Here is a 109,647-nt window from a genome sequence, read left to right on the forward strand (position 1 = left end):
CCTCCCTTCTTGCCTCCCTCCCTTCTTCTTGTGTGTTTACTGGGTTTGAGCCAGAATCTCATATAGCCCGGGATGGCCTTGAACTATTTAAGCAACGATGACTTTGAACTTTTAATTTAATTAATTAAATGTGTGTGGGTGATTTGCCTGCATGTATGTCTGTGCACCACACCAGACTGTGTCTGGTGTGCACAGGGTCAGAAGAGGGCATCAGATCCCCTGGGACTGGAGTTACAGTGATCCTCCTGCTTCTGTCTCCTGAGTGGTGGGAATACAGGTGTGGACCATCATATCAGGTTTCTCCTGGCCTCTGTTATGTTTTCTTTTTAAAAATTTATTTTATTTTTAATTATGTGTCTCTGTGTGTGTGCACATGAGTGCAGGTGTCCCAAGGAGGGCAGAGGTGTCAGATCCCTAGAGCTGGAGTTAACGGGGTCGTAAAGCTGTCTGATTTGGATCCTGGGAGCATGGAAATCGGGTCCCCTACAAGAGTAACCACTGAGCCACCTCTCCACCACCACCCCCTTTCTATTTCTTAGATGTCTAAATTCTCCTCGAGCTAACAAAATGTCTGGTCTATGGAGAAAGGACTGCCACTGGCTAAGATCTTTTGGATGTGCGTGACAGACTGACAGCTGACAGGAAAAAAGGAGTAATTTCACAGCACACATAACTGGGAATTCAGGGCACTGGCTTCAGGTGTGGCTGGATCCAGGATCCCTAATGGTAGACCCTGTTCAGGTCCCTCTTCCCCTATGATGACTTTATTTCCAGGTAGACGTGGGTGCGGAGGACAAGGCGTTTCCCCCATCCTGGTCACCTTACTTCAAATGAGTTTTCATGAAGGCTGATGCCTGGTACAGCAGTGGCCCTTTTGTGATGATCAGACACCACACCTGGGAACAAAGAGTCTCTACTGAAGAAGGCAAAACAAAATGGTGGGAGCACCTCCCCCCTAAGTTCCCCAAACTTCTACATGGATTAATTAAGCATTTTAAAAACATTTACTTAGTTATTCCGTTATCTATCTGTGTATGCAGTCTGTTTGGTATATGTTGTAGGAAGGTCGCTTGTTTATTTCCCAGCTACCCAGACTCCTGAAATAACCACACAGAAACTGTATTAATTAAATCACTGCTTGGCCCATTAGCTCTAGCTTCTTATTAGCTAACTCTTACCTATTAATTTAACCCATCTCCATTCATCTGTGTATTGCCACGTGGCAGTGGCTTACTGGCAAAGTTCTGGCATCTGTCTCTGGTGGCAGCTCCATGGTTTCTCTTTGACTCCGCCTCTTTTCTCCCAGCATTCAGTTTAGTTTTCCCCACCTACCTCTATTCTGCTCTGCACAGACCTAAGACAGTTTCTTTATTAACCAATGGTATTCACAGCATACAGAGGGGAATCCCACATCAGGTACATGTTCATATATGTTCACATGTATGTGCATGTGGATGTCAGAGACTGATGCCAGGTGTCGTCTTTCATCACACTCCACACAGGGTCAAACAGTGTCTCTCACTGAAACCTGGAGCTGACTAGGCCAGATGGCCAGTGAGCTCCAGGAAGCCCTGTCTCTGCTTCCCCAGCCCTGGGATTACCGGTGTGCACTGACATCCACTGGTTCTTTTATCTGCATCCTGGGGATCTGAACTCAGGTCCTCATGCTTGTGCTCAAGCACTTTACTGACAGAGCCATCCCCTCAGCCACCAGCTAAGCATTCTGGTTACTCAGGATGAGCTTGACATAAGCCCCTCCCTGAGCAACCCACAGGCTTTACCACTGGTGGTAAAAGGCTTTAAAAAGCTCCTCACAGGGGCTGAAAGGATGGCTCAGCCGTTAAGAGTGCTCTTCTGGAGGATCCGGTTTCTATTCCCAGCACTTACATGGTGATTCCAACTGTCTGTAACTCCAGCTCAGGAGACCCACACACAAGGTACACAGACATATGTGCAGGCAAAACACCCACACACAGAAAATTAAATTTTTCTGGGGATTGGAGAGATGGCTCAGAAGGTTAAGAGCACTGGCTCCTCTTTGAGAGTTCCTGAGTTCAAATTCCCAGCAGCCACATGGAACAACCGTCTATAATGAGATTTGGTGTCCTCTTCTGGTATGTAGGCATGCATGCAGGCAGAATACTGTATACATAATAAATAAATATGTTTTATTTTCTTTTTTTTTCTTTCTTTTTTCTTTTTTTTTTTTTTTTTTGGTTTTTCGAGACAGGGTTTCTCTGCAGCTTTTTTTTAGAGCCTGTCCTGGAACTAGCTCTTGTAGACCAGGCTGGCCTCGAACTCACAGAGATCCGCCAGCCTCTGCCTCCCGAGTGCTGGGATTAAAGGCGTGCGCCACCACCGCCCGGCTAAATATGTTTTAAAAAAAACTAAAAAACCCCTCATAACCTAATAAAGCAGACACCATCTCTATGGCTACTCATTTTAGAGATGGGAACATTGTGGTTCAGAGAGGCCAGATCACTGTCCAGTGCCATCCCGAACCAGCCATTCTGCCCCAGAGCCCTCTCTCTTTGCCATGAGATGGCCTCCACCCGAAGGAACTTTCCACAACTCCTTGCTGAGTAAACATGCAGACACCACAGGGCTGGATGGAGCCTGACGGAGCCAGCCCTGCTGCCTGCACTTTCAGGTGCAAGGGGACTTGCATGCTTCTCCCTAAGCTGCCAGTGGAACTTTGTAGGTGAGGCAGGATGATCTAACTACATGGCCATGGACTTGCAGAAGAATCTCTGCAGAGGCCCATGGCCGGTGAATTGCCCACCTCTTGGTTTAGGGCTTACTTTGTTTGGTCTGGACAATTGCTGGAGCCTTCTTATGGGTCTCCTGAGATCACCTTGCATTGTTCAGGTCTCCCTGGCACCCTCTTTGATGGAGGGGTTGCTTAGAAACAGGCCTGAATGCCTGGGATCCCTCTGTGAAAAACTGCCAGGGCTCCCCAACACAAGGAAACTCGGGCTTCTTCCCTCTGGAAAATAAAAGGCGCTGAATCCAGATGTTCTCTAACAATGCATACTCAGGGCTTGGGTTTTTGGGACTCCCCTGATGTACCTCCTTCCTCAGCAAGCACAAGGTTGATGTCTCTCTGTGATACTCAGTTTCCTTGTGACTGCCTCCCTAGGAAGCATCCCTGGACCACCTCATCCACCACTGCTGAGGCCTCCATCAGGCATGCGCCTTGCTCCCTTCTGCTTTTCCTCACTGTACTTATTACAGCTGAATGAGGCATTGAGTGATGTCTGTTTCTCCTGCCCTGGATCTTCCGTGTGTCACAAAGAAGCCGCTCACTGTGGCTGAGAGAAGAGCAGTTCTAGGTTGGGAGACACCTTTGCCTTCCGAGAGACTCAAGTGGGATTTATCAGACTTGGCACTACTGACTTGCAGGGCAGCAGCTACCTTTATTATCACCGTGGGAACCATTCTCTGTATGACACGATGTTTGGCGACATCCCCTTGCCTTCACCAAATAGACACCAGGAAGATGCCCCCTTCCCCAGAGTTGTGATAACCAAACCCCGGTGTGGATGTTATCACGTGTCCTCTGGGACAAATGATGAAACATCTGCCTTCTTTGCGGGGGGAGAAGTACTTTCCTGGGCTTTCAAGCCAAGTTTCTTCCTAGAGACTGCTGTTTTCAAGGGTTCCCCAGTCAGACGGGAGCTCTGGGTGGGAGCTGGTGACAGGCTGGTGCTTGGGAATACAAAATGACAACCAGGGTGGTATGATTGTCCCTTCAGGGACATGATTCGTCCCTCACTGAAAGAGGACAGTAGATAAACTCACCCTAAAACAGAAGAGCAGAGAGAGAGGCCTCAAGGACTCAGCATGCAGAATCCCATGCTACTTGATGAGGGTCAGGTGGGCAGGAGGACACAAAGACCAGACAGGCAGGCAATGTGCCTGAGGGGTTACAGATGGCAAAGGCAACCCCTCAGACCAGTGCGAGAAAGTGGCTTGCCCCAAGGATGGTTATCAGAAAACCACCCACAACCAGGACTGGAGGCTCAGGCCTGTCATCCCAGCTAATCAGGTGTCTGAGGCAGGAGGATGGTTGTCAGGTTTGGGAATAAGTACTACTGAGCCATCTCACAGACCCCTCAAATAATGTTCTAGAAACAAAAGATACCAAAAGCAAAAAAAAAAAATAATAATGCACAGGTGACAGAATAGAAGATGTTTACAACATTCAAAGTCAGTTAGGGATTTAGCAGCTAGATAATAAAGGAACCCTGTAAACCAACAACTAGAATAACAAGCATGACAACAGGCACTAGCCAACCACAACCATAACAGCAACCATGGCAATAATCACCAGCCATGGTATCACCACAAAGATAACAATAACCACAGCAACAATCACCAACCATAATTACACCATAAACATAACAACCACAGCAACAATCACCAACCATAATAAGAACTACAACCATAACAGCAACCATGGCAACAACCAACAACCATAATAACAACTATAATTATAACAACAACCACAAATCACAATAATCATCAACCATAACAACCACAACCATAACAGCAACCACAGCAACAACCAGCAACCATATTAAAACAATAACCACAATCATAACAAGCTTTCAGCCATAACAACTATAACCAAAAATAAAACAACAGCCATCACCAACACAACCACAACAGTCACTACTACTACAACAACCACAATTGTAACAACCACAGCAACAACCACCAAACAACCATAACAACAACCACAATCATAACAACTGTAGCAACAGCCCCCAACAGTAACAACTACAACCGCAGTTATAACAGTAGCTACCACTACTACCACAACTATAACAACAGCCACTACAACAATAACTATACTCAAAACACTACCACAACAGCCACCATCACCACAACAATAGCTCAAACACACACACAAACTCCACTGTGTATGAAGCAAACCTGAGATTCATTAATTTAGATACACTGAACTGTCTCCTGTCACACACTGGATGTTCAGTGCTCCACCCTCTGGGTAAAAGCTAATGGAAGCCGAAGGACTCCTGGCACTTTGGAGGATATGCCATCAGAGGCAGTGGAGTCTGGGTGCACTTAGTCAAGAGTGTATACACCCTGGACACATTGTTCCAAAGCTTCAGGAAGCACTTTACAAAGTCAGGGCTGGGGACAAAGATCAGCTGGTAGAGCCCTGGCCTAGCATGCACAGAGCCCTGGGCTCAGCTCGAGTGCTGTGTACATGAGGTGTGGTGGAGCACGCCTGTAATCTCAGCACTTAGGAGGAGAAGGCAGGAGAATCGGAGATCCAAACGCATCCTTGGCTATGGAGCCGAGTTCAAGGTGAGTCCGCTGAGTACTAGGACAGTGACTTTGAGGGAGTCGACAGGGAGGAAGGGACATGCATTGTGAGGCCCAGTGAACTGGTGAACCCACATCAGCGTGAGCAGGTCTGAAGATAAGAACATTAGAGTCCCAGCACAGAGCAGGCACGGCGGTGCAGGCAGGTAGATCTGCAATCCCAAACCACTCAGGAGGATAAAACAGAGCGTGGTGAGTTCAAATCCAGCCTGGGCTACATACTGAAATATTTTCTGGGGGACAAAAGGTAAAACAAAACAAATAACAACAAAGAAGTATGAGTTGAGACATACACACAAAACACCACTTTTTCAAAATCTCACATAGAAAAAAGAAACACAAAAAATATGTAAAATCCACTGAACAGGTAACAAAGTGCTGCCTGTGAGCTAGGGAGCAATCTCGGGAACTGGGTGGGTAAGGACTGAAGAAAGATGGTGACTGGGGAGTGCCTACAAGTACTGGGCTTGCCTCACAAGTACTAGGACCTGAGTTCAATCTCCAGAACCCTTGTAAACAAACAAAACCAAACAAAAAAACAAAACAAAAAAAAAAACCAAAAACCAGGCATCGCAGTTGTGTTTACAATCCCAAGGCAGGGGTGGCAGAGACAAGCGGATCCCCGGGGCTCACGGACCAGTCAGCCTGTCTAGCTGGCGAGTTCCCAGCCAATGAGAGAAGCTATCTCTAAACAAATAAATAAAATTAAAAAGATGGATGCCGCCTAAGGAGCATACCCAAAGTTGACCTCTGGCCTCCATATGCACACACACACACACATACACACACACTCATACACGGACACACACGGACACACATGCACATGCACCTTGTATGAGCTGGGGTTTTCTAGAGAAACAGGACCAATAGGACGCACATTTTATGTGTTAAAATAGAAGACATTTTATATATCAAATATGTTAAAGAATGTATTTAGTCAGCTTACTCTGAAATGGTCCCAGCACCATGAGGCCAGGAATCTCGTAGTTTCTCGGTCCTTGAGGTGCCTCAGCTGTCCCAAGTCGGCACTGAAAATCTGTAGGTTCCTGGAGACTTGAAGGTCCTTAGTCTAAAACTGGAAGCCTAAAACTGCTGGTTCTGATATCAGTGAGGGAACGAGCATCATCATCATCGTCGTCGTCGTCATCATCATTGCTATCGCCATCTCATCATCGTCATCGTCATCGTCGTCATCGTCGTCGTCGTCGCCATCACATCATCGTCATCGTCATCATCGTCATCGTCATCGTCAGCAGCAGCAATCAACTCCGCAGCAAGAGGCAAGGCCAAGCCGGCAAAAGGGAGCGATCTTCCTTTTTCCACGCCCTTTAATCTGGGCTCCTACCAGTAAGTGCTGCCCACATTTGGGTAGGTTCATGTACATCAATTAAGCCAATGCCTTAGATGCGGCTCCCTGCTCAGGTGATTTTAATTTGTGGTAAGTTCACACACACGCAGCACATAGGGAAGGGAAGCAAGTCTTGTGTTTTCTATGTTGATGTTGTAGTAGCCAAGGAGGCACTTGTTCCTCATTTGCCCTTGACCTCTAACCTGGACACACCGCCTGGAACGCCTCATAATTCCCCATAGCTGACTCCCTTCTTACCTGTGGAGTCTGTCTTCTGCCTCTGAGAGGCCCTCCCTGACCACCTGGGTAAAGCTCTCAGTATAACCCAACCCTTCCCATCGCACTCCTGATTTCCTGTTAGCACTCGTAATTGGCTGAGTCCCTCTCATTAAAAAATCAAAATATGTTTAGTTGCTTGTCTTGCTTCAACAGTGGGCAAGCAGAGAAGAAGAGGCAGGGACTGAACCAGATCTATCAGGCCAGAGTAAGGAAAACCCGAAGAAGGCTTTACTGCTGTGACAATAGCATTCAGTTCAGGCAATGGAACATTTCCTCTGACAGTGGTGGCTATCATCGTGACCTGTGGGAGGCAGGGAAGAGATGGGGAGCTCAGAGCAGAGGTCGCAGGGAGAGAAGGCAGAAGCAGCTTGGGCTGCGTCATGATGAGGGAACCGATGAGATAGATCTTTCCAGACAGCTCTGTGTGATGCAAAGGCAATGAGACCAAGAGTGAAGAGGGGAAGGGATTTATCTCAGGGCACTAAGTCTCATCAGGTTTCCCCACTCCGGGACAAGGCTCTTTTCTGCATCTCTGCCACCTCTCCCCCTCAGGGACAAGGTTTTCTCTCTTCTGCATCTCTGCCACCTTCATACCACACCACAGAAATGGATACGAGAGAACAAACCAGCAAAGACCAGGCAGGGCCCAAGTGTGGCCGATTGGAGGGAAGCCTGGACCCTTCTGCATGCAAACCTTGCCACCCCACAGTCACTCGAGATGGCCTGATACAGTCTGCCCTCCCCCACTGCAGAGTGAGGCGGGGGCAGTGGATCCCTTGGTTGGGTATAACACTTAGCTCCACAGAAGCGCCATCCTAGCTAGCATGAATGGGTGAGTGACTGATGGCACCATGCAAGCTCTGAGTCTTGGCTGCCCTGGCCTTATGTCTCTCCTCAGCAGCAACCACCCACCTGCCCACTCGTTTTGCAGATTTGTTTGTTAGCAGGTAGACTGTCCACCTTCCTCTAGAACCTAGAATTTGATTTTAGAATCTGGAATGGAATCGAGGCAAGGGCTATTTAAAATTGCCACCTGCCTTCTCCAGCTCCCCCATCCTCCCAGCATCTCGCCTGTCTGACATAGTCCCCTACTTCTGTTTACAGTCGCTCTCCCGGCAGCCCCGCGACCCGGAGGCTTGTTGTCTTCGCAGTTGTATCTACGTGCAGAGCCTGCATGCAGTAGGCGTTCAGCCTCGTGGTGGCCGGAACGCAGACAGCTCTCCCGGGTGGGCCCCGCGGCCTGGGCCTGGGCCAGGGCCGGGCACGGAGGGGTTAAGCCGCGCGCGCTTCCGACCCGCAGGTGGCGCCGTCCCGCCTCGGTGCCACTCGCCGCGCTCCGAAGTGCGGGACAGAATCGCAGCGAGCGCAGAGCCGAAGCTCAGCCCGACTTGTTGATCTCGCACAGGCAGCCGCGGCCGCCGCCGAGCCGAGCCGGAGCCCGAGGTGGAGGCGGAGGCGCCGCCGATCGCCCGGGCCGCGCAGTCTCCGCGCCCCGCAGAGCGCCCCGCCCGCGCCCCGCAGCCCCGGTGCCGGTGCCGCCCGCCCGCCCGCCCCGCCCGGCCGGGGTAGGCCCAGCCCGGCCCCGGGACCGCCGCTGCCGCGGGCGGGGGCGCGGGCGGCCGGCGAGATGCGCGCGGCGCGGCCCCGGGAGGCGGCCGCCCTGGGGGTGAGTGTGGCGGGGGCGGCGCGGGCCCACCCCGGGGCGGGGGGCGGGGCGTGCGCCCGGCGTGCTGTGGGCCCCGGGAACCCCCCGAAATCACCGGTGCGTGGCGGGAGGAGGGCACGCTCCGAAAGGCCAGAAGATTCCGCTGGTTTCCCCGCCTCCCACCTCCCCCACCCCTTCCATCCCGAGCCCGGGCAAAGGCGCAGAACCCGGAGTTATAAAAAGCCATCGCCGGGAGGAGCGAGGAGGAGGAGGAGGAGCGGGAGGAGGGGGAGGAGGAGAAAGAAGGGGGAGGGGGGCGGGAGGGGAGCATCGAGCAGGCGGATCCGGAGGACTCCGCACCCTCCAGCGCTAAGGTGGGGGGCGCACAGGGAGGTGCAGACCCCGCTGGCTTGGTTCCTTCGTCCCTCACCTAGTCTCGGGAGCGACCTCAGGTCCTGATGTTGTAAGGAGTGGGGTCGCCCCAGGTCAGGGTTGCCTGGTGACCTCCGACAGGTGGGCATCTGTTTAGACTCCACAATCCCCACTCGACCCAAAATCTTTTAAGATTTAGAAAAAGCAAGCCCAGTGCCATCGTTATGCTCCCACCCCAAATCCTGACTATCTTGGGGTGGTAGGAGATGAGAACTCACTAAAAAGAGAAAGAAAGTTCTCCTTGCCTCTTCCTGCCTCCCCATTGCGGGGCCAGGTTGGGCATTCCATCCCAAGACCCGCAGAGCAGGGAGTTTCAGCACTCGACGGGGCGGACAGCGCCCCGGGCGGCCGGATTGCGCCAGGGCGGGGGTGGGGCTTCCTGGGCGCCTCTGGGGGCCTCTCCCACCGGGAGAGCCACCCCTCCTTCCGTCCTGGGGTGGGGCTGACTTCAGCACCAGCGGGAGGGACAGCGGCCATCAGTTCCCCCCCCCCCCCAACCCCCCTCTGAGCCGCTTAAGCCTCGGGAAGGTCAAGGCCGGTGGGGACCCTGGGGGAGGAACCTCGCAGCGTGTTCGCTGATCTGCGTCCGCTTTCGCTTTCCTCCTCGCAGCCGTCGGGATGGAGGTGAGACGGCAGCCGTGACGCCCGCCCTCGCGTACCCCTGCACCGCAGCGGCCCGCAGCGCTCCCCGCCCCCCGCCCCCGTGGCAGCGGGCCTTGCCGTCGAGTGACAGCGGCCTGGGGGGGCAGGGGGGGCGGGGACGGCCGGACCAGCGATGCCGGCGGGCATGACGAAGCATGGCTCGCGCTCCACCAGCTCGCTGCCGCCCGAGCCCATGGAGATCGTACGCAGCAAGGCGTGCTCACGCCGGGTGCGCCTCAACGTCGGGGGCCTGGCGCACGAGGTGCTGTGGCGCACTCTGGACCGCCTGCCCCGCACGCGGCTGGGCAAGCTCCGGGACTGCAACACGCACGACTCTCTGCTCCAAGTGTGCGACGACTACAGTCTTGAGGACAATGAGTATTTCTTCGACCGCCACCCGGGCGCCTTTACCTCCATTCTCAATTTCTACCGCACGGGCCGCCTGCACATGATGGAGGAGATGTGCGCGCTGAGCTTCAGCCAGGAGCTGGACTACTGGGGCATCGATGAGATCTACCTGGAGTCCTGCTGTCAGGCCCGCTACCACCAGAAGAAGGAGCAGATGAACGAGGAGCTGAAGCGCGAGGCCGAGACTCTGCGGGAGCGGGAGGGCGAGGAGTTCGACAACACGTGCTGCGCCGAGAAGAGGAAGAAACTCTGGGACCTGCTGGAGAAGCCCAACTCATCGGTGGCCGCCAAGGTGAGTCTGGGATCTGCTCCCCTCCAGGAGGTCTACGCCGTGGCACCCGACTCCTCACGATGAGAACTAGTAAAAGGCAGGGACTCCAAGCAAGTTCTCCGAGGGCCACCACTCTTGTACACTTCCCGTGTGTCATAAGACACCCCCCCTTGGATGATTCAGTGCTGTGTACCCCAACTTTGTTGGATGGAGATGGGTTTATAAAACTCTAAAATGCTACATACAACTGCAGTGAGAGCAGGCTGGCTTTGCTGAGTACAGTCTGGTGTCCTGCTCTCTAGGCCCTAAGTCCAGGCCAGAGCAGCCAGCCCTGCCGCTGTGGTATTCAGCCCTACTATAACCCCACTCCACCAACAAGGAAGGGTATAAATGCAGCCCAAAGGCATGCTTGGTGGAGGCTGAGGCACACGTGGGTATTTTAAGAGATGACAGAAGACAGGGGAAGGCTAGTGGCAAGGACAGGCCTGCCCAAAGGCTCAGACTGTGTGTGTGAGTGGCCCTTCCTGGTTCCTTGTTTATGGACTTGCAGTGTGGTGGTGCAGTTTCGGTGGCTGTTGGAGGAGGATGTGGATTTCTGAATCAAAGCAGAACATAAGCCCAGAGAACGAGGCAAGAGTGAATGAGATCAGTCAGGGTGGGCTGCTGGGCAAAGGTGGAAGCCTTGGGGGGCCAGGAGGGGCTTGGGGTGAGGAGCAGGGCAGGTGCGGTTCCTCTGAGTCAGGCTGGCACCAGGGAGTGTCTGGAGGGTGAGGGCTGCCTCACGTGGCCTGCGTGTTGGGTGCCAGGAGTAAATGACAGCGCAGTGTGTTCAGGGCTGCAAGGGAGCTTGGGAAGGGGCCCAGAAAAGAGATGTGTGGGAATCCAGAGAGATCAAGTTCGGAAAGAGACAAGAATGTCTCTGAGAGCCGAGCCCAGGAGAGAGGACCAGAGGCAAGCGACTGAGATTGTCTGTTCGGCCAGCCACAGTTTAGTAGCAAGGCCTGGCTCTTGGCCAGCCTGGCCTCTCAGTGTGGAGTCTTGGTGGCCCAGCTGACCGGCCCCTCACTTGGTCCCTTCTCTGAGGGAACTCTGGGGTTATCTGCAGAGAACTGACTTGCTCAAGAAGGCTGCCGTAGACACAGGAAGGGCTGTCTGCTGGGATGAGAGGAAGAGCCCACAGTCATTTTCTCTCCCCACTGGGCTCTGAGGATGTAGAGACCTCTGGGTCTGGTCTGCCTCCTGGAAGATTCTGACCATAATCCTCCCTCAGTTTCCGTGTCCGGAAAGCCTCCCTCTAAGATGGAAGCCTTAGCCGGCTTAGGATCAACAGACTTATTTTGCTATTTCTAGGCCTGACACAGGTTCCCCCACTGCTCAGCCCATTGAGGCCCAGGGCAGGCCCCTCCTTCCTCACCTACTCTGTCCTTAAGACCCTAGATCCAGGGACAGGAAGTGGGGATTTGCCCTCTCCAAGAAGAAACAGGCAAAGGACCGTGTTTGAATTGGCCTCTGGCTGCAGGGCACAGGCAGAAGTCTCGCAAGAGGCAGTGTGTGGGAATGAGCAGTCTCTCCTCTTTCTCCGCTTGGTCGGCTCACCAGGACAGCATCACAACCTCACTGCGATCCCAGGCTGTGCTGTCAGCTCACACTCTGGCAGTTTCTGCAGCCAGAGCTAAAACGAGAAGGTTCACTGGCTGTCAGTATAGAAACTCTGACAGCCACAGATCCAATACCTAACAAATACAAGGCTCAGAGAGGTGAAGTAATTTGCCTTAGGTCACAAAGCACATATCTAGAAGTAGCCAGAAATGTACCCCCCTAGTGACGTTTGGAACATCCCATTCTTTCTGTGGTGACTAGGGGCCACAGATGCCTCTCTGGAGCCTTCTTCTCACTTTGCTTCCCATAGTCCCTTCCCCAGCAGTCCAAGGTGCAAGTCAGATTGCATTATTCATCTATTGAAACCCACGGAGGTTTCTGTCCCTATCAGCATGAAATCCCCGTGCCGCCATGCACTTGAGGTCTAGATTCTGGCCCTTGGAGCTCTTTGGGCTCACCTCCCTGTTCTGGTTCGTGTGGTCCAGTCCCACTGACTTCCTTATGGTCTGTTCTGCCCCAGGACCTTTTGCACTTACTTTTCTGGTTGCTGACATTGCCTGGATCGTTCCACTGGCCCCTTCTCTCCACGTCCACGTTTGCTATGGTCCCTACCCCACTGTTTTCCCTAGGAGACCACCTTGACTCCTGTCCCCTCCCCATACTCATGCAGTATCTTTCCTGCATGAGCTTTAAATACTATTTGAAATGGTATTTGGTCCACTTGTTTCTGTTCTACACCCATAAGGATGTATCATTTACACTGCTGTGTTCCCAGCATGCATCATGGTGCCTGGTTCAGAGAGCTTCAGGGTGTGTGTGTATGGATGGATGGATGGATGGATGGATGGATAGATTGGTGGACTGGTGGGTGGATGAATCGATGAATTGGTATGTGGATGGCTGCATGGGTGCATGGATTGGTAGATGGATGGGTAAGTGAATGAGTGGATAGGTGGATGGATGGGTGGGTGGGTGAGTGGGTAATGGATGGATTGGTGGATAGATAGGTAGATGGATGTGTGGATGGTGGACAGGTGGATGGTGAGCAGATGGATGGGAATGTGAGTGTGTGGGTAGATGATGGATGGGTGGATGGATTTATAGATTAGTGGATGGATAGATTGGTGAATGGAGAGGTGGATGGATGGATTGGTGGATGGATGGGTGTATATATCAAACAAACAATGAGGCACTGACTATCTCAGGGTCCTGTGTCCTGTCAGCCACTTCTTTCTCACAGCCTTTCTGTGGCTCAGTTTACAGCATCTCTGCTCTGTCTATCACCTGCACCTGGCCTGCTCCATCTGACAAGCTCCAAAGCCAAGCCTGTCAGCACAATGAGGCTTGGAGAAGGAGAGGACCCTCAGCAAACACACAGGCTGAGAGCCAAATGTGGGATCATTTCAAGGTGTCTATGGGGCATAGAAATGGACACCTCTCCCATAGTCCGGAGGAAGGACTGACCCCGGGCTGTAGGACCAGCCAGGTCCTCACTGCTCTCTGGCCTGAAGCCATTTGCACCTCTCACTTCCCTGCCTCCCATCTGTGAGATGAAGATTGAAGGCCACTTTGCAGTGAAGTTGTGTTTGTGACAACTTAGCTTAGTGCTCAGCACTAGTGGGAGGGTGCTGTTGTTATCTGTGCTGAGTTGCTGTGTCCTTTCTCTGGGCAGGGTGGGCAGCAATCACTTTCCTCCTGATAGCATCCTGGGGAGACTGAGCCGATGCGGTGAATAATTGATGGGCTGTCCTGCCAAGTAAGGGACCTGGATGTTCCATCGGGGGAATGAAGAACAAACCCATTAGGCTTTTTGGGAGGTAGGGTCAGCCCTGTCAGGGAGGCAGCACTGGCATGGCCTCTTCCGAGGCTCTGCTCTCCTGGAACAGTCTCAGGCTTCTCAGTGGGGTGTGAGGCGAGCTAATGTGTGAGGCCAGAGTCTCTGGATTAAAGCTCCAAGACAGGTTCCAAATTGCCAGAGTGTTTATTGCGCTGGGCACAGATCAGTGGTCTCTCTAGCTGGTGTGATCCAGGCATTGCTTCTGCAGCCTTCCTGGGCAGTGGGGTGCCCACTAGGGCTTCTCTGGGTTGTGAATGACAAAGCAGAACACTCAAAGCGGCTCAGTAAGGAGGGAGATGTGTCACGGCACATTGTCTCTTGTCATTCCAGGACAGCAGAGGTTTGGGTTGAGTTGATGGTTTGGTAATCCTGCCAGGATTCTAGATTGTGTGTGGGTATGTGCGTGTGCGTGTGTGTTTAATTACATTTATTTGCTGCTTTGTATGTGTGTGAGAGCATGTATGAAGGCCAGTTGCCCGGGGGGTGGGGGGGGGTGGTCAGTTCTCTCTTTCCACCATATGACTCAGGCTTGGTGCAAAGGGTCCTTACCTGCTGAGCCATCTTGCTGGCTCTAATGTTGTTGTTTTGAACTATGTGTACTTAGTTACATTTATTTATTTTTTATTTATTTTGTGTGTGTCTGTGTAGTATTGTTATGGAGGGAACCACTGTGGGCGGTGAGCATTGGTTCTCTCCTACTACATGTGGGTCCTGGGAATTGAACTCTGGTCATCGGGCCTGGTGGCAAGTGTAGTCCTCCACTGCGCCATCTCGCCAGCCCAGGATTCAAGATTCTGTCCATCTCTCTGCTTCTCTAGACCCTGAAAAGGACATGGAACTTATGCTTGATGCCTCGTGTCAAAAGGCAACTGTCAGGTCCCAGCCCTCAAATGTAGGCACATTGTTGTCAACCCCGCAAAGAGGGGGATTTCCTCCTGTGCTCCAAAATCTGCTCAGTTGTGTTTTCCTGAGGTCAGCCTCTCCCAGGAGTCCCCTGGCAGATGGTTTTGATGGTGTTGGCTATTGGTTATATACTTATATTTTAGGGTAAGGGAATCTGGGAAAGCAAGTGGCTGAGGTTTTCAGATGGTTCAGGTCGTGTGTTTGACAAGTGAAAACAAGATTTTCCCAGTAGAGGAAAGAGACTCCATGGAGTGACTTGCTTCACCTAAGCCTAGGCTAAAAGAATGGAGTGGAAATGGTGGAGTTGTGTCTTAATTGCTGTAGCTAATTTTAAAATAAAGCATTTAATTTTGGGTTTGTTTACAGTTTCAGAAGGTTAGGCCGTGACCATTGTAGCAAGGAGCGTGACAGCAGACAGGCATAGCTAAGATCTATGGGCAGACTGGGCTTGGCCTGAGTTTTGGAAACCTCCAATCCCTCCCCCAGTGACACACCTCCTTCAAGAAGGCCATGCCTCCTAATCCTTCCCAAATACTTCCTCCAACTGGGGACCAAGCATTTGAATGTTTGAGCCTGCGGGGAGGGACGACTCTCATTCAAATGACATCAAGGTCTAGACCCAGATTCGTCTGGAGCTTGGATGGACCAGTTACACCAACTGAGTGGGTTTGTCCACCCAGTGGGGACAGTGGCCACACTCACCTTCGGGGATATTCTAATGAGTCAAGGGATTTCAGATGTGAGTGTAGTTTGAGAATAGAAATTATAAGGGTAAAGCTGGGAGTGATGGGTGGCACATGTCTTTAATCCCAGCACTTGGGAGGCAGAGGCGGGTGGACTTCTGAGTTCCTGGTCTACAGAGCAAGTTCCAGGACAGCCAGGACTGTTACACAGAGAAACCCTGTGATGGAAAAAAAAAAAAAAAAGAAAAAAGAAAGAAAGAAAAGAAAAAAAGTAATTATAAGGGTAAAATCCTGAGGCCGGAAGATGGGTTAATTGGTGAGGTGCTTGCCTTGCCAGTGTGAGGACCTGAGTTCAATCCCAGCACCCGTGTAAAAAAGTCAGGCACGGTGGCACATGGTTATAATTCCAGTACCCAGGAAGTGGAGACAGGAGGATCCCTCCTAACTGGCCAGCCACAGGTCCTAGTGAGAGAGCCTGTTTCAAAACACAAAGTGGTGAGTGGAAAGGCTCATCTGTCTTCTGTCCTCCACACGCACCCCCCCATTCACCTACACATATATACACACACACATAACATAAGAAAGATAAATGTGATTATATTATATCAAAGAGGGGAGTGGCCTTTAGCTGGGGACAGGCTAGGATTTTGCCCCCGCTGACTGGGGTGCAGTGCTCATGGGTTTCTTTTTCATCATGTCTGAGGACTAATCTGTGGGTGAACCCCTTTGCTCCGGGGAGTCCTTTGTAGGAAATGGAAATTAAGAGGAGGTTGCCATGCAGGCCCAGTATGGGATCTGTCCTGGTATGAGGCAGCACTTGGCGAATGGCCACACCAGTTACTGGCATTCCTCCAGAGTCCCCCTTCCTAGCTACATGTCCTGTGTGGTGCTGGAGGTAGCTCGATGAGGTTGCAGCTCCCCACTTGAGCTGGAGGGATTTGTGTGAGGAGCCACAGGAGCCCAGGCTGTGCTCTGTGCTGCCCAGCTGAGCCCGGTGGCATGCCAGAGGCCTGTTTGACTTACAGGGATCACTTGCCCTGAGACCCAGAATCTCAGCTGGAGGTTCTGTTCTGGAACTGGGTGTGAGTCCTGCCTTCTCCTGATTGTGGACTCTGGACCATTCCTGGCCTTGCTTCCCATTGTGTAAATGAGAGGGCTATAAACCCGCCCCTTGGGGCCGTAGGAGGGTGAAATATGATCATACATGAACAGCACTGAAGTTGTGCTTGACCAATCCAGGCTCCTCACTGGGGAAGGGGGAACCCAGGGGCTGGAATGCTCATTTGGCTAACCCAGTCACACCAAGATTGGGGCCATTCCCAGGTCTTTGCTGCCTCACCTGTGATCCAGGATCTCTGGTCCTCACCCCAGGGGAGGGGTGACAGGACTGGGAATTGGAAGAAGGGCCCTTAGGAAGTCAGAGTGCTGGCCAAGGGAGCGTGGGAGTAGAGGAGAACACTCATTGCTGAGGCCCTTACTCCAGGCCCAGCTCCGTGAATCCCTGCCCCCCATGCTCAGTAGCGCTGTGGCCTGGACGGAAACCTCTTTGCGGAGCTGGGCTGCCTGGCTCCTCACCCTCTTAACTATATGATTCAAGACAAAGTCTTATGATTCCTTCAGGTGACAGTCATGTGAGATCCACAACATAATTGCCCCCAGAAGTCAATGTTCACCTACATAAGGGGCACCACAGGGAGCCCCAGGGCCTGGAGGGTTTAAGGTCCTACTGTGGAATACATAAACCCCTTTCAAAACATAATTCTGAGTGAATGCCACACGCTTGCTGCAAGTCTGCAAGCTTTTTTTCTCTGGCCACTGGCCCGGGAAAGTCAGGGACACAGCGCCCCAGCAACAGCTACCCTCAACTGTTGGAAGGGCAGAACGATGGCTGTTGCAACTGCCTTGCTCCAGGCTGGTTCTCAGCTCTCTTCAGGGTGGAACCAAGACCCTGAGTCCCAGGGGGTGTTTGGTTGCTCACCACTTTTCACTTTTTGGGAGGAGGTCACCTCCCACATCTCACCATGTGTGCCTAAGGTTCACTTCGGGAAGAACTCACCAAAGCTTGGTCACTGGGAATCTCACTTGGGATGTCCTGGGTTGTGCTGTGGGTTAGATGGGCATCTCACAACAGGCCCCCTCGCTGAGGTGGCCTCGGCAGCACGATCCCAGGCTGGCTGCACACGCTCAATTTTGCCTTCATGTCTTGAGTTAAAATAGGAATAGCAGCGGCGGTGGTGGCCGTCCCTGTTGGCACTGACCCAGTGCAAAGGCTGGGGAAGAGGTCTCGGTGGGTGAGGTGCAAGTGTAAAGGCCCCAATACAAATCATTAGAACCTACATAAAGCCAGGCCCAGACCACACAACTGTACCCCACTGCTTCAAAAGCAAGATGGGATGGGGGGGGGGCAGGAAAATTACCAGAAGCTGGTGGGCAGCCAGCCTGGCATGCATAGTGGCAAATAACAAAGAGATCTGATGTCAAGCAATGAGGTCACCCTCTGACCTCCACACGCTACAGCACACACGTACCCCCACACAAACACACACCAAGGGGAGCCCAACAGCCCCATTGATCTGTTCTTCTCTTACAGCTGTGGAAACTAAGGTCCAGAGAGGTGGAGTGGCTGGCCCAGAGCCACACAACAAATGGGAGGCTTAGACAGAGCCCACCCAGGACACTCTGATTGCTTAGTCTGTCTTTGCAGTGGGAATGACCTTCAGTAGTACTGAGGAGTCCCAGGGATGCCCCGCCCCCCAGAAGCCACTTTTCTTACTGGGAAGTGCTAGGAGAGAAGAAATGTGTCCAACATCTTCTGTCCCACTAGGGAGTGGTCCTGGCTCTGTCCCTAAAGGGCACTTAATAGACCCAATGGTCCCAGAGACACAAGAGTGGCGTTAACTGTTATCTATAAGATAAGCTACACAGAGGAGTTCTTGTCTTCTCCCTAGGTGGGCATTCTTGCTTTGGATGTCTCTGGTAGACTTAGGTTTGACGAGGTAGGACTTGTAATAAATAGGAAGGCCACTCTAGTTTCAAGTTGGGGGAAGGGCAGGAGCCAGAATCCACAGATGAATGTCCGAGATGCCAGTTCTCATGTGTTTCTGTTAGTGACGTAAATGTTGTCTTGTGAGCGTCTCCTCCAGGCTGGGATGTGTCCTGGATTCAGTCCCACCCTTTGGACTTCCAGGTTGTGTGTGCCCCAGAAGCTCCTCGCCTTCCTGGGATTGGAAAATGACAGGATCCTAGAGTGACTGGAGCTCTGGTGACCAGGGCCCATGATGGGAATACGCCTCAGGTGATTTTTTTTAAATTTGCCAAAATTTTATTTTTAAAAATAAAATTTTGTAAAATCCACATAATAGATGTTTTCCACCTTCACTGTTTTCTAGTGTGCAGTTTGGTGCACTCCAGTTGCGATGCAGCCAGCCTCAGAAATATCCGTTACGACAACTGAGCCACCGTCCCATTCAGACAGCTCCCACCCCACCCCCAGTAACACACTTGGACTTCTTGTCTCTGAATTTGATTTCTTACAGGAAGCTACATACAGGAATCCTACATCGCTTGTCCTTAGTGCCTGACTTCTTTTGTGTAGCATAATGTCCTCAGGGTTTATCTGCACCATAGCCTGTCATGGCTTCTTTCCTTTTAAGACTGAATGCTGTTCCTCCCTGTGGATAGCCTGCACTCCATTTCTAGCTTCCTCTGTTGATGGACACTTCAGTGCCCTCACCCCTTAGCTGCTGGGAATGAGGGTACAAAGCTGTGAATCTGACTTTCAGTTCTTTCCAGTCTGTACCCAGAAGAGGATCCGTTATTGCCCCGCCCACGTGTGTGTGTGTGTGTGTGTGTGTGTGTGTGTGTGCACAGACATACTTGTGTGTGTGGGTTTGGGTGTGACAGCACACATGTGGTGGTCCTCCTAGTCTCTGGACCAGGGTAGCCAGCCTGTGAGCTTTGGGATCTTCTTTGCTTCCCAGTCACTGGGATCATGTATGGGCCTCGATGCCCGGCTTTCACGTGGGTGCTAGCCATTGCTTCTGTGGTTTTCTTCATGGTGCCGTCTCCCTAGCTTCATGGTGAAGTTTTTAAGAAGCTGTTTCTGTGCCAGCTCTATCATTCATTCTCCATCCCACCAACAAAGCGAAAGGATTCTAACTTCATCTTCACGACACCGTGCCAGCTTCCCACTTTTGTCGTTTGAGACACGATCTCTCTGTGTAGCCCTGGCTGTCCTGGACCTGGAACTCACTCTTAGACCAAGCTGGCCTCAGACTCGGAGATCTGGCTGCCTCTGCCTCCCAAGTGCTGCAATCACAGATATATGCTACCAGGACTATCTCACTTAAAAAAAAATTCAAGCTAGATATTCTCCTGCCTCAGCTTCCCCAGCACTGGGATTCCAGGTGTGCATCTCTGGACCATCTGTGCATTGGCTCTTTTTGCTTGTGTGCAGTAGCCATCCAGATGAGCCCACCTCTGCCTGTGTGCACCTCCCTAACACTGGGAAGGCAGAGTCTGTCACACTTGGACCCTCTGCTCATGTAAAATTATCCTATTCTTTTATTTAACAAACTTTATTTATGTGTGTATGTGGGCACGTGTCATGGCCCTTGTGTAGTGACAGGACAGCTTCCCTGAGTTGGAGCTCTTCCTCCACCAGGTGGGTCCCAGGGAGCTCCCGCAGGTCGTCAGGCTTGGCAGCAAATGCCTTCACCACCTCCCTTTGTTCAGTTTTACAATCAAGTTCCTTGACTTCGTGTGATTGCGCTATAAAAGTCCATTACTGTGGGGGGGGGGGCGGGGGAAGAGGGTTGGACCTGTGTTTTTGGAGGTCAAAGGTCAGTCTCAAATATCACTCCTCAGGAGACATCTACCTTGTTTTGTGAGACAGGCTCTCACTGGGAGCTTCAGGCTATCATTTTAGGCTAGTCTGGCTAGCCAGAGAGCCTGGGGATCCCCCTGTCTCTGATTCTCAGCCCACCATACTCGGGGGAATCGCCCGTCTCTGACCTCCAACACCACCACACCCGGGGATTCCCCCCCCCCCGTCTCCAACCCCTAGCACCCCCACACCAGCTTTTTCCCCATGAGTTCTGGTGGTTGGATTCCGGTCCTAATGCTCGCGCAGGAAGCAGGTGACCCTCGGAGCGAGCCATCTCCCAGCCTTTAAAACCCTTTATATATTCAGGACATCCATTTTTTATCAGCTGTGTCATTTGCAGCTGCCTTCCCCCGTCCCGTGGGTGTGCTCGCTCGGCTGACGCTGATGTTCGCAGCACAGCTCCTTTTAACTCTGATGAAGTCCAGTTCATCCGCTTCTCAGGCAAGGCCTTGTGTATCCCAGGTTAGCTTTGAGCTCACCGTGCAGCTTAGGATGACCCTGACCTTCTGATCCTCCACCTCCCAAGTACCGTACTGGGAACCAAACCCAGGACTTGAGCATGCGAGGCAAGCATCTGCTAACTGAGCCGTATCCTCTGCCCACCATTAGTTTTTGCTATCATTCTCTGCGCTTGCGTGTGGTCCAGCCCCAGGTTCTCCTCTGGGTCTTGTGGCTCAGGTCTCACATTTGACCATCCTCTGTGGTGTTGTAATCTGAGGAGTGTCGTTCTTTCCTGTGGATATGCTGTCTGTTTGCCTAGGTGACGCTGAGTGACAGGAAGTGGCATGCAGGTGCAGTGGATGCTCATTGGGCCCTCACATTCTAGAAGCTCTAGAAAGGTCTAGTGTGGCCGTCTGGGTCAGGGGCAACTGTCTTTGCTGTGGGATAACGGACACCCAGCAACTGGTTCCTTTGTTCAGAATCCTCATGCGGACTGAGGCCACAGCTCTCCATAGCGACCTGGCCTAGGATGCAGGAAGCTCTGGATTCTGCAACCACTGCTGCCTAGACCGAGCGTGGTGGTACACATGATAACCCAGCACTCAGACGCTGGGGGCAGAGGGATCAGAAGTTTAAGATCATCCTCCACTATCCAGTGAGTCCTAGGTCAGCCTGGTACGTGAGACTGTCTCAAAACAGCAGTAAATCTGACAGGGCTCAGCTCTCCTCTCTCTATGTGCTGTACCCTCCTCCCCCACCAGCCCTCCCCCATACCACTCAGTTCTCCTTATACATCTCTCTATCATACAAACCAGGCACTTTCCCAGCTCAGGCCCTTACGCCAGCTCTTGACTTTGCGAGGGAGCGGGGGGTCAGTCCTCCTGGAGACAGCCACATGATTCACCCCCAACCTCACTGTGTTCAGATATCAGCGGTTCAGGCAGTCTGTGGTTGGGGCCACTCTGTAACACATCACATACATGCACACACACACAGTGTGCTACCCCTGAATTGTGGGTTCCTCACCCCACCCCTTGGATGTGGTTTTAAAGGACAGGACTTTACCTGGTTAAGTTAAAGCTACCTGCTCAATGCCTGAAGCAATGGCTGCCACAGAATAAAACCTCAAGACCTGTATGATGAATGAATGAGTGAGTGAGTGAATGAATGAATGAATGGGTGGATGAGGTGTCACAGAGCTGGCTGAGATTCCTACTAACTGGAAAAGAGAGGAAGTTGTTGATGTATGGGGGACTGTCGCTGTCCTTACTGGCACGTGGCTAGAAGTATGACCATCAGTCACATCTGCTGCCTTTTCCCAAAGAGCCTGTCTGGAGCCTCGCACACCCAGCTCCTCATCCTCACCCTCACCCACACACCCCAGCTCCTCATCCTCAGCCTTGCTCCTCTTTGGGAACGGACCTGGGATGCATAGTTGACAGTGTGCCCATGGTGCATTGCAGGGTGCTGAATGCCCTATGGAGAGTGGGCATCATCAAGACAAGGGTAAATCCTGCTCACAGGAGGTGACGGTGGATTGTAAGATGGCGGAGGCCTAGCGCTGAGTGAATGGTGTGGCTGGATCCTGGATCCAGAGTGTTTGTGAGATCGTGAGGCAGCTCCAGGGAGCCACTGCCTAGTGGGCACAGATATCCAGTCTGTCTGTGGGAGTCTTGGGCACTGGTCAGTGTTAGCCTGGGGTGGATTGTCTCAGTTTCCCCCACTGTACAGTGGAGCTAACTGCAGCCCTGACTTGTAAGTAATCTGTAAGGGCAGTGATGGGAAGGCTGTAATGAGCCAAAACCATGGACAGAGAGTCCTAGGTTGTTGCTATGAGGCCTGGTCATGCCCGTCCAGTCAGGTTTTATTGGGCTCTTGCTGGATGCCTAGCACTGTGCTGGGTGTCGGGGCCCTGCAGAGGGGAAAACAAAGACACTGGTCCTTTAGCCCTGGCCTTCCAGAGGGAGGGAGGGTGGGACAAATACAGACACTGCTAGGGCCATGGCAACCACACAGCAATTGGGAGACAGTCAGCAGAGATGGATGCTCACTGGACCAGAGATGTCAGTGCGGAGGGACCACTGCCTCTAGTGAGAAATGCCACTGTGGCCATCGATAGTGTCTTTATCTGTTTGGGACACATAAAAAAATGTCCCATGATGGAATATATACCCCTTTCTGGTTTTTTTTTGAGGCAAAGTCTCATGTATCCTATAGGCTGGCCTAAAACCCACAATATAGCTAAAGATGACTTTAAACTCCTGATCTTGTGACCTCCTCCTGCTGAGTGCTAGATGCCAGGCATGATCACAGGCATGCCATGGTATGCCTGGCTTTCACATCAGTCTTGGATGTTGAGGTATGTTGGAGTGAGGGCTGTGGAATAGGCAGAGAGAAGTGGCCTTTTGCCTGCATTTACAGAGATGAGACATCATGGGACCCTTGAGGTCTCCTAACATCCCCACTGCTTCCATTTTACTTGGCAGTGGCATTGGCCTCCACCATCGTTGGCCCCTGTGGCCTGGCAGGCAGGAACAGGCTTTGTGAGAACCGGGTTTATTGTCAGCCCCATGTTATCTATCACTTACACCTGCTAGGTGTGAGTGGATCGCGAAGCTTCTAAAAGTAGACAGTCATACTCTACAATAGCGGCCAGGACCCAGCCTGGCTTTGCCAGGCTGGCCCTACCCCTCAGAGCCTATGTAGACCTGCTTGTTCACAGAGGTAGGCTTGATTGGCAGAGGCACCTGAGGAGACAGTCCAAGGCAGTAAGGCGAGCAGGACTCCCACCGCTGACCCACACACGGACCTGCATCTGCATGGAATCTCTTACCTGTTCCTGCAGTAAATGTGCCTCTTCATCCTTGGGGGATCCTTAAAGTAGCAGCTGCAATTTGTCTTAGTCCTCCCTCACAGCCTGGGGTTAGTCCCATAAGCTCCAGAGCTGCCAGTTCTCTGGTAAAGTGCGTGCGTGCGTGCGTGCGTGCGTGCGTGTGTGTGTGTGTGTGTGTGTGTGTGTGCCTGGCTGCCACCTAATTGTGATAACAGCCATTTAGTGTATATTACCCTATGCTGGGCATTGAGCTGGGTGCTGAAAAGGCAAATGTCAGGACTCTTTGGTTACAGGTGACAGAAATGCATCTCAGAGTATCGCAAGCAAAACTGTAACTCGAAAGTTTTGAGTTAGGTGAGCCTTCAGGCATGTCAGGATCTAGAGCTTACAGATGTCATCAGGACTTAGATTTCTCCATCTCTAAGCTCAGTTCTTACCTTGGCCTTCTCAGTGGGAAGCACCACCATGGTCTCTGGCACCCCAGGCTTTCTTCCTGCGTACCAACTGTCAGCAAAAACTCAAAGCTGATTTTTCATTGGCCCATGTCTGTGCCAATCACTTAGCTGTGTCTGGGTCATCAATGGCTGGTGCCGAGATGGCCTGAGAATGGGAAGGAGGAGGTTCCCCAAAGGGAACCGGAAACACTCTGACCAAGAGAAGAGGACCCATGTAAGCTGGGAGGCGGTGGAGGGTATTCTTAATCTCCATGTGTGCTGTGGGAGGTATCTGACCCTTGCTCACCTCTGCTTTTATCAGCCTGTATCCCCAGCTGAGAAATGGGCATGGTGGCCCCCAGTGTTGGGAGTCAAGCATTTCAGGCATGGTGCCACTCTGTGCCCAACCCTGCCTAGCTGCACCAGTGACCTCGTGACCTGCTTTACCTCACACAGTGACTGTGCAAGGAGTGACAGGAGTAGGAAGGGAGAGGCCCCCACAGTCACCCCATTCTTGATGGACACAGATACAAAGAGAGGTTACCCTCTCGGGACCACCCGAGAGTGCAGAACTTCCATTAAACCTGGATATTTCTTAATTCGGCTTGTTTTGATTTGGCTTGATTGGGAATTTTTGCATCGGCAGGGAGCTCATGTTAAGAAATATTCCTAACATGCGCCACGGCTGTCTGTTATATTTTGAGGTCTTTGTTCCCACCTGACGGCATTTTGAAGGATACCCCATTTTCATCTTGGCTGCACCTCATAAATGTGTAGCTGGCCTTACCAATGTGTAAGTTCACAAAGTTCTGAAAGCATGTCTCATGGAAGGTCCCCCTGTCCCGCCTTCAGCAGGTGGCACCCCCGGAAGTGTAAGCATTTGAGCTCTTGTTGGCTCTGGGCTGGGAAAATGCTCCTTACACTCGGGCATGCCAGATGAGTGAACAGCCCTGGGAACAGAGCAGGTCGGGGTTGGGAGCCCCTAAGTCCTGAGACACACATTGGTAAGGCCAGCTACACATTTATGAGGTGCAGCCAAGATGAAAATGGGGTATCCTTCAAAATGCCGTCAGGTGGGAACAAAGACCTCAAAATATAACAGACAGCCGTGGCGCATGTTAGGAATATTTCTTAACATGAGCTCCCTGCCGATGCAAAAATTCCCAATCAAGCCAAATCAAAACAAGCCGAATTAAGAAATATCCAGGTTTAATGGAAGTTCTGCACTCTCGGGTGGTCCCGAGAGGGTAACTAGGAAGCCACAGAAACACGACCTCCGGGAGGAAGAAAGGGAGACCACGTGTTCCTCTTCCTGGAGATCACTTAAGTACAAGTACCCTGGGGAGTGGCCCTGACCCCATCCCCGGGAAGGGGTCAGGAACTGGCCTGCTGGGATTTGGAGTCCAGACCAGGCCTGGGGGCTGGGATAGATGCAAGGGGCTGGGGCCTAGGCTCCAAACTTGACAGTGCATGCTTTTAATCCCAGCACTCCAGAGGCAGAGGCAGATGGATCTCTGAGTTTAAGGCCAGCTTGGTCTACAGAGTGAGTTCCAGGACAGCTAGGGCTACACAGAGAAACCCTCAAAACCAAACCAAACAAAAACAAAAAACTCTAACCATCCTTGGGCACCTGAATTTGTTTCAAGAAGAGAGATTTTCTTTCTATTTTGTATGTGTTGGCATGGTGTGGTCACACATGGTCTATGTTGAGGCCCACATCATGTCTGGCTTTTGTGGGGTCTCTGGGGATTGAACTTGAGTCCTCGTGTTTGAGCAGCAAGCACTTTACCAACTCCCCAGCCCTAGGGTAGAGTTTTGGAAACATTGGGCCGTGCATGGCTGGGCAGTCCCTAAGGTGCCTCTAAAGCCGGTGCCACTCATCATGCAGAATGACCTGAGACTCCTTAGAACCGTCCACTCAAGCCCTTTGTTTGGGGATGGGAAGGTTACCAGGGAGGGCGGCACCGACAGGAAGCAGCTTGAAGGAAGGACTGCAGGGCCAGGTCCCAAGTAGCTGCCTGTCAGCCTTCCTTCTCCAGAGATGGGTAGGAGGGCCAAGTGTGGGCTCAGCAGACCTGGGTACAGGCTGTGGAGGTTGGCCACTGCACTTGAGAGATGGGCGGGGCCTTGGTCAGCAGGGAAAGTGACATATCACATGAGCTATCCTGAATGCAACACGAAAAAGAAACAGTGAAGTATAGAGACCGTGGGCCTATTGCACACGTGTGCAGCTGCCACAGACACTTTACAACCTATAATTTTATGTGGAGGGTGTTTTGAGACAGGGTCTCATGTAGTCCAGGCTAGCTTCCAACTCTCCGTGAACCAAGGATGACCTTGAACCCCTTATCCTTCTGTCCCCGTCCCCACCCCAAGTGCTGACATTGCAGGCATGTGCCGTGATGCCCTGGTTTCTGTGATCTCACGTATGCTAGACAAAACTTCACCCTCTGAGCTACCGTACCAGAGCCCCCCGGCCTCTTATCATGCTCAAGCCTGAGGAGTTCCCAGCTCAAATGCCAACCTCACCCTGAAACAGGCTGGTAGACACACCCAGAATGCTTCCTCTGACCGCCCTGTGGCACACTAGCCTGGCATATGCCGTGCTAACCATCCTTTATTTCTTGTGGTGTAAGGATGGAACCCAGGGCCTTGCACATGCTAAGCAAGTGCCCTGCCTCTGAGCCACACTCCCAGGCCCTTCCTAGGGGATTTTTGGAGAATATACATTACTGCTGAGCTGTGGTGCAGCTTCTCATTGGTGGAGTCTAGGCCAGTGTTCTACTGCTGACCACAACCCCAATCCTTTCTGGGGTTTCTAGGCAAGTGCTGTACTGTTGAGCCAGGGTCTTAGCCTCTTATTGGTGTGTATGTTCCAAGCAGACACTACACTGCACAGCCACAACCACAACCTCAGCCACAACCTCAGCCACAGCCACAACCACAGCCACAGCCACAGCCACAACCACAGCCTCAACCACAGCTACAACCACAGCCACAACCAAAGCCTCAGCCACAACCACAACTTCAGCCACAACCACAACCACAACATCAGCCTCAGCCACAACCACAGCCAGAACCACAACCTCAGCCACAGCCACATCCGCAGTCTTCTGCTGCATCTTTCTATTCTTGTAATCAACACAGCCCAAGGTGGCAAGGATTTACTAAATGAATGACTTCCACCCAGGTGAGCCTTGGCTTCCCAGACCTGGCAGACACCAACACCAGTCAGGGCAATTCATGGGAAAATACCTTAAACCCACTAAGCAGTAACTTCTGAGACCTTCACCGTGCCTCTGACCAGATTCAAAAGAAGGGTGCAGCAGAGGCCACAGCAGGCAGACCCCAGATGTTGGTGCTGTCAGCTGAACTGGATCCAAGCTCAGGTCCTCTATCTGTAGCATGGGAGTAATGAAGTCTTCAGGGCCATCAAGAGGGCAGAAGGAGATAAAGCGGGGGCAGCGTGGCATGTAGCAGTGCAAACCACTTCTTCCTCCGTCCTCCTTGCTCATCATCTGAGCACTTGGTGGCTTTCCAGCAGGCAGACTTGAACTGTGGCAGAGGCTAACCTTGAACTTCTGATCCTCCTATCTCCCCCTCTCGAGTCGTGGGATTACGGGTGTGCGCCACCATATCTGACTTATGAGGTGCTTAGGGATGGGGCCCCGAGCTTTGCATTCTGGGCAAGATTGGACCTGCTGATCCACATCCCAGCCCCTGGAAGGAGGCATTCACTGTCGCATCCTTATGGAGAAACACCAGCTCTGTTTCAGGCGGAGGGATCTGGGCATTCAGAGATTTTCCGCGGGGATTAGGGTGCCCGGGGGGGTTTGAGTTTCCGCATTGGAATCCAGGCACTCAGGCTAAAAGATCATGTGTCCTGTATTGCATTCAAATTCAAGGTCACTGTCACCCTTGGTCAGAATCCCCAGATCCATAACTGGACCTGGGAAGTATTGCCAGAGTATCGTTCTGTGTGATAGAAACCAGCAGGCAAGGTCAGACAGCTGATGTTCTGGGCTGGAACTCACGTCCAGAGTTGGAATTCTGAGGCTCAAGGTCAGAACTCTGGCAGGTACGTGCAGATGAGCTCTGCTCATCCCAGTGTGCCCCTACTCCCCCTCCGCATGCCTCTAAGACTCCATCACATCCTCCTGGCAGCAGTCCTGAAGAAATGGAAACCACAGAAGGTTCCCAAGCCTCCACTTAGCCAGCAGGCTCTTCCATCCCTCAGCGAGCAGTGGAAGCCTAGCTCTCCTGGCCAACCCACCACAGTCCCTGGAGTAATGTTGTCATCTCCGTGCAATGCTGGGGCCTCTCGGGGGCCCTGGACGACCTCACCGTGCTGTTATCCAGAGAAGGGAGAATGGTGTCAAACAAGGGTTACAGGATATGCCAAAGGCTTGTGGCGATGCAGTGTGGGGAGGCGTGACAAGCAGAGGCAGATGGGAACGTGGAATCATTTGCTGTTTTGCTGTGGTCGCTGTAAATGCCCTGTGGTGCCAACTGAGAGCGCTTCTCCCATGGTGGAGTGAGGGCCACTGAGAAACCGTCTTGAAAGTCTGTTTACACATAGAAGTGGCAGGTGCTGCTGGAAGGGGCTGGTGGGAACACCGGCCGGCACTCTCCAGGTCCATAGTTCAAGCACCATACCACACGCCCTGTGCTGCGTGCCCAGCTTTCTCATAGGCCAGCCTTTGAGGTCTCTCTGTCTCCTGTCTGTCTCATCCTTCTACGTCAGCATGCGCCTACTATAGAGGGCCCTAGCAGACTTTACCCAGTTTCTCCTAAACGGCCCAAACTTTGTCTAGTGTAAAATAGTCACTAAATATTTGTGAGTAAGTGAATGAACGAATGAATGATAACGGTTGCTCCTTCAGGGTCCCCTGGTCATTTCACACAGAGCCCAGCTCTGTTCAAGTCACTTATGCGCACAGGTGTTGAAGATGATGACTGGGCTGTAATTACAGGGTCACTGCCGGAGCCTATAGCCTACAGGTCATTTTCCCTTTGATTCCTTTCCAGACTCCCAATGTCCCAGCATGGAGTCTAGCAAGGAGCCTTGTTTCCTGGCTTTCTCAGCAAAAGTCTGGAGACACAGTCTGCTGGGAACAAAGGTGACGGAGGATCAGCTTAGGTCTCAGGCCACTGTGAAATCTGGAGGTGCCCAGTGTGGGACTCACTTCAGTTTCTGTTCCAGCTCGTTTATGTTAAGGAAATTGAGTGGATGATTGGAGAATTGACTTGACCAGCAGCTTGCCAGAGGCCACATGGCAGACTAATGGCTAGAGCCCCTGATGGAGAGACAAACAGCTACCAGGGCTCAGGTAATAGGAGTTGGGTCTGGACAGGTGGGGAGGATGCAGGTGAGAATTGAATTTCAACCTTGGAACTGAACCCTTCTGGGACTAGAACTGACACAGGTTCTCCTCTCTCTCTCTCTCTCTCTCTCTCTCTCTCTCTCTCTCTCTCTCTCTCTCTCTCTCTCAGTCCTCTCTCTCGTCATCTCTCATCTCTCCGTCCTCTCTCAGCTCTCTACTCTCTCGTCTTCTCTCTCTCTCTCTCTCTCTCTGTGTGTGTGTGTGTGTGTGTAACACCACTCTGACCAACCAGGGCAATCCCTTCCTGCAGCCCTGGGGTTCGTCATACCCTGTGCCAACATGGGACACACCACCTGCAGTGGGCTCCTTAGTTCTTAGTTCTGACCCTCATCGGCCTTGCTGCCTGAAAAGGTCACCTTGGGAACCACTTTACCAGTGCCTGGGTCCCCTCCTCACCTCTGAGCTTCAGATTAAATGATTCTAACAGGCATTCTCAGAGGAGTCTCTCATGTGGGCCAGGTCAAGTTAGCTGCCCAGAAACAAACACTGGTCAGCTGGTCCCCAAAGAAGGGACCACCCTCTCTGGTTCTCATCAGAGTGTCCGCCTCCCTGCTGGAAACAGCCCAAAAGGAGGCAACTGGGATTTGGATGCCTCGCTCACACACAGATGGCCCCTTTATCCCAAAGAGGAGGCACCAGGTTCCTGTGTCTGGCAGGAATGCCAAAGTGTGGTTGATGGTATATTCATATTCATGTTCAGAAAGGCCAGGAATCCGGTAGCTGTTCCGTTATTCGGTCCATGAGGCTGGATGTCTCATCAGTCTCAATCTGGTGCTGGAGTCCCAGAGGATTCCTAAGGCACACTGATCTTCGGTCTGCACTGGGATCCAGAATAGGTGGGTTCTAATATCAGCGAGCGCGTGTCTCACCAGCAGGACAGATGAACTCACCAGTGGGAGTGAGGGCAAGCAGGCAAAGAGCAAAAGCTTTCTCCTTTCAAACCCTTTTCTGTGGCTGCCACCAGAAGAAGTGGCCCAGATTTAGGGTGGGTCTTCCTACCTCAAACGATCCAATCAAGAAAATCCCTCACAGGTGTCCCTAGCTGCTTGGGTTTTAGTTGATTCCAGATGTGGTCAAGTTGACAACCAAGACTGGCATCATGACCAGGGACCCATCACTGACCCAGGAGACCTTCAGGTTATCTTTACTCTGGGGTCTTTGAGAATCGTTGAGCAGGGAAAACCCACAGGCCCCTTAACTGAACTTCTATTCCTAGGGTAGGGCAGTTCCCGAACCCCAGACAGCTGGGGTGGCCGAGTCTCTCCCCAAACCACAGGTCAGTGCCGCCAGATCTAGCAACAGTCCTTGTATAGTTCTCAGGACACCTGAGCACATTGTCAGTGCCTTGGGCTCCTTATAAAAGCCCCTATGCAGAAGCCCAGCCATGTGCTTCAGCCCTCCTGCAACAGCCTTCCTGGCAGACACTGGAGCCCAGAGAACCCTCATCCTTTGCCCAGGGTCTGCAAGGAGTGCAGCCAGGCCTGACTGGAGTTCCATGAACACGCTAACTTTGAGGCTGGGGCGTTTCCCATCTTTGTACAAGACGGGCGTCAATGATACATGCCCTAAGCGAAACCCCTACCTCTCTGCTTCTACCTCTGAGGGGATTTCCCCCAGCTTAGCATCTAATTCAGGTACAGAAGTCGAAAGCCGAGGGCTGTACCGTATGCCTTCTACTTGTGCGGTGCTGGTCTCTGTGCTGACGCCAGGGCCCAGCTCCCCAAGCTGTCTGCAGGCTTTTCACCACCCCGTTAACATCTCTGGCCGGGAGCAGTGGCAGCTTCTTAAGGAACCTCACAGTAAATGCTTCCAGCCTGGGCCAAGAGGCAAAGTCAGGGCTGTTATAAAATCGCTTAAAACTGAACCATTTAAATCTAGGAGGGCTGTCTCCATTACGTATTTCTTTTCTAGTCTTTGTTGTTGGTTTGGACTTTGGGTCCAGTTCTTGTTTAGCCCAGGCTGAAACTGGAGAGTCTCCCGCATCAGCCCCCTAAGTGCTGCCATTCCAGGTGTACAATGACACTCAGCACTGAGGTAATTTTGTGGGAAACTGGCATCCGGCTGTATTTCCTCTAACAATTGGTTGACCCTTGACCCTGAGGTCACTTGCTGATGTCTGGACATAGTTCTGGTGCCCAGTGAGGTAAATCCACTCACAGCACTTCCTGTATAGAGAACGAACTGAGACACCACTGAGGAACACAGCCAGGAAGCTCCTAGGCTGGCCCTTGCGCCCACCTGAATGTTCTAGTCCTGAATGTGCCGGGGTAGAAGCCCGGAGACACACTCTCTGTCACCTGTCACCTGGACCACTCCTCCCTGGACACCTGCCTTCCTACGTCTGTTCTTCCCACTGCAGCCAAGGCCATCCTGAGAGAACTCACGTCATACCATGGGGCCTATCACTCAAAACCTCATCGCTCCAAGTAAAAGCCAGTTGTTTCCAGTGCCTGAAGGCCCTATAGGATCATTCCTCCATGTGTCCCTTCCGAACCCTGCCCCCACCTCCATCGTGAAGCTGCCTCAGGACCTTGGCACAGGCTGTCCTTGCTATTATTGGCCTGCCTGGCTACTTCTCTTCCAGGCTCGTCTTCAAAGATCTCCTTGGTAGGTTGTGACTCCTCTCGCCGTCTGGTTAACGGAGCGGTGTCCACCTCGCCCCTTTCCCCACCTGACCTTTTTCACAGGTGCAATAGTAACCTCCTCCTGGGCCCTTGTTCAGAACACCTGAACTTTTAAGGGGTGAGGCAGGGACATTTGGTGGTGTGCTGAGGTGTTCCAAGAGTCCATACCTGGCACACGGTAAACATTTGATTGCTGTTGGTTAATGCATGTTCTAAGCACGGTTCTTGAGGCCTCTGTCCCCAGGGGCAGAATCTTGATTTCAGTACACCCACTTAAAGGTGTTGAACTATAGGCTAGGTGCTCGCTGTAGAGTTTGGTGCCCAAGTGAGGGTTATAGCATGGACTGGGATCAGGACATTGTGATTGTGAGTCCTTGTCACCTGGGGTGGAGGCTGTAGGTGCCATAGGTCCTTATCTTATCCCTCTCTGTCTATCCTCTGGTTCAAGCACATGTCTTCCCTCCTCTGTGGTCTGGGCCCTTCTAGACTCAGCCCAGCTCCTTTGTCTTTATCAGTGTGGCTTCATTTGCCCAGTGTGTTCTCTGGCTGATCCTGAGCAGGCACACGGGTTCCCAGCCTGGAAGCTCCATTCCGAAACCCTCTCTGACACATCAATTCTGGAGTTGCATACATTAGATGGACATTATTAGTACATCGGTGTGCTACCAACCCGAGTGTGTGAGCGATGCCCTCTGAGGTCCGAGGTTATGTTCAGTGGCCTATGCTGGGGGCTGGGGGCGGCTGCTTCTGAAGTGGCCCTGAGCCGGCACTTGGACAAAGAGTGGGCAGCGGGGATGGAATGCTGGAGAGTTCCCCTAGCATCCCACGGGCAGGTGGTCCAGCCACACTGACTGCAGGCAGCACTGCATGCTTGTTCTTGACTCTTGAGGGGTTCCCATGTGCCCTGGCTCTCCCGTCACACCCAGCAGCCCTGAGTCAGGTACAGGAGAGCTTGATCCTCTTCCAGGTAGACTGCACTGTGCTTCCAGAGTGTCCAGAGCTCCTGTGTGGTCAAGTCAAGGTCAAGACCAGGTTTCAACTGAGGCCTGGCCACAGCAGAACCCCTACCCTGATCTGAACCCCTCTCCCTGGCTGACTCTGCCTCAGGCCCCTCGTACAACCTGAAGGGTGAGGAGCACATCCCCTCCCTAGCATCTCTCTGCCTTTGTTTTCAGGGCTTGCTTGCTGTCCCCACTGGCCTGAGAGGTTTGGTCTTTTCTGCTGAGTAGGTGTCGACCCTGGCCAGAGGGGCCGCAGGCCAAGTGCTTGTTTGCGAAGGGCTTTTAAAGGCTGGCCTGTTTCCCCTTTCCACCTTGTCTGCCAGGAACGCAGCCTCCCCCGTCTCTAGCAAGTGCTCTGGCCAGTTGGGCCTTGTTTCCTTTGCTGGTGGTGTTCCTGAGGTTTGACTTGGCAGCGTTGCCGACCCTGGACGACTTAATGAAGCTGGGAGGGGCCTTGTGCCAGCTCTACATTAGCTCAGCTTTTAAAGTCCCTCAGTGTTCCAGAACCTTCCCGCCCACCCAGGCTGGGAGACAGAGAAGGTAAGCAGAAAGGAAGCGAGAGGTCAGTGGTTCGAAGACACCGTGGGACCTTCAACAAGTCGCACACACCCCTTTCTGGGTCCCTCAGCTATGGAAGGAAATCCAGGGGCCAAGGGACCCCTCCAGCTCCCTGCTGCACCCAATCATTGGAAACACATCCATTGACCACCACGTGTGTGCCTGGCACTCTCCTAGGTTCCTGGGACAAAAGAAGACAGAGCCCTGCCTTGTGGAATGAAAGTCCCTAGTGTGGATGGGAAAAGGGCAGGTTTTAGAATCAGAAAGCCTGGGGGTTTGACATTAACTTTAACCTTTTGACTTTTTTTTTTAACCACATGTATATATGCATGTGTGTTTCTGTGTGTATGTGCACACAGGTGCATGCATCTGGAGGTCAAAGGGCAACTTTGGGTGTCCTTCAGCAGCCTTCCACCCCCTTTGAGGCAGGATCTCTCACTGGCCTGGAGCTCACTAATCAGGCTAGGCTGGCTGGCCAGGGAACTCCAGGGATCCTCTGGTCTCCACCTCCTCAGCACTGGGATTTTAAAAAGCCAGGCTTTTAAAATGCAGATTCTGGGGCTTAAACTGGGTTCTGGTGCTTGCAAGGTAAACGCAGCCATCTCTTTGATCCACAGGCCAAGTCTTTAACTTATTTTTCAAATGTTATTCACATAACAGTCACACACAGTCATGGGGTAGAGTATGGAATGTTGATCCAAGCAGGTGGATCAGCGTGCATGAACACATGCACACACACACACACACACACACACACACACCTGTGCAGCCTCAAACATTTATCGTCTCTTTGTGGTGAGAGCATTTGAAACCCTCTGTTGAAACCTTCACTTTCTTGCTGTTACCGGGATAGACCAATCTAAAAAAATCAACTCAAAGGAGAGAGTTTGTTCTGGCTTACAGCTCAAGTTGCAGTTCATCACAGAAGGGAAATCGAGGCACAGGAGCTGGAGGCAGCCAGGTACATTGTATCCACAACCAGGGAGCAGAGTGATGAACACATGCTGCCCAGTTCCCATTCTCTACTTATACAAGGCAGGATTCCAACCAGGGAATGGCACCTCCCACAGTGGGCACACCCTACCAGCTCAGTTAACACACTCATGATAACCCCCCGCAGGCGTGCCCAGAGACCCATGTCTCGAGTGATTCTGTCATATTGGCAGTTAGCTCTATCATCTCCTCCCTTCTCCAAAATTTGAAAGACACATTATATTATTAATTCTAGTGACCCCATTGCACAAAGGTTTTTTCCTCCCAGTTGCAGCCCTGTAGCAGTTGTCCAGCCCCAACAGTCCCCAGTCTCTCTCTTTCAGTCTCTGCTTCTACGAGAATGACTGTTTCGGATTCTGCATCGGAGTGGACTATTAAATACTCGCCCTTCTGTGCCTGGCTTGTTTCGCTTGGCATGATGTAGGTTTTCCTGGTTCCTCCATGTTGCGAATATCAAGATCTCACCTTTCTGTGGTACACTGTGCATATACACATTTTTTATTCATTCATTAATGAGCACTTGAGCTGATGCTGTAGCTCAGCTCTTGTGAACAGGGCTGTGATAAGCATGCTGGTACAGACGTTTCTTGGCCAACCTGAGTTCATTCCCTTTGGAAACATTTGCAGCATTGGAATTGCTATAGTGTTCAATGTTCTATTTTATTTATTTTATCATTTTTATTTTATGGGTATAGATGTTTTGCCTATAAGTATGTCTGTGTACTGTGGATGTCTGGTGGCTGGAGAGGCCAGAAGAGCATGTCAGGTCCTGTGGAACTGGAGTTACAGCTGGTTGTAAGCTGCCCTGAGGGTGCTGGGAATCGAACCCAAGTCCCCTGAAAGGGCAGTCAGTGCGTCAGTGCTATTAGCCCTGTGCTATCTCACCAACTCTCAGCATTTATTTATTTATTTTATTTATTTATTTATTTATGGGTTTTGAGAGAGAGGATTTCTCTGTGTAATAGCTCTAGCTGTCCTGGAACTCACTTTGTAAACCAAGCTGGCTTTGAACTCACAGAGCTCCTCCTGCCTCTGCCACACATATTTCTACTGTTTTTTAAGTCAAGACACCTCAGTACTGTTCTTTATGGCGACTGGACTAGTTGGCATTCCCAGTGGCAGTAGGCACATGCTCCCATCCCCCGGCCCCTCACCAGCACTTCTTAGCCTCTCTTTCTGCTCACACCCACTAAGTGGCCGCAGTCACTTAACTGAGGTTATCTCTTCATATGTAAATGAGGTTACTCTGAGACATCTGTGAGGTGGTAGGCATAAGTGGTTTTAGAAGTAGCTACTTCTGACATTGATTAAGCACCTCCTGTCTTCCGGGACATAAACATTGTCAACAACCCCATAGTCTTTCCATAAGGAGAACATTGAGCTCTTCTGGGTTCGAATCCCAGCTATGTCATCTCCTAACTGTATGACCTTGGACAAACCACTGGATGTCTTTGTGCTTTGGGCTCCTTGGCCATCAGAACTGTTAACAGCTATGGGGTTGCTAGGGACACGGGGTAAATTAGGGCTTGTACAACCCCTATGTCAATCCCTGCCTCATCGTGAGGCTCCCTGAGACACAAAGCAAAGGGATTTGTAGTGCAAGTGTGTCCCATCCCAAGCTTGCTCAACGGTTGTGCATGTGTGTGTAAGCGTGTGGTCATACATGTTTGTACCTGAGTATGCCTTATCACCCCGGAGAAGGATGCACCCTGTGATTCCGTGCACATGAGGTTCAAGGAGGCAGAATTGAACCTGACGAGAGCCTGGAGCAGTGGGGCCTTTGTTGGGAACCTTCTGCTCCCTCACTAGGGGCTGAGGAGGCCTAGGCATATTTATTTATTTAGAAGCATTGCCAGGACTGAGGAGATGCTGCAAAGTGCCGGCTGGTCAAACATGAGGACCTGACTCAAGTCCTCAGGGTACATGTAAAAGGCCGGGTGTGGTAGCACAACTGTGATCTCGGTGCTGGAATGGCATAGACCAACACACACACACACACAGAGGGTTGGGGGCATTGCAAAGAACCCACAAACATGTCCATTCTATTATGCATATACCAAACTTTACTCAAAAGGTGAGTCTGCACTCGAGTGCCAGACCAGTGTGCACAGGTGTGCACGAGATCTTACATTTGAGTGTCAGAGGCTGCCTCTAAGTGGATATGTGAATGGTTTACACATACACCCTCAGAGGCCTGGGCTGGCTTGCAGATGGCAGTGTGTGTGGCCACAGACACTGCACAGATGTCTGCTGGCACCTAGTACTCCGTTAGTGAGGGTTAATAGCTGCACTCTGTGTGGCCCTGCCCAGTAGTGAGGCCCCAGCAGCGCCAGGCAGGGCCTCTGGTCTCTGCAGACAACTCAAATACTGGTATCAGAAGATAATGGCAGGGGATCGACAGCCAGCCGCCTGTGCCAGGAGGGTTGAGGAAGCCTGGGTACCAGGCAATTAGCATCTCTAAAGGGTGTCTCTACTGAATGGTGGCTAATGGGCAGACAAGGCCCCACTGGGCGCACACACAGCAGTTGAGGGTAGGGAATGACAGCCTTCCCCAGGAGCCAGGGAAAACCATCACTGCTGTTGGCTCTGGGGTTTGCCCCAGAGGAGAGGTTACACTTTGATAATTTTTAAAAATGATTTTATGTGTTATGAGTGTTTGTGTACCTGTGCATATGCACACCATATGCTTGCCTGGTGCCCGTGAATGCCAGAATTGAGCACTGGATTCCCTGGGAGTGGAATTACAGATGGTTGTGAGCCACCATGTGGGTGTTGGGAATTGAACAATTGAACCCAGGTCATCAGGAAGAGCGGTGCCCTTAACAGCTGACTCAACCCTCCAGCCTCAGGTTACATTTTGAAGAGACAGTCTGGTAGGGAATGTGAGCAGATCCTCCTGCTTCTAACTTCTTTGATTGGCCAGGCAGGATGCGCAGCCTTGAAGAAAGTGGTCATGTCCAGGCTCAAAACAGCCAGTGACTCAGATACAGGGCATAGATTTCAGGCCATTGTGTGTTTCCCATTGCTTATGTGCGCGCACACACACACACACACACACACACACACCACACACACACACACACACACCACACACACACACACACACACCACACACACACACACACACTCAAATGCAACTTTAATAATTCCAGAGTCATTTTCTCTCACTAAGGATGTAAGTTAGCTCTTTTTCCTCCCTTTTCCGTGTGTGTGTGTGGTGTGTGTGTGTGTGTGTGTGTGTGGTATATGTGCATGCTTTGCATTTGTGTGGACACATGTGAGTTCACGTTGAGGCCTGATGTTAATGTGTGGAGTCATTATTAATTTTTCTTCCTTATTCGCTGAGGCAGGGGCTCTCAGTTGAGCCCAGAACTCACTGATGTAGCTAGTCCTGCTCTCCAGCTTGCTCAGGAGACCTCTGTCCTGACCTCCACTTTCAGAGACTGGGATTCCAGGCCTACCACCGTGTCTACCCAGCATTTCTGTGGACACAGGTCCTAGGGCTTGCGGGGCAGATGTTTTAACTACTGACTCATACCCTGATCCCAATTCACTTTTTAAATGTCCACATTGATTTAAGAAGGAACCTGCTATTGCTAAAGCCTGTACCCAACCATCCAAACTCATAAATTGAAGCATAGCAACCAACTATCCCTGCCCTGAATACCAGGGACTACAGTGACTCTTAGCTGTGACCTTTGAATTTAAAATCTGGGTGGTACAGGCAAACCAGGCAGGGCTGGCCACCCGAGACAGAAGAAGATGAAGCCCATGAGAACCAAGCAGGTCCTGAACTGCATCTGGCCACCACTGCCAGCTTTGCCCTAATCTGGAAGTCAATCTGGCCTCCCTATCACATGTCCAAACTAAGCCAATCACTGTTGGCACATTCTCTAAATGCAGAGTTCTGATTGGCCAAGTGTGGAAAGGTAGGTGGACCTGGCTCTCACCTATGCCTCATGACCGGATCTTGGAGAAGGGACAACTAGAAGAACTCATTCTCCAGACGTGTGGGAGGGTGTGTCACCAGAAGGAAGACCCCAGAAAGGCTGAGAACTTCCCCACAGTGGCCCCAGCCCTGGGTCCTCAGGGCTTCTCCCCACCTCCCATCATTTCTAAGTATCTCTAGGCTTGTTAGATCTGCCACCCTCAGGCTGGTGGTTGCTGGGGTTTGGTGTGTTTCTCACTACTTTTCTCTCAGTTGCCCAGAAATGTAAAGGATGATGTCACATCTTTAGCCGAGCACAGGACACCAAGTTCAAATCCTGGTGTGGACACTTTGGGGCTCTAGGCTTTTGAGAGGGACCATCCATCTCCTTATTCATCGAAAGGAGAAACAACGGCTTCTCTGTGAGGGTCAGGGTGGTGACTTCAGCTGGTGTGGAGTGGCTTGTGTGGATACATTTGCGTTTTAGAAGCAAGAAGTCACATGATGCAGGTGACTACAGCGGTGTCCCCCACCCCCCACCCCACAGGGCAGTGTTGGTTGGAATGGGGAGGGGTCCCAGGAATCTCTGCTTTGTGCTGCCCAGTCAGTTTCGCCTTGGGGCCCAAAGACTGCAGCCCTTCTGTCAGAGGTCAGAGGGAACGAGGACTCACTCCCGGCGTCCCTAGCCAGCCTGGTGCTTATTCCTCAGAGTCCTTAGGGACCCTGGCAGTGCAGGAGAGGGCTGAGACGGAGACTAGGGCCCAGGAGTGACAGCAGTCCACATTACAGGGGAATCCGGGAGGCTGTGTTCTCAGGATTGCTCCTGTTTGGGACAGTCATTTTGGACGCCAAACCTCGGAGAGGAGGCGCATGGTGTCACCCAGAGAATAAAGACTAGGCTGCCTTTGGGTGGTTAGGGACCCTCGGGGAGGGGTGCTACTAATGATTGACAAGGAAGGAAAGGCTAGCATGTTTGACACACCTGCTGCTTAACCAGTTAATCCTTTGGCCACCTGCAAAGAGGCTTCTGTTGAGGACTCCGGTCTGCAGTGCTAAGGTGACTGACCCAGGAGGCTGTGAGCTTGCCTCTGTGCACCTCCCGGGACACCTGGGTTTAGTGTGCAACTACTATATGTGGGTGCTTCCCAATCCCATTCTGTAGAGCCACACATAGATCGTGGGGTACATTCTCTAGGGGGACCCAAGGGCCCCTCTGGGCCTTGGGGCATGGTCTGTTCCTCATGTTATCTTGAGCAGATTTGTCTCTCGTGTTCTCTGTAATTTGCCTCTTCCCTGCCTCGCCCCACCTCCAGCCCTTTCTAGCCTGGCAGCCTCACACTAGGAGTCTGGAATCTTCCTGGCCCCGAGATGAGGAGGTGCACTACACGTACCAGGCCTTTGTCTCTCAGGGACCCAGGGCTCAGTCCTACCCTGCTACCCCCTCTTGGGCCCTTCCCCAGCACTGGGCTTGTGCCAGCCAGTGTTTGAGCTGCTGCAGCCCTGGCCAGGCTCGAAAAAGGAATTATTTCTGTCTCATGCATAGTTCTTAGCCTGATTCCCAAAACGGGAAGTGGCGGGAGGGCTCCCCACCCCCACAGCACACAGCAGAGAAGGATGACTCCCTCCCCACCATGTAACAGGAAGGGAGGGCTCCCCACCCCCACCCCATGTAGCAGGGAGGGAGAGCTCTCCGCCCCCACGCCATTCAGCATAGAGGGGGGCTCCCCACCTCCCAAAGTACACAGCAAGGAGGGAGGGTTGCCCATCCCCACACCATGCAGCAGGGAGGGGGGCTGCCCACCCCATACCACGCAGCCGGGAGGGAGGGCTGTATACACGCCCACACACACACCTACAGCTGGGAGGGAAGGTTCCCCACCCTCATAGCATGAAGCAGGGGGGTAGGCTTGGCAGAGCTGGGGACAGGAAAGACTGAACAAGAACTCTATCCACCACCTCCAAATTCATGTGCACCGTGGGTACACGGGTACACACATTCACATGCACACACGTGCGCGTATCCACAGAGCTGGCTGCCCCTCAGCTTTCCTGTGGCCTATGGAAGGAGGCTGAACACATCCAAGAATGAGAGGGTGCCTCCTTGTGGGTGGGGGAACCTAGTGATGACACAGAAGTTGGGTCAGATGTGTGGGCACCATTCCCCAGCTAATAGAGGGCAGAGTTATAGAAAAGCAGCTGAGCATAACAGACTGCTGCTCTTCCTTCTTCCTTCTCTCCTGTCCCCTCCTCTTCCTCTTCCCCTCCCTCCTCTCTCTTTCCCCCCATTCCCTCCTCCTCCTCTAGGAAGCTCCCCTGAGGGCGTCTGTGTGTGCGGGACCATGTGTCCTGTCTCCTAACACCCTCCAGTATCTGGTTATTGGCTCTGTCCATTCTATCTCAATGACCAGCTTTGTCACAAGCCAAGCAGCAGTGGGGTCCAACTGACCAACCAGATGGGTGACTGGTCTGTCTGCCTGGTGTTATGTGAAAAAGTAAGTCACCTATCCCGGTGTCCGTCCTTCTGCTGATAGACTGTTGGTCTGTTTCCAGGGTGTTTGGGGAGCTAGAAATAAGTGGGTCATCAGAGGTGGCTGTCCCTGTCATGGATCATCAGTGACCAAGGCTAGGTAGGGACTTGGGTACAACTATGATCAGGACTCAGGGTGGTAAGACTGACTCTCTTTTTTTTTTTTTTTTTTTTTTTGTTTTTCGAGACAAGGTTTCTCTGCAGCTTTTTTAGAGCCTGTCCTGGATCTAGCTCTTGTAGACCAGGCTGGCCTCGAACTCACAGAGATCCGCCTGCCTCTGCCTCCCGAGTGCTGGGATTAAAGGCGTGCGCCACCACCGCCTGGCTAAGACTGACTCTTGACAGGGATCATGGCTCAGTCTGCGTTCAAACTCAGTTTTTGACTGACTGTGGGACCAGAGTCAGGGTTCTGGGAATCACTGAGCAGGGGCTTCTGTCCCTTTTTGAAGTTCCATGGGGCTATCTAAGTTCTGAGAGAAATCCCACAATGCCTACCCTACAGGGGTAGGACTGTGGGCAGAAAAATGGTGTGCACTTATGTGCACTTAGCTGGCTCCTCCTCACCTTGTTTCTCCACCTCCCGGGCTCTAGAGCAAAGCCAGACACCCTCTGAGGCCAGGAGCCAGGAAGATCTGCCAAGAGTGAGGGGGTGTTCATGCAGGAGGCCTGGATTTGAATTTGGGATCTGCTACTTGCTAGCTGTGACCTGGGACAGGTTACCCAAACTCTCTGGGCCTCAGCTCTATCATTGACAAGAGATAGGCTCAGAAGAACTCCTGTAGAGTCATAGGAGGTCTGACCAGAGCTCATATGTGAGAAGTGCTGGCCGTGTTCAAGGAACGTCAGCTGTTCCCATGCTGTCAAGGCCGTGCCTTGTAAACAGGCAGAAGTCATAGGGGGCATAGAGGAGCCAGGGTCTGACTGCTGGCCAGTCCCCCTGCGCTGCAGGCATCCTTTCTGGTATATTTCGGTCATCGCAACAATGCTGGCTACTTCCCCAACATCTGTGCCACGCCACAGCTGTCTCCCCTGCACAACATTGTGTCCCCAGCACCCAGCACAGGGTAAGTGCTCAGAAAAATCAACGGACAGGTAACTGCCATGCCAGCAGCTGTCCCTCTGAGACAGGCCCTGCTCTCTGCCGTCTGTCTGAGGCTTATAAGTCTTTTAGTCTGACACTTCCAGTGAACTCTCCCGCCCCGCACTCCCCGCAAGACCAACTTGAGCTGTGAGGATAAACCCAGCCCAGCATCTCCTTGTGGGCCTTTATAGACCTGTTCATGGTCACGTCCCACCGGCCTGCAGAAATGGTGACTTTTGTTTGTTTTATCTGTCACTGGCTGCTTAGAATAGCATCTGGCTCGTAGTAGGTCCTAAGTAAGAAGATGTTGAAGGTTTGTCCCCTCCCCAATTCTGAATACTTGTGGGATGTCGTCATTATAACATTCTGTGCTTTGGTTTAACTGCTCACTAGTAAATCCACTTCAGGGATCCAGCTTTAACCAAAAGTCATACCTTCCCTGCTGGGGAGACTCCATGCTTCTACTGTCTTTGCTAGACACTTCGGTGGGGCTGTTTCCAGTTTCGTTTTCTTTCATCCATGAATGTGACCCCTTTGATACGCATCTCATTTCAATTCTCCAGGAGCTGTTGCTCATTTGGCTGAGGAGATCACATCTCAGAGGGCGTAAGACGTTTGTGTGACATCACACAGGCAACCTGAGTCCTTGCCAGTGCCCACCGTTGTGCCTCACTGAAGCACCTCCATTGCCAACTCCACAGAAGGTTCCTGTGACTTTGTCGTCATGCCCTTGGTTAGTGTCATCTCAGAGTGGAGCGCAAGAGGATCATGGTCCCCAGATGGATCCAGATCCCTCCCACGAGAGCTGGGCTAAGATAGTGGTTCTCCATGGGGAGAAGGGGGTGATTTTGATTACAGAGGACTCTTAGTAAGGTCCAAGATGTTATCATACCTGAGCTGGAGAATACCCAGTAGGAGCCTTGGATGTCACCCAATGCCCCACATTGCCTAGGATGACCCTAAAACCAAATGGTCCCCCCAAATGTCCTTGTGACAAAAGCAGGGTTGTTGGATGACTGGTGCAGAACCCTGGTTCTAGACTTCCTGGGCAAGCACCAGCTTGTTACCTCTCTGTGGCCATTTCCTTGTCTGTGAAATAGGGGTTGTCCCTCTTGCAAGTGAGGTGAGGGATCGCTGGAGCTGTGATTGGCTGCAGAACTGGGCTTGGAGTCAGCGTTGGAGAGTGGAGGGAGCTGTCAGAGGTTGCCCCAGACTCCCCTCCCATAGCTCATCCTCCCCTAGGGAGTGTGACCTCAGCACAAAGATGGAAATAGAACCCCAGACACCGCCGACAAACTCACTCTGTTGGGAATGGAGGAAGTTTCCCTTCAAAGATTGTTTCCATTTTGGGGTCTAAAAAGCAGTTCCCAGGAGACCCTGGGACGTGGGTTGTAAAGATGCTGAGCATTTAGGGAAGTTAGAGATTAAGAGCTCCAAGCCCTACACTTGACAGAAGGGGAAGCTGAGCACAAGCCCCCTCCAAATGGGGCAGGACCACCATCCTGCCCTGAACAAACCCTGCACTCAGAAGCTACCCAATCTGCTTCTCTCAGGCCAGACTTGTCTGGAATATGAGAGCCTCATATCTTAGCCTGCTGGGAAGCTGAGCCTTTGCAGTCACAGCCTGGACATCACTTTAGCCCCAGGTCAAAACCCATGCCACCCTTCCCACTCAATAGCCTTGGACAGTCCACATCCAATTTCCTGGGTCTCGGCAAAGTAAAGGGGTCAGAGACACTGTGTGGTGACACCTGCACATAGCTGGTACAATGCAAACAGGTCACACATCTGGTGGGGGGAGCACCTTAGAACAGTAAAGGGGTACCTGCCCTTTGACACAGCTGCTCTTCTGGCCACATGCGCTTTTGGGCAGATGGGAGATTATATATCTGGCTAGTGGCGGTGTTTGAGATAGTGTGAAGTTGGGAACAACTTCCCAGGAGGGACAAGCTGAAGTGTCAATGAGACATCAGCTCAGGCCTGTGACACAATCATTAAAACTTGGGGTACCCTGCTGGTGCAGCCTCAGCTGGGGAGGAGAAGACAGAAGGACCCCTGGGGCTCACTGACTAGTTGGCCTGGCTGAATCTGAGCTTCAGGCTAAGAGAGACTCTGCCTTAAAGAAGAAGGTGGAGAGAAAAAGAAGAGGCTACCCTTGGGTCTCTGGCCTCCATATGCATACACACCTGCAAGTACACATGCACACGCGCACTCACACTCACACATGCAGGCGCGCGCATGCGCGCACACACAGATGATGCCTGGGAACCTCCAGCATCTTTCATTAAGCGAAGATGAACCATCCTGAAAGGCCAGTGGGGATGCTGCATGCAGTGTCTGTGGGGAAAATGCAAATGTATGCTCTACCGCAACCTGTCTCTCAGGAAGATGAGTGGCTGTACAGATCAGGGAACCTAGCTCCAGGCCTTCCTGCTGCTATTTTCTCAGTGGCCCAAGACTACTTTGACTTTGGCAGATAGTGGGAAAGAATGCTCTCCCTGAGTCACATGACTGCTTTAGCTGCAAGGGAGTCTGGGAGCATGGCCATTTTCTGTCTGGACATCTCGCCGTCTGGATAAAAGTGGGATTCAGTAAAAAAGAGTTTGGCATCCATAGCCCTTTGCTTCAGAGCTCTGCAGAGCAGAGGGGAACAGTGCAGCTTTCGGGGTGGGTGGGGTGAGGAAGGACATCCCTTCTAACTCTATACCTGTTTTCATTTGTTTCAAGCCTATGCATGTATTTCCTTTCAAAATAAAGCAAAGGCCAGAGAGATGGCTCAGTGGTTAAGAGCAGTGTCTGCTCCTGCAGAGAACCTGGGTTCGGTTCCTAGCACCTACATTTATAACTCCAGTTCCAAGGTATCCAGTACCCTTTTCTGACCTCTGTGGGTGCTGCATGCACACAGTACACGTGTACAGGCAAACGGTTGTATATAAACATAAATAAATTTCATTTAAAAAGCATCCAAAGAATTTTTTAAAAGCACAATTTATATATAAATGCAGCCTTTAAAGAGGTGGTGCACACTCTGTCTAAAGCACAACAGACATCCGATGATGCGGGCTCTCCTTAAGTTGGCACGGGGCTTCCTGCCCAGATGTGGACACAGTGCTTCAGACCACACTTGGATCTCATGACCTGGGCTGGATCTTTTATCTTCCAGGGTTTTCTGATTCCCTGGGAGAGGATGAAATGGGAGCAGGCCCTCTTCCCAGCTGCAGAATTCCTCCCCAGCCCCAGTGGTGCTGGGAAGATGGCTTCTCCGTGGCTCATAAAATGAGAACGTCTGTGGGATGGGGGTGGGCGAGCTGAAGCTTTCCAGAAAGGGTGTGGCCTCCCACGTATCCCTGGGCACTAAGCATGGCTGCGCTGTGATAAGAGCTGGGATGTTTCTGCCTTGGTTCTCTCTTTACTCCTGACGATGCTTTCACAAGTGGTCCTCTATGTGTGTCCTCCATCTGGAGGAAGAAGCCATCAGGATGTCACTGTGGGTGGGTAGAGGCTGAGACACCACCTAGCTGCGGTCAAGACACGACACAGGAAACAAAAGTGGCAGGGATCATGAATCTGCGAATCTTTGGGTGCTTCTGGAGCTCCGTGGAGGGACTGTGGACCCAGAAGTGATCTGTGGGATGAGAGGGGGTTCACAGACCGTCTGCTGCCTGGGGAACCCCAGCTGACATCTGGTTCAAGTTCAATGATGACAAAAATCACTGTCATCCTCAAGGGTGTGGGAGTCTGGGTGAGAACGTGTACAAATGGCTCCATCAGACCCAGCCGTGAGCACCTCAGACCTGGGGACCCCATCTGCTGTGAGCCCTAGCATCTCTCCCCTGGTCTACTTCAGGAGGCTTCTTAGTGGTGTCTGGTTTCCATCTGCCCAGCTCCACCTCCCAGCAAGACTCTGAAAACCCAAGTCAGAGTCAAAACCCTCCCGTGGCTCCAACTTTACTCAGAATAAAACTACTGTTCCTGCTAGGGTCTACCAGCCCTATTATCCTCCAGCCTCAACTCCTTCTGACTCTTCATGTTTCATCCTGGTCAGCCCACCACTGCTACCACAGGGCCATTGCGCACACACACACACACACACACACACACACACATTCTCCTTCTTTCCATTCCAACGTCCCTCTCCAAATGTCACCTCTTCAGAGTAACCTCCCTAGACTCCAGGGCCTCTACTCACCCTCTAAAGCAGTCCCTCCCCCCGTTCCTGTCTGTATCCCCCTTAGCAGCCATCTCTTTTCCTCATTTGCTTCTCTATTGCTGTGGGAGACACTAACTAAAAGCAACTTGAGGAGGAAAGGGTTCATTTGGTTCATTTTCCAGTCACACTGACTCTGAGTGGGCCTCCCAGCCAGCACAGAGTTCACCCCACTCTAGCAGGGCACAGTCATGACTAGCCAGCAGGAGAATATGCAAATCAAAACTACAGTGAACAGTGCTGGGTGGTGGTGCACACCTTTAATCCCAGCACTCAGGAGGTGATCCTTGGTCAGGTCATGTTTAGGCAGCCATGTTGATGAGACTTAATGGGTGGATCTTCTCTGACATTTCTAAGAGACACAATCTCCCTTCAAACTTCCTGTTCCCCTGGCTCTGACAATCTTTCCACCCCCTCATTTGCTATGATCCCTCAGCCTTAGGTGCCGGAGTTGTGTTGTAGATGCTTCAGCCGGGACTAGGAACCATACGGTCCCTTGTTCTCTTCATTTTGATTGGTTGTGGTTTTCTGTAATGTTCTCTGTCTGTTTATTTGATGAGGCGTGAGAACTATACTTATCCGTGGGTACAGGACAAAGACTTAGAATATAGTTAGTGCCTGTGCTGGTTTGGTAAAGTGGTGGCTGTGGGTTTTCCTCCAGGATTCATGACTTCAGTAGCCCTGGGTAGTTGCCTAGGTTTCCAGGACTGGGCGTGATTTTCCCTCATGTTAAGTGAGTCTTCAGTCTGATTAGAGAGCTGTCTATGCTAAGCCATGTGTGGCACTGCTGCACCCTTGGGGTTACAGTACCACGCTGCTCACTGTTGTGGCTCCCAGAAGTCACAGCTTGGTAGGACTCTTGGTTGCTTCCCTCCTCCGGAAGCTCATTCACTGCAGCTGTTTCGTTGTTTGTTTTGAGACAGGATCTCACTATGTATTTCTGGTTGTCCTGGAACTCACTATATAGACCAGGTTGGCCTCGAACTCACAGAGATCCACCTGCCTCTGCCTCCTGAGTGCTGGGATTAAAGGTGTGCACCACCACCCAGCACTGTTCACTGTAGTTTTGATTTGCATATTCTCCTGCTGGCTAGTCATGACTGTGCCCTGCTAGAGTGGGGTGAACTCTGTGCTGGCTGGGAGGCCCACTCAGAGTCAGTGTGACTGGAGCTTTGGAAGTCTTTGGAGGCCTTTGAGGCTGGTCGGTGTCCTGGGTCAGGCCATATGGTAAGCCCTCTCTGCTCAGGATGTGTGCAGAAAGCCGCCGTGGCCTCTACACCACACCACCCTCGGCCAAGCCTGGTAGTTAGTTAATTGATCTGCAGCTGCTGCCGGCTTTGTGGCCCAGGCTTTTCCCTCCCTCCCAGCCTGGCAGAGGTTTGCTCCGTGCCCCTCTTCCAATTGCCCTTCAGCCATTGCAGGGGCTGCCCATACCTCCTTTGTGCACAAGAGGAAAAGGGGTATCAGAGGTGCTCCCTGGCCCCAGACACCCATCAGCGACAGCTCCTTGCAGAGACCCAGTGTTCACCTTGCTGCACCGGTCTGAGACTCAATGTGACTGAGCAGAGTCCTTTCCTGTCAGAGCTGTGCCTGCAGTGTGGACCCTGGCCACAGCCTAAGGCTCCCTAAAGTCTCAGGAAGAGGAGGGGTTCAGAGTGACAGCTGAGGGCACGAATCCGTAGCTGTCCCCCCATGTGGCAGTCAGTTCTTGAACTTGGTGTACACCGGTAGGCAGGATTGTCCAAGGCCTCCCTCGAGGAAGGCAGATCTCACCCTCCCTCCCTCCATATCTTGCTCTTTGAATCTAAAGGGAAACAAAACTGATAAATCCGTGTCAGGACGACAAGATGGCTCAGCAGGTAAGGCTCCTGCAAGCCTGCGACCTGAGTTTGATGGCAGAACCCACACGGTGGAAAGAGAGCACTGACTTCTGCAGGTTGTCCTCTGACCTCCACACAAGCGGCAGCACACACGTGCCCCTGCCCCAACACGTAAATGTAATAGAGAAGTTTAAGCTTCCCTTACAATTGGAGGTGAGAACGACAGTGCAAAGGCCCTGGGGTGGGAATGCTTAGGGAAGGTTCTAGGAACACGGTGCTCGTGGGGGGCTGCAAAAGGAGATCCAGGAGATGGTGCTGGTGGGTGGTGGGAGCAGGTGGAGGCAGAGCCCAGAGCTTAGGCCAACCCCTGGAGTCTCAGGTTGCACCCATGTCCTTGGATGTTCTGATCAACCTGTCCTGCCCCATGTCCAGAAGCTCCTGCCTGGAAACTTGAACTACCCAGGTGGCTTGACACCCCCAAACCTTTTCCTGTTGTGACCCCACTCCAGCCCCACAGAGTCCCAACTCTACTTTCTTCCTCATCGTTGAACAGGCACAAATGATGTTGCTCCATGCCTCTGTTTCCCTATCTTCCCCATGAAGATAATGTTAGCACTCACCTGAGAGCTAAGGTGAACTAAGACACATGGTGGTGAGGTCAGCACCCCCAAGTGCCTGTTAACTCTTTTTTATTTTATTTTTACCTTTGGTCTGCTTTTTGAAGTTGGGTGGTTGTGCTCATGCCCAGCATAAATTGGAGGCGGGGTCTTCTTTCTGGTTGAACTTGGAGGGAGGGAGAGAGAGAGAAAGAGCAGGGAGGTGACTGCTCACCCTCACCTTGAGCTGACACTGAGCTGACACTGGGCTCACTCTGGGGAAAGCCCGCATTTTGTTTGAATCTCTGCTGTCATTCTGAAGTCCTCAGCTTGAACAAGGTCCCACCTTCTTGTGTGCAGTCTACCCTGGCCGACAGGGCACAGGTGGCCCCACTAGTGGGTCCTATGGCCATTGTCTTTCAGAGGAAATTCAGAAGGGCTGTCTGATTTAATCCAGACAGTTCTGGAACGAGGGTCATCCTTCATGGGAGAGCCTGGTGAAGGGATGGGGCCAGGTGGTTCATTTAGAGAGGATGCTAGGCCTGCATCCTGGAAGGGGAGGCTGTGAGCCGCCAATCCACTCCCTGCTTAGGGTCCCCAAGGTCATTTGCAAGTGCTCAGTGTGGTGTCCCCTGGTCAAGCACGTGTCACAAGGAATGAAATGTCTTTTCTGGGAATGGTAGCAAAGCTAATTGCTAAGCTTCCATGTCTGAGGAGGGAAGGGAGAGATGGAAGAGGGGATGGGCAGAAGGGCCGGAGGTGAATGTGTGAGTACTCTGCACTCTTGACTTCTTTCATAAAAATGATCAACCCTGCTGCCTGTGGCTGCTTAGGTGTCAGGATCAAACCATGTGACGGATGGCAGCATTTTCTTCAGCCTAAAATTTGTGGTTAAAACCAGGAAGTCGTTTGAGCTCCAGGGTTGGTGCTGCGCACCATGGTGAAGTCAGCCTTGGAGGAGGCAGGAGAAAAGGTAGGAGGGAGAGGCTGGTCCCATCGTGACAATGGGAGGAGCCAGGCATGGGGATGCATGCCAACACTGGGGAGCTGAGACAGGGAGATGGCCATCTGAGGTCATCCTGAAGTACATAGTGAGAGACCTTGTCTCAAACAAACAAATGAACAACAGGGACCGGGAGACAGCTTAGTGGGTAAAGCACTTGTCATGCAAACTTAAGGACCTGAGTTCAAATCCCCAGAACTAACTTAAAGTCAGACTCAGTAGCATGTGTCCATAATTCCAGCATTCCAGTGCTGACACTGGAGGCAGAGGCAGGGGAATCTCCAGAAACTCAAAGGTCGGGTCGTCTGGGGTACATAGCAATAAACAAGAGACCCTGTCTCAAACAAGGCTGGAAACCGAGGACAAACACACACACCACCCTCTCACACATGAACGTACACGACACACTTATATAAAAAAGACAAAATGATGATGATGCCAGACCTGGTGGTGTACATATGAATTCATAGCTCTTGGGAGGCTGAGGCAGGAGGCTTACCACAGGCCATCCTGGGCTACGGGTAAGCTTGAGGTTAACCTTGGCTACAGAATGAGACCCTGTCTCAAAGCAGCGCCCCGTAGGTTGAGCCCCAATGCCTGAGCTCTTTATTGCTGCCCCCAAAATCTGTCCCTGCTATGGCCTGTCCTTCCCCTGCAACCTGCACTTCCTCCTCCCCAGACTCCTCAAAGGGGACACTATTATGTCCACTCTGACGACAGCCGTGCATCCCATCATCCCTACCCCTGCATCCACTAACCATGTCTCACTTTGGTCCTGCCCTGGTGACTCATCCATCCTGGGCAGACTCTGCCCAATCCGCTGTTGGTAAGGATGCTGTCACCTTTTTCTGCCACTAATGTGACTATTTACTCCTAAGAAAATGCCCTTAATTTACAAAGCATTAGTTCTAATGCTGGGTGATTAGGGTCATTAATATTTATGGCTGGCACTCCGGAGGGGACCTGGGTGTTAATTGGCATCCTTTTCTTGTGCCTCCTTTCTCAATGAGGCTGCTGGTGGCTGCTGCCTCTGCTTCTGCCTCTGAGCTTCAAAGGAAAGCATTGCACCTGCTGTCCTTCTTATCTCGCTTCTTTCTCATTCTGACGGCAATCTAAATGCGTCCCCCACCCCCTGAACTGAGGGGGTCCAGAGTGTCAGGCAGGCTGGAAGCCTGCAGAGAGAAGTGCAACTACAGGGGTGCCCTAGGGTCTGTCTGGGGAAGAGGAGGGAAGGGAGGCGTCAGGAGTGCGTATGTACCCCAAAAACAGACCCCCATCTCAGACACCCACGCCTTCCTCCATCTCTAGGCAAAATGTTCTAGTGTTTTTATATAAGGTGGAATCTAAGCCAGCCACCCCAACACCCCAGCCCTGGGTCTACTGAACACACGGAGGTGTGTGGGGTGTCTGCTTTGGGGGCCCAGATTGGAGAATACATATCACACTCCTCCTTCGTGCTCCCTGGGTTTGGGGTGCCAGGAACAGCCACTGCCTGACTGAGGAATGGGCTTCAGGTAGATGTTGTATCAACAGCATCGGTTGCCACAGCAACTGAAGCACTTCCTTCCTCCCTAGAGAAGAGAATGTCCTGCCTGGGGTCCTGGAGTGGCCTCACCCACCCATGCCATTCCTGTCAGCTGTGGGGCCTCCCGGGGCCCAGAAGAGTTGGACATGAGAGACGAGCCGGGGGCGGCTAGGTGCTTGCATCTGACTGCTGTCTGGCTCCAGTCAATTAAGTGACATGCAGAAAAATGGACTCAGCGCTGCCAACCTCTGACTGCCTCAGAGAGATGGGCAGTGTGATTATGGGCACACCACTGCTGCCAAAGAACCCAGACAAGAATTTTTCTAAGAGCCATGTGGCCAGACAGAGTGTGGCTGTGGGTTGGCACTTGGGGCTGGTCAGTCCAGTCACCATTCTGTAAGCTCATCAGGGTATGGCATTCACAGATGTCCACCCCTGCATCCCAGGGGTCCTAGAGTAAATGAATGAGAAGATGGCTTTGTACGGGGAGGGGAGGTGGGAAGTAGCCCCGTTCCCCTAAAGACTTGGGATCAGAAATGAACCTGGCCCATTGCATCCAGGGTCACGGTGATCCCTGGGGATCTGCCATTGAAGCAGGTATGGTGGCACATGCCTGGAGCCCCCGCCCACGGGTGGCATTTACAGCCCGCCCGGGTTCCTCGGTGGGTTCTAGCCAGCCTAGGCTACAGAATGAGACATTGTCTGAAGGGAAAACAAGATAAAGCAAAAAGTTTCAGCCAGTGAGGTGCTTCCATTGCAAGTACAAGGATCTGAATTTGATCTCCAGAACCCAGGTGAAAAGCAGTGTGTTGTGGGGCACCCAGGAGGATCCCTGGGATTTGCTGGCAGCCAGGCTAATCAGTGAACCCCAGATCACTATGGGGGATCCTATCTCAAAAACAAACAAACAAACAAACAAACAAAAAACCCTCACCAAGATGGATGGCACCTGGTACCTGAGAAATGACACCCAAGGAGGTTTGTCTTCTCATCTGCACGCACGCACGCACGCACACACACACACATGCATGCACACACACAGATGTAACAGCAAATCCTGGCCATAGGTTAGGAAGGGGCCACTTGGATCCAGCCTGTACTTGCTTGTTGAGTGACCCTGAGCTAGAATCTCCTCTGTGCCTCAGTTTCCCCATCTGTACAGTGATTTCTGGGTGGGATCTTTCTCATAACTGTCATATTCTCTCCTCCCCACCCCGTGTGGTGTGTGTGTGTGTGTGTGTCTATCTCTTGGGGTTTTTTTTGAGACAGGATTTCTCTGTGTAGCTTTGGCCGTCCTGTAACTCACTCTGTAGACCAGGCTGGCCTCGAACTCAGAGAACTGCCTGCCTCTGCCTCCAGAGTGCTGGGATTAGAAGCATGCACCACCCCTGCCCAGCAACTGTCATTCTCATCAGTTCATTCAGCATCTTTGTCCTCAGCATTCCCTGTGTGACTTGCTATGGAGCTTTGGAGTCGGTACCTCATCAAGGGTGGGTCCCATCTCGGTCCCTTTGACAATGTGTTGAGGAACTTTGGTGACTGTCACCAGGTGGAGATGGGGATAGAAGAATATCTTGGAAGGTTCCTGCCTCTGTTGGGGCTCATTGCTCTAGGAGAGACAGAGAAGGTGCTGGGCTTGTCCATATCTGCAGTCATGACTCATGCCTCATGGACTGGAGGGGCGTAACTAGGGCTGCCTCCCCCATGCCTCTGCTGGCACCTCACTCCCAGGATCTAACTATAACCAATGTAAAGCAAAAATCTCAATCTTCCTATTGTCTACGGCTGGACATTCTCTGCAGAGAATAGCCCTGTGTTAAAGGATGTGTCATCACAGCCTGACTCCTCCCACCAGATGCCAACAGCAACACATACAGAGACACACATACATACACATATATACACACATACACATATATACACACAGACACACATATACACACATATAAACACAGAGACACATATACACAGAGAGACACATATACACACATATAAACACACAGACACACATACATACAGAGACACACATACATACACATATATACACACATACACAGACACTCAGACACACATATAAACACAGACACACAGACACACATATACACACATATAAACACAGACACATATATACACACAGAGACACACATATACACACACATATAAACAGAGACACATACACACAGACATGCATACATACACATATATACACACATACATACATATAAACACACATACACACATACATATATATACACACAGAGACACACATATACACAGAAACACACATACATACACATATACACACACACAAACACAAGGATTAAAAAAAATCCCTTCAAATGTGTCTGAAAGACACATCCACCGTGAGTGAGAACTGCCGGTGGATGTGTGACAGCCAGCTGTGATCTGTGTGTGACCCTGTGATACCACAGTCAGGGCTGTTGAGGGGTTCTGGGGAGAGAGAAGGAGAAACTCCTTGTTTCATTCCCTCAAGCAAGGCATCTCTTCCCATGATGTCCGTGGCGGCCATGCTGGGTCCATGAGGTAAGGCAGCCTGGAGCAGAGTCAGGGCAGAGTACTCAAAAACAGGACTCTGATGTGTGGGCTAACAGATCCCCTGTAGACCAGTCTTTCCCTCACTGTTGTCTGACCTGTAAGTCATAATCTTTCCTGATATGTCATAAGTCATATTTCCAATTTCATCTTGTGTCTCCGTCCTCACCAAGCCCTCCCCATACTCCCATACGCATTTGGTCCCTGCGTTATTCTTTACTTTTCTCTGGTGGCATCTGTCTCAGTTCACAGATATACCTGTATGTAGGTGCTAAGGCCTGTTTCCCACTAGATTGTGAGCATCTGGTGACGAAGACCTCCTTTACCCTTGCTTCCCAGAGGCAATGAACACGGGTGCAGAGCAGGCTCTCATTAATGACTGTCCTTCAGTACATGGATCAAATGAGAAATGTATGAATGAATGGATGGTATGGGCGGACGGAAGAGTGAGTGAATATATGATTGGATGATGTAAATAGGTGGATGGGTGGAGGTGTGGGTGGATAGATGGATGGCGGACGATTCCACAGGTGGGTGGTTGGGTGGATGATGGGTGGATGTGTGTGGATAGATTGGTGGTTGAATGGATGCTTGGATGGGTAGATGAACGGGTGGGTGAACGGATGAGTTGGATGGGTACGTAGATAGAAGAGCGGATAGGTTAGATAAGTGGGTGGATGGGTGGATAGACTGATGGGTGGTGGGTAGGTGAGTGGGTGGGTGGGTGGATGGACCTCCTGATCCACTGATACGTCTCTTGGTGTCTCCATTCTCCTGCATCTATACTTAGCAGTGGGTGACTGGACTGTATGGAAACTCTGTACCATTTTATATACCTGCTGGGTTGGGTCTCCTCCGTCCTCAGACTTTGCAGTATGATTCAGTTCTGAGTGATCCTTGTGAATCGGGACTCCCGCCTCACAGGTAGGCATTTCCAGACTCTCCTCTTCTAGCCGAAGCCTCTAAGAAATGCCCCAAGCCTTCAGGATAGTGTCAGAGCCTGCTTCTTTCTACCTGTCAGGCAGTCTGATCTTAAGTGGGCAACTAGCCCTCTCTGAGTGTTTCCATGAAGACAGAAGCCAGACAGAGCACTGGAGATCTTGTTCATTTGTCTCCTGTGCATTCAGCACAGGCATGTTTATTTGCCAGGACGAGGCAGCCAATGCAGATGAAGAAATACATCTGAGGTCTGACTTACGCTCTGGCCTTTTCAGACATAGCCGTGACCAGTGCTCTGTCATCCTGACCGAACTGGCGTTCTCCTCCTGCCTCAGCTGTTCCACCTGTAAGTCTGAGCTACACCCGTGAAGAGGGAGGAGAATCCTCCCCTCTCCTGGCCTGCTGGTTGAAAGGGCACAGGGGTCAAACACAGTGCAGGCCACCCCCCTTCCATGTGGCATCCTCGGATGTGGGCGGTGCTTCCAGAGCGGATGAATCAGACAGACGTGGGTATGGGTGGGCCTGCGACCTAGGATAAGACACCTGGTTATACCCAGTCCCCACCGCCTGCTTTGGCACCTTCTGACAGCATCCTCACCCCTGTGGGGTTCGTGGCAGCCATCTGACATCTGCTAGCCGGCTACAATGAAACTAGGCTGGTGATCTACACCTGGGTTGGGCCGCAGCTGAGCAGGGCACCCTGGGAGTGTACTCACAAAGAACAAAGACGTGGGCAGATCCCAAAATAGTGCATGAAACCCACGGCTTTCTGTTTTCTCCCTGGGAGGGTAGCTGAGTGCTCCACGGCAGGGGACCTAGGACGTCTCTACTGCAAACACTGTTATTATGAACCAGCTAGGGTGGGGCTCTGAGAGCTGAGTGCTGGTGGAAGACAGCACCCCCACACTATGTGCACCCCAGCCTGGGGGAGGGGCTGGGGAGGGTGACCCTGAGAGAACCCTGAGCCAGATTTCACACCACTTCCAATTCTGGTTCTGTCCCCTCACTTCCTCCAGAATATTCTGTGGAATACCCCTGGATAGAATTGAGATGATTCAGTAAACCACTCAAGCCCCTGTGGGTCCTAATGTCATGTGACATAACCTGCATCTTTCCACTCCAACTGCTCATTAACATCCTTAGAATGCTTCCCTCCTGCTCATGCCTGTGGACCATTGTCACCCAAGGCCGCCACCTAAAAATCTACCTTTATCTATAAAATTACTTCTAACTCATTGAAGGAAGGGGGGAGGGGCAAGGAGAATGGTTGGTTTAAAGAACTAAAAGCCCATGAACATGGTTGAAATTCAGGCTTTCGAATTCCACTGTGGTATTTCCATGTCCCCGACCTTTGTCCCTTGACTCCTTTGCATCGGCTTCACTGTCAAGGCCAGTGAGATGGCTCTGCAGTCCCAGGCCAGTGTCCAACTGCTGTAGCAGCCTCAGTGGGTGCCAGTGACTCTGCCACAGCACTGCCTGGGACTGGAGGCAGCATGAACCTCTGAGTCAACCCCAAGAAGGTTCTGACCTCCAGGGAAGGTGGGGTCCACATAATCTGGAGCCGTCTCCTGGAGACAGCAACCTGGCGAGGAGATGCTTGAAAACACTAGGCGTCCATACAGCGCCTGTAGCTGGGGCTGCACTGAGATGCGTCACTGGGGTGGAGGTCTTGGGGAAGGGTGGAGATACTCCCTTGGGTGGAGCCTATCTTCAAGACCAGTTGTCTTTCCTGAGATTCAGAAATGTGAACTGCAAGGTTGGCCTGAAGTCTTTCCTGCCTCAGTAAAGAGCTCTTCCTTCCTCCTTGGTGAGCCAAGTGACGCACTATCCCTGAGGCCAGAAAGTTCACCTTCTTTCCTAGTTTGTGACTGCTATGCCCTGCTCACCAGACTCCTGCAGCATGCCTTACCATTCAGATGGCCACTCAATTTGAAAGTTAGTCCGTGGATTGGAAACCACAGGCTGTGTGCTGTCAAGTGGGCAAGGTGGCACCCCATCCCTCAGTCCTGAGCCACCGTATTCTCCATGGTCTCCGGCCAGGACCCTCCACCCACTCAGACTGGAGAATTGTCTCTCCTGGAGGCTGGACGGGTCCCATGAATGAAGGAGGAAGACCACATGGGGCCTTTGGCACACCGGCCGGAAATCTACCCATAGCTCACTCTTTCAGAATTTAAAGTAGAAAAACTAGGAATTTAAAAATGTAATCTCCTAAATATGTGAATGTTAGCAGCTATGGATGTTCGTTGTGTTAATTACGTTAACGTAAGAATCTTAGTTATGGTAGCAGCGAGTGCTAGTCTAAGGTTTTTGAGACACTGCTTAGACAAAGCAGAGCATACTTGTGGGAACAGACTCAGATCCCAGGCCACCATGCTACACATGGGGAGACTATGGCACACATAAGTATTGTGTTTTGTATGTATATTGGCTATACCCCTGAGGCTGGCTGGCTAACTGCTTTCTATGGTAGTCTTGGTGGCATCTCTAGAGGATGGACGTGGGATGGGGACCCAAAGGGAATAAGAGAGTCAGGTTGTGGTTATCCGAGGGTGGATCGATGGGTGGGTGGGTGGGTGCATGGATGAAGGATGGATGGATGAAGGATGGATGGATGGATGGATGGATGAAGGATGGATGGAGGATGGATGGATGGATGGATGGATGAAGGATGGATGGATGGATGGATGGATGAAGGATGGATGGATGGATGGATGGATGGATGAAGGATGGATGGATGGATGGATGGATAGATGGATGAAGGATGGATGATGGATGGATGGAGGAAGGAAGGATAGATGGATGGATGAAGGAAGGATGGATGGATGGATGGGTGGATGGATGGGTGGATGAAGGATGGATGATGGATGGATGGATGGATGGATGGATGGATGGATGGATGGACTCCAAACTGCTTTCGCAGGAACATTCATATGTGATGGGGTATGTGGGTGTGCCTGATGCCTCCTAGGTTCTGACGGCTTCTAGAAGGTGACTGTGCGGGTGGCTGCTAGTCTTTAGGGGTTGTGTGGTACTTGTTTTCTCCACATGTGGAGAGGGGTCTCTGTGAGAATCAGGCGGTGATGAGCAAGCAAACACTCTGGGTATACTAAGGGCAGAAGCAATGGCACTCACTCAATAGCCCTTACGTCCCTGTGTCCATCCCAGCAAACCAGGCACTCCAAGCTGCCATCAAGACCCCAGACTGGACAGGGTGTCCATGAGACTTCTAACTACCCAGTCCCTCCACTCCCAGTCAACTCCTGTGCCCCCCCATAGGATGCTGCAGCGGGTGGCGCCTATCCTTGGCCGCACTCAGCCTCGGAGACTATTTCTGCCTTCGTTAGGTACTGGCATCCCAGCTGCTGGCAAGCAACTCGGGTGGGGTTGCCATGGCGACCCTCGGGCACGGATTCCCAGAGATGCTCTTGCATCCTCCCCAACCACTGCTGATTGCCGGGGGAGAGCGTGACTCACCGTTAAATATATCACGGTCATCCCAAATTGGCTGCTCAGACCCAGCAGCCGGATGTGGGGACAGGTGGCCTCTGGGGTGGGGGCAGGAGTTGGGAGGCTGAGGTGAGACCTTCTGGGTACCACTAAGGCCTTTAAGATGCTGCTGTTCTTAGCTGCTCCCATCCCTGCTTGGAGTTCTTGCCTCTCCCAGTCTGCCTAAGGCTTGGCCCCAAATCTGCTACTGCTTTCTGTGTGTGTGTGTGTGTGTGTGTGTGTGTGTGTGTGTGTGTTCAAATGCATCAAGTGAACGAGCTCATGTGTGCATGTTTGAGTGAAGACCAGACATGGATATCAAGTGTCTTCCTCAGTCACTCTCCACCTTTTTTTTAACGGATGTTTTATTTCATATTTATTTATTGTGTGGGAGGAGGGTCACGTGTGCTGTGGCATGAATGTGGAATTCAAAGGCCAACTTACAGGAGTCCACTCTGTCTCCCTACCACGTGGGTCCTGATAATTGAACTCAAGTCACCACCCTGGCACCAAGCCACTTTACCCAATAAGCCATCTTACCAGGCCCTTCACTTTATATTTTGATACAGGGTCTCTAGCCGAACCCAGAGCTTACAAGTTGGAGTCACTAGCTGGTCAGAGAGCTCTAATGATCTATGTGTCTCTGCCTCCCCGGTACTGGGATTATAGACATATGCCACCACCCTCAGCTTTTTCACAGTGGCTCTGGGGATCCGAACTCGGGTCCTCGTGTTCCCAAAGCAAACACTTTATCAACTGAGAGTGATCTTGGATAAGAAGCTTGAACTTTCTGGGCTTCAGAGCAATCATCTACAGGGTGGGTCTTTGGTGTAGACTGACAGGCAAAGACCTTGAGAACCCAGCTTACACACAGCTGCTGGTGGAAGACCGGAGCCTTCTGGGTGAGAGATAAAGGACTTCTCTCATCACAGTCTGAAAGGCGCAGGATCTTCGTATTGATTTTCTTTGTCCTTGCATTCCAGTCAAAGTGGGCCACAAAGCCACAGCACACACAGCTGTGGCTCCCCAGGCTTAGGAATCCCCCTTTCAGGATGTCTCCAGCGAGCCTAGCTAGCCTTTGCCCTGGTAGACATTACCTTCGTGCTGCTGGCAGGAACAACGATGCCCTGTCTGTGGTCCCAGAGGAAATGCTGGCTCTGTCTTCTCCGGCTGCTTGGTAACCAGACATCCCAGCGGAGGCTCAGTAGACACACAGACTTTGGGAAATCCACAAAAGCTGTCCCCCATCACCTCCTGGACAAGGGCTCTGGGCAGGCACATGCATCTTAGATGTATGCCACTTCTGCAGGATGCTGGGGGCAGGATTAACCCTTTACCAGCCATCACCATCATCTTTATTCCTCCCCTCTTGAATGCCTTGTATGTCCTAGCCCTAATCCTTTCCAGCCAGCATACACCTGTCAGCCTAACATGTCCCAGCGAGGCATCTATAGCCCCAGCCTCCATCCTCCATCCCCTTTTTCATCCCTTGGTTCTTTCAGAAGGTTACTGGATGTTGAATTTTGTGTTTGCTAGGCTAGTGTTCTTCCACCGAGCTACACCCCATCTCTCTCTTTACCTTTTATTTTGAGACAGGGTCTCACTAAAACCTTGAACCCATTCTAGCCCAAATGGGCTTTGAACTTACAGTCATCCAGGCCAAGCAGCTGGGATTACGGGTGTGCACCACCATGCCCAGTTAGAGTATAACTCATTTGTTCATTTTGAGTCTATGCATCAATGAATTTTGGTAAGTTTATAGACCGCCACAATCTACCTTGAGAACATCCCTGAAGGAACCTCATGTCTGTATGCCTTCTGTCCTGCTTCCCTGCCCTTGGACAAGTGACCACTGGTCTATCCTGGATCTTTACAGTGCTGTTCCTGGACAGCTTATGTTAGCAGCATCTTATGGTCGCTGCCTGTGTAAACCTCAGTTTCTGAGCCAGAATCAAGGGGAAGAGAGAATATCACCTCAGAGACAGTAGGGGTGACATTCTGAGACTCTTGTGATTCCAAGTTCATGTTGAGGAAGGATTCAGGTTTGGAAGGACCACCCTGCGTAGAACTGAGAGAGACCAACGGCTGTCCAGGAACAAACCTCAACACTCTGTGGTGGCTAAAGATTGCTAGAACTAAGTCCACTTTGCCTGGTGGGCCGAGGTTGTCTGCTCTCAGCCACTGGTCATCGTCCTTGCTATGTCCCCCAGGAGGCTGAACATGTAGAATCCAAGCTCTTCTTGCCAACCTCAGCTGTGTCTACTTAGTGAGGGCCACATGAATCCACAAGGCACTGTGCACATGGCTGCCCCAGGGCTCTGGCTTTAACCAAATCATGAAGGTGAGGATGTTTCCAAGCTGAGGTCTCCTTTTGTAGTCTGTGGAACATTGGGGAAGGCACTTCACCTCTCTGAGCCTCGGTGTCCTTTCCTGGCAAGCAGGGATAGTATTTGGAGATATTTGAGGTTTAAGTAAGAAGGCACACAGTATCCTCCCCACAGCACCATGCCTGTCATAACTGCCCTGTTGAACACCACCATTATTGCTGTGGATGGTTATTTCCCACGTGATAGAAGGTTGAGACTTTCCTGGAAGGGGGATCCAGCCTCGGGGAAGCTTCCCTTGTGATTTACAGAGGCATAGCCTCTGCCTTTCTCCTGCTTCCCTGAAAGCCCTGGGTCCCAGCGGCTCTCACTTTGATTGACACCCTTGAGAAAATGGTGGTCTTTATCTCCAGCCATGAAGTACTCTAATTAAGGAGCGTCACCTCTGAAGTCACCTGGACATGTGGACAGCAGATCCATGGGGGTCCATCCAGAGGGGGAGGATGGAGGGGAAAGGGAGAGAGGGAGAGAGAGAAACCACGAGACACAAGACATTGAGCCCAGAGTCTGTTTACCTACAGAGATGTGTGTGTGTGCCTGTGCACACGCACGGACGTATGTGTGTGGAGGCCAGGGGTCAACGTCAGGTAACTTTCCCAGGCACTCCCCACCTTAGTTTTTGAGACAGTCTGTCTCTGAGCCCAGAACTCAGCCATTCAGCTAGGCTGCTGGGCGAGAGAGCCCTGGAGAATTAGTTTCCTCCTCCTTGCTGCTGGGATTCCAGGCACAAGCCTCTGTGGGTTCTGGGATTTGAACTCAGGTCCTCACACTTGCTCAGTGAGCCTTTTACCATCCAAGCCGTCTCTGCAGCTCTTCCTAGAACCCTTTCGACACCTGCCCTTCACCAGGCTGCCGCTTCACTGGACTGCTTGCTGGACTTTTGAGGGAGACTCAGGCTCTTGAAGCTACATCCTAAAATGAAGAGACAACTGGAAGACAGATAATAAGTTCCAGCTTGATATATAATACCTGCCGGAAGATGTGACATTTGGGGAGTAAGGGAACAGTAGAATGGATAACAGCACCCTGGGGAAGCTGTCCTGGGACGGTGATGCTTTAGCAGAGAACTGAAAGTGGGAGAGGAGACAGGCATGTCTAAGGGCAGAGGTCGTAGGAGAGAGACCAGCAAGGACAAAGGTCCTGAGGCTCCACAGGAGTGGAAGATGGGCGAGCTTTGAGCAGAAAAGGGCATCAGATCTTCTGTGGTTCCGACGGGTCCTTCTGGATGGCTATGGAGAAGGAGCCAGCTGCTGAAGGGACTAGAGAGGAAGCAGCTGTGATGTGCAGGGCTGTGGCCACACTGAGGTGTGTCAGAAAATAGTAAGAGGTGGGTGCCTTCTGGATGCTTCCAGAAACCAGGCTGGTGGGTCTTAGTGGCCTGCTGGATATCCTGAGGCTCTAGACTCCTGAGTCTGCAATTTCATCGGGGCTGCAGCAGCAGCCTGTGTCTGGCTTCTGCTTCCATGGCCTGGACCAGCAGCTTCTGCCAGAGCCTATAGCTCACCTAAGGAAAGGCTCTTTGGAAACACTGCGGAAGCCATTCTTCAGCTCAGGGAGCCCAAGTGAGTCCCGTCCCTAGGCAGGATGTCTGAACATTAAGAAGCCAGCCTGCCACCACCACTTCCCCTGGTGGGTTGGGAGCATTGAAGGTCAAGTTTAGGTTTAGGTAGGTTTAATGGAGGCAGAGGGGTTAGGCGATGCTGTCAAGTGCACAACACACTTGTTTTCAACATGTCATCCTGATACCTCCGCCATCATTCTGGCTAGCGGAAAGTTTCACCTTGGCTCAGTCAGCCCAAAGTCACAGTCAGGTCAGTGTCTCTCACTTTGACACGGAGGATAAAATACCTGGACTCTGGACTCAGGGCCAGATGGAGCCCCTGGCTGAGTGCTAGGGATGGGGACCTTTTCCAGAAGAGGTAGCAGGCACCACAGATGCCCCCGGTGTGCCCTTTCCCCCACATTCAGTCAGAACCGCATTCCCAGGGGCAGGCCCCGCAGCCCTATGCCCTTGACAAATTTATCACTGTCCCCCTGGGGGAGGCTAAATGTGGGCATGTGGTTGCCATGCCTCCTGAGAACTAGGCCTTCCACCTCCCTGAGGAAAACAGGGGCAGGGTCCCTCGGGACAGAGGCCTGGGATGCTTCTATTTTCTGTAGCCCCTTGAATATTGACCAACGTAGAAGCAAGAAAACACCCCTCAGGTCGGTGCATTTGAAATGCACAAATGTCAGGCCGTGGGAGAGGAGGCCACAAGACAGGCTGCGAGGATTCTGGGTATGAAGGTCTCTGCTCCCTCTGCTCCGCGCTGGTCTCCGGGAGTGACTCGGTGATGGATACGGGAGCATTTTATATGCGCCATCGCTCTGCCGCTGTTTGTATACACAGCCGCGGCCCATTTAGAGATAAGGTCAAAATTCTAAAAATATTACAGTGTTGGGTTTTGAATGGCGAATATAGTTCCCTGTCGGAAAGTCAGGGTGTTTTAAGAGTTCATGGGGAAATGCTCTTTCACCCCAACTCCGGGCACCCAGTCCTCCTTAGACGCAGGCACTGGCACCAGTTTATGAATCCTCCCAGAAATAGGACGTTCATGTGCTAGCAAGCCCACATACATGCATATTTTCCTTCTGTTTTTGCCGAGGTAGGAGCCTGTGTTTGTATAATGCTCACCTGATTTTGTGTGCTAGCCGTCCAGCTGGGAGCGTGCCCCCGTTCATGCAGGAGACCCTTCTTCTCTTTTCCAGCTTCCTCGTATTCCATTGCGAGCTTGGACTTCACCCATCATGAATGACCAGAGAGCCTATTTCCAAACTCTTTGACCAGATACGTAACGCTTACGTGAACAACCTGTCAGGAAAACCCTTGTTTAATACCCTTATGGATTCTGGTCTGGCTGGAAAGTGTGGTCTGCCCTTCCATTGCCTCTGCTCCTTTCTGGAAATAGAGGCTTGTCTGATGCCATCAAAGAATGGAGGGGGATAATTCTCGGTAGAGGTAGCTCCAATGACAAAGGCTACCAAGGCTGCCATGGAACGGGGAGGGGGGCAGCAGCGGGGGAGGGGCTCTGGGGAAGAGGTGAGGTAAACGGCTGGAGACCGGTGGCCTCAGAAGCCACCCATATGATGCATGATGCTGTGGTATTTCAAGAGGCACTTGCGATCCTTGTCTTGCTTCTTATTGCTAGGAACACTGGAGGCTTTCTCCCGCTGCTTTTTTAGACCTTTCTTCAGTGCCTGCCCAAGGAGGAAGTGACTCTGCCCTGCTACAGACCTCAGATGCACCCTCCTTCCCCCAGCCCCGCCCCCCAGGTTTCAGTGCTCTTGGGTCTGGCCTACCCTGGTAACCTGAACCAGGAAGAGTGGAGGCTCATGGGACCCAGAATCCTCCCATGCTGTCCCTGTCCTTTTCTCCTAAGGATGCTGCCTCTTTCTGTCCCTCTGTCTTTATACGGATGCTGGAGGATGGCTTTAGATGGCCAACTATCAAGTTGTCTCCTCTTCTGCCGCCCACCCCCAACCCACCCCATCTCTAGTCCTGGTGGTTCCTAGCCTAGGCTTAGGGGCAATAGCTGTTCCCTAGAAGCCCTGGGCCAGTGCTCAGTGCTTCCCAGCACTGGGGACTCCAGAGACTCAGGGTTTGGTGTCTTTATCTTGATTTTCTACGTTAGCTGGGAATCACCTGAGATGGTCTCCCTACTTTCCCTTCCTAGCCTCTGGGTCCTACTAGCCCCCTACTCCAAATACTGGAGGCAGGAAGGGGTGAGGTTCACTCAGCAGGAAGAGCTGGCTGGGCACAGCCCAGGGAAGAAATGGAGGAGGATGGAAAAGAGGAGGGGTTAACAGGAGTCAGATTCTCCCTGCCCCTGTCACAAGAAGGAGGTGCATTTCATTTATCCTGCAGGCTCCGGAGCCTTAGAAGGCTCCATAGCAGACCCTGGCAAGATTAAATGTTGGAGAGAGATTGCTAGGGCTCTCTGAAAAACGAGGTCAGAGAAGGCCAGAACAAGGCCTAATGGAAACAGTACTGACTCGCCATCTTCTCTACCTCCCCTCTTCCTCCCCTTCATCTCTCCCCCTTTCTCCTTTCTCTCTTTCTTCTCTTTCCTCCTTTATTCCTCCCTCTTCTTCCTCCTCCCTCTCCCTCCCCACTTCTTTCTTTCCCTTTTCCCTTCCTCCTCCCCTCCATCTTTCTTCTCTGTCTGGCTTTGCCTTTCTCCCTTGCCCTGCGTTGCCTCCCACAGCCTCTGTCACCCGTGTCCACCCTGCTGTCTCCCCCGACCCCAGGCCCAGCCATAATTCATCCTCTGCCACACTGGCGCCGGCGCCCTTGCTCTGACACAGCTCATGATTTTCATTAAAAGCTGGAGTCTGTTTCCTTAACCTGACATCTTGCTTAGAGAAACCAGAAGAGGAGTTGCCAGGGCCTAGGACAGGAAGCAGCCGGAGGGGCACGGTGATAGAGAGATCCCATCACTGTGCCCCAAGAGGAACCTCTCCTTCGTATGTACAAATGCACAGGTGCCACCGCCTCCCCTCGAAGCTGGCTAGCCTGTGACCTCCACCCGCTTTGTGGAGAGTTTCTCTGGTAGGGTTTGCAGAGACGGGGTGAGCTAATGATGACGGTCATAAATCGATTCAGTGGGTCCCAGCCTTTGGTGAGGACAGAACGTGTATATCACACCCCGCTCCCTGGTCCAGAAAACACAGAAGCACTTTGGAAAATGCATACAGTAGGTGCTTAAGCTGTGACTGCAGATAGTTAGCACCAGCAAGAAGAGATTTCCTGTTTCCTGTGGTGGCATCCCATCCCTATGGTGGTGCCATGGCTCCCATCCCTGGGGTAGTTTGAATCTAACTGGCCCCCATGGTCTCATAAGGAGTGGCACTATTAGGAGATATTGGAGTGGGTATGGCCTTGTTGGAGGAAGCGTGTCACTGTAGGGGCAGACTTTGAGGTTTCCTATGCTCAGGATACCGCCTGGGGTCTCAGTCAACATCCTGCAAAATATAGGACTCTCAGCTACTACGTCTGCCAGCACACCACCATGCTCCCACCATGATGATAAGGAGCTAAACCTCTGAACTATAAGTGAGTCACCCCAATGAAATGTTTTTCCCTTATAAGAGTTGCCGTGGTCATGGTGTCTCTTCACAGCAATAAAAACCCTAAGACAATCCCATTGTAACCAGGGAGCCATTCTCAGAGAGAGCCTATCCCTTGGGACTCGTCCAGCTACCAGGGGGGACCTGAGGGAAGCTGGGACAGAGGGACCTCTGGACTGAGTCACCCTGACCTAGAACAGCAGGAGACTTGGCTCTTGACATGACACTCCTGAAGCCCAGAGGGGAAAGTGGAGGATTTTCCTCCCCCTCCTCTGGGCGGGGGGTGGGGGGAGCAGAGACTGAGCAGGGCCCTGAGAGGGACAGTTGGAAGACTGGGAGTGTCATTTCTGAAGAAGGACAAGTGTCTGTAGAAGAGGTGGGAGGCTCAGGTCCCACCTGGGGACCGCTATGGCAGGACCACTGTGGCATGGCTTTGATTGCTGACTGGGTTCTATGGCTGTGTCTATTCCACCCCTTCTGGGTCTCAGCTTCACCGCTGTGCAATGGGTGTGGCCTCTCTGAGTATCCTTAGCAGTCAACTGCTCCATTCACACATCCTGAAAACATCCCTGAACCAAGTATGAGGCATTTCACCTTTACCGCGGGGGCAAGCCTTGTGTGTTCACTCTCCCAGTGAGCGTGTGCTCGCTACCAGTGTGCTGGGACTGCTTGGTGGGTTTGTAGAGCACCCCTACCTCTCAGGAACCCCACATGCAAGTATAAGAGGCAGTCAGTTTGTCGTCGAAGAATTGAGCAAGGGCTTTGACAGCCTTAGAGACTCCCAGGATATATGAGGGTTAAGTGGCCTTATTGTTTATTTATTATTGAGACAGGGTCTCATAGCCCAGGCTGTCTTTGGATTCTCCACGTAGCCAAGGTTGACCCTAAACATCTGATGCACCTGTCTCCATCTCCTGGGTGCTGGAATGGGTGGGGAGTGTTTATGCAATGCTTAGGATGAAACCCGGGATGTCCTGTATCTAGGCAGCACTCTGCCAACTGGGTCACATCCCCAGAACCCAGGATGTAGCCAGGAGGCCTCTCTAGGAGTGGCACTGAGGGGTCCTCCATAGGGGTGTCATTGAGCTGAAACCTGAGGCTAGGGAGGAAAAGAGACTTCTGAGTGAGACTGAGCCTTGGTGGAATAGAATTCCAGTGCAGAGGCCCTGGGGCAGGGGCCAGGTGGAGCATGGGAGGCTGGGGAAGAGTCCAGGTGGGTAAAAGAGTCTGAGGGTGGGCAGAGGTCTCAGTGCCAAGGTCTTGAAGGCTGTGAAGAGGCCAGGAGCTTTTGTCCCGGGAAAGTAGGGGTGGAAGGCAGCACTGGGGACTTTTGAACAGGTTAGGGTTTATGTTACAAAGCTGGGTCTGAGGAGAGTGTGGCCTATGGAGATGAAGGGGACGCAGGGACACCAGTGAGAGACAGTCTCTGTGGGACACATGGGTGGCTTGGTTGTGGGAACGTAGTCAGGACATGGGCGCTCTAAGGAAGGATCTGTGCAGTATGCCTGGACGACCAAAGAGCAGAGGTCCATGGGAGCAGCCAGCGTGGCGTGCTGGTGACAGGGGTCAGGGGCTCCATTTGGCTCAAGAGAGTTCCCAAAACTGCACCTGAAGCCGATATTAACTCTCATGGCGCAGTTCTTCCTGCTGTGGCTGTCTGGGAGGCTCTGGGCAGGTGCTCTGAGAAGGCGGTGGAGTCCTGCTTCCCCAAGCCTCAGCCTCGGCGTCACAGTGACAGCAGTGTCTGTGTGTGCACTCTCCCACGCTCTTCCTGCCGTCCACACTTCCACTCACACAAACCTAGCTTCCTCAGCTCCTGTGTCAGGCCTCGGGCCCTCTGAGCAACTTCCCAGTGTCCACTTAGAATAGCTGCAGGTGGATTGTGATTCTCGGCTGCCCCTGCGCTCGCAAGAGCGCTTTTTCTTCCTGGCTTTTGACTTTTGTTATCTTTGGTTTTTTTTCTTAGGTTTCTGTTTTGTTTTGTTTTGGTGGCACAAGCCTTTATTTATTTCTTATTAATACAATCATAAAGTCACCACCTTGAAGTCATATAAGAAAAGTGACAGTTTCAGATTTTTTGTCTTCTGTGCTGTTGTATAAAGCCACTTGGTCTCTCTCTCTCTCTCTCTCTCTCTCTCTCTCTCTCTCTCTCTCTCTCTCTCTCTCTCTCTCCATTCTCTCTCTCTCTCTCCATAAAAGATTCGGGGCTCCTTGAGGGATAAGTAGAGTTTGTTCAATCTCTGCATTCTCAGAATGTGGCACAGGCTCTCTGGTGGATGGGACCGGTGGATAGGTGGGTGAGTGGATGAACAGATAAATGGATCAATCAAGAAAAGAGAGATAAGAAGGACTGAGGAATAGCTCAGTTCATAGAATGCTTACATAGCATACAAGAAGCCCTGAGGTCAATCCCCAGGACCCCACTGAACTGAGCATAGTGGTACACACCTATAATCACAGCAGCAGGAAGGTCAGAAGTTCAAGGTCACCCTTGGCTCTGTAGCAAGTTTGAGGCTAGCCTGGACTATATGAGCCCTGTCTTAAAGACTAAAATTAAACAAAATACGCAGAAGTCTTAAAGAGAATCTCCTGCTGGGAGGAAGAGAGGAAACTGGACAGCACAGTATTCAGAACAAACACCAACCCCACCCATCTCCTCATTTCTACTCCTGTCCTACAGGCAGAACAGAGCCACGTGGTGTTTCTAGCTGCAAGAGAGGCAGGAAGCATCCTTACTCTGGGAAGCCATTGTCTCCCTAAATGTTGGTGAAAGGAGTGGGCGAATCACAGGGGCCATGCCCTGCCCCGTTTGCTGCCCCCCCTCTAGCACTGGCTTTTCTTGCAGTGAAGTTACTTTATTTGTTGAAATCGCTGAGGGAGGGCAGCTGTCCATGGCCATCCACCCAGCAGTGTAAGGGAACGAAAATCAACAAGGGAACATAGGCAATTTGAGTACTGCTTTCTTTCCCACTATTTCTCTCTCTCTCTCTCTCTCTCTCTCTCTCTCTCTCTCTCTCTCTCTCTCTCTCTCTCTCTCTCTCTTGCTCGCTCACTCTCTGTTCATCTCTGAGTAGCAACATTGGCTGTCATCGAACATGCTGCAATGCTGGGAAGGTGACATGTCTCTGTCACAGAAAAATGTGCTTTAGCAGAATGTGTTTTCTGGAATGTTATGTCAAAATGATGCTGTGAAGTCTCAACCCTGAGCAAGACAGAAAAGAGCATTCGTGTGTGTGTGTGTGTGTGTGTGTGTGTGTGTGTGTGTGTGTGTGTGTGTATGCGTGTTCTTGTGTCTGCGTGTGTGTGCATGTGTTCTTGTGTGTGCGTGTTCTTTTGTGTGCATGTGTGTGTGTGTACAAGTGTGCTGATTTCAGAAGTCACTGGGCTGCAGCCTGGAAGAGAGGCAGAAGCAGCCTATGGTATCTGGTGCACACAGCAAAGAGCAAGGACAGATACTGTGAAAATTCAGACGAGGTGTCACTTAGCCACGGGTGGGGTTGGAGCCTGGAGGGATCAGGGCACAGAGGCCCAGTGGATCCCCACACCCAGCCCCAGGTCCCTCCATCTGTGGAGACTTTTTAATCCATCCTCTCAGTGGTCATCAGACAATGAATCTATATAGAATAGGTCTACTATACCTGTAATCTTATAATACTTGTAATCTACTATACCTGTAATCCTGGCACTCCAGAGGCAGAGGGAGGAGGATCACGGATAAGGAGACTGTCTCAAAAAAAAAAAAAAAAACCCAAAAAACAAAATGTATTTTTTACCCATGTAACCTTTTATTTATATATATAATCCCTAACTTCATGAAACAGGGAATTGCATGGAGATGATGTGCATTGTACTTATTTGCATATGCAAATGTCTTCTCACAACAGTGACACCAGAAAAGGCCACTGAGCTGCCAGGTGCTTACAGTCTACAGAGAGAGTGTGACAGGGACAGAAACACAGAGACACCACGGTTCCAGGGTGTGAAGTCTGAACCGAGGGAAAAGCAGTTCTGGTCCCCTTCTTCCTCCGGTCAATGCCTTTTCTGGGAAGTTCAACGTAGATTAAAACCCCAGCAGGGCGGGAGGTATGGCTCAGTGGGCAGAGCACCTGGGTTCACACCCGGCACACTTGTAATCCCAGCACCGGGGAAGCAAGAAGGTCAGAAATTTAAGACTATCCTCAGCTACAGAGGGAGTTCAAAGACAGCCTGGGCTACGTGAGACCCTGTCTCAAAAAGACAAGAACTAAAGTGAAATCTCAGAATCTAGTCTTGAGAAATGTGACCTAAGTTGTCACCGCCTGGAGGACCTGTCACCATCAATAAAAGGGAATAGGCTTTCTCTGAGGTCAGGTCCATCTGGTGTCTCCCAGATCACCTGGAGCCCCAGCATCTGTTCCCTCCTGCCTGTGACATCCTCTGCCATCATGGAACATCCTCACAGACTTCCAGAATGTTTAGCTGGAATCCTGGACCCAACCCGAATGACCGCCAGCCCTGTGTGGATCTCTTGGCTGTTAGCTGACTGGTAGTTTTTCTACAGAACCTCTGTCAGGGTCCCTTTTCCATCCCCGAATATCCTCAGTTAATTAGTCCCAGAAGTCCAGAGGTCTCGAAAGCACCAGAGAAGACTCCAGAGAGATCAGCAGCCCTGTCACAACCCACTGTGGATGTCTCAGCAGCACTGTGTGCACTAGCCAGGTAGGGGACACGGTTGCTCCCAGGTGTGTGTGGTGACGGCAGTGGCAGGTGACAAGGGCCTTTCTCAGGAGCACTGTGTCATCGAGCATCTAGCTTCTGAGAACCGATTTCCTCGCGCTGGAAAAGAGAAAGACACTAAAACCCCTTCTCTTTCTTCCTTCCTCCATGGTACACCCTATGCCCCTACAGGAGCCTTTTGCTCTCCTGCCTCAGGGAGGGAGGCCACATGGAAAAGGAAGCTCATTATTGCTGGCTTTGAAATAGGGTGTGCCCAGCACCTGGGCAGCTTATGCAAAAGGATGGAAAGCCTGGGCTACAAAATTAATTCAAGGCCAGCATGGGTCACATTATTAGTTCAGGGTCAGCCTGGGTCACATTATTAGTTCAGGGTCAGCCTGGGTCACATAATTAGTTCAAGCTCATCATGGGCTAAATGGTAAGACCCTGTGTCAAGGAGAAGGGGAAAAAATGAAACAGAATTGTTGACTCTTGACAGTTTCCATCTGGGTCCTGTGTCCTCAGGATTTCACTATCAAAGCTGAGTAACAGACCTTCCTTCTGGGGTCTGGAGAGGTGGCTCAGAGGTTAAGAGCTCTGGCTGCTCTTCCAGAGGACCCGGGTTTGGTTCCCAAGTACCCACATGGCAGTTCATAACCACCTGTGGCTCCAGGTCCTAGGGATCACCAAGGCTTCCTTCTGGCCTCACAGGGCACACTGAGAGAGATATTCTTAATTTTTTTTTGTACTGTTTGTTTATGGAACTAAACCGATGACCATGTGGCTATGTACTGTTTCTAACCTCCCCTGCCACTGGGATATGAAAGCAGGCTCAGAGAGGGCCCTGACTTACCCAAGGCCACACAGCAGTGAGAGCCAGGGCTGGAGCTTGGGACCCCACCATGAACTCGTTTTCTCGCTCTTAGGGCAGAAATAGCTGTCTGTGCCATTTTCAAGCAGGGAATTTTCAAAAAAAGGCTTCTGGAAAGCAAGGCATAGAGCCAGCATGGTGGAAACAGCAGCGTTTGTTTGAAACTCTAGGTGTGGAGCTTCATACCAGCCAGCTGCCCGCCTGCCCCACACTGACACCAGACCTGTCTGCCTCAGTCTTACAGAGCACTGCTGGCAGCAGCCTGTATTTAACCAAGATCCAAAAGGGGACTGGACTCCCCACGTCTCACCAGGCCTGGGGAGGGGGGCAGGTGCTGGTCCAGAAGAGAGTGTCGGCCAGGGCCATAATGATATACTAATGACACCACAGAACCACTATTTCATGAAATAAGAATGGAAAGGAAATAGTTTCAGTTGGAAAGTGGATGTCAGGCACAACACTGTCATACTACAAAGGATTCTCGGTCCCAAGGGCAAGAGTCTGTGGGAATGAACGAGACATACCTGTAATGAAAGCAGGCCGGCAGCTTGCTCTCGTGACATGTGGTCCGGGGAGAACTCAGCCGCATAATTCTTTAATATCTGTTTCAGATTTTCTATTTCTCCGTCACATTCAGCAGTCTGTTTTATGACAACCTATAAAATAACACACATTTCCCCCAAAGAAGCGTCACTGTTACCATCTAAGGAATAAACAAACCATATCTGTTACCTATCCCATCCCTAGTTCCAATAAAATGCAGAGACAATGTACCCACACAGATTCCAGGAGGAAACAGAATCTTTTTTAAAAAATAAAAAACTTTCTATTAAGAGAGAGAGAGAGAGAGAGAGAGTGCCTGCTGCTCATGCGTAGATGGAGGGACTCACCCCGTACACAAGATCAGTGTTCATTTCCCACTTTTCTCAGACTCTGGTTTTTAATTAGGGTATTTTATTCATTGTAGATTTTTCCAATGACACACACACATGTGCGTGCGCGTGTGTGCGTGCGTGTGTGTGTGTGTGTGTGTGTGCATGTGTAATGTGTGGAGACTAAACCCAAGGCCTCTCACATGCTAGGTGGGCGTTGTACTACTGATCCAACCCCCCCTGTATTCAGTGCTAAGTCTTATTTGAAGACAAGGTCTCATGTAACCCAGGCCTGCCTGGAATTTGCTATGCAGCCAAGGCTGGTTCTTTTGCCTCCATCTCCCAAGTGCCGGGATTTCAGGCACAGAATGCCACACCCAATGTATGTGATGCTGGAAACTGAACCCAGGACTTCACACAGCCCAACAACTGAGCTGTGTGACCCAAGAACCTTATTTTTCTGTTTTAATATTGCACCAAGCATCATGGAATACACCTGAAATCCCAGCACTTGGGAGGCTGAATCAGGAAACTTGGAAGTTTAAGTCAACCTGAGCTAAGTACTGAGACCTTATCTCCAAAACAAAGAAATCGCCTTTAAACTATTTCGAGCATTTCTCGGTTGGGAATGACTTGACTTAAGACATTTTGAATTTGTGTGATGGTTGACGGTGGGTGACCGTGACTCATTCAGCGGACACTGTACTTAGAGTTTTGAATCTTGATTATTTCCCATCCCTGCCCTGTACTCCGGGCTACCGAGGTGTGGTGTGGCTTGACAGCCAGTGATCTGGATTGGGCCGGTCCTAGTGACAGAGGCCCATGACCCCAGCTGTTTGGAGGTGGGAGACAGAAGTAGTTTAGAGAGACCGTAAAAGAAGCCTTTTCTTGGAGACTGGCGGTGCCTGTCACTGGTAGCATGCTTGCCTGGCGTGTACGAGGATCTGGGTTGTTGAACCCCAAGGAAGGACGGGGTGAGAAAAGGTGAGGATGCTCTGGTGGAATGTCCCATGTCACCATGGGTGCGCTAGGAAGCAGCTGGGCTCTGCAGGGAAGTCTGGTAGTTGTATCAATGGAGTTGTGGCTTCCGACATTACAGCCTCTCAGGGCATTGCTCCATCCTGAACTGAGGTTGGGGACATTCCCCCAGAATCTGTGCCCTTAACTCCAGTTCCAGCCCAGCTGCCACCTGCCAGCTTGCGGTGCTCCCTCCTCTTTTTGATCTGCGGTGTCCCCATCTGTAAGATTGGGTGCCGGTGGTGCCCACCCCAATGGGATTCAACCAGCGCTCAGCTGTGGATACCACCGTGAGAAAGGGAGAAACCTGGTACGCTGTTGGCATAGGGACCAGGATGTGACTTTGTGACTCGGGGCTACTTGTATATCCCAGGATGGGTCTTATTCCTGGTTTGCACCCACTGAAAGCCACTATGACCCCCCCAACATCAGTACCATGGCAACCAGAAACACCTGCCCTCCCCATCTTTCTAAAATGCCTCCCAGAGACAGTGCCACCATCACTAGGCTAGATCATAGTCTTTTGAGTTACACAGCTTGGGCACAAAACCAATTTGTCACTTAGCTGTGTGACCTTGGGCAAGCTGATTAACCTCTCTGAGCCCTATGTTTCCCTCCTAATGTCTATCTGCAGGGGTGATTTTAGTATCATCTTCCATCCTGAGGCACGCTCCTCCCCCTCCTCGCTTCTGGTGACTGCTGGTGTTGTCATTGTTATATGCTCAGAAACAATAAGCCCTCGGGGGACCTTAGTTGGCTTGTCATCATTCGGGGGAGGGAGAGACACCCACCCAGCTTGCAACTGGAAGGAGCTGTGAGAGAAGGAGAAAGACCTCACGCCTAAATATGGGGGCTTCTGCTGAACGACATTTGCTCAAACTGGCCTCCATCTTACAATCCTCCTGCCTCGACTTTCTTGGTGCTGGGGTCACTTCTTCAGACCTGGATTCATTCACGTAATTTAATTTACTGAAGTGCTCACACACGCACACACACACACACACACACACACACATGTGTGTGTGTGTGTGTGTGTATGTATACTTATATATGCTTCTATTTGCATTATTTATATTTATAATAGCCTTCTCTGTTGACTTCTGTTGAGAAGCATGGAAATCAGGCCAGTCTTTAGACACCTCCACACCCTGGTGGAGCCACTGAGGGCCGCCCACCCTTTGCTGGTGTTCCACACCCAACCTAGCCCAGCCCTGTGCACTTCCCTCTTGGTCCCAGCAGAGCAGAGAGGTCAGGCCCTCTGGCAGAAGAGAGTAAGGACAGTCCCCACTCTGACTTCTGGAAAGAAATATGACAGGAAACTGCTGGGGTCTGTCCTGTCCAGGGCAAAAGGACTTGAAGACTCAGGAGGTCTCCACACTGGCAGTGAGATCCAGCTAGGGATGGAACCCAGGGTCCTCACCCCTGTGTGGCAAGCCCTAGCCTCATGAGAGCCAGGAAGTACTCACGTGCCCAGGAAGAAGGCTGCTGGAATCAGGGGCCAGCCTAACTCTCTGTTGCCCAAGAAGGCCAGAGCCTGACAGGATGTGTGTCCTCAGACCCCAGCTCTGGGCCTGACCCCATGCACTCCTTGACGGTCCTTCCCCTTGGCTGGCTCCCAGCCTCAAGCTGCAGAAACCATAGAGAAAGTGTGGACTGAGAAGGAGCCTTGCGGCCGGAAACTAACGTTCTTTTCACAGCATTTCTATCCTTAAGGCAGGATGTGTACCTTCTCTATAATCTGGACGGCCCAGCACTGCGTCTTCTGAAAGCAGAGGCCAGGGCCAGCTGAGGATTGACGAGAGAAACGGAGTTGCTCATATGAGAGTCCTAATGGGGCCAGAGAGATGGCGCAGCCACTAAAGGCTAGGCTCACAACCAAAAATATAAGAGAGAGCCTTGCTGAAGCCAGAGCTGGACCTGAGGAGACTGGGGTCCTCTGCAGGGTTCAGGAGAGGTTGGGGACCACTCCACTGGTCCAGATGTCCCCTGTCTCAGAGGAACTGATAGTCCTCTTACTCACAGCGGCAGACACGGGGCCTCAGAGCTTGAAGAATCAGTAAGAAATTGCTAGAAAGAATCAAAGGTGAGGCAGGGAGGGCAGAGAGGGCACCAGATCCTCTGGAACAGGAGCTGCTGAGCCACCTTCCCGGCACCAGAATGTGACGTAGTTTGTTGTGTGTGAAATGCTCAGAACAGAGTGTGGCGCACATGAGTGGGTGCTTGGTAAACATTATTATTTCTGCTGTCTACAGAATGGAAGTCACAGCACCAACTCATGTGACGTGTGACGGGTGCTGGGAACCCCCCCACCCCGCCGCCTTGCCTGGATGTTCCTCTCCAGGGCTACAGACGGCTCTGCGTTCCTACTTCAGACAGCTGCTCCGCTATTAGTCTGTTTTTTCAAGACTGTAATGAAATCCCTGAAGCAAGGAGCTTTATTTAGCTCACCGTGAAACAGGTTGGAAGTTGGAGCAGCATAGAGCGGGCTCCGGTGAGGGCCTCTTGGCTGCAAGGCTTCCTGGCAGGTGGCACTGCGGTGGCTGGCATCTGAGTAAGAGATCAATGGCCCTCTGAGGTCTAGAAGTTGGGGGGGGCAGAGGCTGGGGGAGAGAGGGGTGGAGGCTGGGGAGAGACTCAAGGGCTAAAACAATCCTATCACAAGGGCTAATTCAAGAGATCCAAAACCTAAGACTCCACCAGACACCCTCCTTGAAGTTACCCTCCCCTCAACACTGCCACACGGAGAGTCATGTCTTTTTCATGTGAAGTCTGTGGAGGGCACCCAGTCCATACCAGCTCCTGGCCAACACAGTGAACAGCCCCCTCACTCAGTCATAGCTCCCCCCCCCACCCATTATCCCATTATCTTGCGTTTGTAGCTCCTGAAGTAATATGTGAGTGGTTGCTTCTGTGTGGCATGTCTATTTCTGCCCAAAATGTCACACGCATGCGCGCGCGCATGCGCGCGCGCGCGCGCGCGCACACACACACACACACACACACACAAAGACAGGACAGGTCTGCTTCTGGTCACTGTTGTGTCCGGCTGTGGGATGGCACCTGGAACATGGTACGGGTTCCATAATTATTTGCTGAAGGGGTCAGTGAGTTAGTGAATGAATAGGTAGCCTGCTGCCTTCCTGAAACTGTGCACAGCTTGACGCCCAGCAAGGAGGACCCTGGGGCAGATGGAGAGGGTCTCAGCTGTGGTGGGCAGAGGTGCGGGAGTAGAAAGGGTCTCGGCTGTGGTGGGCAGAGGTGCGGGGTGGAGAGGGTCTCGACTGTGGTAAGGACCTCCAGTCAAGGTGAGGCTAAAGCCAGCAGGACATCTGCTCAATCTGGATAATGCTCCCTGACACATCGAGTCTTTAGTGGGATTAATGCAGACACTGTGCCCAAGAGGGACCAGAGCATGTGTGACAGGCACACTCTGACTCCAGGCTCTTTATCTTGGAGAGGCCTCAGCACCCTCAAGACACTGGACCTAGGGCTGTGAGCACAGCCCTGAATTCTTTGTCTGTAGTTATTGAACGCCTGCTATATACTGGACTTGTTACCATGTCCCTCAGTCCTTCGCCCTGAACTTATGGTGCCCACTTACTTATTTGGAAATTTTGGTTCCTCAATAGTTACAAAGCACCTACTATGTGCTGGGCACACAGGGACAAAGAAGCTGGTAGAGGGATCTGAGAGGCCGGCCAGCCAGCGCGGGCAGACTACATGAGCCTCTATGGCTTTGCACTGAATCTGAGTGCAGCAGGAAGCCACCATGGGCCTCTAAGTTCTTTCCCCTTTGCTACAGGAAAAAGCAAAGCCAGTGGGGCCTGGGAAAGGATAGGAGGAGCAGGCAAAAGCCACAAACGCAGCTTGGCCCTGTGGACTGGGGGTGTGCTCACAACAGCGGGCTCCAAGTCCTTTGCCTGAGTTCTCTGAGCAACTGGGTACCTACTGCCTCAGTAGTACCACCAGTCAGAGAGGCTGGCAGTCCCCTGTGTGAGTAGCACTCTGAAGTCTCCATTTACTGGGGTGTTGCTGGGCTGACCATCACTGTGTTGATTCTTCTGAGGAGAAAGGCGTATTTTTCCCACTCATCTGGACATCAACAGCCAAGGGGGAAGGGTGGTGGCTTTAGAAGTTTGTCACGGCCCCAGCTCGTCCCATCTTTCTGCTCACCCTTTCCTAAAGAGTATAGCTTTCAGCATGGTGGCTCCACGTGGCTGCTGTAGTTCCAGCCATCACATCATCGTCCCTGGCAGCAGGATGAGGAAAGATCTAGAAAGAGGAGGCAGTGTTCTCTGCTTTAAAGAGATGTCTGAATGCCCACACAACACTTCACCCATCTAGCAGCAAGGAAGGCTGGGAAATGGAATCTTTAAGCCAAGAATCTGTGTTAGGCGCTTGAAAACCGGAGTTCTGTTGGTATGAAAGACTAGGACCTGGGGACTTGCTGTCGGCAGCATGCGCCTTTCCTTGAGTGCCCTGGGCACACAGGGCGCTCACCACTGGGACTCTGTGAATCCGGGACTAGAGGCCTAAGAGGGTTCCCAGGACAGAGGCCTGAGCTTAGAGCCCTATGGCCAGAGTACCCACAGCTTCTTCCCCTTTCCCTGATCAACAAAGCAGCCACTCCAGGCTCGTGACTAAGCCCCGCCCTTCCCCCCTCCTTCAAGGTTCTGATTTACACTCTGCTGCCCACAGTGTCTCCTGGGCACAGCTGAGTATGGCCAGCATCTCTTGGAGGACCAAACCTGGTCACAGGACCTCACCTAGCTGCAAGGGAAGCTGGGAAATGCAGTCTTGATCTCAGATGGTCCGTGCCCAGCAGTCGAAAAAGGAAGGAGCAGACACTGGGGTGTGTGGGCTTTACAGTGGCTTTGAGGGGGCAGGAGAGACATCATCTGTCTGCAGTGGTACTGATGGGGGTGGATGGTGGTTTGGGGCAGGGTGGTCCTGGTGGCCAGGAGAATTTGAGTCTGGAGATGTCTGTGAACAGGAACTGGCCAGATGTGAATATGGGGCAAACTGAGGCAGGGTGGTAGGACACACACACACACATACACACACACACACATACACACACACACACACGCTGCTCTGTTTCTGCCTCCGTAAATCCATGCAGATCTCTGGAACATTCCTGATGGCCTTGGTTTCTTTGCACATAGGCCCTGGATTCGGTCCCCAGCAACGCTAGGAGTGGTTCTCATTCCACTCCACCTTCATGTTTTAAAAGCATGAAGAAAGACAGAGGTCAGACTGACATCTCCCAGCCAGTCTGGAGACTGAGGCAGGAGGATCATAAGTTCAAGGCCAGCCTGGACATCTTAGTCTACTGACATCTCCTGTCCCCTGTCACGTCCTGTGGTATAGGTGAAAGCTGCACACTGGTGTGAGAGAGTCACTAGATTCCGAGTCACCAGGGAAGGGAGCAGTGCAGGAGGCCCGCCAGACTCTCTGGGCCAGAGGAGACATGGAGACACTGGACTGAGGTGTCCAGCTGGAATTAGAAGGCAAGGCTTACCTGTCCGATTTTGTGTCAGTGACTCAGTAGTGAGACGGGACAGTGGCATGAGAAATCCCTATTGCTCCAGCAGCCGATGCGGCCATGAAGAACGGCTCTCCTGAAGCCCTGGCTGCAGCTTTATTCGCTAGCCCCATGGTCCCCCACTCCACCATCTCTCCTGACACACGGGGTTCACTTCCAGCCGTGAGTTACCATGGTTGGACTCTCAGGGACAATGTTCTGTCTCCTGTCCCTCCATACCAGGAGACAAAGGCACCAGTTTGAGGCTCTCTAGAACCTGAGGACACCGTCTCTGCCTAGCCAGCCACATACCTCTTCATTTTATTCTCAGTGCGGCTCTCTCCATCAGGGACAGCCCAAGCCATTAGTCAATGCTGCCTGAAAGTTCCCCTGACTGCTCATGTCCTCAGCAGGTCTAGGGGACTGGCAGTCACCCAACCGGAAGGGCAGAGTCCCTGGCTCTCCCTTTCAGAAAGGAACCTTTGGAACACCTCCTCCCCACCCCACCCCGTGCAGACCAGAGTTGCCCTCTGTTGTCCTCTCACAAGGTCGGTCTCTCAGGAGACAGGAGGGGTGACGGTCCCCAGCCCTGACCTCCACAGGGCAGCCTCTGCCTTCCATACGTCTATGCTACAGATTTTTAATTATATTTGATTGTGTGCATTCATGTGCCTGTGTGTGGGCCAGTGTGCATTGTGTGCATGTGTGTGCTGCAGTGTGCATATGCATGGATGCCTCTTGAGTGTTGGGATTAAAGGTGTGCACCACCACCCCTGGCTGACTTTCAACTTCCGATTCACCTTCTTTATCTCTTCCCAAGTACTAGGGTGACAAAGTGGCCCACCATACCTGGGATTTGTGCATGCTGCCACTGGGCCACAGCCAAGCCTTTCATTCATTCGTTGAGACAGGGTCTTGTTGTGTAGCCCAGGCTGCCCTGGAACTAGCCATGCTCCTCTGTTAGACAGAGTGCGGGGATGGCAGTATGTGCCGCCATGCCTGTCTTGGTTCTCTGCGACTTTGCTGAGCTCTACCGTGGACCCTGAAGACTCAAGTTTGAGACCCAGCCCATATCCACAAACTGGAAAGTATCTATGGAAGATCTCATTGCTGGAATACCCTGTGGACACTTCTGAGAGAAGGGAAGCCTGTGTCTCTGGGGACAGCCAGGGTGACTTCCCTGAGGAAGTGACCTCCAGCTGAATCACAGTTGAGAAGCAGTTAGATAGCAGAACAGAAGGGAAAACATCCCAGGCACAAGCAAGGGCGTGGGCAAAGACCCTGAAGCAGGGAGGATCACAGAGACAAAGAGGGGCCCAGGAAGGCCTGAGGTGAAAGACAGATGCTGCCTGCCAGGTCTACAGACCACCCTCCTATGACGGTGAGATCCCAGACACTGTGGCTTAACCCACACAGACCAAGCGCTGACAGGCTTCTCTGTAAAAGGTCAGCCTGGTGCTGGAGTTCACATCCAAGACAGTTGCTCTCTGAATATCATCTCTCTCCCAGCTAGCAAGAGAGAAAGGAGAAGGGTCCACACCAATTCCAAACCTGGTCACAGGACCTCACCTAGCTGCAAGGGAAGCTGGGAAATGCAGTCTTGATCTCAGATGGTCCGTGCCCAGCAGTCGAAAAAGGAAGGAGCAGACACTGGGGTGTGTGGGCTTTACAGTGGCTTTGAGGGGGCAGGAGAGACATCATCTGTCTGCAGTGGTACTGATGGGGGTGGATGGTGGTTTGGGGCAGGGTGGTCCTGGTGGCCAGGAGAATTTGAGTCTGGAGATGTCTGTGAACAGGAACTGGCCAGATGTGAATATGGGGCAAACTGAGGCAGGGTGGTAGGACACACACACACACATACACACACACACACATACACACACACACACACACGCTGCTCTGTTTCTGCCTCCGTAAATCCATGCAGATCTCTGGAACATTCGCTGCACTGCTAATAGCTATTCTCATTGTCATGGCACGAGGTAGGCCCAGGAATGCAAGAGCTCATGACTGCAGAGGCCTACAGTGAGGTAGGTGCAAAGGTCCTGAGGCACTGGGTGGGAGCCTGCCCCTCAGAAGGGGTGGCTGCTCCTTAGCACCACCTAGTGGCTACAACTGGAAGTGCGGGTCAGTGGAGTGCCTCTGATTTGCTGAGGGAATTTTATGTGATATTTATCTGGATTTTTATGTGAAATCTCCCAAATTAACCAGATGTGATGGTGCATGCCTGTGATCCCATAACTCGGGAGGATCTCAAGTTCAAGGCCAGCCTGGCAGTGAGTTCCAGGCTAGCCAAAGCTATTCAATGAGACCCTGTCTCAGACAGACACACAGACACACAGACACACACACACAAAACTTCCCAATTTTAAAACACGGACAACTAAGGAAAATGAATGTCCATGCCCTAGAGCTGTGGCTGGACGGGTGGCCATGGGCAGTGTCCTGCACCCCTGTGCCCTTGCCACTGCTTCTCTTGCCAAGGCCCACATGCCTGCCTTCCGGCATCCCCTGCTGCTCCATCCTTCCCCAACCTTGGCAGCAGGCAGGGAGGGGACAGCCCCTCAGGTTGCTCCCAATCCCTTTAATCAGATTTGCTCCAGTGACCCTTCCAATTAAAACTCCCTGATGTAATCCCCCTCTACAGCCCTCACCCCCACCCTTGCTTAAAGCCAGGGAAGCGGAAGGGCCATAAAAGGAGCCACTTCCTTTGTCCTTGAGCACTTCTTGGGGAGCCCTACAGCCTGAGACCACATCTACAGAGGCCCTGCTGCCCTGACACCCCTGAGGTCATGGGGACTAAAAGCAACAGATAGCCTTTGCAGAAAATGACTTTTGTTTTCCTGAGACAGGATTTCTCTGTGTCTCCCTGACTGCCCTGGAACTTACTCCCTAGACCAGGCTGGCCTCGAACTCACAGAGCGAGATCCGCCTACTTCTTCCTCATGAGTGCTGGGATGAAAAGCGTGCGCCAACCATCTCCCAGCCAGAAAATGACACTGTTTTATTTTACTGAAGCTTGTTTTACATATCACATTTTATCTGCTTCTCATGTACAATTCAATGATTGTTTTTAGCTTTTTAAATTATTACTTGTTAATATATCCACATATGCTCACCTTAAACACTGACCACTGTCCTTCCCCACCTCCCTCTCACCCCCACCAACCCCACACATCTCTCTCACGTCCTTGTCTATTTAGTTCTGGGACCCACTAAGATTAAGCAAGGCTGTCTGTGTGACTATGGGCTTGGAGCTATCTCTTGGAGCCGGCTGGGCTCAGCAGCAGGCTCACAAGTGCAGACGATTTCCCCCAACTCCCCTTCTCCCAGGACTTGTCTGTGTCCAGTAGTTCAGAGGTAAAGGCTGGGCCCCACGAGTCCCTTTCGCTTCTTTAACTGGTTAGGGCTGGTCCTGTGTGGCCTTGGGCAGGCATGGACGGGTGACATACTGAGTGTGGCACCTCTGCTGTCTTGTGTCTCTTCCTCAGTTTCCGGAGCTTTTTGAGGGCATGATCAAAGGAGCTTGCTCAGGGCCATTCCGATAGCTGGATAGTCCATCTTTGGTTGGTATGGCCATGAGTTTGTAGACACTGCCCTTAGGAACAGTTATTAGATACACACACATACAAGCACGCACGCATGCATGCACACACATAGAAGAAGCAACTGATGAGCCTCAAATGCCCTAAGTAATTTGCTGGGGACACTTGTGTCTCTGCTGACCATGGTGGCCGAGTGACTGTGGATGTGGCCTCTCCTTTCTCTCTGGAGTCTCCTCATAGAGAAGGGTTGAGCTCTAGGCTGTTTGGACACTCGATGCCCTCTCATCTACCATATTGGAAGGGCAACAGAAGGGCAGGGAGGTGGCAGCAACAGTGGAAACAATCACCAGGCTGGAACAGTTGAAGAAAACCTGATCCAAGCAGCCCAGAGTCCCCCCTACATTCCTCTCCTGCTTGGCACCCCAAGGCCCGGGAATTCCTTGAGGGAGGGGAGAATGTGAGCACAGCCCCACCCACCCACCCAGGTTGGCCCCTTCCTCCAAATCTGGAACCTGGAGTCTGGCTCTGACCCGGTGAGGTCCCAGCTCCCAGGAAAGCAGGGGCTTGTCTAGGCCCGACCCAGGACCAGGAGGACCTTGTGTGATGGCTGGCCCTCCACTCCAGGACCTGCACGCTTGTGTTCACATGACGCTTGCAGGGGTTGTGGTAAAAGGTTGCCTGGATAATGACCTAAAAGCAAGATGGATTTAGTGACTGCTGTGGGCGAGGGCTCAGTTACTTCCACCCCATTCAACAAGGAACTGGAGGCTCAGAGACGGAAAGTAACTTGTCCGAGGACACACAGCTGAAGAATAAAATCACCGAGGCTTGAACCCAAGTCTCCAGCCACTTATAAATGAATACAGACCTGTGGAGAAATCAAAGCAGTAACAGTTAAGAGCGACCGTGCCACCCACTGATCTAGGGGCCTTCAGTGGATTCTACCTCGGCCTTGTAGTCATGGTCATCCTGCCAAGGTGGGAAACCAGGCACAGAGGACTTCACTAACGTTTGGAAGTTCTCCAGGAATAAAGGGTGACTCCGACTCTAAGGGCTTTGATGGAAGAAACCAACCTTGTCAGTGAGATTAGGGACACTTGGGTTGCCTGGACACACGTGTGCTGATGGCATCAGTGTAGGCACACGGAGGCTGGGACCTGGGCTCCCCACTCCCACCACAGTAGACCCCCCCTAGTGGTGAATGCCCCTCCTCCCACCACGGCAGCAGAACCCCCAGGAGTAAATGCCCCTCTCTGGGGCTAGGGCTTGAAGGCCTTGCCTCTGATGCACAGGGACTCAGCCTTGGAGCAACAAACTGTGGGTGCACAATAGCCAGGTCAATAGTCACCCCTGTCAAAGGCCTTCTCTATGCAGAGTCTGCCCAGAGTTCTCTGGGCTGGGAAATGGGAACAGGCTTCCCCTGCCAGCCACTGAGCAAAGAGAATCTCCCAGCTCTTAAAGGGACAGACCCCCAACATCCGTTCCAGAGATGGGAGCAGGTGCCAGGAGGATTCAGCCTAAGGCCTGTGCCTATACCTCAAGACCACTGTGTCCGTAGCCTGGACAAGCAATATCACAGGTTCCTACTCTGGGGCTACCATCGACCTGTCCCGGAGTCTCACCCCCTCAGCACTATTGACCTGGATGATGCTGTTCCTAGGCCTCGGCTTCTGCCTCTCTGATGCCAGTCACACCCCTCTCATGGGCCGTAGCAACCAGATACTTCCAAAAAATTGCTAAGTGTCCCCTAGGGAAAGACCCCCTAGGAAGTAGCTTATTATACAGACAAGGACACTGCCAGCGCCCCAGGCCAAGGGTGGCAGAGCTGGGCACAGCTCCTCTTGGAGAGTGGTGACATATTTATCTTGGCTGTTTAATACATCTGTCATTAGGCAGGCAAAACAGGAAGGTTTGCATGCCATTTTGTAGAATGTGGCTGGAATTAAGAAGGTCCGTGTGAGTTTCTCACAGAGGAGTGTAGGTAACGGGAACACCCAGAGTTTGGCGTCAGGCTGAGAGAAACAGGCTTTGTTTGGGAGTCCTGATGTGCCGACAGCTGCAGAAAAGCCAAGTCACAGGAAGAGGGTGACACCCCGTCTGTGGCCCGTTGTTCAGGTTCACAGCGCAGCAAAGCGGGGCAGTGTGAGCTCCCGCTCCTCCCCTGGCCAGTGTGTGCCGATCCTCTGCCAGTTGCAGGCTCTCAGCTTGCCGCGTGTTGATGCCACTCCCTGAGCTGCAGCAGGGTATGCAGAGAAGACTGAGGATCAGTCCTCTTCCCCGGCACTTACAGATTATGGGCAGCAATGGGCACATCTGCACGTGCACGTGTGTGCGCACACACACAGGCACACACCCACAAACATACACACTCAGACACACATACACATGCATAAACATACACTTACACATACACACACCCACACACGACTGGAACGAGATGTCAGTATCCCCAGGGTACAGCAGTACAGTGTAGAGATCTGCAGATGGAGATGGAGCGGCCCTTGGATCTAGGGAAAGCAGGGATGATGTCAGAGAAGGGAAGGGGGCCCCACACAGGCCTGGTTTGCTTCAGGAGAGTGAGAGGTTGGTTGGTTTTATTTTATGCATTGGTGTGTGTGTGCGCGAGAGAGAGGGAGGGAGGGAGGAGAGAGAGGGAGGGGAGAGAGAGAGAGAGAGAGAGAGAGAGAGAGAGAGAGAGGAGAGAGAGAGAGAGAGGGAGAGAGAGAGAGAAGGATCTCATAACCCAGGTTGACCTCAAATTCACTACATGGCCAGGAATGACCTTGAACTCCTGCCCCTCCTGCCCCAGCTCCAGGATGCTGGGATTCCGGGTGTTCACCACCACATCTGGTTCATGCAGTCCTGGGGCTGGAACCCACGGCCTCCCTCATGCTAGACCAACACTCTGACAATAAATGGAACCCACGGCCTCCCTCATGCTAGACCAACACTCTGACAATAAAGTCCCCACCCTGACCTCCTCTCTGATCTTTTCTGGCCTCTCAACTACAGCTTAGTGGAGGCACCTGTGACCACTTAGTTCTCACCCTCCCCCAAACCATTCTCTTCCTGGATCCCTGAGCAGATTCCCCAGGGTGAGCTGACTGAGCCTGCATTTTCTGTCCACCACAAATCCAGTCAGCAACAGGCAAGAATATAAACCTGTGAGCCTTCCCATCATCCTCAGGCAGAGGGACAGGTGGCCAATCAGAAGATGCAGGCATTGTGACAGGCTAAGGGTTTCAGTTTTGCACTGAGAAGTCTGAGAAATGTATTAAGTGGAAATTAATGTCTCTAGATTTATATTTTTATAGAAAGACTCCTGAAGTCATTCATTATATCTACTCGCAGATGGATTCATTATTCATCAAGCCTCTTCTCTCGGGCAATCCCACTTCTACTATGTGTGTGTGTGTGTGTGTGTGTGTGTGTGTGTGTGTGTGTGTGTGTGAAAGAGAAAGAGAGCTCGCATGCCACAGTGTGTGTGTGTGTGTGTGTGTATGTGGAGGTCAGAGAACAGCTTTATAGAATCTGTTTTCTTTCCACCTTTATGTGGGTGCCAGGAATCAAACTCAGGTCCCCAGACTTGTGGGACCTTTGCCCACTTCCTCTCAACACCCTTGAGCTCTCTTCCTGACCCAGGGACTGTATGTTAAAGCAGAGGACCGAGGCCCCAAAGTTCATGCTTCCCTCAAGTTCTTAGACACATCTAGGACATCTGTGCCCATAGGAAAGTGAGCTGCAAGAGCTTGGGTTTTCTGTTGTTATCAAATGATCCTTAGCATTCTTCTGACATTTATATTCCTTATTTTTAGTTATGTGTAGGTGTATCTGAGTCTGTGGGTATTATCTACATGAGGGCATTGCTATCAGATGTGTGTGTGTGTGTGTGTGTGTGTGTGTGTGTGTGTGTGTGTGTGTGTGGTGGGTATATCTACATGAGGGCATTGCTACCAGAGGCCATGGGCATCAGATCCCCTGGAACTAGAGTTGTAGATGGTTAAGATAATGAGACTCAAACTCAGATCCTCTGGAAAAACAATTACGCTAAACCACTGAGCTGTCCCGGCACACACCCACCCCTGGCCATGTGACTTTCAACATGATCTTGTGCTGAGGAATCAGAAGGACCCGGGTCCAAATCCTGGCTCTGCCATATCCTATATTTTGTAATTTTATTCATTTATTTTATTGTTTGGGTGTTTTGCCTACATATATGTCTGTGCACATGCACATGTGTGTAATACGCAAAGAGCCCAGAAGAGGGCACTGGTTCCCCTAAAAAAGGAGTTACAGTTATAAACACTGGGAATGGAGCCCCCACCCTCTAGAAGAGCAGCCAGTGCTCTTAACCACTGAGCTATCTCCCCAGCCCCTCATGTGTCAAGTCTCACAGTTCAGCAGAGCTGGATGGGGGTCTCATAAAGCCCAGGCTGGCCCTGAATTCCTGACCCTCACAAGTGCTGGGCTTACAAGAGCGTGTCTCCTCGTCTGGGTTCAGGGGAGTGAATAACACTTAATGGGCTGATGTTAGTGCAGTGAGAAAGGGCTGTGCTTGCTGGTATTACCCATCATCCCAGGGCTTGGGAGGCAGACATGGGAATCCTGGAAGGGAGAAGCCCCAGTAATGAGGTAACAAGTGGGACCCTGATAGCAAAAACAAACAATGAGGTAAGCCATAGAAAGTGCTTGGCTCAGTACTCAGCCTGGGCTCTGGCACTGCACCCCAGAACTGTGCCCACAGTCACCCTCGGCCCCCTGACATTCTCATAAATCGCACTGCCTTGAGAGGCAGCTGTACTTGTCCAGGCTGCTCCTACTACAAAGCTGCATGGTTGCAACACGAAGCACCAGCCAACACTTTGACTCTCCAAGTTTTTACCTTGAAATTGTTTTCATTTTCTAGCCTCGGTTTTCACATCTATGTCATAAATGGGTTTGCAGAAATTGTCTTTTTAAAGTCGGTCAACCACGCAGTAACTGGCGAGATAGGGAGACGCCCTCGAATGCTGCCGTGACCATGTGTGAAGGTCATGCTTTGCTGGGCGCTGACCGAGCCATCTTCTCTCCTCACAGGGAGTTGCTGGGTGCTGACCGAGCCGTCTCCTCTCCTCTCCTCACAGGGAGTTGCTGGGTGCTGACCGAGCCCTCTCCTCTCCTCACAGGGAGTTTCTGGGTGCTGACAGAGCCCTCTTCTCTCTCCTCTCCTCTCCCCTCCTCTCCTCACAGGGAGTTTCTGGGTGCTGACAGAGCCCTCTCCTCTCTCCTCTCCTCTCCCCTCCTCTCCTCACAGGGAGTTTCTGGGTGCTGACAGAGCCCTCTCCTCTCCTCACAGGGAGTTGCTGGGTGCTGACTGAGCCCTCTCCTCTCCTCTCCTCACTGGGAGTTTCTGGGTGCTGACTGAGCCCTCTCCTCTCCCTGCAGATCCTGGCCATCATCTCCATCATGTTCATCGTCCTCTCCACCATTGCCCTGTCTCTCAACACACTGCCCGAGCTACAGAGCCTGGACGAGTTTGGCCAGAGCACAGATAACCCTCAGCTGGCGCACGTGGAAGCGGTATGCATTGCGTGGTTCACCATGGAGTACTTGCTGAGGTTCCTGTCCTCGCCCAAGAAATGGAAGTTTTTTAAGGGCCCTCTCAATGCCATTGACTTACTGGCTATCCTGCCCTACTATGTCACCATCTTCCTCACGGAATCCAACAAGAGCGTGCTGCAGTTCCAGAATGTGCGCCGTGTGGTCCAGATCTTCCGCATCATGCGCATCCTTCGCATCCTGAAGCTGGCCCGCCACTCCACAGGCCTCCAGTCCCTGGGTTTCACACTACGCAGGAGCTACAACGAGCTGGGCTTGCTCATCCTCTTTCTCGCCATGGGCATCATGATCTTCTCCAGCTTGGTCTTCTTTGCCGAGAAGGATGAGGATGACACTAAGTTCAAAAGCATCCCCGCCTCTTTCTGGTGGGCCACTATCACCATGACAACCGTTGGGTATGGAGACATCTACCCTAAGACTCTCCTGGGGAAAATCGTGGGCGGCCTCTGCTGCATCGCTGGGGTCCTGGTGATCGCCCTTCCCATTCCCATCATCGTCAATAACTTCTCGGAATTCTACAAGGAGCAGAAGCGGCAGGAGAAAGCCATCAAGCGGAGAGAGGCTCTGGAGAGAGCCAAGAGGAATGGCAGCATCGTGTCCATGAACATGAAGGATGCCTTCGCCCGGAGCATCGAGATGATGGACATCGTGGTCGAGAAAAACGGAGAGAGCATGGCTAAGAAGGATAAAGTGCAGGATAACCACCTGTCTCCCAACAAGTGGAAATGGACCAAGAGGGCACTATCTGAGACCAGCTCAAGCAAGTCCTTTGAAACCAAGGAGCAGGGGTCCCCTGAGAAGGCCAGGTCGTCTTCTAGTCCTCAGCACCTGAATGTCCAGCAGCTGGAAGACATGTACAATAAGATGGCCAAGACGCAGTCCCAACCCATCCTCAATACCAAGGAGATGGCACCGCAGAGTATGCCGAAGGAGGAGCTGGAGATGGAAAGTATGCCCAGCCCCGTGGCCCCTCTGCCCACACGCACGGAAGGCGTCATCGACATGCGGAGCATGTCCAGCATCGACAGCTTCATCAGCTGTGCTACAGACTTCCCTGAAGCCACCAGATTCTCCCACAGTCCTCTGGCTTCCCTCCCCAGCAAGGCTGGGGGCAGCACAGCTCCAGAGGTAGGCTGGCGGGGGGCTCTGGGTGCCAGTGGTGGGAGACTCATGGAGGCCAACCCCACTCCTGAGGCCAGCCGCTCTGGCTTCTTCGTTGAGAGTCCCAGGAGTTCCATGAAGACCAACAACCCCATGAAGCTCCGAGCGCCCAAGGTCAATTTCATGGAGGGCGATCCCAGCCCGCTGCTGCCCTCTCTGGGGATGTACCATGATCCTCTTAGGAACAGAGGGGGTGCAGCAGCTGCGGTCGCAGGGCTGGAGTGCGCCTCACTCTTGGACAAGCCTGTGCTGAGCCCAGAGTCCTCCATCTACACCACAGCAAGTGCCAGGACACCCCCTCTCTCCCCTGAGAAACACACAGCAATAGCGTTCAACTTTGAGGCGGGCGTCCACCAATACATAGACACAGACACAGACGATGAGGGGCAGCCGCTCTACAGCGTGGACTCCAGTCCTCCCAAGAGTATCCACGGGAGCACCAGCCCCAAGTTCAGCATCGGAACTAGAACGGAGAAGAATCATTTCGAAAGCTCCCCCTTGCCCACCTCCCCTAAGTTCCTGAGGCCGAACTGTGTCTACTCCTCAGAAGGGTTGACTGGGAAAGGCCCCGGAGCTCAAGAGAAGTGCAAGCTGGAGAACCACACCTCCCCCGACGTGCGCATGCTGCCTGGGGGAGGAGCACACGGGAGCACTCGGGATCAGGGCATCTGAACTGCCCACCACAGAGGGGAGTTTGCAGGAGAAATCAAGGAGGGGGGATGCTTGGCTTGCTGCCGCTGAGTTCTACATGACCTCAGAGACACAAGCTCCTCCCCCCCCCGCCCCATGCAGAGCTCCAACAACAGGAGAGACCCCAAGAGCCATGACAGGTCTATGGGACACATAACCAGCCTAGTCACGGGGACCATACCTCCTAACAGCACCTTCCCGAGATGAAATGAGCAGAGCTCACAGCCACTAAGACCTAGCCTAGGCCACCCACTTCCTAGTTCCCTCTTGAGGCTCTCCCAACCTCTGAGTGCGCCATCTCCATCTCTGGTGACTTCAGCTGGACGAGGACATTGGAGCAAGGGACTGCTAGCGAAAGAGTGGGTTGACCAAGTAGTACTGGTGTCGCCTAGCCATCTCCAAGAGCACCTGCCCTCCGTGGCAAGACCGTGCTGTTAGAAGGGTACAGGGGACACTTTAATCATGAGGAATTCTCTGCTCCATCGGCCATGGTCCCAGGCACGCGGCTTGAAAGAGTCAGTATTCTGTGGCGCCCAGGGCTTTATTCTAGGACGCTGTCAGGGTGAGCTGACAATTCGGACTCCATTCTTTCTGCCCACCTGGCAGCCAAGGAAGGGTTCAGACGGTTGGCATGCAGCCAGGGGGATAAACCCAGACCACTGCTTTTAAAAAAGGACTGTCACAGGAATGGACGTCCAGACAGCACTAGCCTGAACTCAAAAGATAGGTGAGCGTCAAATATGCAAATAAGATAGATTATTCAAAGAGACTGTGTGGCTGAAGAACGGCATTAAAAAATAATAAATTGCATTTTCTACATGAAAAAGGAAAAGAAAAAAAAAAGCCCTCCCTGAACTGCCCTGTGCAGGCTTCTGACGACTTTTTGTTGTGGCGGGGAACATACCTACTATGAGAGAAGTTCTTTTTTGTTTTGTTTTGTTTTTGTTCTTTTGTTTGTTTCCTGTGGTATTCAAACTAAAAAATAATAATAAGTTAATAAAAAGCACTTTATGTTTTTCTAATCTAGGTTCTACCAGGGACAGTGTCAAGATCTTGCACTTTAAACCAAGCACTATTTCCCATGGGCCGCATGGTGGCCCAGCACTTGGGGTGTTACTCGTGCCCCTTTCTGGCCACACTGGGTCTCACTGTCACTGCATTAGAGTCCGGGGCTCCTCCATGGCCCCTCAGGATCACCCCTCATCCCTCATGGGTCAGAAGGAGTCCTCAGCCCTCGGGGCAGGGCTCTCTTAAAATCCCGTATGAAAGAGACACACATGTCTCAGAAGGGCGCAGCAACTGGGGGTTGGGTATTGTACTGTTCTTTCTTGTCAACCAGCCATTGTGTGTTCTGTGTCCCTGTCTGTCCTGGAAGCCCAACGCTCCTTCCCGCAGCCATCTAGGCAGACGGCACAGCCAAAAGCAATAAGTACCCGTGTGTATCCCTAGAGGTTCTGACGTACTTCCTGGTGTCAGTCTTCCTGTCCTAGCGTGTTGACCTGGCGTTGTCCTGCCTACTTGTAACCCAGTGGCACGGTGTTGTTGGCCCTTCCTCAGTAACACCAGTCTACACGATGCTGTAGCTATGGCTTGTCTATCAGTAAAGATGGTGTTATTGGTCAGCCTGTCGGTAGTACATGGAGCAATGTGGTTTTCTTACTATAGTGGTAGTGGATAATGTCCCAAAGGCTGTAGCGTCCTCCTTTCTGTCCTCAGAACAGTGATAGGCGTGTGTCTTCCTGAGGGAACAATGACATGATATTGATCACCTGTCCTCAGTATAATTTATGGCTGGTCTGCCCAACAGTTCAATGGCATGATCCACCCATCAGCACACCTTACATCCCAATGTTCTGGTCAGGTTACCTGTCACAGGTAGAACGCTCAAGGGTTATTACATCCACCTTAAATGAAGTGTCTTCTACAGTTTGTGACAGTTCTCAGCATCTCCGGGGACCAGGGCGCTCTCCCTCCGGAGGGTGCACCCTGGCATTTGCTGTGGTTGGAGAAGACTGAGACGTCAGCTGTCTCGCAGGCCTCAGAGCTTTCTCAAAACAGATGCGAAGGGGTAGACAGTGAAGGTCCCCCTGTCCACAGTGCCCTGGAGACAGTAAGGGGGGGGGGACGCCAGAGCCCCCTGCTGAGCTCAGCCTGGTGCTGGGGGCCTGTTGCTGTGACCGTGGGTCCGTTCTGCTTGACATCGCTCATGTCTCTTCTTTGTTTTTCCCTCACCCTAGATGTCACCCGGCAGCACAAATGTGAAAATTCAGGGAAAACAAAACAAACGCTTTTGATAAAAAAGTAAATAGTTGTGATTTCCGATTCAGATATTTTTAGAGCTATCTGTAAAAACTCCTACTGATAGAGTCTATTTTACATATCAGGAAGTAAACATGTCTTAACATAGCCATATATAGCCAGAAGGAAGTTACCGCCCCCTTCTTCAAATCAAGGCATCTCATTTGTTGGTTAAGCCGAAGGCAGGTGTACAGAAGAGAAATGACTTCTTTCTTTTTAAGAAACACTTGGTGCGACTTCTCCTTGTAACCAAAGGCCCCTTCTGCCTTGTGTCATGCAGGACCTGACTGTCCCTTCCTCCTGCGTTTTATCTGACCTTAAAGTAGCATTTTACAGAGTCAATGAAGGACGAATTCAGAGTACCCCTTCCCAGCTGAATAAACAGAGTCCGACCGAGTTCCTATAAAAATTCATCAACTCAAAGTAAACTATGCGTAAACATTTTCTGCTTTGTTTTGGGTTTTGCTGGTTTGTTTTGTTGTTGTTTTTGTTTCTGTTCTTCCCCACTTATATGTGTGTGTGCCGTGGGGATCCAACTTTTCCTCCACATGTGACTCAAGTTACTACTGTAAAATTTCCTACCAGCCCTCCGCCTGCTAAAAAGGAACAGAGCTTCATTCCACACACACCCAACCTGGGTACCTGCGTTTACATGCACTGGGGAAGCTGGAGAAGGGTCACCAAGATGAAGCTGGATCTGACAGATGGTTCTCAGTCATGAAAAGGGAAGCCAAGGTGTGGAGGCAGAGGCCCCTGGGCCTTGGTGATCCATTTCCGCCTGTCCTGAGCCAACCGGAGCAAAAGGAAGTGAGGTACCCTGCATAACACTGCGGGCTGGAGGTGGAGATTCACTTATGGTCCAGTTGTGAAGCCAACAGGTCTGTCAAGAACCCAGCGGGACTCGAGTTCCAGCATCCATCCCATCATCAGGAAAGGCCAGGCATCGGGCATCTGTGCGCACCCATCCATCATGCTGGGAAAGCCTGACCCGTGGGAGAGGGGAGGACAGACCAGTGCTCTCACCCTTCCTTTATTAATGCTCCTGAAACAACAGGTCTTGGGCTGCGGATTTCTCTCTTCCATCTTAAGCACATTGAGAGGAGAAAGAGAGAAAGGAGAGAACGTTGGTCATCGAGGAGAGGAATACCCAAATCATGAGGAAGCCATCTTTGACCCATTCTGCTCGCTCCCAACAGTTGAGCCTTGCCTTCTGGTCCACCTCCTCTGTATTCCATAGCTGCAGCCTCCTGAGAAGGAAGGAAAAAAAACCACATAAGACACAATAGCATCCTCGTCTATACAACTGTAATGTACTGTCGACTTTTGTAATTATTATGCGTTTGTCTGACTCTGGTCATGGCTGGAATGTATCTAGTCCATGAGCAAGGGCATATTTAGAATTCATCCCAGACAAGGGTCCCTAAAGCCAGGTTTCTCTATATAGCTAGATAGACAGATAGATATAGATATATAAATATATCTCTCCTTTCCCTATTTCTCTGCCAACTTTTCTCAAGTAAAGAAACTGCAGGTTGCACTGAATCAGATTGCACAGGCGAGCTTCTAGAGTATGCTCCTTCAGAGATGTGCTTTGTGCATGTGTAGCTGAGAAGTTGGCAGAAGAACGAAGGGGACTCCCAGGTCCCCAGAAGGACATTGGAACCCTCCAGCCCCAGGCATTTCCTAACCTATTAGTGTTTATATGACAAATGCTTTCATGTCACCAGGCCAGGGCCACCCAAACCAGCCCCGGGCACACCTGGAAATAAGAGTTACCTCTGCATTTTCTGTTGCCATTGTTTCTGGCTCTAGAAGCATCTATATCCTAGGACGTCCACACATCTCAGAGTAGTCTATTTTTTTGTTCAGATAAAATATATATATATAAAATATGTATTTTTAGTATATTTATAATAGGACAATTTAGTCAAATTTCTTTTGTAACAGTAATATCTTGGGGGTTTTATCGTTGCTCATTTGCATAGCTGGTCTTTTCTGCTCCCCATTATTCCTTCCCACTGTCCCTTGGGCTGTTTTTTTCTTTTCTTCTGTTGGATTCTGGTTGTCTGGAGATGAGGAAAGACTTGGGTTTGACATCCTAGAAGACTGAGTTCCTGGCCCCAGAGGGTGGGGAGGATCTGTCTTTTTCCTCATCAGGTCTATGTCCCCCTCAGTTCCTGGCCCCCCAGTGGGGGGACCATTATGTCTTTCTTCATCAGGTCTGTGTCCCCCTGGCTGTCACTCTTAAGAATCCAGGTGTTCAGGAGCAAGCCAGGTGAAGCAGAGGTGTAGTTGGGACCTGGGTTGCCAGGAGCTCAGGCCTTACCCTCCCAGAATCTTAAAGGACCGAGCTTTCTGGTTCCCCAAAATACTGGAACCAAGACCCTTCTGCAAGCAGACTTGCTTCTGAGCAATCACTGAGCTCGGGAACACTCCTGAGTCCCTCTTGGCCAGGCCGCCCCCATGTCCAGCATCCTGCTTCCCAGGGCCACCAGCTGGATCCAGGGATCAGAGCATGTGCAGGCTCTGGCAAACCTCAGAGGAATGTGCTGCATCTCCGATCCATTTCTCAGTCTCACCAAAAACCAGTGACCAGACAGCCTTTTAGCCAAAAACTGAGGCAAGACAGCCCAAAACTGCGGTCGTCCTGCCCACTCCTCAGCAGCACCAAGAGCGAAATTTGGGGCAAGGGCCTCAGTATTTTTCCAGTTTCTGCTTTTCCAAACCTCTGGTCCTTGGTCAGTTCTGAACATTCATATGTGAGGCGATTTTGAGCCTGGGGGCAGGTGATGGGCAGACACCACGTGGAATCAAGGGGTTCTTCCATCAGTCACCTACATGGGACAGCAAAGAAAGCCAAGCAGACTGCCTCCCGTGCTCAACAGGTCACCTGCCTGCCTCAGCTTCACCAGCATCAGAGATATGGGTCGAGCCAGGACCTTCTCCATCTCAAACAGTGATGATATCCCCCACTGAAAGAACCCCAAGAGGATGCTAACCCAAACACAATTCATTATCCTGGTGGTTGGATTTTCTCTTCTTCCCTTTGGTTTTGTTCTGTTTTGTGGTGTTTGGAATCTAACTAGGGCCTTGGCTGCGTCAGACAAGCGCCTGACCCCTGAGCTATATCCAGTTCCTGAATGTATTATTTTGGAATGTGATTCTAATCAGTTTCCCCAACCCTAAAATTCCTGGTAGTCTGGTTTGTTCCAGAGCCAAATAAAACAGACAAGATTTTGTGTGTGTGTGCGTGTGTGTGTGTGTGTGTGTGTGTGTGTGTGTGTGTGTGTAAAACTTTTGCATAAGAACAAAATTAAAAAGTACTGTCCTGTTATTTCCCAGGTTTTCTACCCGGATAAGTAAACACTGGCTGTCTTCCCAAGAAAGAGGGGGTATGCTCTGATCCTCTTTCCTTGCCGTAGAATTTCTCTAGAAATTTTCAAACGGCAATTTGAATGGAATTTGGAAGGGGCTGTTAGTCACGTGAGCCCTCCTCTCCATGTCTAGCCCTACCTCTGTCCCCCTCAGCCAAGGTCCTGAAGAAACCTAAAAGCTAGCAGGAGAACATGGGCAGGGAGTTGGCCCAAGAGAGTAGCCACCTAACGTGAGTTGGTCAATTTCCACTCAAAGCCAGTAAGCCCTTTCTCATTAGTTAGCTGATCTGCTCATGGAATGCAATGCATGGTGGGTAAGGAGCTCCTGACAACCCACTGTATTGCAGGTGTTCACAGGGAGTCTGGATAATTTACAAATAGGCCCTGGCATAATCGCAAAATTGGACTGGAAATTCAAAGCAATTCTGTATTGGTGTGCGTGTGCGTGTGCGTGTGCGTGTGCGTGTGTGTGTGTGTGTGTGTGCTGTGTCCATGGCCTTATGTGTACATATCGGTATCTGCATAGGTGTCTTGAACATTCTGGGCCCAGGTTCAGGCCACATAGACAAGGTCTTGGAGCACAGCTAGTGGGACCTAAGGTTATAGGATGGGGCCATCCCAGGAGGCACTAAAACAAGAAGGTTGCAGCAGAGGACTCAACTCACAAGCCTGACCCTGTCAGTCATTCACCTAACCCTTTCCCAGCGGCCTAACAAGGACCACTTGGAGATGGCCCTTTCCCTGGCCAGGAAAGGGTCAATCCACAAAGTCCTACCTGTGGTTGGTCACCGCATGGTGCTTCAGCCCCCTCCCCTAGATCCTGTGCCCACCAAAAAGACGCAGTGATCACCCCACAAGCCAGCCACCCACTGCCCAGGCAATCCCAAAAGACGCCATTCCAAAAAGGGCTTTTTGTTTCCCTGTTAAATAAAATATTGAACCTAGTCAAGATTTTCAAAGATCTCTACCCACAAAATAAATTCAGAAAAATAAAAAAAAAAAAAAGACCGAGGTAGCCGTAATTTCTGCTTTCAAGAAACAAAGCTCCAGCTGCTTCCGAGAGGCTGCTCCCGACATCCACCCCCGAAGGACCTGCCTCCTGCCATTTACCTTCACTCAGCACAGAGCTGGTGAGCTCTTCCTCGCTGGGCATGATGATGGGCATGGAGGAGGCAGCATGTGAACCTCCGAGGAAGTCCAAGCCCAGGTGGTCTCAGTGGTTTTGAAAGCCAAGGTAGACCAGTAGGCCGAGGTTGGCTAAATCACTCTTTTCTAAAACTGAATTAAACAGAAACCAGTTTCCAAAATCTCAAAGCCCACAGAGGTGTTGCCCAAGACACTCAGCTGCACTTACAGTGCAATTGAGGGGAAAGTAAGGAATCCCCAACTCTGTCCCACTTAGATGTGCTCCAAGCCCCACACACAGAGCTCACACGCTTCCTGCCTCCCTAGGCAAAGCTCTGGGTAGACAGGGTTACACATAAGGGACCCTAAGGGTCTAGCTCAACTGCACAGCTCCCAGCCTCTGGGCTTCCCCGGGGTTTGAGACTTCTGAGACCAGCGGCATCCACGAGCCAGATTTAACTGCAGGGAGTACAGGGCAGCTATCATCTTTCTCTCTAGGTCTGTTCAGTTTGGGTCTAAGCTAAAGGTCAGGGAGCCCCCTCTTTTCTACACCAGAAGCTTGTGGCGCACAGTGATCATCGGCTTGTGTTTTGGGGAACGTGGATGTGGGAGTGGGAAGTGGATGGGGGCCTCATCTGGCTCGGGGATTGCTAACTGGGAAGAAAAGAGTGGGAGTCCCTTTCTCTCTGCACTGCCCCTGCTGATCCCATGTCTTCTATGACTGTGTCTGGAGTCACAGTAATGCACAAACATTTGAGGTTGGTAGCCTCGAACTGATAGGAGCAGTGGTCTACTCTGAGCCTCTTGCCCTGAGGCTGGCCAGCACCTGCTGCCTTCCTCCTTGTTCTACTTCAGTTCACAGGGAGGTCCCACAGAGACCACAGTAGATATCCAGTAGTTCAAGCCAAGGGTCCAAGGTAGAAGACGGTCTGGGACTTGACGAGGTCAGGAAGATGGGAGCCAGTGTCTGTAACTGGATCTCATTTCCTGGGTTGTAAGAACCAATGGTCTCTCCTTTTAACTGAGCCCTGAAGGCTCCCTTACATTGACAAGCATGCCAGTCCCATCAGCTCAGACCCTCTGCCCCTCCCAGGACCCTATAGCGTAAGGCTGGGGTTCTTCTGCCAGCAAAGCCATTCTAATTGCCCCACTCTCCAAGGGGGCCAAGCCAATCATATTAGCCATAATCCACCAGGGTCCTCAGCCACTTTTCTTCCGGTTGTGTTCATGGGTCCTGTTGAACCTTCACCAGTGAAAGGCTCTAGTCCTTCCTGTACATGTGACAATGCACATTGGTGTGCATGTGCTCTTACATGCACATGAGTGTGCACACACACAAAAAAGCAACCAAACCCCAGTGTTGTCTTCTGCATGTGGTGAGATGGACTTGTGACCCTTGTGTGACCTCCGGCTGCTGTCCTGTCTTGTAAAAAAAAAAAACGTTCACATGTTTAAGAATTTCCAAGCAAATGGTCCCTTAATGAAGTCTGCAGCGTTCAATAAAAGATCCGGAGAAAACAAGCCTGGTGGTGTTTGGCTTATTCGTGGGAGAGGGAGGAGGTTTGGGTGTAAGAAAGACTGAGGGGGCCGGGCGGTGGTGGCGCACGCCTTTAATCCCAGCACTCGGGAGGCAGAGGCAGGCGGATCTCTGAGTTCGAGGCCAGCCTGGTCTACAAGAGCTAGATCCAGGACAGGCTCTAGAAACTACAGGGAAACCCTGTCTCGAAAAACCAAAAAAAAAAAAAAAAAAAAAAAAAAGACTGAGGGTCTGAGGACCTGGAAGGTCCATGCTGGGAGCATCACTTTCCCTGGAAGAAAGAGCACAAAAATGTAACTGGCTTATCACCCCCAGTACACAAGCTCTTGGACTGTACCCGTGAATCAAAACCCAGAGCCACATGGCTCTCTCGTCTGCTCTACCTAGGCACCTTTCTCCCATAAAAATGCTTTCCCATAGATCAGGCAAGGTGGTGCGTGCCTGTCACCTAGCACTCCTGGGAGTGGAAGCCGGAGTTTCAGAGCTCCAGGCAGCTGCGCTCCAGGAGACAGACCCAAAACAAAACAAAAGCCCAAGATGTTAGCAGCGTTAACCCCTAGGGCCAAGAGGGTGACAGACGTGCAAAGCCACCTGGATTCCAGGAATAAGGGAAATGGTGGGCGTGGTCAGCTGGAGGACACGTCCACGTGCTATCATCTCCAGCTGGTTCTTATCTCCTAGGGACATAGGATAGCCAGGCCACATCTTACAAGAACCAGAAATAGGGAGCTGGCAAAATGGCTCAGCCAGTAAAAGTACTTGCTGCCAAGCCTGGTGGCCAGAATTTGACCACTAGGCCCACATGGTGGAAGGAGAGTTGTCTCCTGACTTCATCTCTCCACAGGCATGCTGTAGCATGACCCCCATCTCTCCACAGGCATGCTGTAGCATGACCCCCATCTCTCCACAGGCATGCTGTAGCATGACCCCCATCATCTCTCCACAGGCATGCTGTAGCATGACCCCCATCTCTCCACAGGCATGCTGTAGCATGACCCCCATTATCTCTCCCTTCTTCCCCCTCCCTCTCACATACATACAAATAGATAAGTAATAATGATGAAAAGGAATCAGAAAGCTGTATATTTTACAAGAGATGTCAGCTTTTAAGTGTTGATGATGAATTCTAGTTCCTTTACATGTACTGGCCAATGGAGGTATGTATGCAGGTCAGCCATAGCACTGGCTGGCCACAGCCACAAGCTAACCACAGGCTGACCACAGCCACAGCGAGAGCTGCAGGATGACCACAGCCACAGAGAGCCACAGGCTGACCACAGTCACAGCCACAGGCTGACCACAGCCACAGCCACAGAGAGCCACAGGCTGACCACAGTCACAGCCACAGGCTGACCACAGTCACAGCCACAGACTGACCACAGTCTTTGTCCAGACACAGCTTATAGGTTGAACAGAACTATGGACCAGAAACAGCCACCAGTGTTGGGCTCTCTGCCCTGAGTACCAAGATCGAGACTATCCATTTGTTTCCAGCCACAATGAACTAGATTACCCCAGTGCCTAGCAACTTAGAGCACCTGTTTTCCTGTGGGTTTTATGGTACTGAAAGTCAGGAGCAGCTATACGGGGTGACAAAGGTCACAGTATGTCAGCTGCAGACACCTTCTCCCCTGGGACTGGAAGCCAAGCTCAGAAGCCTCTCCTCCTAGCTGGCAATGCGGTTCCATCGGTAGAGTGCTTGCCTTGCATGTAGATTCTATCCCCAGCATTACATAGACTAGGTACGATGGTACACACACTGCATCCCAGCATCCAGGATGGGGAGGCAGGAAGGTCAGGAGTTAAAGGTCACCCTCTGCTATACAGTAAGCCCGAGGCCAACCTGGGCTGAATATCACAGGCCAGTCTGTTTTCCGTTTGGTTTGAAAAAGTGTATAAACCTGGCTAGTGGTTTATTTCCTAAGTCAAGATATTAAAGAAGTGAGCACCATCACCGATGCCTGTAGGACAATGGATGCTTCAACACTCAACATAGAGGCCATCTTTTAGAAATAAGACTCAACTAACTTTACATCAAGTTAGGCTGGAGAGATAGCTAAGTGGTTAAGAGCACTGCCTGCTCTTCCAAAGGTCCTGAGTTCAATTCCCAGCAACCACATGGTGGCCCACAACCATCTGTAATGAGATCTGGTGCCCTCTTGAGGAAGAGACCTGGTCAGTCGTCCTCATCAGCTTAGTCCATGAAACCCAATATGGACAAGTTCAACAGCACCACCATATGTGGGCTGCCCACGCATGCTTTAGCACTGCCAGGGCATAAATTTCATTTTCAGTTTCAACCTACACGTAGTTCAGAGAGAGCATGGCAGCCTCAGGCTCCCTCTTGGCTGGAGCCATGCTGAAGGCTGAGAGATGCTCAGCAACCCTGATTCCAGCCCTGGATGCCAAGAGCACCTTCCCGCAGTTACATCTCCAGCTGAGGATTTGGTGGGGGCGAGGTGAAGAATGGGAGGGAAGGCAAAATTACCTCCAGTTGAGGCCCACTAGAAAAGGATCAAACATCAAAGTCAAAATCTCCCTCCTGCCTCAGGTCCCCATTTCCGGATGCAATCCTTGTCTACAGCTCTAGTCCTTCATGGAGAGGGTCATGACACATACATGTGCATGCGCACACACAAACATACGGGGTGTTTCATTTTGCCTTCCTGTGTTTCAGCTCACAGTTACCTGTGGCGAGCCCTCCCTGCCCCTCGCATCTCACTGGGTGCATTGTAGGCCTCATCCCGTAAGAGACTCACGAGTCCTCCCATGAGGCTGAGTAATGGCTGGTCTCCTACGGCCAGGCATTGTAGTTGCCCTGACTTCCCCTGTAACAAGCGATGCTGAAGTAAATGGCTGGTGGGCGCTTCCTCTGGGCTCAGCTTTCCACAGAGCTGGGATCTGCCTCCCACTTCAACGGCACCTCCCCAGCCTCACTGCCCATAGCTTGCTGACTGCAGCACCCCCAGCCAGACTCCTCAGTTCTGCCCTGCATCTCTTCCAGGCTCTCCTTAGCACAGTGGCCAGAGGGTTTCCTGTCAAGCTGTCAATCTGGGCATGTCACTGTGTCCTGGGAAAGCTCTCGAGGCCCCCAGTCACATGTGGCACAAAGCCCAAGTCCTTGGTAAGTCCTGCCAGGCACTCATCTCCTGCCCCTGCACTCACTGAGAGTTCCGTCATCAACTCCTTCCTGCTTCTCAGACATGCCCACCTCACTCACCCTGTTCCTACCCAAAGGTCACTCTGCCCTCTGTATCTCCTGTCTTCTCCCTCCTTCACTGCCAAGCACACTAGCCCTCTGTCAGTTTTCTGGGCCGTGAAGTACATGTCTACCTCAGGGCCTTTGCTCTGGCTGTCCCTTCTGCATGGAGGAATGTTTCCAGGCGAGCCATGTGAATCTCAGAGTCTGAGGACCTGGAGGATCCATGCTGGTAGCTTCACTTGGCTTGGAAGAGTGAGGACCTGAAAATGTGACTGGCCTATTGCCCCCAATAAGCCTGGCTTCTTTCAGGTGTCAACTTGTCAATAACCCTTTGATCTGACAACACATGCACACACACACATGCACACACACCGTGCCCTTCTCAGTATAACATCCATCACTTCCCAACAGGTTCAGTTTTTTTTCCAAGGATTTATTTTGTTTTTTTAATTGCATGCAGATGTGTGTATCTGTGCATGGATATGGGCACGTGAATCAGATCCCCTGGAGCTGACGTTTGCAGACATTTGTGGTCTACCCTATGATGCACATGGAGTCTGGGAATCAAATCAGGTCCTTGTCAAGAGCAGTAGTCACTGTTAAGCTCAGTCCCTGACTGCTCCTTTTTAGGAATAAAGTCCAGTATAGCATGAGAAATAAAACAGACAGACTAGAGAATGGCATTGAAGTCAGCATTATGTCACTCAGAATTAGGGAGTGAGACTCATGAGATTCTCATTGATGTGCGTGTGTGTGTGTGTGTGTGTGTGTGTGTGTGACAATGGGGTGGAAACCATCCCTCGTGTGTGTGTGTGTGTGTGTGTGTGTGACAATGGGGTGGAACCATCCCTCTTCCTGCAACTCAAGGTTAAAAGTATCTGAGAAATATAGTCTGGCATGGTGGCGCACACCTTCAATCCCAGCACTCGGGAGGCAGAGGCAGGTGGATCTCTGAGTCTGAGGCCAGCCTGGTCTACAGAGAGAGTTCCAGGACAGCCAGGGTTACACAGAGAAACCCTATCTTAAAAACAAAACAAAGCAAAATCTAAGAAATGACAGCATGGGGACAAAGGGCCCAACTTAGTCATAACCAGGCCCACAGACATCTGGAAGCAGCCTTGCCCCTCTCTGAGACCCCACCAGGGTCTGATCCCTGTCCCCCTCCTGCATTTTCCCAAGTACACACTTAAGTCTTCCATAATAAAGGTCCCATTGTCATGACTACCTAGCCTCCCTACTCAGTCCAGGAGTGGGAACGCCCATGACTACAGCGTGAGCTCAGGGCCTGTTTAGAGACCGGGTTCTCCTGTCAGCTGCTGCCCTCCAGCAGCTATCTGGAGAGCATTTGTGCAGAGTCAGCTTGCCGAGCCTGGAGCTGCCTGAGGCTGATTAAAAGTGTCGTCCTGTCCCCCGCTCCCCTGCCACCATGAAACACCAGGGCCTGGCGGGCGTGCCTGTGCTCTTTCTGAATGCACCTACATGCCATTCTCTCCTTCAGGTCCAGCTGCTGACAGGCTGGGAGAGAAACCCCGGAATGGCAAAAGGCTCCCAAGACTGGTAGGGGAAGACTTGGGCTATATAGATATGAGGTAAAGGAACAAATGACCAAATCCCATTGTCTGACTCTCGGGCAATGACCCCTGTGCCAGGCAGCCAGGGGCTGTTGAAGGGGAGTGGTGGGCTTTGGGGAGATTCCCAACCTCAGTTCAACCCTGTAATTCAAGATAACTGGAGGGATGGATGAGGGAGAGGGTGAGGGTAGAAGATGGGAGGGGCTGGGGAACCGGTCATGCCACCTCTTAACAAGGTGAACTACCTACCGCTCTGTCCTCACAACGGTTGGAACTAGGCCAGGCGAGGAGTCCCTTCATCCTGAGTTGCAGCCTCCAGCCAGAGGCAGCTGCTCCCCTGCCAGCGCGAGTACTGCCTGGGTGGCTCGGAGGGCAACCGCCACCATCCATCCTTGACTGGGCTCCCCTCGAGGCAGACTCTAGGCCCCATTAATATAAATGAGGGCCTTTGCTGACTCAATTTCCGAATGAGTGCAGACAGTCAAGATCCTTATTCCAGGAAATGTGGAATTTACATAATGAAAATTAAAAGAGAAACTTGGGAGCCACTCCTTAAGTGCTGCCTGGATAGGACCGCCAGGGCCTGGCGTCTGGTGGAAGACGGATGAAGGTGTTGCCAAGGGCTGCTGGGAGCCCTGACCCCCTCCTTCCCTCAGAAACAGAGCCATGATAACAGCTCCCATTCATCACCCCTTACCAGGCCCGTTCTGAGAACCCCACTTCTACCCAGTACCTCATTTCACCCTGTGGGCAGGCAGCACCATGCCCATCATTTGCAGGTGGGGAAACTGAAGCTTGTATTGGAGGAGCGCCTGCTGAGGTCACACAGAAAGACCATGGAGACACATAAACACACACACACACACACACACACACACACATCATTGATTGAAACAGCAGATATCTCCCACTAGAATGGCTTTAAGGAAAACATGAAATCAGAGAGGCAGGCAGAGTCCTGGCATGCGGTCAACCTGCCCCTTGTCTGTTTCTTTATTGCTCATGGTGCTGGAGACGGAACCCAGGGCTTCGTGTGTGTTGGCAATGCTCTGCCCCTGAGCCACATCCCTGTCCCTGGGTTGGTTTGGTTTGGTTTGGTTTAGGGGTTTGGTTTGGTTTAGTTTGGGTTCCTATTTCTGGTTTTGTTTTGAAGCAGGGTGCCATGTAGCCAAGGCAGACCTCAAACTCATCATATAGCTTGAATTCTTGATCTTCCTGCCTCCACTTCCAAGGGTGATGATTCCAAGCAGGAGCTACAACACCTTCCTCAAAGTCTTGCCTTTTGTTTGCTTTGGTTTGGTTTTGGTTGTAGCATGAGTAATAAAAATCCATAGATACATATTCGGGTTCAGTCTGAAAATCGGAAAAGTAAAGCAGCCAAGCCTCTAGAGAGCTCTTACCTCTTTGAAGTCTTCAGAATGAAACAGAAAGTTGCTGTCTCATCCTACCTTATATTCCTCTCTAGTGCTGGGATTGAAGGCATGTACCACCACAGCCCAGACTCTATGGCTAACTGTGGCTGCTGGGATTAAAGTTGTGTGCCACCACTGCCTTGCCTGTATGGCTGACTAGTGTGGCTGCTTTATTTATTAAGCTACAAATGAAATATCACTACATTTGGTCTTTTTAGGGTTTTTTGTTTGTTTGTTTTGAGACAGGGTTTCTCTGTGTATCCCTGGCTATATACTAGAACTAGTTTTGTAGACCCAGCTGGCCTCGAACTCACAGAGATTCTCCTGCCTCTGCCTCCTGAGTGCTGTGATTAAAGGCGTGCGCCACCACAGCTGGGCTAAATCTTGTCTAAGGGAACAGAATATGCTCAGACGTGTGGATTGTGGGCACATGCTGATGCGCTCAGGCACTGGAAACAGCCACCCCTCCCTCCCAGTACTCAACCAGTGCAACAAGGGTGGTGTGCCTGCCTCTGATCCATGAACAAATGCAGCGAAGACCCAGCGAATCCAGATCACTGATGTCAATGCCACTTTCAGAATCATCAGTGCTAGCACGAAAACCTTTGGGGAATGAGGCACCAACACCAGTGGAGAGAGTAACATTTAGCATGCATAAAGCTCTGGCTTGTATCCCCTGCATGTCTGGAATCCCAGCACTGGGAGGATGGAAACAGGACGACCAAATGTTCAGGGTCATCCTCAGTTACATAGCAAGTTCAAGGCCAGCCGGAGCTTCAGAAGACCCTGTCTTCAGGAGCTGGAGAGATGGATCAGCAGTTAGAAACACTAAGTGCTCTTCTAGAGGATCAGGGTTTGATTCTCAGCACCCACATCAAGTGGCTCACACCTGCTTCTAACTCCAGTTCCAGGGCAGCTGGTGCTCTCTGGCTTGAGAGGGTACCTGCACACATGTGGAGCACATAAACTCACACAAGCACACACACACACACATAAATATATAAAAATCGATAATGGAGATGAGCCATTGGCATCCGCCATGATGGTTCCTGCATGAAAACAGTGCCTGGCAGGGCCTGAACCTACAACACCACGTCTGTTGTCCCGGTGAAGTCAGCCATCAGAAGACTGAAGGATCTGAGGGACCAATAGAAATGCTACCATTTGAAACTTGTCTAGCCTGCAATAAATGAATTCATTAACATTAAAAATCATTTTATATTGTTTTTTTAAATTTTATGTATTTTTAGGTGCATGGGTGGCTTGCCTGCATAAATATCTGGGCACCCCAAGTATGCCTGTGGAAGTCAGAGAAGGGCATCAGATCCCTTGGAACTGGAGTTACAGATGAGTGCTGGGAATTGAACCTGGGTCCTCTGGAAGAACAGCCAGTGCTCTTAATTTCTCAAGTTCTGTTATTTGTGTTTTATTTGTTAGTTTGTGACAGGGTCTCAAGTTGCCCAGGGTGGCTTCAAACTCAATATGTAGTTAAGAATAACCTTGAGCTCCTAGTCCTCCATCTCTGCCACCCAAGTGCTAGGATTCGACATGCTCCTCCATGCTCAACAGTGTAAATATCCATCTATGTGCATTTGCATCCCAGCAACATCCAAAAGATCCCAGATACACACAAGTGTGGGGGTTGCAGGTGTGTCTTACAGCTCACTTGCAGATGCACCCAGGGCACTGTGTTGTCTGGATTCAGGAAGTCTCCCTGCATTGCAAGCTGCGTGACACCCCTGAGTCACAAGTATAGACATATGTATTTTACTACCCATGTGTCAACCCAGAGCCACCATGTGCCGTATGATGTCACATATGCAGACACAGAAATAGAACGGCTGAGAGATGGCTCCACAGTTTGTAGAGGAGCCACATTATTGAATAAGTCACAATCACCTGTAACTACAGTTCCCAGTGATCTGGCTCCCTCTTCTGGTCCCTGTGGGCACTGCACTCATGTGCACAAACCCACACACAGACACACTAACATACAATTAAAAATAAAAGAACTCTTCTCTAAACTTGGTGTGGTACTGTCTGTCTCTAACCCCAGCACTTGGGAAGTAGAGGTAAGTGGATCTCTGTGAGTTCAAGGCCAGCCTGATCTACGGAGCGAGTTCCAGGACAGCCAGAGCTACATAGAGACACTCTGCCTCAAAAAAAAAGAAAGAAAAGGAAAAAGAGAAAGAAAGAAAGAAAGAAAGAAAGAAAGAAAGAAAGAAAGAAAGAAAGAAAGAAAGAAAGGAAGGAAGAGAAAAAAAGAAAAATATTCTTTTTTTTTTTTGGTTTTTCGAGACAAGGTTTCTCTGTAGCTTTGGAGCCTGTCCTGGAACTAGCTCTTGTAGACCAGGCTGGCCTCAGACTCACAGATATCTACCTGCCTCTGCCTCCCGAGTGCTGAGATTAAAGGCGTGCGCCACCACTGCCCAGCCAAAAATCTTCATCTTTAAGGGAGAAACAATGCAGCTTTAAGCTCATGTTCCTGCCTCCAGCCCTTCACACTTACCATTCCCTCTGCCTGGAAGGAGGTGAGAATTTCTTGCCCCAAATAACTAATAACTTTCTCCTTCACCTCCTGCAAACTTGGCACAACACCCACTTGCTCAGGGAGTTTTCCCTCACACACTGGTATCTCTACCCCAGTCTAAAATCTCCACACTCATCAGCACTCCTCAGCGTAGCTGTCACCCCAGCCCCTTTCCTCACCAGCACTGAATGCGGTCCGACATGGTATGATACGGACTCTTCCTTCGGTCACTTTTAATGTCTACCTACCTGGACAGGGTTTTTGGCTGACTTTACTCATTGCGTGCCAGCCTCTGAGACCCTGCCAGGCACACAGTAGGTGTTCAGTTGATAGTTGTTGAAGGAATAAGAGAAATTGGGGTGAGAGCACCTCTCGACTTCTAGTAGGAAGACAGCCTCAAAGCAAATGCAAGTCCATCTCAAGAAGTAAAGAACAAGGCCAGAGGAGGTGTCTCAGCTAGAAAGTACCTGCTGTACAAGCGTGAGGACCCAAGTTCAAATCTCCAGCACCCACTTAAGAAAGCCATGTGTAAATCCAGTGCTAGGGAAGCAGACAAGACGATCCCAAGGAAGCTTGAATGCCAGATGATCAGTGAGCCCAGTGATCAGCTCTGCCTCACAAATGAAGGTGGAGGCCGAAGGCAGCGGCTCTGTGGTTAGGAGCACTGGCTGCTCTTGCAGATGACCTGGGTTTGACTCCCAGCACCCACATGGTGGATCACCACCATCTGCAACTCCTGTTCCAGGGGATGATACCCGCTTCTGGCCTCTGTGGGTACCAGGCATGCAGTGCACACACACATGTAGGCAAAAACATTTATACACATAAAATAGATAAACCTACTCTCTCTCTCTCTCTCTCTCTCTCTCTCTCTCTCTCTCTCTCTCTCTCTCTCTCTCACACACACACACACACACACACACGCACGCACGCACGCACGCACGCACGCACGCATGTCCCTACATAAAGAACTGAAGAATAGAGTAAGGCATGACAAAACAGACCTGTAGCATCAAGTACTCCAGAGGTCGAGGCAGGAGGATGGAGAGTTTAAGGTCAGCCTGAGTTGCTTAGTGAAATTCTGCCTCCAAAAATAAAAATAAGAAAAACACAGGAGACACAATGCAAACTACATTCCAGTGCCATGGTGTCCCCACATGAGCCCCAGGGTGCCACTACTGGCCATCTGTGTCTTATGTGTGAGGGAACCAAGGGACAGAGAGGTTAAGTCACCTGCTCAAGGAGTAGTCAAGCTGACATTGAGGTATCCTGGCTCCACAGACCTGTGCCCAACACACACACATACACACACACACACACATGCACGCACACACATACACGCACGCACACACATGTACACACACACATACATACACACACATACATACACGCACACACGCACACGCACACATACACGCACGCACACACATGCACACACACGCACACATACATACACACGCACACACACATACACACGCACGCACACACATACACGCACGCACACACATGCACACACATGCACACACACACATACATACACACGCACACGCACACACACACACATCATATGGCAACACCAGGCTCTTCCAGCTCTAGGAAAACTGAAAAATGAGAATATCCTGCATCATAATGGGTGCTTGGGGTCCCTCCTTTCTGCCAGCACCCCTCCCAGTTCCTCAGGTCCCAGTCTTGCAGCAAACCTGCGTCCTTGGTGACGCAGGAAGCTGTGGGCCGACTGGTTGTCATGGCAATGGCCGGCAGCCCCTGTAAACAGTCTCTCTTCCTGACTGCCAGCCTAGCTCATTTTGTGACCCTCTGAAGTTGACCCTTTCTGGGTGGCCTGTGAGCTGGCAGCCTTCTTGTCTACTTTGCTGTTCCCTGTGGAGGTACAGGGGCAAGGGAGGCATAGAAACAGAAAACCTGGGTCCCTCCCTCTCTTCCTGTCCCTTCCCTTCTCCCGGTTTCTATCCCTGCTTCACAGAATGCCCATAGGAGTTTTAAAGCTCCCTTCCTCTCTTCCTCCCTCCCTCCTTCCCTCTCCTTCAGCATGCACCAGGTAATGGTCTAGATGCTGGGGACAGAGCAGTGGCCAGGATAGACCAGCCCTCTAGAATGAGAAAACAGCATCTGAGAAGAATGTGTGCGCAGGCCAGGGCCGCTCTTCCTGGGCTAAGCAGGGGAGGTCTTGCTCAGCAACTCAAGCTGAACCAGAATGAGAAGGCAAAGATTGTCTGAAAGGAAGCAGCCGTCTGAAAAGCAAGCGTGGCATGCAAAGGCCCTACGGCAGACATAACTTGGCCTAGACCGAAGGTTTTTCCTTCAGAATGACACGTTTAACTCTCAGTGTGAATCCCGCCACTGCAGAAGAAGGGAAAGTGAACAGAGACACGGGGCATTGCTCAAGAAGGCAGGAGACGACCTCACCACCACCTGCTGCGGGTTCAGCTTCCAGTCCCAGGCATGGCCGCCCTCAGCCTTGCAGCTCTGGTGCCTGATTTGCTGTGCCAAGAGACGGCAGAGGAGCAAGCAGAGTAAGAGAAGGTTCCAGAGCTTCCCGGACACAACTGCGTGACCTCACGACCCTAAGAGCCTGTTTAAGGGGCCGCCGAGATGGCTCAAAAGGTAAAGGTGCTTGCTGCCAACCTCACAGTCTGAGTTAGGTTCCCAGGACTCACACGGTGGGAGGAAAGAATAACTTCTGAGTGTTACCCTCTGGCCATAGCACCTGCACCATGACACATGCATGTATGCACGTATGCTCTCTCTCTCCTCTTGTCTCCGACCCCTGAGCTAGGATCACAGACACGTGCCATCATGCCCATATGTTCTCTCTCTCTCTCTCTCTCTCTCTCTCTCTCTCTCTCTCTCTCTCTTTCTCTCTCTCTCTCATCCTCTCTCTCTCTCTCTCTCTCTCT

At 51.6% G+C, this 109,647-nt stretch overlaps 1 protein-coding gene across 1 annotated transcript; it reads left to right on the forward strand.

Annotated features, from left to right (window-relative positions):
* Positions 1-9,831: 9,831 nt before the first annotated feature.
* Kcnb1 (potassium voltage-gated channel subfamily B member 1) lies at positions 9,832-89,665 on the forward strand. The gene is made up of 2 exons (XM_038331914.1): positions 9,832-10,398; positions 87,659-89,665. Exons 1-2 carry the CDS (start codon positions 9,832-9,834, stop codon positions 89,663-89,665), a joined length of 2,574 nt encoding a protein of 857 aa, XP_038187842.1.
* The last annotated feature ends 19,982 nt before the right edge of the window (positions 89,666-109,647 follow it).

The sequence above is a fragment of the Arvicola amphibius genome, chromosome 5 (assembly GCF_903992535.2).
Source record: "Arvicola amphibius chromosome 5, mArvAmp1.2, whole genome shotgun sequence".
NCBI classification, from domain to species: Eukaryota; Metazoa; Chordata; class Mammalia; order Rodentia; family Cricetidae; genus Arvicola; species Arvicola amphibius.

What these genes read in the sequence shown, in the direction of transcription:
- Kcnb1 (XM_038331914.1), top strand. Translation starts at nt 9,832, where the DNA reads ATGCCGGCGGGCATGACGAAGCATGGCTCGCGCTCCACCAGCTCGCTG. An exon ending in ACTCATCGGTGGCCGCCAAG is followed by an intron (nt 10,399 to 87,658) that starts GTGAGTCTGGGA and finishes CTCTCCCTGCAG; the next exon opens with ATCCTGGCCATCATCTCCAT.